Source organism: Lissotriton helveticus, chromosome 5_1 (genome assembly GCF_964261635.1).
Source record: "Lissotriton helveticus chromosome 5_1, aLisHel1.1, whole genome shotgun sequence".
NCBI lineage: Eukaryota > Metazoa > Chordata > Amphibia > Caudata > Salamandridae > Lissotriton > Lissotriton helveticus.
Genome location: NC_136065.1, coordinates 412719167 through 412863345, shown reverse-complemented (window position 1 = coordinate 412863345; position 144179 = coordinate 412719167).

Sequence of the window (144179 nt, the reverse complement as noted above, 5' to 3'; positions counted from 1 at the left end):
CACCACCACCCACATGGCCAGTCCACATCAACAGCACACCCCCAAAAAACAGAAAAACAGCCAGAAATCACCACAATCCAATGCCATCCATGATGTTTACATTAAAGAGAGTGAGACCACACCACAGGCACACTCAGTCCATGCACCACCACCCCTGGGCAAAAGGCCACACCAGCAGCCCCCAAAAAACGAAAAAAAACAATAAAATAAGCACAATCCCAGCCCATCCATGGCCTCAATTATGTTTAAATTCAAGAAGACACCCCACAGAAAGACTAGGCCCATGCAACACTCACCACCCCTGGGCAAAGGGCCCCACCAGCAGGCCCAAAAAAACGACAAAAATCAGCACAATCCCAGCCCATCCATGGCCTCAATGGTGTTTAAATTCAACAAAACAGTTGTATCATGCACCCCTAACCAACCCTGGTCCTACTGGATACTGTGGCTACCCACAATATAATTTATTTAATGTTCTGAAAAAGTTCCAAAATTTTACTTGCAGCAACTGTAATGCCCCAAACAAACTTACTTGTGAAAGTTGATTTCTAATCCAAAAGTGATCCAAAGACAGTCAAAAAGGCCTCAAATCCAAATATCCAGCAGCACCCACAAAAAGTAATCCTTCCAGCTCCAGATCCAAATGAAAGTGACCAGGAGATGGACAAAGCACTGGGAGGAGCCTGCTGGACAGGAACAGGAAGTTGGAGACTGTGGGGCACTTCCTTCCTCCCCCCCCCAAAAAAAATGGACTCCTTGCAAAAAAAAAGGCCATGCAAATGTCAATCTGAGGAGTGATTCTGATAAAAATCATAATTTTCTGAAGGTTTATCCTGTTTGCTGGTGATTTTCTTGTGCAGAATTGCAAAAGCTCTATTTCGCGAGTGCGAGATTGTTCCTTTCCGCCGCAACTACGTGTTCGCAATTGCGAACTCTCGCGAGGTGTGCTGTGCAAGGTGGCAAGCCGCGATTACGTATTCGCGGGCGCCAAACTCCCGCGGGATCACGCAGCAAGATCCAAAATGGCGCGTCACTCGCAAAGAAAAACAACTCGGCAAACGCTAAATGACGGAAAGTGAACGCCGTGCACCACGCCGCGCGCCGCAACCAAGCAAAAAATCCGCCGCGAGCGGATTCACGGATTTTCGACAAATTCGCGAGAGTTCGCAGATTGCGAATTTGCCCAAAATCCGAAAAATCCGCGATCGGAGCGGATTTTACGCCCATGCTTATAATAACCATAAAATTTACTATTCCAATTCCAAAACCAACTAAACTCAGGGAAAGTGGTAGATAATAAACCATAAAACCAAATTACTATTCCTAACTCCAAAACCAACTAAAGTCAGATAAAGTGCTCGAGAATAAACCTTAAAAATTACTAATCCTACTCCAAAACCAACTAAACTCAGGAAAGTGCTGGATAATAAACTTACAAAAAATACTATCCCAAATCAAAAACACATAAACAAAGGGAAAATGCTACATAATGTAAAAAACCTAATTATATAAAAATGTTAAATATTTCTAAAGTATGAAGAAAACAAAGATATATAAAAATTTACACATTTTTTGTCAAAAGAATAAAAGAAATTGAAATACAAAAAATTATAAATTACAAAATGTAAACAGAATAAAAAATTGATAAGATTTTGATATACCCCATCTTACAAAAATAAACAATATATAAATATTAAATTCTAAATTTCCGTTAAACTTTTTAACATTTTTAAATTCTGAATTTTCAAATTAAAAGAGAAGAATTTACTAATATTTATAACATAAAAAAAACAATAAAAAATAAATAGATTAATATAAAAATATTGTTCCTACAATATATATATTTTTTTTAAATTCATGTAAAAAAATATCGAATATATACCTTATACAATTTACATTAAAATATTTGCACCTACAAAAACATCAATATTTAAAAATAAATTACATTTCAAATTTTAAATTTACAAAAATTATTTCGATCTTTCAATAATTATTTTTAATTAAAATGTATTTTAGACCAACATTCTCAAATTACTCTCCACTCTGATCCCCTATAAAACCAACATCCCTCGCCTAAACGTTTACATTAAATTTAAAAAATAATAACAAATTTGAACAAATATTTTTAAATTACTCCCCAACCTTATCCCCCATAAACCAAACACCCAACACCTAAAAATAAATGAAAATACAATAAAAACAAACATTAAAACATTGATTTAAAAATATAAAATAACTACCACCAAAATAATTCACAAAAAATAAACATTGAACAAATAAATACAATCGATATTATTTACAATATTTTTGCCATTGATATTTCCAAAATTGATATTTTGAACAGTAAAATACATACCTCGATATTTTACACTTTCGATATTCTTGACTCGATATTCATCACTCAACATTCATGCAACTCGATATTTCCAAATCGATATTCTGTCTTTACACTCAAGCCCAGTATGGGCTGTAACATCTTGAGGGGAGCCATTAGCAGAGTTTGTCTATGGCAGATAACAGTTTTGTTCGAGGTATGGCTCCGATGGCAAAACTCTGCAATGATGCGGGAAACCGAGCCCTGGAAAGACAAGGTGGCAATCAATGATATCACCATAACTAATATAACAAGAGAGAGGAGGGGAAGAAGAAGTTGGGTGAGGGATGGGGGAGCATGGGAGGGGGGAGAGCTGACAAGGAAAAAGAAGTGAGAGGAGTCCAAGCTCACTCTACCCAGGGGTGTAGACAGAACAGAATAATTAAGAGGGGAAGAACAGGATGCCTTGGTGAGAAGCCATTGCTGTGAGGTGTGAAGACCAGTGGTGGGGCGGCTGCGCACCATGTCACTACCCATGTGATAAGGAGGAGGGGGGAAATAGTACCCAGATGCTGGTAGTGGCAAGGGGTCCCAATTGGAGACTTTGCTCATGGCCAGCTGGGAGCGGGGGTTGGGGAATTGAGCTAATAAGGTAGGGGCGCTCCACGGGTGCAATATTAGCCTGCACCATCAGCTTTCTCTGTGAAAACACCTCATAAACTTTCAAATATGTCAATTTGTCAATAGGCTTGTACATGAATGGCTAATGAAGAGCCACTCTACCAAGTTCTATAACCCATTCCATCAGGGTAGTGCACATTGTTTGGCACCACTGGTGGAGAACACATATCTTGGCCACCACTAGTGTGGTAAACACCCACTGATGGAAGTTGGTGTCCATGTCACGAGAATCAGCAATATCATGGAGAAGGATAGGGTATGGTGAGGGGAGGATGAGCTGGGGAAGGGACTGCCAGAGGTATGCTCACACCTCAGTCCAATAGGACTGTATCATCTGACAAGACATGGAGCAAGTCGCAGTCAGCTAATTGGCACTTCCAACAGTGACTATGGGGCAGGAGACTCACTGGACATCATTTCTTCATGGGCCAGTACCATTCAAGTAGCACTTTGAAGTATAAGAATTGAAGGTGGGAGTCTTTTAGTACTCGATAATGAAAGCTAAGTAACTCCCCCCAGTCTGTTGGGGCATATTCTCTGCCTAGGATACTTTGCCTTTTGGTTCTGGTCAGAGCATGGTAGGTTTTAAGTGAGCCTCTCCTCTAAGCACTCCATAAAAATGAATGACTAATCCCATGTACACACCACATAAATGAAGATAGCATTGAATTGGGGAGGGCAAGAGGCTTGTTGGAAAAGGCAGAGGACGAATGGAGGCAATGGGTAAGATGGCAAAGTTTCCAGATGCCTGTCTGGGTAAGATTGAACTCCCTCTTAAGTGAACGCATGGAGGGTGCCCGCAGCAAGGAGGTGGTCAAACCTGTGCCACACCATGAGTATACCACATCGCTTAGTAGAAGGGGACACTGGCAATGCAGAAAAGTGGCATTGTGCGACACCGGAGCCGCTTCGTGGAGAAGGGGATCAATCCCAATGAGGTTATGGGCCATGGCTCCCAATATTGGGTTATTCTTCCAGGGTGGAAAGGATGGTGAAAGGTAGCATGGGAAAGCAATGCAGGATGAACCCTTTAGGTGGCACTCCATGACTAACCCACAATACTGTTTCCCAGGGACACCCAAATAGGGAGCTACCTGGGACAATTAAAAAGGGCAAATATTATTAAGAGATATGCAGGAGACAATAATGCCAAGCCCTGAGTCAGACCAAAGCCCCACAGCTCAGAGCCTAGGGCACCTGCTGCTCCAAATATAGGAACAGGTGTCCCCCTCAATTTGCAGAATGAGCTCTTGGGTTATCCTCATCGGCAACATGGCAAAAATGTGATTATAACTAGGTGCCACTGTCATCTTCATGGTTTGTGTCCAACCCCATTGGGAGAAATTCAGATGCCACCATTTAAGAAAATTCTGTGGAGTCAGTTTTCAAAGTGGCAGGATATTGTGTACCCTTGGGAGGGCCCACTGGGAGAGTCCAACCCTAATCTGTGAGGAATGTCAGGTGTAGCTATAGGAAGGTGTCAATCTGCTCTAAGGAAAGGGTAGTCTCAGACCAGTATAGTTCCAGCTTAAAGGTAGTGAACCTCACCGAAATGTCTCAAGGGTGCATCAGGAGCATATTGCGTTCATCCTGGATAGCTGGAACAGTGAGCTGCACTTCTGATAGCCGCAGTTGACTCACCAGTAAGCTTCCAGTCTTCTCACCCTCATTGTATTTTGTTAATGGCAGCTTCATCAGCGTCTTTTCAGCCGAAGTAGTGAAGAAAACATTTAAGCAGAGTTTGGCGAGTTAAAGGGTTCTACAGTAGTTGTCCTTGGGGAGTTCATGAAACAAAGATGAAGGGTAGCCACTTTGTCCTATGCATCTCTTAATGCATCCTACGCTCTGAGTTTGTCCTCTGCAGAATACCTCATCATAACACCTCTTATTGTGGCCTTTCCGGCAGTCCAGGGTGTGTGATCAGAGATCAAGGAGCCCTCATTGTCATCAAATGTGAATGTGGCCCTGAAGAGAAACTTAGTGGGTCATTAGGATGGCTGGCGGACTTAGTCCGCCCGCCATCCCATCGGTGACTGGGACCGCCCGCCATAAGGGCGGGGGGTCCCATGGGGGGTATTAGGATGCGCCCGTCACTGTGGCGGGCGCATCCTGTATTTTTAGCATTGTGGCGGGCGATGCTCTCAGCACCGCCTGCCACAATGCTAAAAATGCATGTGACGCATTTACATAAACAAAGCGGCAGACACCGCGCGGTGCCTGACGCTTTGTTTATGTAAATGCAGGGTGGGGTGCACCCCCACCTCTCTTTCACTCTGGGGGCCCGCAGGGGGTCCCCAAAGTGAAGACCGCATGGGCATCTCAAACAGCCCATGCTAATATGGCTGGCAGTGTCTATTAGACACCGCCACCATTTTGGACCTTTTCCGACCGGGACGGAAAAGCGGCGGACGGTCTATCCGTCCGCCGTGGTCCCCCCACCATACTAATATGGCGGTGGGGTCATTTAGCCGAGGATGGCGGGCGGATTGCCCCCGCCAGGCTGGCGGTGGCTACCGCCAGCCTGGTGGAGGCAAACTGCCCACCATCCTAATGGGCCCCAAAGTCTCTTATTTGCAACTGCACCGGTGGGGGTAATAGGACACAGGTACAAATCTAGCCGGTCCATGCTATGGTCAGAGACCACTGCTTCAGGGCTAGTGCAATCAGTAACAAAATGTAGGCAAAGACTTTGGAGGAAGTAATTGATGCAGGATTGTGTACCCTGTGGACAAGAGGAAAATGTATTCCCTAGTCTAAGGATGCTGGAGATGCCACATATCTACAAAGCCATGGTCTGACATAAGATGGTACAGGACTTCACTTTCTACTCCTGTGTGGACATATTGTTGTCTTGTACAATTAAAAAGTTGTCGAGGGGTAAAGTCCAGTCACCGCCTAGTACCACAGGGTAGGCCTGGGCGGTAAACTAACTTTGCTCCGTTCACGGAGTTTGCGGAGTTTTCTGCACTCTGCACTCTGCTGAGCTCACAAGGTGCAGAATACTCCGCCTGCGATGTGCAGCTGAGTTTTTCCCCAGTCGCGATCACAAATGGTATGTTTGTGAGCATGAGCTGCCGCTTGGGTACAATTTCTAATCGAGCAGTAGGAATACAGCACAAACTGCAGTTTGCACTGCACTCCACCACTCGCGGAACTTCGCGGACTTTTTTTGGAACTTCACAGAGTTCCGCATAGCAAAACTCTGCGAACTATGCTCAGGCTTACCACAGGGGAGTAGCCAATGGCTATGAATTTACAAGAGAGATCAGCTAGAAGCAGGTCTTAGTAGCATTGGGTGCATAGATGAGGCCAAGCACCAGCGTCTGGTCGGGTAAATGCGGTTTAGCAAAACTCATCAGCCCTCATCATCAGTCCATTACTGGAACACCTTATAAGGGCGATTCCGTCAAATCAGCATAGCCTATCCACAATTCTTGGAATAGGCATGGGGGAAGGGCTAGAGGACACCTGTTGTTTGGGCATGATTACTACTAATGACTGCACCCACCCAATACGTTTGAGCTCAGGGATTCAGTGGGGGTCAGGTGAGTTTCTGAAGGAGGCAATGTTCACTCGCTTGGTGTCGAGATATATTGTTTATTTAAGTGGGAAAGGGCCTTTGGCATTCAGTGAGGGATGAAGCAACATGCTCGCTGGAGGGATAGAGATGTTGGTTCTCCACTATGAGCATGAGAAGGGCAGAGGCCCCCAAGGTCTGTAGCGATGAGAAAGAGAAGGGTGTGACTGGGAGTGGTGTAAGGAGGTGGATGGTATGTGCAAACTGAGGAGAGATGGGGGAAAGGAATTTTCTTTTGTTTCAGGAGCCTAAACCTGCATCCAGTGGCGCTTCTTTTCCCAGGCTCATGGTAAGTGTATTGAGAGCAGGAGGGGTGGGGCCCCATGCCAAAAACCATGGAACACAGCTTGTAGCAGGGGGACTAGGCAGCAGGTAGTAGAAAACCCCCATATGGACAAAAAAAAAAGGCATGGTACTCTGGGGAAAACCTCAGTAGGGGAGCGCCTGGATGAGTCTGGGGAGGCTAGTATTGTTATACTCCTTTTTCTCCCCTGAGGCGGAAGCCGGGGGCCCTTGAGCACTCTTGCTCCTCTTGAATTGCAAAGAGAACAGGATTTACTGAATGCAACAGCTTTACTTTTAGAAACTGTAAATATTTTAATAGGTCGATTTTAAAGATCCTGTTTGGCCCTACCTTTGGTGCAAGAACTACGTTGCCCAGAGCGGCCTCACACCCCCTCCTCAGCTCGAAAGCCTCGCTAGTTTGGGCGCTCGGCGCTGAATTCATTTTGGGCGACATCTTGGGTAGGGGTAGGATCGCGGTCTAGTTGATCGGCGACCCCGCCCTCCCAGGATACAAAAGGAGTCCCTCCTCACTTGCTCGAGGTATTGTTATACTCCTTTTTCTCCCCTGAGGCGGAAGCCGGGGGCCCTTGAGCACTCTTGCTCCTCTTGAATTGCAAAGAGAACAGGATTTACTGAATGCAACAGCTTTACTTTTAGAAACTGTAAATATTTTAATAGGTCGATTTTAAAGATCCTGTTTGGCCCTACCTTTGGTGCAAGAACTACGTTGCCCAGAGCGGCCTCACACCCCCTCCTCAGCTCGAAAGCCTCGCTAGTTTGGGCGCTCGGCGCTGAATTCATTTTGGGCGACATCTTGGGTAGGGGTAGGATCGCGGTCTAGTTGATCGGCGACCCCGCCCTCCCAGGATACAAAAGGAGTCCCTCCTCACTTGCTCGAGGTATTGTTATACTCCTTTTTCTCCCCTGAGGCAGAAGCCGGGGGCCCTTGAGCACTCTTGCTCCTCTTGAATTGCAAAGAGAACAGGATTTACTGAATGCAACAGCTTTACTTTTAGAAACTGTAAATATTTTAATAGGTCGATTTTAAAGATCCTGTTTGGCCCTACCTTTGGTGCAAGAACTACGTTGCCCAGAGCGGCCTCACACCCCCTCCTCAGCTCGAAAGCCTCGCTAGTTTGGGCGCTCGGCGCTGAATTCATTTTGGGCGACATCTTGGGTAGGGGTAGGATCGCGGTCTAGTTGATCGGCGACCCCGCCCTCCCAGGATACAAAAGGAGTCCCTCCTCACTTGCTCGAGGTATTGTTATACTCCTTTTTCTCCCCTGAGGCGGAAGCCGGGGGCCCTTGAGCACTCTTGCTCCTCTTGAATTGCAAAGAGAACAGGATTTACTGAATGCAACAGCTTTACTTTTAGAAACTGTAAATATTTTAATAGGTCGATTTTAAAGATCCTGTTTGGCCCTACCTTTGGTGCAAGAACTACGTTGCCCAGAGCGGCCTCACACCCCCTCCTCAGCTCGAAAGCCTCGCTAGTTTGGGCGCTCGGCGCTGAATTCATTTTGGGCGACATCTTGGGTAGGGGTAGGATCGTGGTCTAGTTGATCGGCGACCCCGCCCTCCCAGGATACAAAAGGAGTCCCTCCTCACTTGCTCGAGGTATTGTTATACTCCTTTTTCTCCCCTGAGGCGGAAGCCGGGGGCCCTTGAGCACTCTTGCTCCTCTTGAATTGCAAAGAGAACAGGATTTACTGAATGCAACAGCTTTACTTTTAGAAACTGTAAATATTTTAATAGGTCGATTTTAAAGATCCTGTTTGGCCCTACCTTTGGTGCAAGAACTACGTTGCCCAGAGCGGCCTCACACCCCCTCCTCAGCTCGAAAGCCTCGCTAGTTTGGGCGCTCGGCGCTGAATTCATTTTGGGCGACATCTTGGGTAGGGGTAGGATCGCGGTCTAGTTGATCGGCGACCCCGCCCTCCTCACGCCCCCTACACTGGATATAAACATCAGAGTCCCCCGTCCGCGCAAAATCGACCTATTAAAATATTTACAGTTTCTAAAAGTAAAGCTGTTGCATTCAGTAAATCCTGTTCTCTTTGCAAGAAATGTATCTGACAAAAAGAAAAAACGGATAATTGTGGACTACATTTATTTTTTTTAATTGAGAAAGGTTTCTATAACCTAAACCGGACTGCAACAAGGGGACACTAAGTAACGTTTAGCTTAGTGCTATACTTGGAGTTTTGACTGTACTCCTCAGGCCAGAGGGGGATATCCATTGTGCACCCAAGACTTTTACTGAACCAAAGGATTGAATTTAATTTTTAGACAGCGTGCCTCACTATTTTGTCTTTTTTGTTAAGCATCCTTGTGTGCCATGCCTACAACCCAATTCCCTGGGATAGGTAAGCCACCCCTCTAGTGGGTGTACTATGCCAGTGGTATGTGTACAGGTGCATGAGCCCTGTATCTCTACAGTGTCTAAATCAGTTGTTAGACATTGTAAGCGCAGTAATGTCATAAAGAGTACATGGTATTGGAGTTTATCATTACGAACTCCACAGCACCATAATGCCTTTGCTGAAAATTGGGAAGTTTGGTATCAAACTTTTCAGCACATTACATCCACACTGATGCCAGTGTGGGATTTAATGGAAAATGCACTCAGAGGGCATCTTAGAGATGCCCCCTGAAAAAATGACCTACCTCCAGTGTTCTAGCTGAGTGGCTGCTAACCAGCTGCCACCACCAGTCATATTTCTGGATCCCTGGATCGAGAGCCTGCCACTCTAGGGGTCCTGAAACAAAGCACATCATGGGAAGAGGTGCCAAGCTGACCACCCCAGAATGGGCAGGGTTCACGAAGGGGAAGCTTCAAAGGCCAGCCATCTTTGTGAGCTACCCCAGCCATTTGCTGCTCCCAGCAACTGCCCCCATCGGTTTTGATCCCCCCCGGGTAGGAGAATTGGCGGGAAAACCAAGCTAGGAAGAGAGGTGTGCCCACCTTTGTCAACCCCACCCCTCAGGTGGGGAGGTGAGGTGAGGCACAACTCTTAGTCCTTGCCAACTTGAAGATGGGGGACCCATCCAATCAGAGTGAGGCTTATGCCCCCCTCCCACCAGAGGGTGGCATAATATGGGGTGTACCCACCCCAAGGAAGGGACCTATTGGTCCCGACCAGTACCTACCTGTAACACCCCTACATTTAGTATTTAGGGGCAATCCTGAACCTTGCTTCCTCAGATAAGAACCGAAAAGAAGCAAGAAGAAGAAGGACCAAACAGCTGTGCGGAGAGAAGAAGAGGAGGACAACAATGGAATCGGCCCCAGTCGTACTGGCCTGTCCTGACCTCGGACTCCTCCAATAGCACCTCGGTGTGTCCTGCAGCCAGCATGCCTCGAAAAGCCAGATAACCTGCCCTGCCTTTGCACCCAAACAGACTCTGTCTCCTGTGAGCACGGGACTCGCTCAAACCAACTGACTCTCACTCCGGCCAATTCTGCTCCGGGTGCCCCGAGCCCAAGCCTGAGTTACCAAATACCCTCAGGAGGTACTCCCAGCGATCCTAGCCTGAATCCCAGTGACCTTTGAGCCTCAACAAGCTCCCAAACTAAACCTGCAGCCAACAACTAGATGGTCCCCTCAACCACGATGAAAGGCAACACCCTGACCAAATCCATCTCCAAAGCGGTCCAGAAAGAGTAATGGCTACTGTCCAAACGACTCCATCACCAAACGCTTTTGGTCACAAGATGACGAGTCGCAAAGACACCATTTGCTTCAACAGCAGGTGGCCCACTGCAACGGAACCTGGACAGAATCTGCAGCATCAGCCAAGCCCTCCTCCTACACCCGGCTGCCCCTATGCCACTGATGGTGTGGTGCTTGTGTTGGCCATTGGGCCAATAGATCTGTTGTTTCCCAATATTCTGGCCTGCTTGCCACAGTCCCCAAGCCCACGACCGTACTTAGCCCATTGGCTAAGGTGTGGTCCCTGCACTCTGCACCCGGCTACCTTTGTGCAGCTGGCGGTGAGACTCGAGTGCTTATTTAACCAAATCTTACCCATGGACCCAGAAGCCCAGTTCTGCCTTCTCAGGACTAAATATGACTTGTGAGTAGTACTGTAAACCTGTATTAAGTTTGCAAAACACATTGACTAATTTTCCTTCCCTAAGGAAATGCACCTTCCTTGCATCTACAGCGCCGAGATGCCCAAGGGCCTTTGTAGCGCTTTACAAATGTTTAAATAAATAAATAAATAAATACCTGGCTGCATAGGAAAAGTAACTGCAAATACAAGGTAATTCTACTGTAAACTCATTCACTGAATCCAAACTGTATTTAAATTGCATATGCTTGCAAAGTATTATTATACTTACCTGTACCAGGCTTGGCTTGGTTCTAGAAAATAAATATACCTAAATAATATTTTCATACAAAGCCAATTTATCAGAGGTCAGTCCATGAGTGTGTGAAATAATTTCTTGCCTGAGTTTGTACAATAAATGCTTAGCACTACAGTCTGATAAGGCCTTACTGCTCGCCCACACTACCACAAAAGAGAGTAAGGTATTTTCTACTTTTACCCCTGCCTACCTTTTGGGATTCACTGGACTCTGGGCACACTATACCCTACTTTGGTATATTATATACAGAGACAGCTACCTACAGTGGACCTTCTGGTCTCCTGGGCACCGTCCTTGTATCCGAAGATGGCCCTAGTGTGAGCAACACTCGTTGGTGGGCCGGCAGCAGACAATCACAAGTTTGAGGGGCCTCCAAAGCAGTACTTTGGAGCATGTGGGAGAAAGTGACTATAGGCAGCAGGGAGCCAACTTCAATGTGGAGCGTGCAGGCATTACTGGATGGGTGCCATGCACATCAGGGTGGGGCCTGCGGACTGACCACCTATCACATTGGTAGCAGGTGCCACCAGCCAGGTCTCCACAAAGGGCACAGTGAGTGCATATCAGTTCCACCAAGGCTGATGACGCCTCTCAGTCACTAGTCATAGAGAAGGACTTACAGGTGCTGCTGCAGAGGGAAAGCAGGAGCCAGAAGCAGTCAATGGGACAAGTGGGCCAAGTTATGTTATGTTAAGGCCATATTTTTTGAGCGCACGGCTGCCCAAGGGGGCGTCCCGGCGCTTTTGCAAAGAGGCCTAAGATCTACAAACACATAGAGGAGCAGCACAGTTGTCAAAAGAGTTACACAGAAAAGAGGAGAGTCTTCAACTCTTTCCTAAACGCCAGGAGGTTCGTAGCTTTGCGTAGAGGGAGAGGGAGCTCATTCCAACATCGGGCTGCCACAAATTGAAAGGCTCGTTCTCCCATCCGAACACGCTTAGCCGGAGGCACCTCCAATTTAGCCAGATCGGCAGATCGTAGCACCCTCCGTGGCACATAGAAAGCAATCCGCTTCCTAATATAATTAGGACCGATGGAATGAAGGGCTTTAAAGGCCAGCGTAAGAATTTTAAATCTAATTCTTTTCGAAATCGGCAGCCAGTGCAGCCTATTCAAAAGCAGATGTGCGCTGGCTCTTCTTGGCAAGCCGAAAATAGCTCTGGCCGCACTAAGGCCATGGGTCCAGGCTCTGGATATACTGGATGCTGCCACAAGAGAGTGCAGGCGGCCTCCAATGAGGTGGAGTGAGGCCACAGCCATGTCTGCAGGAGATGGAGGCCAGGAGGTATGTGATGAAGCAGATAAACTGCTGAATTCTTTTAGTTGACAGAACTGATTTCAACACTTTTGAGAGGAAAATGACAAACGTGCACAGGTTGTGCTAAATATATGTTGAAGAATCATGAGAAATAGATCAATAAAATACTTAGTTATGGCATCATAATAGCATGCAGAGAGTGTATATTAGGAGAAATTATTCATTTGAATAACAGGTTCGTGATTTACTAAATTTCATTGCTATATTTTTAACAAGTAGTAGAAATATGAAAGTGATTACTCATGTTATAGAATTATGTGATAGTTACATGTGCTAATTTCAATGAAACTAAAATGTAACCCTGGGCGGAGAACTACGCTCCGTTCGCGGAGTTTGCGAATTTTCGGCAACTTCGCACTTCGTGGCGAGTGCGAAGTTGTCGACTACTTCGCAATCAAAAGCGTAGCGTAGTAGTTTTTCTTCCTCGCGCGCTCAATAGCACTCTCGCGTGCGCGGTAATGACTTACCGTGGTTCTGGGTTCGCTTTCTCGCTTTTCTCTCCCGGTCGCGTTCGCTACGATGTTTGGAATCCGGCCGCACAATCCCATGCGACTTTGAGAACCCGAATACGTAATTCAGACGCGCGAACATGTCATTGGGACGTGCGAGCCTCCTTGCAGTGCCATGTTGGTAAGATCGCGTTTCCGAACACGCAGAAACTGCAATCTGGCACAGAATATCTCCCGAGCATGTTAAAATCTTCTCAAAAATGTTCATTTAACACCTCAGATTGTGATTTGGCTGTATTTTTTTGGGCTAGGAGTCCTCTTTTTGTTTCTACTCTTTTTTTCAAGAGAAAGGAAGTGCCCCTGAGTCTCCAACTTCCTGTTCCTGTCCACCAGGCTCCTCCCAGCGCTTTGTCCATGTGGTGTTGTTCACTTTCATTTGGATTTAGAGCTGGAAGGATCACTCTTTGTGTATCTCTGCTGCATCATAGCATTTAATTGGATTTATTGAGGAATTTTGGATTTGAACTTTTCTTTTACAAGTAAGTTTGAGAATTGAGAATTGGTGTACTGTAAATGTTTGTTTGTTTTTTTTTTTTAACTACAGTTTTCTGTGCTTCTCAATCTTTCTTAAAAATTATTATTGAGGGAGGCCTGTACTTTCATGAGGGGCCAAGTTGTACGTGTTTGAAATTTCATCCAGTGCGCCTAGAGGTACCCAAGGGTCCTGCTGTGTCTGTGGCATTGGATTTAATTGCATACTCTGTTGTAGTGGAATTTATTTTTTTTCTAAAATTAGGTAACCCTAGTAGTTCATGTAGTTAGTGTAGGCCTGCTTGAGTTCATTTACTTTCTGTGGGTGGCTTGGCCAGGTGGTGGTGGCCATTTTGTGTTTGGAGCCACTGTGTTTTTTTTGCCATAGGCCTCCAAGCTTGTGGCCTACTCTGCCAGTAGGCCCAAGGGTACTACTAGAGTACTCATCATGTGGGTGCATGAAAGTTGTTCAACTGATTTTGGGTGTTTAAGTTGGAAGTGTTACATCATAGGTCATGGATGGCTTTGGATTGATTAGCAAAATGTTTTTTGGTGTTGAATTGCAGGTTTTGGGTGTGTGTTGGATAATATGCACACTAGGTAACCCTAGAATTCAGCTCGCGTAGTTTTGGTAACTTTGCACAGTGCTACAACGCGACCATACAGTTTTTGTCTTCTTCGTGCGCTCAATGTGCGTGCTCGGGCACGCGATAAAGACGTTTTGTACAGTTTGCGCTGCCGAACACGCCGAATTTGCATTATCGCGAGCTAACTCTCCCGAGTTGCCTAAAACGTTCCCGAAAATGTAGATGCTGTTCATTTTGCTAAAAGAAACTCTCCAGGTTGTCATTTGCTTGTAGTTTTTGGAGAATGGACCACTTACTGTTTCTGTCCTCTATGTACTTTGTTATTATTTGAGGGTGGCCTGACCATGTGGGTGGCTTGGCGGCCATTTTGTGAAGCAGCCAACCATTGTCCTTTTGCCATAGGAATGTATTGTCTGTCTTCTCTTTCTTTTCATGTTTTTGTGGGTGGCCAGGCCATGTGGGGGCGGCAATTTTGTGTTTGGAGCCACTGTGTTTTTTTTGCCATAGGCCTCCAAGCTTGTGGCCTACTCTGCCAGTAGGCCCAAGGGTACTACTAGAGTCCTCATCATGTGGGTGCATGAAAGTTGTTCAACTGATTTTGGGTGTTTAAGTTGTAATTGTTACATCATAGGTCATGGATGGCTTTGGATTGTTTAGCAACATGTTTTTTTGGTGTTGAATTGCAGGTTTTGGGTGTGTGTTGGATAATATGCACACTAGGTAACCCTAGAATTCAGCTCGCGTAGCTTTGGTAACTTTGCACAGTGCTACAACGCGACCATGCAGTTTTTGACTTCTTTGCGCGCTCAATGTGCGTGCTCGGGCACGCGATAAAGACGTTTTGTACAGTTCGCGCTGCCGAACACGCCGAATTTGCATTCTCGCGAGCTATATCTCCCGAGTTGCCTAAAACATTCCCGAAAATGTAGATGCTGTTCATTTTGCTAAACGAAACTCTCCAGGTTGTCATTTGCTTGTAGTTTTTGGAGCATGGACCACTTACTGTTTCTGTCCTCTATGTACTTTGTTATTATTTGAGGGTGGCTTGACCATGTGGGTGGCTTGGTGGCCATCTTGCCAAGCAGCCAACCATTGTCCTTTTGCCATAGGAATGTATTGTCTGTCTTCTTTTTCTTTTCATGTTTTTGTGGGTGGCCAGGCCATGTGGGGGCGGCCATTTTGTGTTTGGAGCCACTGTGTTTTTATTGCCATAGGCCTCCAAGCTTGTGGCCTACTCTGCCAGTATGCCCAAGGGTACTACTAGAGTCCTCATCATGTGGGTGCATGAAAGTTGTTCAACTGATTTTGGGTGTTTAAGTTGGAATTGTTACATCATAGGTCATGGATGGCTTTGGACTGATTAGCAAAATGTTTTTTTGGTGTTGAATTGCAGGTTTTGGGTGTGTGTTGGATAATATGCACACTAGGTAATCCTAGAATTCAGCTCGCGTAGTTTTGGTAACTTTGCACAGTGCTACAATGCGACCATACAGTTTTTGTCTTCTTCGCGCGCTCAATGTGCGTGCTCGGGCTCGCGATAAAGACGTTTTGTACAGTTCGCGCTGCCGAACACGCCGAATTTGCATTCTCGCGAGCTATATCTCCCGAGTTCCCTAAAACGTTCCCGAAAATGTAGATGCTGTTCATTTTGCTAAAAGAAACTCTCCAGGTTGTCATTTGCTTGTAGTTTTTGGAGCATGGACCACTTACTGTTTCTGTCCTCTATGTACTTTGTTATTATTTGAGGGTGGTCTGACCATGTGGGCGGCTTGGCGGCCATTTTGTCAAGCAGCCAACCATTGTCCTTTTGCCAAAGGAATTTATTGTCTGTCTTCTCTTCCTTTTCATGTTTTTGTGGGTGGCCAGGCCATGTGGGGGTGGCCATTTTGTGTGACCTTCCATCGTGGTTTAGTTTTTTTGCCGCAGGTCTACAAACTTGTGTGATTTTTTTCTGGCAGTAGGCCTAGAGTCCCAGAGATAGTCAGCAGGATGATTGATGTAGCGTTGTCCATTTTGTCTGTTGAATTTAACATCATTTAGGGCATGGGTGGCAATGCATTGAATTTTCAAATGTTGTGTTTGGGGTGTTATTTGTTTGGGTGAAAAAAACTCTAAAGGCCTTTGTTGTTTGTGTTGTTGTGTAACTTTCAAACCTTGTAGCCATGGGGATTTTCTTTTTTGCATTAAGCTGTGATGCAGGCATCCTCCTTTTTCTGGCCATATAAGGAGGGATATAGGCCTGCTTGCCTTTATTGTTTTCTGGCCTTTGCCCTTTACCCATGTACCTATGATGCCCATGTGGAGCTGGGGTGGTAGTAGTAGTGTGCTGTATTGTTTTTGACAAATTGGCCTGTGTCTTGCCATTGTTCCTGTTGGCTTACTACTGTTCACATCCCCATTGCTATCTGCTGCAGGTCACTGATGCTGCATCCATCCGAAATGATGCACAAATTAAGGATAAACAAGTTCCACATCCACTACATTAGCTTTTTAGTTCTTTGCTATTCTCACTCTTACTGGTTGTACTAATACTTCTAGTAGTAATTAAAATTAAAGCTAAAAAAAATCCACATTTGACTGATGTTGTTAACTAACTTCTGCCTTATTTGCTTGTAGGTGCTGAAGAGGGGGTGTTGTAATTCATCGCCTGTTCTACTGCCAGACGGACGTCCTTCTGTACTACGTCACGTGTTGGGTGACTAACCTGACCAGACATCATTCTCAGCAACTTGTGCAAATGAGTGCTGCTGCTGACATCTGAAGAAGATGGGCCCAAAGAAAGCAGGTACCAGGTCCTCCAAGACCAAGAAATTAGCTGAGAAGAAGGAAGAACAGAAGAAGGAAGTGACACTTAAGTCTGGTGTTGACCCGAAAACCTTTTTTGGACAAAAAAAAGTACGCCTGCAGCAGCAGTGACCGGGGTCCAAGCTGGGGCCAGCACCTCCGCATCAGTGGGCCCAAGCCAGCAACCCAGGCCCAAGCAGATGAGTGGGGAAGAGGTAGCCAGCCTAATGGTGGAAAGCAGTGATACTGAGCCTGAGCTGAACTTATCGCTATCTCAAAGTAGTACACATTCCACGCAAGAGGGAACACAGCAAAAAAGTGGTGAACAACAACCAGCGCCCGCAATAGTACATGTTCAACCTGAGCCACCACCCGCAATAGTAGTTGTTCAACAACAACCACCTCCCGCAATAGTAGGTGCTCAACGAAAAGAACAACCACAACCACCGCCTGCAATAGTAGGTGTTCCACAACCACCGCCCGCAACAGTAGATGTTCAACGAAACCAACAACCACAACCACCGCCTGCGATAGTTGTTGTTCAAGAACCACCACCGGCAATAGTAGTTGTTGTTCCTCCCGAAGTCGGGGCAGTTCAGGAAATTGAGCCTGATGCAGAGCAAGAAGACGAGGCAGCACCTCATGCAGGAGATCTATTGTTTTTCAAATCCCCACCAAGGAAAAGGAGGGTTAGTCCATTGAGTTCTTCGCCAAGCATCCCTTCTGATGATCTTGATATCAATTGGGAGCCACAACAATCTCAGCATGAGAGGGAGAGACATCCCAAGAAGACGAGGCTAGGGAAAAGGAAGGTTCCAGGAAGCCTACCACTTATGGAGTGTGATGTTGAGCAGCCGGATAATGATGGTGATGATGAGTCAGACCCAGTCATCACAAGCATTACTCCCGGCCCTGAGGACATGGAGACCAACATTTTAACCCTATCAAGAATGGCTGCGACTAGGGATGTAGCACGCATACCACCAACACAGGCCACACCAAAACTACCTCCAGCTTTCATTTTTACATTTGCACACAGCCGGCAGCGTCCTACATCCAGCACAAGTTCCACCTCAGCAGAAGTAGGTAGTGGTACTACTGCGCAGCCACATAGTGAAATTCACCACACAACAACCTCCAGTTCATCCGGCATTGGAAGTGGCACCTCTAGCAGGAGACAAAAGTTAAGCTCCCCAGTGTGGGACTTCTTTACAGTTAGTGCAAATGAGGAGAACATTGCTATATGCTCCATTTGTCATTCCTCTGTTAGTCGTGGTAAGCTTGGTACAAACTATGGTACCGGAGGCCAAATGACCCATATGAAAAAACACCACGCAATCAAGTGGGAGGACCACCTACGTCTCATAAAAGCAGGAACCATTGTTGGTGGAGAAGCAGTAGAAGGTCCACAGGTCGAACCGGAAGAAGAGGGAGACATTCTATCTGGTAGTGGTACACTAAGTACCCTTGTCCGACTCCCCAGCACTGCAGTGGTAGATCCCACATCCTCCGCATCAGCAACATCTCTGTAGCACCAGAGTAAGAGTAACCCGGAGACACTAAGGAGTACGGGCGCAAAGTCTGCGACGCGAATGACAGCATCGGGCACAACAGAAAGAAATACCAAGCAGCGTACCATTGTTAGCATGTTTAGGCAGGAGGGAAAGTATGAACGCAACCACCCAATAGCACGTTTGTACAATGCTAAGCTTGCTAAAATGTTAGCTCTGGACCTTCTCCCTTTTTCTTTTGTTGAAGGGGTGGGTTTCCTGGAACTTGTGTCAACCCTCTGCCCAAAATGGAATTTTCCCAGCCGCTACTATTTTGCTAGAGTTGCTGTTCCAGCACTACACCACGACGTGCTGGAGTTGCTTGGAAAAGCCTTGCAGCAGAGTGCTGTGCATAGTATCCACCTGACAACAGACATGTGGACCAGTAGCCAAGCCACTGATTATATGTGCATCACTGGATCTCTTTTACAGGTGTTAGAGACAAGATATCTACAGGCACTGACACTACTGAGATTTTTAATGATACTCGCAAGCATGCTACTGTAGCCATGTTTGCTATGGAGACATCGCATACTGCTGCAAACATTTTGGATGAGTTCAACAGCCAGGTCTTTGAATGGCTGCGACCAAGAGGCCTCAATATGGGTTTTGTTGCCACCGACAATGGCAGTAATGTAGTTAAGGCCATGGAAGATGGTGGCTATTTTAGGGTCCCATGTTTGGCACACTGCATTAACATTGTGGTTCAAGACTTTCTGAAAAGTGAAAGCAAAGTCAGCAGCTTACTGACCATTTGCAGAAGAATCTGCACGCATTTCAATCATTCTTTTAAAGCCCGGAAGCAGCTACGGGTCATTCAACGTGAGCATAGAATGCCAGTGAAAGCACTCATCCAGGAGGTACCAACACGTTGGAACTCTACTAATTACATGCTTGATCGGCTGTTTGAGCAGTACATACCACTTAATGCTTATATCATGACAAGAAGATCAGGGGATCCAACTGGTGTTATTAAAGCCATGACAGTTGAGATGTCATTAAATGCCTGACAGAGATGCTACTTCCTTTTGAGGTATTCACACGTGCAGTCAGCAGGGAGGACTGTACTATGAGCCAAGCTATCCCATTGTTGTACATGCTGGAGCAAGAGCTGAAGGAGGTGTCTGAAACATACGAAGGTGTTGAAGGAAAACTTGAAGCATGTAATTTGGCGAAGTCCTTAGCCGGCCGCTTATCTCAGAATACAAGGATTCAAAATAAGATTGTGTCGCATCAACATTACATTACTGCCACAGTTTTGGATCCACGGTACAAATTATTTGTGAACAGTAATGCAGTAATTCCTTTTTCAGAAGGGGATGTTGCCAAGTACAAAACTGTAATAGCCGAGGAAGCCACTGAATTAGAAAACAAACAGCTCTCAATTAGAGGCCTGCCAGTGCCAGCTCAGGACAGTGCAAGTACTACTGAGCATCCTACAGGGTCAAGTTCTTCTTCACAGCATGCGAGCAGTGTGTTTGCTTCCCAGCAGTCACCAACGCAAACAGTAACAACAACCGCACCAACAGGATCTGATTCATCAGACACAAGCAAAAAAAAATAGCTGCTTGGTTTCTACAGAAATGGATGGGTAAGACCGTTGCTGTCGCAAAGCAAAAAGAGGACGAGCAAACCCGAGCACCAATGAACATTGAGCGGTTGGTCCAGGCCTATCTGGATGACACAACAGAGGTGTTCATGGAGCAAATCCCATTGGTGTATTGGTATAGGACAAGAAGCCAATGGCCACTGCTCAGCAGGCTGGCGATAAAGTATCTAGCTTGCCCTGTTGCAAGTGTCTCTTCTGGGCGTGTTTTCAGTGCTGGTGGTGCCATTGTGACTGTGAAAAGGACCAGTTTCTCGCACAAAAGCGTGGAGAGGTTAACCATGATAAAAATGAATCCGCACTTGATACCACCAGACTACAAAGTACGTGAATCAGAGCTGGAAGAGGAGAGCGAGTCGCAAGAAATAATTAGTGGGTTACAGGACCTTCTTCTGTCGGAAGAACCACCAGGGTTTGAGGACGAGCTCCTCTTCCCAGACCACTAGGCTTTGCTTGCAGTGCCAAACTTAATCATCATCAATCACAGGTAAGAAGAGAAGTTTGCTAGGAGGTATAATGGAGGAGAGACTGGTAGTACAAATAGGACAAATATGACTCAGTGAGCGGTACCGCATCTATCTGTTGGCATGATGTTGTTAAATGTGGTCAATTAATAATTTTTTCAATCAAACACTGGCCGCTGCCCTGCATGTAGAGTAAACCTTGTGACGTACAAGAGTAACCCCACCACAAAACAACATCATATGTGTACGTTGAAAATAAATAACATTTATTGATGTACATAAAAAAATATCCTCCTGGTCCTCTTCTATCCCACCCCTATCCCCACCCTAACCCCAACCAATGTCCAAGTCCAAAGAATGTCCCACAAAAATAGTTAACCCCAACACCCAATTCCCACCCACCAACAAAAGTATTAAAAAAGGGGCAAATTAACAGGGTCCATCACAATCGGCGGGCTTTAAGGTGTTTGTCCACCAATATCTTCACACGCAACTCTAATTGATCCTCCAACTTTGACACCCGGAGGAGAATCATTTGCCGAAATGCACGGCACCTACATTTGCATCCATGTGGGGGGCGGCAGATGTTGTTACATGCCGGCGGCGAGCGGATGCCTGACCACGGCGCCGTACTCCTGCAGGTGGGGCCTGGCTGGGGCCTGGGGCATTGGTAGAAGCAGCAGCTGCTGCCTCTTCCTCCTCCTCGGCCTCAGCCACCAGCCGGCGGTACTCCTCAACAATGGCCTGCAGTTTCCTTTGCCGGGCCCTGGCTGCCAACTCCTTCCTTGATGGTTTGTGGGAAGGAGTATGAGTATCTATAAAAAAGGAACAGAATTGTAACTGAAACTCTTCCAAATTAATTCAACACATAGTGGCATAGTAGCACTACCAAGCGCAGTACATACAAATGGTGGCAACTTTTAGTATCTATCTAATCTATCCTCCTGCTTCCCCTGCCTGTAACTTTTGTTGAAGTTTTTTCTGGCATTATACTGGCCCTAGTACTATGGGTGGACTTGAGTACACAGAAGAACACCAGTCTTTTTTGTATCTCCTTTTATATTTTCAAAGTAAGACTCTGCTTCCAGTGACAGTCTCCACCTATGATGAATACAATACATTTAGGGGGAAAACAACCAATAAAAATAAATGTCTATCATTCTTTATTATCGCCTTAGCTGGTTTCACTTTCACCAACAACTACCCATGCGTCCACTCCTTCCTTGCCTTGGGTTTCATTGTCACAAACTCCACTCATGATTCTTGCTATCCACTATATCCATGCACCCATATTGTTTTGCCCAACCAGGCATGCATCTTCTCTTTCACCTTCCAGTTCTACCCATCCTTCAACAACCCATGCATCGTATTCATATCAGCCACGTGCATTAACCTTCCAAAGTATCCTTCTATGGTCTTTCGTCCTTCCTCCTTCCTCCCTAGTTCACTTCTTTCCCTTTTTGTTCAACACATCCCTCAAGGTCATCTGATCTGATTTTTAGTCTTCTCCATAACTTTCACAGCTGAGTTGGAGTCTGATAGAAGAGGCCTTGTTTACTCAACTCACGCTGGTAATGCTGCAAAGGGTGTCTTCTTCAACCATTGTATATTGTCCAGTACAATTTCAAATTCATACTTTCTTAATAAGTCTCATAGCACAGTGAGGGAAATGTTCCCCTTCCACCTAGTAATGCAAATAAGTAATGAATATAACTTACCACCGCCCACCGCTGAAGTTTCCTCCCCCACTGTTGCTACTGCAGGTGCCGCAGCCACTGTCCCCTCCTGGGTGGCATTAGTATCGCCGCTGGCCCCGTCGGCAGTGGCACTGGTCGTTGGTAGTGACTGTGCACCTATAAAAGCAAGTACACCTTTTGAGATGCCTGCACAACTTCCCCTATTTTACTAGTTGTACTTCACCAGGAAGGAAGATTGAAAATACAGTTACGTACAACATAAAGCATTGCAAGTGTGACTAGTCCAAATTGCGTACTACTGTACCGCAGTCATTAGACAGAGTTTAGTTTTACTTTATTAGATGGTCCCTAGGGTCATCTAATCTCTACTCCTACTCTAGTCTTTGGAACGTTAGCCTGAGCCATGTAACCATTTTAGAGTGATCCGGGTCTACTGTTTTGCCCATGTTGTTACCTTGCAGCTTGTTGCAGTAAGAAAGACACCTTTGAGGCCACATGAGTGTTGCAATGCATACAACTAAAGAGGTTGATTTACTTACTTACAGTATTGTTAATCCCTTTTGCTTATCCATAATGTTACACTTTTTTGGCATGACTGCTATAAACTGGCATAGTTATTCACTGTCTAACGTGCAACATTTTTCTCCTAGGCAGATGAGAAGATTCCCTTCTACGAACCAGAGATTAGCAGAGCTTTCGAAAGATGCATGTGTAACCAGTATACGTTCAATGGTGAGGCGTTTCCCACAATTCCCACAGTTCTCTATCATGCACTAGTTGTACAAAAATGTATAGTATTTAATCTTCTTTATTGTGCATGGTGGAGCTGGATGTTTTTCATGGAACAACTTACAAGTTTACAACAATACAAAGCTTGTTGTTAAAAAAATAAAGTTTTTGAACTTGCACATAGACTCTGTGGTATATTTTGAGTGTCTGGGGTGTTGTGGAATTAAATGAGTGAGTGAGCGAAAGGGTGTTCTTCTGTTCTGGGTTGTGTAAGAAAATCATTGGGTATATCTAACTATCTTCTTGTGGGGGTCGGGACGGAGTGGGACAAATGACTATGACTGAGACACTTAGGTAGGTAGCCTGTCGTTCAATTGTGGGTTCTTCTGACTGAGTTCTGTGACTAGGGTGTAAGTAAGGTCCAACCTCCCTATCACCAACATCATATTTTCTTGTGCATAGTTCTGTATGTGCCTGTGCAGAGAATAACCGCAACAGTAGTAGTAGTATAATAACCTAACAAAAATTAGTAGGCAAACATCTGGTTGCACATTTTTGGGGTAGGAATTGACAAAGACTAGAGATTACAGATGACAACGCAAAAGACAGGAGTGGACCCAGTGGCTACAGCTATTCTATCACAGCTTTATTCCAAAGACAAGAATGCCTTAACTAAAGAGTGGCCAACAGGGCAAGCTTAGCTAAAGACAGTCTAATAGTAGTAGCACAAAGAGTCATCAGGCAGAGGCAGTTTGAAGGAATTTAAACTAGTCAGGGATGGCATTAGATACCCAAAATTTGGTAAACAAATTGAAGACCAAAGAAGGTTTAGCTAACATTTAAGCTCTGTATCCCTGAATTTTCACGGCGGAGAAGCTGTGGGGCTGTGAATGTGCACGTTTTAGACTAGATATAAACCCGCATTTTGCCTTTTCGGGGCTTTATATCTATCGCCCTCCTGGTCATGCGTCCAAGTTTTGTGAAGCCTTACAAGAATTAGTGGGCTCACTGGTGTTACAATCCGCCAACTTCTCTATTCTAGGTGACCTAAACCTACACTTTGACCAAATACAGGACCACGCTATCTGTAATCTGATAGCTGACCTAGCAGGTTTCCAAATGGATTTACTGGTACGGGATGCCACTCATGTCGCAGGACATATACTGGATCCTGTTTTTTCCAACATTCCAGCTGTTCAGTTTGATCAACCACTTCCTATGGCCTGGACTGATCATTATCTGATCAAAGTTAGTTGGAAGATAATACAACCCTCAAATTTTAATAGGACAGCTTTGACGTTTAAAAGGCCTTGCCATAAACTCAACTTAAATGATTTTCACACCTACTTGAGAGAGACCTTTGTCGAAGATTTGGCTGACCCTGAGATCGCATATACTGCTTTCTGTGACTGGATTGGTGGGGGGCTTGACGCTCTGATTCCAGCTAAATGGGTCAGGGGCGGAACACGATCACCAACCCTTGGTTCTCTGACTCTCTTAGAATACTCAGGAAGGAGTGTAAAAGAGCTGAGCGTTTGTGGATAAGGGATTATGACAAAGATCATAAATCTGTGTACCTGGCTAAAATAAAACACTACCATAAAACGATATGCTCCACACGTGCCAATTTTTACGCCGAAAAAATCAGGGATAGCTCGAATCCCACGAAATACATTTTCAAGATTGTTCAGGAGTTAAAAAACACCAAAACCTCAGTCTCACATGTACATTCAGTGCAGCAATGCGAGGACCTTGCTAACTTCTTTCTGAACAAAGTGCAAAAAATCTATGCCACCTTTCCTCAGATTTTTCCTGCTCTAGGTCCCGTCATGGTCAGAGAGGGCACATCCACTTTGACCATGATACCTGAGCTCTCGTGTGACGAACTTGTGAGACTGTGTGGAAAGGTCAAATCGGGGTCTCCATCTGATCCTATGAGGCCGGCACAGTTTTTGGATTCTATGGACCTTGTTCTGAAACCCCTAATGCAGATACTTAACTTGTCTTTTACCACAGCGATAGTACCTTCGGCCTGGAAACAGGCTTTGGTCTCTCCTATTATTAAAAAGTCCACACTTGATCCCTCTCTGCCTGAGAATTTTAGGCTGATCTCTCTGCTCCCATGGGTTGCTAAAATAGCTGAGGCTCATGTGAACGAGATGCTGGCTCGACATATGACCCTTAACAACATTCTGGACCCATCTCAAAACGGCTTCAGATCGGGTCACAGTACTGAGTCGGCCTTGCTGGCCTCCACGGAGTACTTAAGATCTACTCTCGACGCCGGTCAGAGTGCAGCGCTTATATTATTAGATCTTAGCCCTGCCTTTGATACGGTGTCTCATGACATATTGTTGTACCGTCTGGAGGCAATTGGGATCATGGATCAGGCCCTGGAATGGGTCCGTGCATTCTTGACGGATAGATCCTTCCGGGTCTCGGCACCACCTTTTCGGTCTCAAGCCCATCCCATCTGCCAAGGGGTTCCGCAGGGCTCTGCGTTGAGCCCGACGTTGTTCAACCTGTATGTTCAGCCACTTGCGGCTGTGGCTAGAGAGTGGGGCCTATCGTTAGTTTTGTATGCTGACGATACTCAGCTGATTGTCACCTTGGCTGAAGGTCCCTCTGCCGCTGCCTCTAGGTTTAGAGACGGGATGACCGCAGTTGCCCATTGGATGGCTGAAAATTGTCTTCAATTGAATGCCACTAAAACCGAGGTTATGCTGGTAGGTAAAAACACCTCCCTCTGGAACGAACACTGGTGGCCAGCTTCTTTGGGCATTATGCCTGCAGCCAAGCCAGTGGTCAAGAACTTGGGAGTATGGCTGGACGCAGACCTCAACTTTCAGTGCCACACGAAGAAGGTGGCAGCGACATGTGTGGGCTTGTTGAGGGGCCTTCGCCCTATTCTGAAGTTCTTTAGTGCGCCTGTTCGGCAGCTTATTATCCAGGCTACAATTCTATTGCGCTTGGATTAGGCTAGCGCGCTTCTTTTGGGGGCAAACAAAGCTGAGATCCTGCGTTTACTGCGAGTTCAGAACTCGGCAGCCCGAGCTCTTGTCGGACTGCCTCGCAGATGTTCTGCTAGAGCCACTATTAGAGCCTTACACTGGCTACCGATTCAAGGTAGAATCCAGTTTAAGACACTCTGTTTAGCATTTAAAGTCTTGAAGGGTACCAGCCCTGAGCTACTCCACCCACTGTTAACTGCGTACACTCCTCAGCGTAACTTGCGCTCCTTGGGTCAACATCTGGTAAACATACCCAAGTTCAGACTCTGCCGTGTTGGAGGTCGTTCCTTCCGTTTGTTGGCAGCCAAACTGTGGAACTCCTTGCCTGTATCTATTCGCAGCATTGATGAGCTTTTCCCTTTTCGAAAGGCCATTAAGACCTATCTTTTCTCTTTAATTTAGGTCTTTCTTGCTCAGTTTCCTTTTCCGGTACAATGATACGGTTAGCGCCGGGACGCCCTTTAGCTGGGGCAGCTGTGCGCTCAAACAAAACCATAACATAACATAACATAACGAGGAGGCTTAATAGGCTTGAAACAATAAGGTGTGTTAAAGAGTTAGGGAAATATAATTCATAATAATATAAGCACTGGAGGACTTACTGGTGCCAGCAGCAGGATCCTCGGTAGAGGAGCGCTCCTCTGGTGATTGCCCCGCCGACTCAGACCCCGTCTTCGTGCCCCTGGGTGGTGCTGATCATGTAAGAAATAATAAAGAGAGAGAAACATTGAGTGCTGTGAAACAAATACATCATTCAAAAATCCTCTCAAACATTTTAGGAAACAACAATTGCAATAAAATGTTATTCGAAGTCTAAATGACTACTGGCTTGCAGGATTCACAGACCGTCTACTTATAGAACACTAATCAAATGTTCCATAAACATTGTGATTGCAGAATATACTAACGAAGCCAGTACCTCCTGACCTACACCACCTATTCCAGAATCCAGCCAGGCCAATTGTTCAGTAAGTCGACATTTCCATTTTATTTTTGCCCGCAAACATGCATAGATGAGATGGAGGAGTAGGACACATGCATAAATTTGTGCATACACAAAATTGTTTGTTGCTTGCGTCATATGAAGTGCTACTGACTGACGTGACAATGCTATTGCTGCTAAGCCTACCACTCAGTAAACAAACTGCAAACCGGTTCTATGGAGGGGTGGGATAAATAAGAACTAACTAAGCATTCAGTGACAGAGGAGGCGCTGCGTCATGCAGACCGTTAAGAAAATATGAACTAATACTATCCATCCACCACTATTTCACTAAAGGACAATGAAAGGACTAGACTCTAGCAATAGCATTAACTAACTTCAGTTCTCTAAAGTTAACTGTAACATCAATAATCACCAGCCCAAGCTAGCGGACAGTTACAAACCAGTAAGAGAAGTGGCGAGCGAGCAGCACCTGTGTCATACGGTAAAAGAAGATTTTGAGACGGAATTGATCTGCAATGTAACTAAGCGCACAAGTAATCGTCTTACTTATTCGTCCAAGAATTATACACAATACTTATACTACTATATATACATATATTAATATTACTAGCTACTCACCAAGCCCCACGACCTCGACACCTAGCAGGTCCAAAAGGTCCTGCTCCCTGTCCAGAATGTCTGCACACCGGTGTGCCAGCTGCTGGTGGGTGCGCCGGATATCCGTGCGGCGGAAGACTGCCCGGCGCACCTTCGCCCATCGGCGGTGACGCTCCTCTGGGAGGTAACCAGAGCCTGGCCGGCCGCCTGCTGCCAAGGTCAAGGGGAGGTGGCGCTGGATAAAAAAAACAAGGGCGGCCACCTCCGCCTCCCCCAAAAGATTCCGGGCCTTCACCCCTGAAGGTCGCATTCTGCCGCAAGGCAGCCGGCTCTTGGGCGCAGGCGCCTTGCCCTTCGAGCCGGTTCTGCTGCTCCCCTTTGCCATGGTTCTGGGGTGTAGGTGGAAAAGAAAGAACAAAAGGAAAAAAAGTTAGGGGGAAGAAGTAGGAGTAAAATAAAAAAGAAGAAAAGTTTAAAATAAGGTGAAAAAGTAGAAATAAAATGCAAAATATAAACTTAGGGACAGAGAGAGATAGATGATAAGTAAAAAAGTAAGAAAAACTGTGAAAATAGGTAAAGATTGCACAGATATAAGGTGGATAGAAAACTAGGCCCAGAACCATAGCATAGAGTGTGAAAAACAAGATGGCCGCGCCCATCGCGACCACGTGGGTATGTTCGCGCAATTTCATGTGAACACGCACTTTGTCAGCGTGAACAAGTAGTTGTGTTCCCGAACAAGACGTGCACCACGCAAACACGTTATACGCGACCCGGAAGAGGAAATAGGGGACTCGAGCGGGCGGGACAATTGAAAAAACAAGATGGTCGCACCCATAGCCCACCACATGGGTAAGGTCGCACGCTACAATCCCCCGAACACGCAGACAGCGCCCCGAACACGCATAACGCCCTCCCGAGCAAGAAAAACGGCTCACGACGGGACCAGCAAGCTACTACGCATGCTCGCGAAGCTCGCGTAGTGCGAGGACGTCTTCGCGTAGCTTCGCGTAGCGCAACTACGCGTACTACGCCCAAGGTTACTAAAATGCTATATGAGTGCAATTAGTTTGAAAGAAAGATATAAGACCTTATAAAAGCTAGAATGTAATCTCATATTTCATATTTTATATTTCATGAACCAAATTCAATTTAAGCTTGCATTTTCCTTATTTGTCTGTATTCAATTCTCATGGAAAGTCTTTGTAAACTTACAATGTGGAATGAAACTATGTTTCCTAGAGAGAGTTCCCATGCGCATACTAGGACTACTTGCACCCTTTTTTAGGTCGAGCCTAGAGTCAGTGCCCAAGCGCTGCTCTATGGAAGATATGGGGTAGTTCAGTAGTGAGGGAAGCTCCGCCCACTCCCCCACCCTTAGTTTTCATTGACTTATGTGTTTGTCCTTTGTAAATGCTGTCTTCTGATTGATTAGGAGGCTTGTTAATCCCTCTTTAGTAGGACCATGTCATCATTTGGAATCTCCCATGGCTACTGGCCCCTTTACTTGTTTGTTACACATGATCTGTGCTTTTTTCTTTATTGAGCTTCTCCTACTTAGGCACGATGACGACGTGCTTAGCTTACATTCTAGTAAGCTGGCCATGCCCGCTTTCACTTTCCAAGCGCAGCTGGGACAATGGTGGCCATTTGCAATGCCATTTTTCTAAATACTTTTATCCAAATAGATCTGATGAACTGAAGACTGCAAGGCCTCCGATTGCTTGTTCTTCAGATGGTTGCCCGCTTTCAGAAACCACACCGGCGCCCGCTTTCACTTAAACACGGGCACCCGGCATTTATTATCCCAATGTCCCACCCACCCTGTCGCTACAGACAGCGCATGGGTGCCCCCTTTCAAAAACCACAAGGGTGCCTGCCATTCATTATCAAAAATACATCACTCACCCAATCGCTAATTAATGTCGCCCTTGTTATATGGGATTTTCTTTGGGACACACGTTTCCATCTGCACGCCGCTAGTTTGTTAAACTCTTTTAAGCCTACCTTGTGTGTCACCTTTCCTATCACCCACTACGACGTCAGCTGGCAAGGGGGAGCTCACCTCCTGCATGCTGCTAATCTCCATACTGAGCTGTGCAGCAGTGAGATGCTGGGTGCACCTCAAGGACTTCTACCGCTTTGGGCTGGAGAGAGGCAACGCCGTGACCCGCAAGCAGGATGATTGCGGCTCGGGTTTGCTTGCCATCTCGGTGCCCTTCCCCTTCTTGGAGAAAGGCACGCTGGACTGTATGTAAGTTCTGGTTTCTGTGATTATGTAACTGTATTTTTCATTCCTGCACTTTCCTCTCTCCTGCGTGCTTTGTTGGATTTTGTGTTTATGTAACCTTCATTTTTAGTTTGTAATGTTGTATTGTGTTTCCACTGTTCTCTTATAATGTAACTAGCTCTATTGTACAGTGCTCTGACACCTTCGGGAAATGTCCATGCACTAAATGACTAAATAATGATATTTGTTTACGACTCTCATCCTAATATACCAACGGGAGAGACAAGAGTTTACGGGGGCTGTAGGATAGAATCTCCGTTTGCAGAGGTTCTATTAGAGGCAGAGTTTCTCTTTCCTCAAAAACATAGTCACGTTTCTTTGAACTACGCAGCCAATTCTGCTCAGTGCGCACGCCTGCACGGTTGAATTAGTAAGCAGTAAGGGGCAGATTTATGATGACTGGCACATCCCTGCAAATCAGCAGGGATGCGCCAGGTAAGATGCGTCACGCAGGTTTACCATTGTGCCACCACAGATGCGCCGCATTTACTATGTGGCGCATCGTGGTTCAAGGATAAACAGATGTGTGAAGCATCTCCTGTCGGAAGGGTGGCACATTGCTGGAGTCGTGTCGCAAGCGTGATGCAACTCCAGCAACGCTCGTGGCCTGCCCATACATAACGTGGTGTGTCACGCCTTACGCCTGCTTCAAGCAAGGTTTTGACGCAGCGGCGTCGGAAATGTGACCGAGTGGAATCTTGTAGATTTCACTCAGGCACTTTATCAAGGCTTTACTGCACCGGACCGCCGCCACCCCGGCCCCCCCTGCCCCCCCCAAGTGCCAGAATGCCCACATGAAACCTGACACAGGTTTCATGTGCGCAGGGCTTTACAAAGTGATACATCTCCCTGGATACGTCACGTTGTAGATAGGGTGAAACGTGGCACATGGTTTATGCCACCGGTGCGTCACAGAAGTGACGCAACAGCGGCGCAAAAGTGGCTCAAGGGGCTCGTAAATCTGGCCCTAAGTACTTACCCACCACTGGGTGGTGTGACTTCAGCTCCACCCACGACCTCGTAGCAGCGGCCAGGGCCAACTGAATTTTTGATGAGATCCAGTTTAAAACGGGACTTACGACCCCACCTTGTAAGATCCATGGTGAAGTTGAAGCACTGGATAGTTTGCATTTATACGGTGTTCAGGGAAGGTGGTTCAGGCTCTGAGCTTATTGTATCCTTATCTCTCCCAAGAAACAAAAAACAGATGTTAGCTGTGATGGTGTTTTTATTGATGTGATTGTATCGAGAGAACTGCGACTCCACATCTTACCTTCCCACAGAACAAAACTTTCAATTTATTGAAGTCCTCTGCACTGACCTGACGTGATGTGGAAGTGGTGCACAAGATATTTTTTGACCATATCAAAACTTACATTATCTCTGTGGAATCGCATTATATTTGTCAACTTGGATCAATGTTAATGGCCCTCTAAAACATTGGGGTTGCTTGTGTTCTGATTTAAAGTAAGGGAGGGTGCCCTATCTCAGTAAGTCATTAAGGGATACGCCTTGTGGACCTGGGATCAGATTAATTAGCATATGTCTTGACCCTATCTATAATGGCAGAAGCGAGCAAAAACCAATGCAAGCAATTCCTGCCCACTGTGGTAACAAATGGCTAATATTAATCCAAGCATGCCATCAGTCACTTTTTGCTTTAGCTAATTGATTTTGTTACTGACATAGCTAATATTCTCTTTTGCACTGCTCGTTTTTTTCATACAGAAGTGTCAAATTGGTTAAAAAGGCTGCATTGCGCCTCAATGGTGTGAGGCAGGCCAGCGAATTGAGAAAAAGCCTCTTGGGGTACCAGCTGTGTTCCAGCTTTACTAAGGATCAGGCAGAGGACTGACACTAAATAATGACTCGACTGTTTCTCCACCTATGGGAGATTGCACAAGACCATTCCTATTCTCTAGATTTACTTTGGCGCCTCTCTCACTGTTGGTGCTCTGAATTAAAGGCATTTAAAATCCTAGAGGCATATTATCAAGGACGGGCGATACATTATCGCCGCTTTTATCGTCAGGAAACTGCTGATAAAGCGGCGATAATGGGCTTGATAATATGCTCTATGGAATTCGTATCGAAGCCCATGTTAGATGTCTTCACATCTAACATGGGCTTTGATAGGAATTCCATAGAGCATATTATCAAGCCCATTATCGCCGCTGAAACTGACGATAAAAGCGGCGATAATGTATTGGCCGTCCTTGATAATATGCCCCTTTATTCTTTGCTGCTCATTGCCCATCTGGGCGTGGTGCACACATCATTTCTACACAGTGAGAATACTTTGTCAAATATTCCATTGTCTGTGCCTTTCACACTGGATACAGGCATTGCTGGTCCTAGTAATAAATTAGATATCTTATGCAGATGGGGCCTCATTTATGAAAAGTGACGCATCACTGCGCGAAAACAGCGATGAGTCACTTTTCACTGCGCACTCCTTGCGACAATCCTGATGCGTCATATTTAATGTATGACGCATCATGTCGCAAGGAGTTACAGATACGTCAGTATTTCTGACGTATCTGTAAGCGCAAAAGTGACGCATTGCTGGAGTGTGTCACAAAAGTGGCGCAACTCCAGCAATGCGTCCTTTCACATGGGGCAAGCCCCATGTGAAAGGGCCTGCGTCAGTCTTACGCCTGCTGTGAGGCAGGCGCAAGATTTTGACGCAACGGCGTCCTAAAAGTGACGCAGTGAAATCTCATATATTTCACTGCGTCACTTCTACGACCCTTCCTTGCATCAATACGCCCCCCTTGCATACATTATACCTCGCGTAGGTATAATGTAGCGCAAGGGTTTACAAAGTGACGCATCTACCTAGATGCGTCACTTTGTAGATATGGTGCAACAAGGCACATTTCTTACGCTGCTGGTGCGTCACAAAAAGTGACGCACCGGCGGAGTAAAAGGCACGCACGGCCTCATAAATGAGGCCATAGGTATCTATGTGGGGCTCTCTAGAAATGGAATTGTCAGGATACAAAGAATCCAAATTGCTGTCTATCGAAGGGTCTTCATTCTAAACAGACGAGACCAATCTGTTCCTCTCTCCTCCCCCACCTCACGCTCTCAAAAAATCTTAACTGGTTACCAGTGGTCGGAAGAAGATCCGTCAACTCCCTTTTCATTACACACTGGGAAGCCAACAGGAAGAAGGGACCAACCTTCTTACAATACAAACTACAATCAAAGGAGAAACCTCAGATTTAGAATGGTACCATGCCTTTTTAGGTCTCGCTAGACGAAAGCAAAAGCGAAGCTTTTGCTGTCTATGCGAGACAACCTATGTAGTTACTTTTGGGGGAATGTGGACAGCAGAGTTCCACGCGTTTTTCCTGGCCGAGATTTAACCTCGGGAGCGCGCACGTTGCCGTGCCTCATATTCCCATTCACAAACAAAGCCACTCTCACGCATGCGCACATACACACACTGCATACACACACGCACCCCCCCTTAAACAGACACACGCTGCATACACACACGCACCCCCCCTTAAACAGACACACGCATGCACGCACAGACACACTCAAACAGACACACGCGCGTACACCCCCACCCTCAACCCCACTCACCGGGCTCCTCTCCCCTTACGCATGGGAAGGCACTGTGGAGCTCTGTGCCAGAAGGAGCGCTGTCTGAAATCACCGCCGCCTCCCACAGCGGCATTGCAGGGAAATTAAAAGTTGCCTCCCCGTAAACACCGCCGCAGCCCGGGAACCTCGGGAGCCTCAGAAATCCCGAGCGCAGCTCCTCTGACGTCAGACGAGGAGCCGCGCTGGGATTGGTGCCGGTGGGGCCGTTGCCTAGAAACGGAAGACTCGTCGACGCCGGGCGGGAGGGGCTGCTTCGCTCCTCACCCGGGCAGCCTAACAGCGTGCTGCGCAGTTTTCATTATGGACGCCAGCTTAAGTAATGGCGGCTGCTTCTTTGCATTTGCATTTATTTTAAATACACTCCCTGCACGTAATCTGCTTGGACACTTCCTCCTTTGTTACCTCTCCCTCCTGCATCTACACCCTTCATATGCCTTTGTTTAGTTTTTTTAACCGTAGCGCCGGGCTATAAATTTAAAATGCGCTCCGCCCCTTCCTCCGCTGCATGAACACCTGCAAGGCGGGCGATGCCTTAATTAAAAAAATCTGGTTTCATATTGACATACTTAAATGGCGGCCACGCATCTCATTGCAGTTGGCTCACCAAACTAATTGTATTGAATTTATTTACATGCTAAAAAATTGGCAGCCGCACGTTTTGTTGCTCGTGGTTCACCCAACGATTTTTTTGTATTTTTGTATTTACATGTTCAATAATGGCAGCCATGCATCTCATTGTGCGCAGTTCACCCAACTCGTTTTTTATGTTTTTTTAATATACATGCTAAATAATGGCGGCCACACGTTTCATTTGTGTGGTGATGATGTAAGCCGTCCCAATGTCTAGTGGTTGTAGGCGGTTCTAGATAGGCGAGAGGAACAGCTATAAGAAGTTGCGTGGAGGGTGGGGAGCAACATTGTGCCAGGCTGACCCTAGTTCAAACAACAGATGTTAAGCCCATCTGCGAGCCCCTGTGGTGGCCAGGCGCTCACGACCGACAACCAGCCTGCCCACATTTCTGGGGCCCAAGCCGCGCAGGTGACTGCAGTTCGCGGTCGTATGACTTATTGTTTCATTAGCTTATGCTTACTGACGCTAGATGTTGTCTGCTGCTACGTTAATATCACTTGGTATTTATCATATATGCAAACATTACTCTGGGGCCGATCAACTGGCTTGTGTTAAATCACATTTAATCAGTCAGCATAATTTCTGAGGCCAGTTGAGTGTTCAATGGTTGCGAATTCCTTAGAACAAACAGTTCGAGCGACTGCTCGCATGCAGTTATTAATTTTAGTTATATTCATTAAAAAGGTATGCTACTCATGCTGCCTTAACCAAACACAGGCTATTGAATAATCACACCAGAAAAGGAACTGAGGTCACCCTGTATATGTGCTATTTTGCATTCACACTTCTGAACACCTGATCAGGATTAGCCTGCAATTTTGGATTAAGGGATGATCCCCCAAATTTAGCAGGTCATCCACCGTCCCTCCAAACGATCAATGAAGCAGCTAATGATGCCTCCACTTTCTTGCTATGAAACAAAAAAGACCCCCATACTTCTCTCTTTATTTATGGCGCTCCCTCTTCAGAGCACGTGAATGACCCTGCTTTCACTGTCGCAATTATGGTGAGGTTTTTTGGTGCTGGCACCGTGGAGTTGCTTACGAGAACCATCATTTCCAATGCAATAGGTGTCATATTTCTGAGAGTTTGAGCTTTTGGCATTGTACATGACAATGCCTTTTATTTATCTGTTTTAAAAACCAACACAAATAAAAAAGGCATTGTCATGTACAATGCCAAAAGCTCAAACTCTCACAAATGCGAGACCTATTGCATTGCAAATGCTTGTTTTATTTTTAAAACCCACCTACGTTGGAGTGCATGAACAGTACAGACATGCAGGCAATGGATTATCCTCTAGAAGAGAACACCACCAGTAGCCCCCATAAATCCAGAAAAGCACAGAGATATCCATTCGGGGGTCGATTCTAGCGCTATATAAACAAATAAATAAAGGCCAGGGGCCATATTTACAATCCCCTTGCACTACTTTTGCGTCACTTTTCCCATTTTAAAAATGACGCAAAAGTGGCGCAAGGGGCTTGTAAATATGCCCCCAGATTTTTCACAAACTGCAAAACTAACTCAATCACAGACCTCAGTCATAACAGGTGCTTGCTGCTTGTGATCCTGTCAGAGTTAGAAAAGCGAAATAGAAATGCTATAATACTTAACATCTGTGTTTTGCCTTGTGCCCTTGCCAGGGAGCCAAATCTAGGGCCTGAAATTCGATGCACTGTACGGAGGACCTCTCTTAAGTTTGTTCGCTTGTGTGTTGGAAGGGCTTTGGAACATTTGTATTGACAGCCCCACAGGAGGTGTGGTAACATTGTATTAATTTAGATTCATGCATCTACCTTTTGGGTGCTTGGGGCCAGCTGTGGGGAGTAGTTTGCCTTGCGCCAGCTGCATCAAATTGATGATGGGACCCTACCACATTTATTATTGAGGGTCATGCTTATGTGAGCCACTTTTTTTTCAGCAGTGAGTGTAGTTACTTAGGATTGGTCATAAGATGTTTGTTGTACATTATTATACGAATATTGGTTGCAGCTTGTGTTTTTATTAGTTTTATGGTGTGTACTTCAGATGACTCCAGCACTAACCCATTTTCAGCTCCTGTTACTGAGGTAAAATCGCACTAATGAATGGTTGTTTATTAGTACATGTATATTTTTGGGAGCAAAACATTAAAATATTTCCTCTATATGAAGGACGATGTTCTACCAAAATCCCAGTAACCTGGCTCTGTCTTTAATTGTTCTGAGGTATAATAAAGAAGGACTCGTGAATTGGACAATAGTGCCACCTGTTGTTTACAACTCTGTGTGACTGCAAAACAGGCAGCAGAAACTATGTAAAACTAGTTAATTTTTCAACTGTTTCTAATCATGCCTTTATCCTCACCATGAAGATTCCTCCGCAAATGTCTTTGAGGCAGGTTCTCACCAGTAAAATAGTGCCATCTCCTAATGCTGCGCATGTATACCTATGTATCCCCTTTCCCACGAGAATCAGTTACTCGCACTTTTTATTGGCACTAATATCGTATTCTGCTTGCCCTTGTCAACTCCTCACAACTGCCACCGCCTTCCCCTCGTACTGACAGACATTGCTTGCTCCTCATACCTCCAACAATTGCTGTGTCTTCGCGTTGCCCACCAGCGTTAGATCCGTCCATTGCCCACTGATGTCAACTCCTCAGTCTACCCACCAGTGTCCTCCCCATTGCAGGCTTTCCTTACGGCCCTCGCTTCCCTCGTGCCTGCTTTGTAGGATAATGCAGGAGTTCATTTTCCCTTGGCTGTCAATGCGTGACCTATAGTGTGCCTGGAGTGATTTGTTTTTCTTTTTTAGAATACCTACCCTTATTCCTGTTCTTTTCTGTCTTTCTGTAACATTGTTCTCAAATCCTTACTCATGCTCCCTTTTCCGCAGTACCCTCATTGTTCTGTACCATTATCCTCTTCAGATCGTCCCAATCCGTTTCCTACTACATTCCATTTCACTATATTCTTCATTCGTTCTCTTCGATCGTCCTTCTCGGTCTATCTCTGTTCCTTTCTATACTTTTATGTTTTTTTATACCCTCCTTATCGTCCTACTGTCTCTCCTACTCTTCCATCACTTTCTTATTTCTCTCTTGGCTGTGGCTTGTCTTTAGATCAGAGCTGTTTTCTGCTTCAGTTTACAACACTCTGCTTTAGGTACCAGTGATTACCAGTCTGAGCACCAGAGAAGGATAAGGTGTATACGCATCAGGGGGCACAGCTGCAACACCACCATCCCTACACCACGTGCATGTGCAAATAAGCCTCTAGTGGAACTCAGCCAGTAAAAATACACCATTCAATCATTGCTCTCAATTGGTCCACATGTACAGATTCATTTAATTTGGATTCTTTGTGCTTGTTTTATCTGTCTGTGCCATGTGAGGCAAAGATTGAATGTAATCAAATCAGTCAGTCTCAGTCTAGCCTGAACAATTTGGTCTGAACGGATCAATGCAATGCCCGTCTACTTGGGACAGCAAACAACTGCAAACTACACACAACAAATCATGAGACTGAAGGAGAGTGACCGGGCAACTGTTCCTATGCATCCCTGGATTAGTCTTGCATGCAAATATTCATCTTTTTTATGTCGAGCCTAGCGGCAGCGCGCATGCACTGCTCTCTCTGGGAGACTGCTGTAGTAGAGTATGGGAGAGAAGCCGCGCCCACTCTCCTCCCATATTTGTCATTGCTTGTGTCATTGTTTTTCGTAAATGCTGCCTGTGGATTCGGTAATAGGCTTGTTAGTCCCTCCTTAGTACGGCCTTGTCTTCATCTGTACCCTCCCATGGTGACTGGTCCTTTTACTTCAGTTGTTACAGAAGGCCAGTTATTTAGTCTGTAAGCACTCTTTACTTTATTGAGTTTCTCCTACTGCAGGCCAGACATGCACTGCTTCAGCTGAACCTGCTTGTGGGTTTTTTAAGCTGTAGGGCCACCCCTGTAACAAGCAGACCTGCTTTCAATTACTTTAACCTGGCATTCTCTTGTGTCTGTTTCAACTCCCAAAGTAAAATGGATTTAGAAATGATTAGCAAATTAAGTTGTGTGACCACCAATACCACCGCCATTACCACCACCAATACCGCCACCACCACCAATACCACCACCACCAATACTACCACCACCAATACCACCACCAACAACATCACCACCACCACCAATACTACCACCACCAATACCACCACCAACAACATCACCACCATCAATATCACCACCACCAATACCACCAATATCACCACCACCAATACCACCACCACCACTACCACCAATACCACCAATACCACCACTACGACAACCAATACTACCACCACCACCAATACCACCACCACCACCAATACCACCACATCCAATACCACCACAACCAATACCAATACTACCACCACCAATACCAACACCACCAATATCACCAGCACCAATACCAGTGCCACCACCACCAATACAAGTACCACCAATATCAATACCAGCACCAATATCAATACCTCCACCAATACCAATACCACCACACCAATACCGCTACCACCAATACCACCATCAATACCACCACCTTCAATACAACCAAATCCACCACGAATACCATCAATACCAGCCCCACCAATACCACCACCACCAATACCACCACCATTACTACCACCTATACCACCACCACCAATATCACCACCACCATCAATACCAATACCACCACCCGAGCGCCTCTCGCTCACTAACAATAGCAGGGACACTATACGAGGCCGAGCTGCAGCCGAGACCAACCCTATCCCTCCCTCCCTCCATGCCTGCCATAAAGCACAGCTTACCCTGCACCAGGAGGTGAATCCAGGGCCTTACTACAGCTGGAGTGGTTTTTATTAGGCCAAAGAGAGCAATGACATTACGCAATGCCGCACTGCACACTCAAATCACGGAAAGGGCAGGAAGTAGCCCCCCCCCCCTCCGGCTCTTCTTCCTGAGTCGCAACAGTGTAATTAAAGAGTGAAAGGTGTTGTAGTGCTTTGTTAGGGTTTATAGCTCAGATCATATGTAACTCTCACTTCACACTTTGTGTCTGTGTAATTTACAACACTTTAAAATCTTCTTCACTGCACTATTTATCACTACTTTGAAGACATCGCAGGCCGGTCTTTTCCTCTGATAGTTACAATCTAACAAGCAGTCGAGAAGGCCATTTATTAAAATGAAATAGGTATCGCATTTGCGAAAGTTTAAGCTATCTGTATTGTAAATGACAATGCCTTTTATTTATGTTTTAAAACCCAAAACATTTACAATGTCAATAGCTCAAACTCATGTGAATGCGAGACGTATTGCATTGCAAATGCTTGTGTTACTTTAGGAACATCTTCTGTGAGAAGCTCTATTCTTGAAATCACTCATGTGCCTCACCAAAAGGACCATTGTTAAAAATCATATACACTGGATAGCTCAATGGCTTATGTGATGATCAAAACCGTTTTACTATAATATTTGTCTTCTTTAAGCAGCATGTCAATCACTCTATACGAAATGCATCTCTATGTTTGTATTAACTAAGCAAGTTTGGCTGTCAAAATACAAAATGAAGCTCTTTTTTATGAGCATTATTATTACAGCAAGATTTTTGACTGTCCCACTCACTTTACGAGGAGGCACCTTGGAGGGTGGGTGCCTTGGTAATTGCCCACTTTCCCCATGCTTTAAATGTCTCTGCCTGCCACACCACATGACTAAGATTAGCTGCGTCTAACCTTCCTGTCACAAAGTTTATTCCTCATTATCTCTTTCTTTATCTGTTCTTCTTTGCTCTCTTGTTACATCTAATGCTTTTGAGATAGCCTCGAAGCAGAATAAAACACTATGGGCCACATGCATCATTGAAAATACCGGTCACAAAGGGACAGATTCGCAGAATCTGCCCCTTTGCGACCAGCATTTTTGCATTTGGGATGCATCATCCCATTTGCAAAAATCGCAATTTAAGTAATCACTAAATTTGCAATTACTAAAATTGCGATTGCATTTAGGGAATTTCAAATTTTGATTCCCTAAATGCAATGAATGATGCAATCGCAAATAGCGTTTTCGCTATTAGGGATCGCAAATTACCATCAATTTAAACTTGATGGTAATTTACAAAAACTTAGAAAAATGCACTAAATAGCATTTTTCAAGGTTTCATGTTGCACACACAAATGCCCTAGGGGCATGTGTGTGCAACATTTGCAGACATGCATATTTCAGGGGTGCAACAGGGTGTCCTTTTGGCACCGTTGCACCCTTGAAATTGCATGTGCAATTTGCGAGTACCTATTGGGTACACGCAAATTGCGCATGCAATTCCCATTCATACCTATGGGGCTCTAGGCCCATAGAAATAAATGGGAAGCCATTCAATAATTATGACTCGCAATTTGCAAGTTGCAATTAAGGAATGTGTAGGAATTACAAATTTTTAGCGATTCCTACATGCATGGGCAATTGCGATTCCATAATTGCAATTCCTTAATAATCGCGATTAAGGAATCACAATTGCCTATCTTGTTGCATGTACCCCTAAAAAAACAAAGAACACATAAAAACAAATGTCTCTTGGTCTGTGTATGTTATAATAACAATGCGGTATGATCTTTGAACATTGTTGCCTGTAGGTGTTTGTGCTTAAGTAGCGGTATGCTGGTTTTTTTCATTGGGTGCCTGCAGTACCATTTGACTGAGCGTGCCTGAAAGTCTGTAAATGGGATTATGTGTCTGCCTATTTGCTTATATGGGTCGCGTATATCTGTATGTTCATGGATGTCATAGACTACCACTGATTATCGTCATTTAAATTCAATTGCATAAATACAGTTGTAAGGCCTATGAAAAGCTTATGCAATGCCTGTGTACTCCATGTACGCCACTATATTTTGCTTAACTTTAAAGATACAAATAAATATGAAGGGAAAACGAATTAAAGTGTTTACAATAAACATGTTCAGAAGTTACAAATAATAAATAAATCAATAAATCAATAAATACACCACAAAAAAACACGAAAAGGGATGTTTTAAGTATTCAAAGGTGGATCTATTTTATTCAAAAATAATTTTGTTCAAGATTTGGTCAAGATATCATGTAATCACTCACATCTTTACATCGGTTTGGGTCGTAGTCCTAAAGAATATTCCTTTCATATTCATATTTTTCTAATACATTTCTAAAATATTCTAGCAGAAGAAGACAAATGGTAGGCTATATATTATGCCAGTATGATATTTTCAGCTTTATTAATTTATTCCGCACACACATCTCAAACAATGAAAAGGCCATGAGTAGAAATGAAGAGTGCGTGTAACCTTTAAGACAAACAGAGATATATAATGAGGTGAAAGGACTTGAAACATGACCAGATTTTCTTTGCCTTTTAATAACGGAGGAGTTATTTAAGTGTGCACCTTGATCTGTCCTGATATTTTACCATATATCTCCTTTCCCTTGCAACACGTCTGCGCAGTTTATAGAAAACAAATTACTTTGAGAGACTAGACTTTTATTCACTGAGTTATGAATCTGAATGATGTTGTTTCTAAAAGGGGATAAAATGAATTTCTCTGTAAAATCTGAAGAACTAATATTTACAAGGCCAGGGTGGATTTTTGATTACGACAGAGTAATCAGATCAATTTCAGTGATTTTCACATTACTCCTTGATGTGGAATTACAGATAATACCGCAATCACACCCGGTCACAAAATTTTGGGGGAGGGGTGAATCCTACCGCAAGATCACATTGAGCAAGAGTGCATTTTGCACTAAGGAACTAATGTTAAATGTTGGGAGTAATTTTGGGGGGGGAGCTACCTCAAGTGCAGTCTCAGCGAGCTCCTGTTCTCACTCGCTATTCATGTTCTGTTGCATTTAGTGCTGTTTCTTAGCACAAAATGCAAATGGGCGTAAGGAGGCATTTTTGCGCTAAGAAACTAGTGCTAAATGCAAAATTACCCTTTTCACGTCATTCTGCATAATTTTGATCAATCTTCGAGTAATTTCACATGATTACACTGCATGGAATTATGCAAGTTACGCCCATCCCTCATGTTTACCACTTCCTTGTTTGTTATTTTGGCATTAGAGGAAATAACACTGCGGTTTCTTTTATAACTTACTGTTTTCTTGTAGTACTTAGTGAATATTTCTTACTCTCCTTGGAGAAAAGGCGTCATTAATTAGGTTTTTAGCACAGATTGGAGCATCCAGACCACAGCTCCTATTTAGCTAGTGGCCAAATTGATGGTTCTTTTCAATACCGTCTGTTTCAAGCTGGCAATTCAATGCTCTGCTAATCCTAACCCATTAACAGTGACACAGACGTGTTGTGCACGCATCTACTGCAACTATTTCTTTCCATAGAAATAATGATTGAAATCGCCATTTTCTGAAGTTGTCGATTAAACGCACGCAAGATAACTCTGTGTTAATGTGCCAACTACATAAACCTGTTTGATAAACTGGAATCCAGTCAAGGTGTACTCCACCCCTCATGCTTACAAATATGATATATGAATAGCAGTGTGTGCATTAATAAGAGATATAAAGAATGCTACAAAACAACGAATATTACCATGTTTATTCATTATGTATTATCACCCAAGCCAAGACGATGGCTCTCATTAAATAGTAAGCATAACCGCATTTTTAGATTGAGCCTGAGCCAGCACGCAAGTGCTGCTCTGGCGATCTGTTGTAGGTAGAGTACTCAGTAAAAGCCCCATCCATATTTATCATTGGCTTGTGTCTTTGTCCTTTGTAAATGCTGGTGTTTAATTTCTTAATATGCTTGTTGGTCCCTCCTTAGTACATGGCTACTGGCCCCTTTACTTGGTTGTTACACGGTACGTGTACTTATTCTTCATTGAGCCAGGACAATGGCGACCACTTGTTTACAATGCCACACGTCTCGCATTTAAATGCAAGACCTATTGCATTGCTAATATTTTTTTTCATGCGGCACGCTCTTGATCTGGGGCTGCCATCGGGCGACTGTGTCTGCTGTTGGCTGGGAGGCTCATTATTGCGAACATTGCTTTAATGTGCCCCACAGCGGTACCTACTAAAAGTTGTTTCTTTAAATAATAGATAGAATAACGCTGTACAGTGCACACACGTGTTTTACATGGGCCTTGGTTTATTTGTGAATCATTGTGTTTTTTTAACTGCCCTTAAATATGCTTTATAAATTTGATTGTAATGTTTTCTATAAGACTGCATTGTAAATGGGAGAGTTCATGGAACTCACTTGGCGCATTATACTGTCTTCACAACAAAGTACAACATGTTGGGTAAAGTGTTGGTTCAAGCTATTTGACATCCCACAAAAGCCGGGAAGAAAGGAATATCAGTAGATTGCCATGGGCTAAAAATATTTCAGAGGCCAATAACGCGCCCCCCCCCAAAGCGCTTCAAGATCCCATCAGGAGAAGTACGCGCTGTATAGATGTAATTGCAATGTAATAGCGTTAAGCCAGCTAACAGGAGGACACGATGAGGGATAATGTCCCTGCCTTCTTCCAGAATATATCAAGCCCCAGACATTTTCATACGTCATGCATAATTGTGTGGCCATTACTGCGTCATGCCCAAACCATCTATGTTTAATGACAACGTAGTTCGGGCTTGTTACATTTCAAGTTTCCTGGAAGGCTCTGGGCATTGGCTCAATGCCTCTGAAGAGCCCTTCTGTCCCTGGAGGCCGCTCCTTACCTGCAGTCCATTGATGTGGGCGCTCGGCATTTCCTTAAGAATGGGCCACAAACCCAGGAGAGATGAGAGCTTTAGTTGGGCTAGAGAGGGAGTCTGTCTGATCACTGTTACCTCAGCCTGCTCGGATGTTTCTGAATTATACGTGCAAGAGCATCTATACGTTGCTTAATAGCTGAGCAGGGCTCTCTCGGGTTGGGATGGGGCAAGTCTAAGGTAATGTGAGATAACGTGATTTGCCTAGAAGCACGCTATGAGGTCAAAAGGGAAAGCTGCAAAAATAGTTAAGCTGCCTTAGCTTCCCCACCGACAAGTTAACCACTAAAATGGATCTCAACTGAATGTAGTACGGTGGGCTAGAGAACAGAGCTGAGTGTGTAAATATTTTAAACCCACCTCTTCATCTTCCGAGACAACAGATGATCTGGATTTCTCTTCTAGAAAAGATTGAAGCAGGAGTATATGGGAAGCTGGAAATTAGGCTCTTTTTAAAACAAATAAAAGATGCGCACCTTTAATTCTGTTCACATATCTATCATTTAAGGCAACTGTAAGGGCCGTTAGATTAAAGGAAAGAAGATCTTGTTGAATTTCACACAGTGTGCCAAATGAGAAGTTACTTGACATCGGAACTGACAAACTGTAGCTGAGATGTTCATTGGGGGAATAGGAGGCAAGATATCTGATATGTGTGAGTAGGCTTGTTTATAAACAATGTTTCAAAAACAACATGGACGGACCAACTAAGGACGACTCTACTATAAATATTGGAGTGCCAGGGACCACTTAGGTTTGAAAGAAGAACCCACACCCACCAAACTAGTAGGCGGCATGCTTCATCATTGGGTTCCCAACTGAGTAGCCGAATGCTACCCGGCTGTGATACGACACCTGAGTTACAGCGGAGTGTTTTTTTTTGGGTGTGTTGTGCTCAAAAAGTGGCCAAAGTTTTAATCTCCAGCGGCCCAAGATATGGTTAAAAAGAAGAGGGATAAAAAGAAGACTAGTAATTGGTCTTCATTATCCTACTGGTCGACATGTTTCAGCCTCGTAAAAATATTGAGGAGGCTTTCTTCAGGCCCTAACAGTGTGAAATTGCGGTAATTAGCGAGGGGGTGGCAAAAATAAGCTATGTGTATTTTTTGCAGCACACAAGCTAAGGTGTGATGTGCCTTCAGTGGGAGAAGTAAAGTAAAGTAAAGAGGACCTACAACGAGTACAAGAGAGAGGTGGATGCAAATTACTCTTATTTTGGCTCAGCCTGCTTTTCGCTTATAGGTGCAGTTGCCATAAGCACTCTCTGAGTCGTTCAATCACATGTGCCAACACTCATACTAAAGACATGCAACACACATCAGGTGTGTGGTAGATCATGCATTATGGTTTTGTGCGGGCTTGAATGTCTAGTCGGGTTGGCGATTTCGTGGCATGTTCTTTCACATGTCAAAGCGTTGCTAAAAGAAGGTGGTTACGCCATTGTAAATTGAGAAACATGGCAGCTAGTGTGAACTATTGATGCATTGAAACAATTGTTATAGTGTGTGCACATATACCATTGTTACGTGCAAATGAAACTATTTTGATGTCACATAAAGCATAATTACACAGGCTAGATGGTTCTTGTAGCTTTTACAGATCCCGGGAGGGGCGAGCACCTATAGTCACACACTGTAGAGAAAATAATGGAAATGCGTTATGTATTTCCCGAGGAGCACTCAGCGTCGAGTCAGAGTTTTTAGGCTCTGAGAACTGGTGCGATTGCTTGTATCTCGCCAGGTCTTTTACCGCACCCTGAAAATAATGTGAGTTCGGCGGGAGCAGGTTGGGGCAGGGATTGTGTACGCACGTCATTGAGTGAGCGTATTACTTGGAGCGCTAGTGTACAGGCTGGTAAACACTAGAGCGTGACCCGAATGGGTTGCGCTCGATAATCAGTTCTTCTGGAAGTACTCCATGAGTGGACGTGGTACATCAATGGGCTAATTGTCACCTGATATCTCATCGGAAGGAAATAAAACAAATAAATCAAAATAAAATAAATCAGCGTGCTTGTGCCATTTTTGTGAATTAAAGTTGAAAGCGCTTCATGGAGCGCTTTTACTACAAAAAAATTGTTTTTCAACTTGACAAACAAATGTTGTTTTTTTTATTTTTAATAAAAGCGCCCCATACCGCGCTTTCACTTTAATGGTGGGTGTACTTGTAAATGTGGGTGTACTTGTAAAACGCACTGCGACTCCATGGAGTATCCTGGCGCTGAAGACCGCTGGGGAACCCGTCCTGGTTTTCCCTGTGAGATGGTCCCTTTCTGGGTATCTCCAAGGTGAAACCAGGCATCCCCGGCGTCTGTGGGGGGCCGTTGTAGAGATGAGGCTAACATAATGCCCAGAGTTGCCGAGTGTGTTCCCTGGTTAGAGTAGGCACCGAGGCGAGAATTATCGAGTCCGTTTTGACCCTGGTCCACGACCCTGCCGCGTCGGGAATTGAACCCTGGTCCCGGACCATTCTCTGCTTACGGGTCTGCCGCCTCTAATCAATCAATCAATCAATCAATCAATCAATCAATCATATCACTTGTATAGCGCGCTACTCACCCGGAAGGGTCTCAAGGCGCTTGGGGGAAGCGGGCCGCTACTGCTCGAACAGCCAGGTCTTGAGTTGTCTCCTGAAGGCGAGGTGGTCCTGGGTCAGCCGAAGGTGGATGGGGAGGGAGTTCCATGTCTTGGCCGCCAGGTAGGAAAAGGATCTGCCTCCGGCGGTGGCTCTTCGGATGCGTGGTACGGCGGCGAGGGCGAGGCTAGCGGATCGTAGCTGGCGGGTGGGCGTTGAGGTACTTGGGGCCCAGGTTGTGGAGAGACTTGTGTGCGTGGGTGAGGAGCCTCAACGTGATCCTCTTGTTGACGGGCAGCCAGTGCAGGTTCCTCAGGTGGCCGGAGATGTGGCTGCGTCGAGGGATGTCTAGGATGAGTCGGGCTGAGGCGTTCTGGATGCGTTGTAGTCTTTTCTGTAGCTTGTAGAGGGTGTTTCCGTAGTCCAGCCGGCTGGTGACGAGGGCCTGGGTGACCTGGTTTCGATCGGGATCCATCGGAAGATCTTGCGGAGTATGCGGAGGGTGTGAAAGCATGAAGAGGAGACGGCGTTGACTTGTCTGGTCATGGAGAGGGAGGAGTCCAGGATGAAGCCCAGGTTGCGTGCATGGTCTGTCGGCTTGGGGGCGGTGCCCAGGGCAGGGGGCCACCAGGAGTCGTCCCAGCCAGAGGGTGATGGTCCAGGGATGAGGACTTCCGTCTTGTCTGAGTTCAGTTTCAAGCGGCTGTTCTTCATCCACTCGGCGACGTCTTTCATCCCTTCGTGGAGGCTGGTTCTGGCGGTGTCGGGGTCTCTGGTGAGGGAGAGGATCAGCTGGGTGTCGTCGGCGTAGGAGATGATGTTGAGGTTGTGTCGGCGTGCGATGGCTGCGAGGGGTCTCATGTAGACGTTGAAGAGGGTGGGGCTGAGTGATGATCCTTGCGGGACGCCGCAGATGACTTCGGTGGCCTCGGAACGAAACGGGGGGAGGCGGACTCTCTGTGTTCTTCCAGCTAGGAACAAGATGATCCACTCCAGTGCCTTCTCTTGGATGCCGGTGTTGCTGAGGCGCTGGACTAGGGTGCGGTGGCAGACAGTGTCGAACGCGGCGGAGAGGTCCAGGAGGATGAGTGCCGCTGTTTCCCCGTTGTCGAGAAGGGCTCGGATGTCGTCGGTGGCTGCGATGAGGGCGGTCTCGGTGCTGTGGTTGGCTCTGAAACCGGACTACGAGGGGTCGAGGGATCCACTCGTCTCGAGGAAGGCGGCCAGCTGTCTATTGGCGATCTTCTCGATGACTTTGGCAGGAAAAGGGAGGAGCGAGATGGGGCGGAAGTTCTTGAGGTCGGTGGGGTCCGCTGTTGGTTTCTTCAGTAGGGCGCTGAGCTCGGCATGCTTCCAGGTCTCCGGGAAGGTGGCGGTGTCGAAGGAGGTGTTGATGACGTCTCGGAGTTGGGGTGCGATGGTGGAGTCGGCCTTGTTGAAGATGTGGTGGGGGCAGGGGGCAGTCGGAGATCTGGAGTGGATGGTGTTCACCGTGCGGGCTGTGTCTTCGGTGGTCACTGCGGTCCAGGTGTGGAGGGTGGCAGTGGGGTGCGTTGGTTCGACGGTTGGGTGCGAGGATGGTGTGCCGAAGCTGTTGTGGATGTCGGCAATCTTGCGGTGGAAGAACAAGGCGAGGGAGTCGCAGAGATCTTGTGAGGGGGTGATGTCGTTGTTGCCGGTTCTGGGGCTGGAGAACTCCTTGACGATGCTGAAGAGTTCCTTGCTGTCGTGGGCGTTGTTGTCCTCTAACCAGTGAGCCACACCACTCCACTCCACATGGTGGCCAGGCACATTTCTTTACATGAGGCGTGTCTAAAGAAAGGGGCGAGGTTGCCATTAAAATGAAAGTGCGGCATAGGGCGCTTTTACCAACAAGCATTTGGAGTGCAATAGGGCTTGAATTGTAAATGAAAATGGCTTTTATTGATGTTTTAACAACAAAAAATTAAAGGCATTGTCATTTACAATGCCAATAGCTTAAAATCATGTAAATGCGAGACCTATTGCATTAAACATGCTTCTATTAGCAACCCACTGATGCAATTGCCTGTTTGTGTAAACAATCTGCAACACTTCCCTTCAAGATCAGGGAAACATTTAAGAAATCAAGCATCGTATATTAGTACACCGGCACCATATGGTTGCAATACTCAGTGAGCTTTGAAGAACTGCTAGGGTAGCGATATGCAAATACCAGCAATTCTTTACTAATTATTATGAAAAGGATAGTAGCCAAAGGTGATAGCCTGCAGCATTCCCATTCAACCACACTATGAGCAAAGCATTAACCACACTGGCTGCAGTACTAATAAGTGAGACATTGTAAATATAAAACAGTAGCAGGGTCGAAGGCATTACTCAGGAGGCCACCGCATATTGTGACTCCAACAGCTTCTGTCAGCACCCCTGAAAGCTAATGCTACACACCGAGCATCACTCACAACTCTAGTTCAATTCACTGCATCATGAATTGCTGGATTAACCAAAATGGTGCAGTGAGCAGGCTGCAGAGTGGCAAAGAATGAGTGTGCCTACCCCGGTGAATTCTGCCACTGGATGACGTACAGGCAGCAACAGCTTCGTGTTCAAATTCCAACATATAAACACACCCTACCCGCAGTTGGCTTCCCGGCACGCTAAGCCACCCCACTAGCACTGGAACTTGGACATATAAAACAGTGAACGCGTCTTCAAACTCCTGAGCTGTCTCACTAACACCAAAGCCTTAAACTACAGTTGAAGCTTTTCGTTGCATGTATGTTAAACTATATTGAGAGCTGTTCCAAAGCTCCCCTCATAGGACATACAGAGGATCATATAGGGTTTGGCAGTGCTGGAATCCTCCCTAAAACTGGCATGACATCTATCTCTTCACACTTACTGTTCCTCGGACTCATTCATAGGTGATAACACTGGAGAAGCCTTGCAGTATTGCTCCGCACTTGCAAACCCATGACCCTTTGGCCCATCCACCACAGGACCGCTTGGACAGTGCATCAGAAGGCCAGTATGTCCACTATGAAGTATAGGCAGTATGACCACTATGAAGTGACAAAACATTGTGCTGCCATAATGTCTTATCCATATTATCTACTGCCATAATATAATGAAAGTAAGTTTAAATAGGAAAGTGTAGACCTATTATACTTGTTTTAACATCTACATACCTTGAAGACGTATATATTATCAATGTCTACCAGGTTCTGGGAAAAAAACTCTCTGGGCCTGATTCACAAATTAATCTGAGAAAAAATCCTAACTTTACAACTTTCGGTATTCACAAAAAGCATTTAGGAGTTGTAAGGTTAGGATTCCTATCTTTACTACTCCTAAACTGAGACAAAACCCTAACTTTACGACTTTTGGGATTCACAAAGGGAATTTAGGAGTAGTAAAGTTAGGAATCCTAACTTTACTATAGCCTCATAGCCTGCCATAGCGGGCTATACTGGCTATTAAAGGCCCTCTCCTACGTCAAAGGCCCGAGCTGAAGGCGAGGGACTTTAATAAGGGAACAGGACTTTAATAGCCGGTATAGCCCTGCTATGAAGGGCTATAAGGCTATAACAACATTCTGCCACTAGAAGGCAGAATGTTCTAACAAATAAAACAAAGGCCTGTCGAAACTCTAGGGGATTTAACTCCCCTCGAGCTCCGAGAGGCCTTTGTAAAACATTGGAATGTTGCTCTGCGGGCCTTTACCGGCCTGTAGAAGAAGGGAGCACTCCATTGTCGTCAATGGAGCTCCCAACATTCCAATGTTCTAATACTCTTTAAATGCCTTTTGTGAATACCGATAGTCATAAAGTTATGATTTTGTCTCAGATTACTTTTGTGAATCGGGCCCTCTGTGCATCAGGGTAACTGGTGTTTCGTTTTAAGGAAAGGCAATCCGCTTTTGGCTGTTAGTGCAAAACAAACAAATACATGTTTACACGTATCAAGGGAGACTCACCATAGTTACAACCTCGATAAAAGTATTCTTGCCGTGCCAGAAGGAAGGCTTTCACTAAAACATCCCTGTCGTCACAACAGGAAATTCGGATTACCATGGGCAGTTCCCTATTGTGTGGAGCTACGCTAGCGCTCCTGCAACACTTGCCGGCTGGAAAGAAGGTCAATTGGGTCTAAATAACGGAGTCACCTTACTGCCTTGACAGATTCAAAGAGGTTTACGAATGATGTTTCTTTTTAAAACATTGCCCTCTGATATGTCCTAAAAGCACCACAAACTCCTCCCCTCCCTTACAATGTTCCACTTTTCCACACCAACTACCACCCCAGCCCTCCCCACGGCCTCTCTCATGACTGCATAATGTATGTATGTCTGTCTGCTTTCCCAAGCCTTAAACGTCAGCCGCTCGGCCGAGTTATACTTATTTGCATTTCCCTCTGCAGCATGACCAACAGTCTCCCTCCATTCCAGAGCTAGGAGCCCAGAAGATCACAAACCTGCAACATGGAGATCTGGATCCTTGTACCAACACTTCACGGTGCACAAAAATTGCAGGATTCAATGTCAATGGTGCTCTTTCCTCATAGTCATTTAGATCCATGTGACTGTGAATAGAATTCCCAGGATTCAGTGTCACTTGTGCTCTTTCCTCTCCTCCCATCTTCCTTCTGTAGCACAGGCACAGACTCCGGACAGTATCACACTGTCCAGTGTCTTTGGTTCCCTCCAACCTAGCTCCACGAAACACACAACAAAACTTAAAAGCTGCTGCTAGCTGTTTACCACAATTGGAGGGTAGCCCACCACTGGTTGGTGGAAGCAGTGGTAGACCTCACCTGTCCCCAGGTAGGGAATGTGGTCAAGTTACCATATATTCGACTCCTTTCCCTCATCAACCCCACCCTGCAGAGTCAGGTGGAAACAGCAGCAAACCTGTACCAAACATAGGGGCATATTACCAACGATTAGCGATATTTATCGCTAACGAGGCTTAGCAACGAATTTTTTAACGCTAAGCATCGCTGCAAATTATCGCAGAGATAACTTGCTATTAGCAAGGTTTATCTCAGAAGTGATAAAAATCCTCGCGCTAACTGCCAATTGAGAGATTATTGCTGGAAAACCAACGATAATCTCTCGAAGAGTGGCGTTAGCTTGATAATAGGGGCTCCCAAACTTAGCCATGATATCCACCTTCCATAGGATATCATGGCTAAGTCAGGAAAATACCAGGTGTAAAAAAAGCAGCGCCAACCACGGTTAGCGCTGCTTTTTTTATCACTAACAGGGTTAGCGAAATCCTTGATAATAGGAGAAATGTCGCTTAACAACATTTCTCCTATTATTTTTCTCTGGAATGCCCCCTTTGCATCTCTTTAGAGATGCAAGGGGAAGCGTAGAGAAAAAGGCTGCTGACATGCGAATTTGCGTGTTAGCACCCTGTTGCTGATAGGTAGATAATTTTATCTCCACTTTCTTGGCTTTTAAAGCCAAAAAAGCGGAGATAAATCCCTTGATAATATGCCCCTCAGACATTACCACAAAGACATGAGCTTAGGACCATCACACCACCACATCAGAAGTTCAAATACTTGCCATAGCTGAGAAGAAAAGTGATTAGGTAGAAAGCCAGCAAACTCCAGCACTAATTATGCACTGATGTTAATATGCCTTTTCCCTTCTGGTGCTAAAATAGGTATGTTCACCCTGATTTGCTTTTAGGACTGATAAAGGGCTTTGCAAGAAAATCTGTTTCTGTAGCATATTTGGGAAAAGGATACAGGAGGAACTTAGGGGCAGATTTACAATAAAGTAACGCAGCGCGGTGCAGCGAGTCATTTTGTGAGCCATGCTGCGTTAGTTTGGAAGCACAGGGATGTGAAATATTTACAACAATATGTCGCATCTCTGCGCTTCCCCCTGCGCTGGCGCACAAAATGCTGCAATGCGCCGACACAGGCACCCTTGAACCATGGTGCAAGGATGCTTGCATCACAGAGATGATTGCTTTTGTGCAGGTAGGGTTCCCTTCCTGCACATAACAATCAGAAATGCCTCTTTCCAACTTCTATGTGTCCTACATTAGCACACATCGAAATTGTAAAACGTAATTTATTTAAAGGATTCTTTATGTGCAGAAAGGGACACCTTCCTGTACATAAACAATCATTAGAGGTTATTTCCTCGTTCTACATGTGCTGCAGATTGCAGCACGCATAGAAAGAGGAAAACAACAAGGACAAATGAATACATTTCCTTTCATTGTGCCTACCGTGGGGAGGCATAGCATTCAGATGCATTTCCAGATTTACGATTTCCTGTAAATCTGGTAATGTGTCTGGTTCCATGGGCGTTGCGTGGGAACACTCACAGCAACACCCATGGAACGCCCCTTTCACACAAAGTGCTGCGTGTAAGGGGGCCGTATTTACAAGGACAGGAAAAGCCACGCAGGGTGGCTTTTCATGTCCTTGTAAATATGGGGCAGAAAAATGCGCTGGCAGCGCAAGGGGCTTGTAAATATGCCCCATAGTGCCCTTGTCACAGTCCCCACCGTGGTATTATGTGAGTGTGTCACAGAGAAATTACACGTATCTCAGTGCAAACTTTTATGAGGATAAAGCAACCAATACAAATGATAAAGAAGTCCAAAGAGTTCTTCCCCTTTAGTCAATACAAATATGCATTGTAAGGACCTGTGTGCTCTTGAGCATGTACGGGATTCTCACAACATAAGACCCCCCGGACCCTGCCCCCAGTTCAGCGATACCGACCCCCCCCGGACCCGGACCCCAGTTCAGCGACTCCATCGCCAACTTGATCAGCACGCACGCACTGACCCCCGCCGACTACATCCTCCTCGGAGACCTGAACTTTCACCTTGAGAACAACAACGACAACAACTCCACAACCCTGATGGATAACCTCGCCAACCTCGGACTGAAGCAACTCGTCACAACGCCCACCCACTCCGCCGGCCACACGCTCGACCTCGTCTTCTCCTCAAGCCTGCATGTCTCCATCAGCCCCACCACCGAACTCCTCTGGACCGACCACCTCTGCATTCACTTGCCTTCCAGAAACCCACCACACACCAACGCACCCAACAGATCCACTGCCACCGCTGGAGCAAAATCACCGAACACCAACTACATGCAAACCTCGCTCTCAGCCCACCCACCGACCCTCCAACATCGACGATGCTGCCCACAGCCTTAGTCACTGGATCAAGGACTGCGCCAACACCCTCGCCCCACTGAAGAAACCTCCACACTGAGCCTACGACAGACCCAAGACCTGCTGACCTTCAGGCGGATACTCAAGACGTGGCTGTACGATCAGTAGCGCCACCCCCTAGCTCCTTGAGAACCTCGCGGGTATGTAGTGCGCTTTACAAATGATTGATTGATTGATTGACAAAAGAGCATTCCCTTTTCCCAGGGTTCATTGGTGTTCCTAATTTGGGGCGCTTCTGTAAGGCAAGGACTGTTCCCTTAGGAGTGGGTCGGTAGGATGTTGTGATTGACTGGGGAGCAACGTAAATAGGGATTAAAGGACAGCAAATGTTTCAAGGAAATTAAAGTAAACCAGCTGTGGCACAAAATGCTGCACAGGAGGATTATTGAGTAAAGTAGGTTTCTGAACAAATGTTCTCCATCTGATACCTCCCTTCTGGCAGAAAGGTAGCAGAAGAATCATACCTGTCTTTTGTTCCAATGAGAAACAAAAGGCTTCTCATTCTGGGTCGTCTACCTCAATAGGAACAGTGGGGTTGCTCACTATTGACTTTACCAGTTCTTACCATCATGTCACAATTAGCTTGTATTTCCCCCTTTCTGGTTGGTTTGTGGAGAGAATTAGTTATTTAGTTTCTGGCCCTGATAAGATCAGTGGACCACTGGAAATCATAACTAAAGCAAGCCACTCCCATTCCAGAGCACGGAGTGGCATAATGTAGGCCCCTGCAGCCCCTGCGTATCAGGTGGAGCTCCTATTTTGTACAAGGCGTATGAATATCTGAGAAAAGTGTGAGTGCCTGGGACCCTCACCCATCATTTTATGTTCCACCACTGTGCACACGCAGCACGTTCCTTTGGCTGAGAAGTCTGTGAGCTCATCATTTCACGCGCTTAATCCATGGATGGAACTTGGAGAAGTACCAAAGAGCATGTTTGTCCTCCGTACCCTGGGCAGAGCACCACTCACATCTTTTCCCTGAGCTGTGTATTTGAGGAATAAACTATTCTGGAAGTCAAAGAATCAACTACTCAATATATGGCAGCAACCCAGCACCACAAGCCTCCCTCAAGTGGTGAGGGGTTTGTAACAAGTAGCACAGTCCAATGATGCAGATGTCATAGTCTCATAAAAGCAAAGCAGTACTGAGAGAAGCAACTCTTACATTAGCACCCCATAAATAAATCTGTGGGAGAAAAGACTCAGGGCCTTATTTAGATCTGGGCAGATGAAATACTTTGTCACAAATGTGATGGATATCTTGTCTGCCGTATTTCGATCTCAATAGAACAGCAGAGAAATTACTTCAAAACATTTAGCCTAATAAGGTGGATAGTCCAAGATACTTAGACCGCAGGCTGAATGTTCATGGAGCTGTTGGGCTAAGGTTTCTGCCAGCAGAAAAAGCAGGGGATGTGCAAGCAGAAGCATAATAATATTCCTAACTCAAAATAGAGATGGCAAACCATCAGGTTCAGAGACAAGGTACTCCACCACTCTTGAGTTGGAATACTATGTCTGCCTGTCTCTGTCTGGCAGTTTATAAATAACCCCCAATATAATTTATCGGACTTTGACCTAGTCAGATGCTAAGGTAGTAAAGCCCCAATCCATTTCTGTTATCCTTGTAAACTAATCAAGGTACCTAGATAATAAATAATACTTAGGGATACTTACGGCTGTTTTAATGTTTCTCTTCTCTGTTACTGGAAGGTTTCCTCTCTCTCTAAAATTGAAGAAAAAAAACTCAGCTCAAAATGGTGGCTGGAACCAAGTTGAGCTCATTTAAGTTCAAGTGTTGGAAATGAATACCTGATGATATAGCATGACACAATTGTGTGTATGAGAATGCAAGTTCTTGTAAGGCGCCGCTCTGCACTACATTTACTGCTTTTACCATGTTTAAAGTAACTCCGCAGTTTTTAATGTAATTTGAAATTTTAACATTCCTATTTGCACTTAGCCCTTCCTACATGCACTGAGCTCTTCATTCTCCGGTCTGTCACAGTGCTCCCGATTGAGCGGAGAGATTTTTCTTTTTCTTGAGATTGCGCTGTGACGGTTGCCATCTCTGTGGTGGTGGTTGATGGTCCAGCTCTATTCAGCACTTCCCGGAGAAGCATATATATTGTATGGGAAACCAGACATGCAGCGGGCGAGCCGCCGGCGCACCAAAGGCACGACAAAGGCAAGCCAGTCTGTGCTAAGACCGAACTAAGTGCCGGGGATGCTTCCCAAATCTCCACTTATCCTAGGGAACACCAGTGTTACTCTTGTAGGGACCTGCGTAAGCTAAATATCTTTCCGACAAACAAGCACAAAGATTGTATATGCCTAGATTTTAGCAAACTACCCGCAAAGACAGAAGAAAAATGTCCTATCTGTGGCTTCATATTACAGCCAGACCTAGCACCCCATGTATCTTTCCCCTCCAACTCACCACCAAAGCTAAAAGCATTTAGTATAACTCGCTGTACTCTAATTTACTCCAAGTCCCTGTCTAAGCTAAGGCTAGATATCACTGAGCTGACTGAGGCTCAGCAATTAGATTTACTTTTTATTACCAAAACTTGGGGTTACAAGACGGCAGACCCGGATTTCTGCCTGGCTGCTCCTCAAGGTTTTAAGGTATTTAGGCTCGACAGAATGGAGAATAAAGGGGGTGCAACTGCGATGATTTACTGTGACACCTTAAAAGCATCCTACAAGGCTATACCTAGCCCAGACTGTGAAGCTTTCTCTTTTAATTTAAAAATAGTCAATTGCTTTGCTATTAAAGGGGTCTTACTCTATCGGCCACCAGGAAGTAAAACAGGATTTTTAAATACGATTAAATCTCTGCTTGATTCGTGCGCGATATAAAACTCGATACACCTCTTAGGTGATTTTGCCTTTCATCTCGAAGATAGCTCGGGCCCAAACACTGTCACCCTAATTGAACTCATGACTATGGCAGGCTTAAAACAAATAGTTACAGGCCCTACACATCAAGCCGGGCATACCCTTGATGGCATGGTTACTAACCCTGGGCAGAGTGCTTCGCTCCGCCCACGGAGTGCACGTAGTGTTGCCTACTTCGCGATTCGCAAAGTAGACGTAGTAGGCAACCCTACGCACACCCGTGGACGGAGCGAAATTGCCCGCCACCCGCCTCCTTCCCGCCCTCTTCTACATCCCTAATTTAGTTTTAAAATAGTGTAAAAATAAAATACAAGCACTTACCTGAAAAGCAGCATCCCGGGGCTCCATCTTCTATTTCACGCCGACTTCTTCCAACCAAATGCGCATGCGCGGGCGCCCGCGCATGCGCATTCCTTGCAAGAAATGCGCGGGGGCCCGCAACTACTGAAAAAATCCATCCTCGATCCCAGTGAACCTAATAATTACAGACCTATTTCCTGTCTTCCTCAACCTGCAAAATTAGTGGAGAAAGTTATGAATGAACAGCTAACTCACAATCTGCAGAATAACAACTGTCTAGATGAAAAACAGTTTGGATTTAGGGAAGAACACAGTACGGAAACAGCCCTAATTAAAGCCACATACGAAATGAAAATAACTCTGGATACAGGGGGAGCTGATGCTCTGATTTTGCTCGATTTATCTGCAGTTTTCAACACTGTTGATCACAATCTCTTGCTAACTAGTCTGGATTCATTCCATTGGCCTCTCTGACAAAGCACTTACACTGGTGTCGTCCTTCCTGTCAGGCAGAATACAAGCAGTAGCTCTGGGCAGCTACAAGTCTCCTCCCTTTGCCCTACCTGTGCGGAGTCCCACAGGGTTCAATCTTTAATATTTATATATCTGATCTGGCAAAACTTATAAGATCCTACGGACTGGCTCTGATATCTTTGCAGATGATACACAAAGTGTCCTGTCAGTATCAAAAAATACTTTACCACCAATGCAAAACTTTAAGGACTCCATGCTGGGGGTCAGCCTCTGGATGAGCTTCATTGCCTGAGACTGAATTCAGTCAAAACGGAAGTAGTCATTTTTGGCAATTTTTAGCCACACAGGTCACAGAGTTGGTGGCCTGGTGAACTTGGGATAGCACCTATTCCAGTTAACAAGGCTAAGAACCTTGGCCTGATTAATGATAATAAACTGAACTTAGAGGCACAGGTTAATGCAGTCTCCTCAATGAGCTCTTTTCTGCTTAAAACAATAAAAAAAATACTACCTTTTATTCCCACGGATAGTAGAAAAACTGTCATTTCTTCTTTGATTCTTGCAAAACTAGACTACTGTAATGTGCTTTATCTAGACATGCCTGAGAAGCAACTCAACAAGTTGCAAATGATGCAAAATGTGGCTGCCAGGCTTCTGTTGGGAATCCCTAGGCACCTTTCAGTTAGAAAACATTCCCTAAGCTGCATTGGCTCCCAGTTAAGAATCGTATGACCTTTAAGGCCCACTGCATTACCTACAGAGCACTTCATGATTCCGGCCCCAAGTTCCTGAATACTACTTTATTGGTGTTTCCCAAAAAGGCATCTGTGCTCTGAAGGAGCAAAACTGCTAGCAATTCCGCGGTTCTTCAAATCTAGCTGGGTGGCAGAAGCGTTAGGGCAGCAGCCCCCAAGCTCTGGAATGCACTCCCTTTCTCCATTAGAACACTTCCTAACTTATTTGCCTTTAGAAAGGCCTTGAAAATTTAGCTGTTTAATAAATAGAGACCTGTGCCTTACATGAACCTTCCTACTCCAACCCTCAGTGCCAAGACACCTTCGAGTATTTGTGCGCTTAATATATATAATAAAACATAACATAACATGAGGGCCTTGCAATTCCAGTGACTTATCTGTCTCAAATCAGTAGTCACAGATATACAAAGCCCTGTTCTTCCTTACTGTGTGTTTAGTAAATGTTAGAAATGGGGGTCTCGAGTTGGCAGGTTGTTACCCTTTCCAAGTAGGGACCCTTCATCTTAGTCAGGATAAGGGGGATACACTTCTAAAATAACCCCTGTTCATCCCCTTGGTAGATTGTCACGAGCAGTCAAGCTTATCTCAGAGATGGTGTGTAAAGCATTTGCACATAACCAGCAGTAATACAGGGAAAACACTACAAACGGACACTACACTAGTGTTAAACAAATTGCCATTATTTTATCTGCGCAAAACAAGACCAAAAATTATTAAAGTCCACCATATAGTTCTTAGAAATATCAATAAGCAAAAATAGACTAAAAAAATTAGGGGTGGGCGTTGTTGGCAGAGTACTACTACATGGAATTCCACGAAGTTGAACAAAAACTCAGTGAATTCCGCAACTTTACAAAAACTCTGTGAATTCCGCTACTTCACTCCGTCTGATTCCCAATTAATAAAACAGAGACCTCATATACTTTTGGTAAAATAACAAGTATCTCTGTCTTTACATACTAAAATGCATATAGTCATTTCACAAAAGTGAAAATGAAAAGTTAGCAAGCAGTGAGACAGGTGATGATTTTGGGATCCTCCCTAACCTAGGGAGAGAACCAAGCAGATGCCTTGAAAATAAAGAGCACATCTTGCTGAACGATTCTGTGGTGGTCCTATCCTCTTAGGACCACACCACCTGACCATTTCCGTTTGCCAATCCTGCAGAGATGGAGCCCTAGCAGCCTTCCACCGTGTGGTAATGGTCCTTTTAGCTAGTAGGAGTGCAAGATTAGCAAACCTATAAATAGCATTACCCTTCTACCCACGGGACCCTAGTCCCATTATACAATATTCCAATGTGTCGCTATTATGTACTGGGGCATTATCCGTCATTATCTTGCATACTGCCGTCCAGTAGTTTCCAGTCTCGGACAATCCCATACCATGTGTACCACCCCCGCATTGGGGGAGTAACTACGCGGGCATTTATCACTTACACCTGGAAACATAGCGCACAGTCTATGCGGGGTCAGATACGCTCTGTGGAGTAACATCAATTGGATAAATTTAGATTTAGGGTTACCGGACACCTTCTTAGGGTAGCCCAGTATGGTGTCCCATTCCTTGTCTGTAAATTCGCAGCCTACGTCCCCTTCCCATTTGTCGCGTAGTGATTGCAGTGAGATCGGTCTTTCAGTACATATCCTGTAGGTCAACCATTTAGTCAGGCGTGCCCCATGTCTCATTAGGTATTGCATGGTAAGTAGCGTGTTTGTGGTAGGCACGTTACCCTCTGGTGACCATGTAGTACATATATATCTGGATATATGTGCATGTAGTATGAACATTGTATTGGGGGCACTGTGCTTGTGTGCAAATGTTTCATGCGTCATTAATATAGCCTCAGAAAAGAACTCTCCCATCGTGGTAATGCCCGCATCAGTCCACACCTGCAAAGCACGGCTAGTGACCAGCCCTGTTCGTGTCGGGACACCCAGCAGCGAAATGGTGGGGGCATACGGTGGATATTTAGTTGCGTGTTAACTACATCACCGTCACTATTTCGAATTTCCAATATAGGTGAGGGCAAGGGAGCATTCCTAACCAGTCGTGCCAGTAGTTTACCTGACCTGTCCGCCTGTGTGTGCTATTTCTGTGTGTGTAGCCGATGATCTACAACGCGCAGCTCCTCAAGGAGCTCCACGTATTGTATGTTAGCCTCCATTAGCTGCATCAATTGCTCATTTATCCCCAATGCTTCCCCTTGTAATTTAGCCAAATTACCCTCGAGTTCAGTGAGCCCCTCTATCAGAGCAAGCCGAACTCCCGTCTTTGTGCTAATGGGGACTCCCCTTATAATTGATTTAAAGGCGTCCCATTCCAGCTGGCGAGTGATAGCAGACCCCCCATTCTCCGAGAAATAATGGGCAATCGCCTCCGAGAGGGTACGACAGAAGATCGGATCTTCCAGCATCGTGGGTTGCAGTTTCCAGTGTCCGTATTGGAGTAGGGACCTTACCCCATTGATTCCACCAGGTTATGATCCGACAAGGTCTTGCCCATGTGGAGCACGGCAGTAATGGAACCCAACAGGGTCCCGGAATACAGCAACCTATCCATCCGCGTATGTAGTCTGTGTGGTGGTGAATAAAAGGAATATTCTCTATGCTCTGGATGTTTTGCTCACCAGGCGTCATGTAGTTCCCAACCTTCTGCCCACCCTCTGAGTGCCTTAGCTTGTCTTTTGCTTTCTGTTGCATGTAAGGGGGGTTGAGACCTATCTAACTCAATGTCCAATACTGCGTTAAAGTCGCCCCCTAACACCCAGGGATAGTCAGCCCAAGCCATCAGGGCTCCACCTAGTGCAGCTAGATACCTATCTTGATCAGTGTTTGGAGCATATATGTATCCCATGACCACATGAACCCCATCCAATCAACCATGGAGTAGCACATACCTGCTGTTGAGGTCTATTTTTTGCTCTAGTTGCTTCAAAAGGATATTATTTCGCACCCATATCGCCGCCCCCTGGCAAAAGCTGAGTATGTCGTGGCAAACAGTTGTCCTCTCCATTTTTTCTGTAACTTGGATGCCTCATCAGCATTAAGGTGAGTTTCCTGCAAGAAAGCTATAGCAACCTTCCTTCTATTTAGTTGCACCAGGAAACAGTGCCTCTTATGGATCGAGCCCATGCCTCCCACATTTCGGGTGTAGTAGGTGTATTTATTATATGATGCCATTGGGATGTAGGTAGCGTGGTTGCCATGTGACATGTGTAGATCGAAGCCCTGCAGACATGAGCTGCATACGAGCCGAGCATGCGTTATCATTTAAACTCCCCAATACTAGGTTCCCCCATAAACAGCAGGAGACCACACTTGAAACAAAAGTCCAACATGGACTCCAAACAATAAATGCCATATCTCAATTGCCTGGGGGGTGGAGGCATTAACAGCTTCAGTCCATGCAAACATCACATTGCCCATTAGAAAAATGAACTTTTTATGTTGATACATTTCCCTTTACAGCTTAGTTACACTAGACCTACTAAAGCAGTCACCAACAGTAAAGTATATTGCATAGCAGCTTATACGTTACCGCTCCAGATCATCCCGAAACGTAACACTAGAAGTCTCTGGCAGTTTGCGCAGTGATGGACGGGAACAGTATTAGACTAGTCTCAGAGTTGGAGCGCACCATGGCTGCATCCGATGAGTGCACTGAAACCGCTGCAGTTTGAGCTTCATGAGCGGCCAGTGCCACCGCTGTTAGGAGTGCATCTTTCTGGCTGTTTATGATTTGTTTGGGGGTTGGGCCAGAGTCTGTAGTTTCCACACCACTGCCATTTCCCAGCCTGTGAATCCCAGCAGTCCGCAGCAGAGAGGTTCAATGTAGTTGTCCCGACAGAAGTGAGGTCAGTGAGGTCTCCGGTGTGAAAGTTATTTCGAGCCAGTCCGCCGCTTCCTCCGAGCTGTCAAAGAAGATGGATTTTTGACTGTAAACAACTTTTAGTCGAGCTGGAAATAGCAGTGCATAATTCAAGTTGCGCGCTTGCAGGTTCCTCTTTACTTCTTGAAAAGTGGCTTTAGCTTTCTGAACCTGCGGGGTAAAATCCGGGTAGAGGGAAATTATTCTATTTTCAGAACGTATTGGAGCATTCTCTCTGGCGGCCCGCAGGATCGTGTCACGGTGTTTGTAGTGCAGTATGCGTGCTATTAGTGGGGGAGGTGGTGCGCCCGGCTGAGGTGGTCTAGGCAGCACCTGGTGTGCTCGTTCCACACTGTAGAGGGCCGTTAGGCCCTCCCTCACCACATGATCTCTCAACCAGTCCTCTACAACCTGGGTGGGGTTGGACCCCTCGCTGCGCTCCTGTATTCTGAGGATTCTGACATTGTTGTCTCGGGACCTCCCCTCCACGTCATCCACTCATCTGCAAGCCCTTCAATTGGTGCTGGAATTGTTCTAGCTGGGAGGTATGCATAGTCTGCTGGGGTATGAGATCGTCCAGTGCTAGTTTATTTGATTTGACTTTGTCTGCAAGCTTTTTGTGGTCCGCCTGCAGTAAACCCAGATTGGTTGATATTGTCCCCATTTGCGCCTCAAATGCTGCTCGTGAGTCATGTATCCCCTTCAAAATTAAATCCAGCTTAGCAGTGTGGGGGTCCATTCCCGTGGGAGGTATCACATCACTATCCGAAGCATTGGAGGGGTCACTGCCAAATGCAAACTGCGTATCTTTGTTGGCAGCAGCGTCTGCTTGTTTGTTTTTACTGCGTCCCATTGTGCCACGGCGTACGCATGTACATCTCTGCTCCAGGATGTTCACTTTGTGTGGCCACCAGGGCACTTCACCTCACAGCTTTAGTCCCACAGATTGGCTCAGTTCAAAGGCTCAACCAAACTATGCCTGCAGTTGCGTGCCACGGGCCACAACTCCCAGCAATGCACCGGGCTCGTTCTCTTGGTGCGCGCTGTCAGCAACACCGTTCCCCTTGCAAATGGTGGTCACTGGCCGGTCACATCGGTGGCAATGCAAGTGCTCCCCCAGCCTGCTCTTGAGCATGCTCTACAGCCAGGACAGTAAGCAGGTAGAGACCACCACCGCTGCCAGTGTGTTTGTCCACGGAGTATGGGGGAGAGGTTGTCAATGTGCAGCGGCGGCCATGGCATCAATGCAGGTCCCCGGTCCCCGTGGCAGCTTTTTAACTCTTGCACATAGGCTGGAGCAGCGAGCCCAGTTCACCCCGATGGGTTCCCATGCAGTCAGTCTCGCTCTGCACACAGTGGGAATTGCCGCAGCGTCTGTCGCAGGAGCATGGGTGTCCCCGTATGAACTCCCCCATCAAGCCTCCTCTCACAGCCGTGTGATGCGATTGTCTAGGATGTGCCCCTGATAGGGAGGGTCACTCACAGCATCCACGCCTCTCAGTGCTAGTTACCTCATCAAGCGCCCAGGCGCTCACCGCAATACGTCATGTGTCCGCCATTACATGTACAGGTTGAGCTCGCAGCCACCAGCTTGAAGGTAATATAATCATAAAGCTTCCCTCTTGCCTGCAGACCCAACAGTGCCAGCAGTGTGCACATTCACCGATGTTGGTGCTTCTAGCTGTACTCAATCTTCGGGCAAGTACCCCTTAAGCCCCAGTTTTCCTAGATCTGGCCCAAAGGAAAATTGCACGCAAAATAGAGTGCAAGCTTTTAATGTTTTGACACTGGGTATGGTCTACTGAAGCACTCTCTCGATACCGTGTGTGCATTATGGATCTTTACTCTGGTTACGTTCCCTTAGGGCACTTTTGACTAACCTGGGGTGGGAAGCATACTGGAGAGATCTAGACAAGATGTCCCAGATTTCCATAGACAGAATTAAATAAATCTACTGAGAATTCATTCAGGTGTGACCAAATTAATGGGATTGCTTACTCTAGTGTCCATAGATTTTAAAACCTACCCCCAATATTAACACACCATTGATGAGATTGTTCCAGCTATTGCGCAGAAACTGTTCCTTCAATTTTGCTAAAAGGACACTCCCTACTACTTTGAGGTGCAGTAGATACCGAACCCAAGCCGCACTATATGATCTGTGTCCAGCATGTGAAGGAGAACCTGAATCCCTGGTTCATTTTTCCTTCTTCTGCCCTTACTACAAAAATTTGAGGTCCAAGTGGATTGTCCCCCTATGTAGGTGTTTTGGTTCCAGACACCATCTTGAAGTATTTCAAATTCTTAGCACTGACACAGGGAGAGTTGTGGAATTTGGCAAAATTCCTGATGGCCACATGTATTAGACATTCAAAGTGTATTGTGTGATACTTCTCATTTAATACTGTGTGAAGGTTTTTTACTATTCTATTTATTGAGATTTTTGTTTTTAGGCTTTAGGCCCCTCCCTTTAAATCTTTATGTATGTATGGGCCGGGTCACCAGCTTTTTTTATTGTTTACTTAAAAATGAATAGCATGCATGTTGCTCTAGGAACCATATATAATTAGATAGGGTAATGTCCCATATAGCAATGTCATATTATACAGCTAATGTGCCATTTGCCCACATCTTTCTAGGGCAGCAATTCTGCCCTTTACCCTTATTTTGCAAAACAATTTTTAAATGATGGTTATTACATTTGTAATAATCCTGAGATGCACCCTATAAGATCCATGTGATTGAAAATAACATTTATGAATAAAGTTTATGATGATGATAGGAACAAGACCCACTGTTGTGAAACATTAATTTGGACCATATGGTATGCAGGAGGTTCTCAATACTACTAATCATAAAACGCCACATTTTAGGACCATGTACAAAGTGTTGGAAAATGAAGCTGATAGTTTATACATATATATATGGAGAAGCGTGGCTCAGTGGTTAGGTGGAGAAGCGTGGCTCAGTGGTTAGAGGTGGCAGACCCAGAAGCTGAGATCGGCCGTGGACCAGGGTTCGATTCCCTGCCTTGGCGGGTCTTGGGCTCAAAAAATTCCACGGACTTGACAATTCTCGCTCCAGTGTCTACTTGACTCACGGGGTCACACTCTGCGACTCTGGGCAATAGCTTGCTTAATCTCCACTACAGCCCTTCGCCTGGCTTTCACCTTGTGGATACCCTGCTGGGGTATCTCACAGGGAAATACCAAAACGGGTTCCCTAAGCAAGCACTTAGATACCGGGTCGATGATTTGCGCTATATAAATACATATACTGATTGTGTGCGATTGTGTAATACTTGATCTGGATTTCAAGTATGATGCAGACTATGACTACTATCACTACAATATTTCAGAGGAGGCAGTTGTGTTGGATATAGATGATATGGTTCCTAACAATGTTCTGGACATCATCTTCATTTCTATTGATACATCACAGTTGTGGATATTTAAATGTTGGATTTATCGTTTGCCCCCAAATTTTCAGCAGTTGAGCACTATATTTTTTGAATGTTTCAAACTTTAATGACCTATATTTGAAGCAAGGGCAGAAGTGGGATAGCTATATTTAAATGTTTCTGAAGCTGTTTGGAGGCATGGATTATAATGCTGTTACTGTCAACGAGATTGGAGCAGTGATAGGATTTTTTGTGTGCTGGTGCTGCTTACTGATTTATTATTTTAAAGATTATCAGCTATGTAAAGGATAGTTTTTGTGAATATTTTGTAATCTCAATTTGTGAATCATTGTGTGTTTTGCTGTTGGATCCATGTACTATGATATGTTAATGCACTTGTTTTGGTTGAGACTATCATCAAAAGGAAGAGGCTGCCGTGGAGACCTGTGTGGGCTCAAGCCCCAACTGAGGACCGGGAACATAACATTTCTCACCCCAAACAATGTGAGGGAATTAAGTAAGCTTACAGCATTAGAGGAGCGTCAAAGACCCTCCCAGCCGCTGCATCCTCAGGACCCCATGTGAGGAACTCAAGGATACCCGACTTCTGTCCTGGAAGGGTCGAATGTGAGGGACTCATCGGAGACAGTCACTGCAGCATCAGCAGTTGGAGAGTCCGGTTTAGCATGTCCCGCTGGTGCAGGTAGGACTGATTTATGGGTCAGGGGAAACTTACCTGCCATATAGATCTTCAGCACTGGAACACTTTTGAATTAATAGGAGTAAGAGCCAAACTCCTGAGACTCTGACTGCTAGTGGGGCTTAATCTGAATGTCACCAATAGTTAATTGGGAATAACCACTATGACTAGTGAGAGGGGAATGAGACTCAGGAACACACCTGCTAAAACACCAGAGCCCTGACCTCAGGGGACTGTGTGTGTATTGTTTGGGAATGCCGTATTTATTTTGCATTGGAATATCAATACACCTTTTTTTCAGAAAAGCAATTATTTGACTGAACAATCATTTATTTCTGCTACTGAACATATTTTGAGTAGTGAGCCTTTGTTCACCCCCTTATGTCTACCATCCCCCTGAGAAGCCTTGGACTGCTGGAACTGCACTACTATTGAGAGTCAAGCACTGAAGGGGTACTTGGCTCAATTGCTCAGGATCCATAGAAGGTCGGGTCCCAGGACATTAGGTGTAAAAGCCATCAACCTGCACAGTTGGGACCAGTAGTTCCTACTTAACCGGCATCAGGGATCTTGACTTCATTACCGTACGGGCACTCAGGGCAGGGGTGAACATTCATCACCATGCAAGGGAGGAAGTTTCGGACCTAACAGATACCCCTCTCAGATCAAAACACCCTGAACCAACTTCTAACCTGGAGAGGTTGGGTGGCCAGTGTAGTATGTAATTTATATAGGTATGTTTCATTTATGTCTTAGCATTGCATAGATGTTGGACATTAGCAGAATGCAGAATGTGTTAAAGGATTGTGTATCACTTCTAGAACGTAAGCATTAGCAGTAACTCGAAGGGCTGCTGTGCAGGGAAGCGGTTGTGGGTCCTGTATTGGAATAAACATCTCAGGACTCGATTCTGGTCTTGATCAGAAGGCCATCCCAGAGCCGTCCAGAGTTGGACCTTCCAACCGACTCGTCCTGGGATCTGATTCTACCAAACAATGGAGTACGATGCTCAAATCCCTACACTTACAGAACAACTCAGTCACTCTGAATCCGTCCACAGTTTCCCAATGATAAGCCTCCGTAAACACTGAATGGAGTCATCCGGAAGCACTTCCAACGCTGATTCCATACGCGCAAGTACGATGCGTAGTTCCTATGCGCTGAATGGGTCACTACAGCCAACACGTCAGAGCATCCGGAAGAGGAATATTTCAGCTCTGATTCGTTCCACAACACAATTCCTGTGAACAAGATAGTGCAGCCATGAATCCCATCATGCATGTCATCCCTATACTCTACCTATTTGAGTACTACTACAACCTAAGTATGGGCGGAAAATTCGTTCCGCTCGCGAAATTTGCGGATTTTCTGCAATTTCGCGATCCGCGAATCTCACGAAATTGCAGAAAACTCAGCGAAATCGCAAGTGGCACGGATTTTGCAAAATTAAAGTACATGAAGCACTTACAGGGTTACAGCAGGTGCCCAAGTTGAAACTAACTTATTTGAAACCATTTACAAAATGGTTACAAAGAAATTAACTTCAACTTGGGCACCTGCTGGAACCATGTAAGTGCTTCTGAGCGGCGCCTCCAGAGTTCGTTGCCTACTTGCAACTATTCTCTGACCCTGCTCTGACCCTCGACTCATGGTCAGGGAATAGTTACAAGTATGGCCCAATGCTCCTCTGAAAAAAATTAAACCACAACAGGAAGCACTTACAGGTAAGGAAGCAGGTGCTGGACTTGAAGCTCAAATTCAGTAACACATTAACCAGCACCAATTTAATTTGTCTGGGTTGAGGCGGGGCAGGTGTGCTTTCTCCCCATAATCTACAGTGGTGAACCAAAGGGTGCTGTGATGAACCAGAGAGTGACAGTGGTGAACCAGAGGATGGCAGTGGTGAACCAGAGGGTAGCAGTGGTGAACCAGAGGGTTCTGTAATGAACCGGAGGGTGGCAGTGGTGAACCAGAGGTTGGCAGTGGTGAACCAGAGGGTGGCAGTGGTGAACCAGAGGGTGGCAGTGATGAACCAGAGGGTGGCAGTGGTGAGCCAGAGGGTGGCAGTGATGAACCAGAGGGTGGCAGTGGTGAACCAGAGGGTGGCAGTGATGAACCAGAGGGTGGCAGTGGTGAACCAGTGGGTGACAGTGGTGAATCAGAGCGTGGCAGTGATGAACCAGAGGGTGGCAGTGGTGAACCAGAGGGTGCTGTGATGATCCAGAGGGTGGCAGTGATGAACCAGAGGGTGGCAGTGGTGAACCAGAGGGTGGCAGTGATGAACCAGAGGGTGGCAGTGGTGAACCAGAGGGTGGCAGTGATGAACCACAGGGTGGCAGTGGTGAACCAGTGGGTGACAGTTTTGAATCAGAGCGTGGCAGTGATGAACCAGAGGGTGGCAGTGGTGCACCAGAGGGTGCTAAGATGATCCAGAGGGTGGCAGTGATGAACCAGAGGGTGCTGTGATGAACCAGAGGGTGGCAGTGATGAACCAGAGGGTGACAGTGGTGAACCAGGGGGTGGCAGTGGTGAACCAGAGGGTGGCAGTGATGAACCAGAGGGTGGCAGTGATGAACCAGAGGGTGGCAGTGGTGAACCAGAGGGTGGCAGTGGTGAACCAGAGGGTGCTGTGATGAATCAGAAGGTGGCAGTGATGAACCAGAGGGTGGCAGTGGTGAACCAGTGGGTGACAGTGGTGAATCAGAGCGTGGCAGTGATGAACCAGAGGGTGGCAGTGGTGAACCAGAGGGTGCTGTGATGATCCAGAGGGTGGCAGTGATGAACCAGAGGGTGCTGTGATGAACCAGAGGGTGGCAGTGATGAACCAGAGGGTGACAGTGGTGAACCAGGGGGTGGCAGTGGTGAACCAGAGGGTGGCAGTGATGAACCAGAGGGTGGCAGTGATGAACCAGAGGGTGGCAGTGGTGAACCAGAGGGTGGCAGTGGTGAACCAGAGGGTGCTGTAATGAATCAGAGGGTGGCAGTGATGAACCAGAGGGTGACAGTGATGTACCAGAGGGTGGCAGTGGTGAACCAGAGGGTGGCAGTGATGAACCAGAGGGTGGCACTGGTGAACCAGAGGGTGCTGTGATGAACCAGAGGGTGACAGTGATGATCCAGAGGGTGGCAGTGGCAAACCAGAGGGTGGCAGCGATGAACCAGAGGGTGGCAGTGATGATCCAGAGGGTGGCAGTGGTGAACCAGAGGGTGGCAGTGATGAACCAGAGGGTGGCAGTGATGAACCAGAGGGTGGCAGTGGTGAACCAGAGGGGGGCAGTGATGAACCAGAGGGTGACAGTGGTGAACCAGAGGGTGGCAGTGGTGAACCAGAGGGTGGCAGTGATGAACCAGAGGGTGGCAGTGGTGAACCAGAGGGTGGCAGTGATGAACCAGAGGGTGGCAGTGATGAACCAGAGGGTGGCACTGCTAAACTGCCCGGGAGCCCTGTGGGTGTGAGTCCCCACACTGCTGAGCTGCCCAGGGGTTGTGAGCCCACGCGCTACTGAACTGCCCCGGGGCCCAGTGGGTGTGAGCCCCCGTGCTGCTGAACTGCCCCGGAGCCCTCTCAGTGTGAAAATCATTCGTGCTCAATTGGCTGGGAGCCCTCTGGGTGTGAGCACACACTGTGCTAAGTGCCCCCGTACATATATACCCGTACCGCACAGCACCATTATGCTCTTGCACCATGAAGTCTGGTGCCTGGATGCTCCTGATCCGTGTAGGTGGTACCACCGTCTGGTGCAGTCAAAATGTAAAGTCATAACTTGCTACACAGCACCAATAAACACGTGTCCCCCCTGGCACCGGTAGGCGCATGTACCAGGCGTGGAGCACCCGCATGCCACTGCACCCTACGTTAGGGTGCAGTGACATGCGGGTGCTCCAAGCCTGGTACATGTCTTTACGGGGCAGTTTAGTAAGAGATGGGACATTGTCCAGCAGCAGCAGCTGCATGAGCCTGAACCCACTGAGCAGGATCAGAAAGGCTTTGTACCAATACGCGCAGCATCGCTATCTTGGACATGTGAAGGATTCTGGTGTCCTGTGCCAAACGTATTTTTGCATCCATGAGTTTCCCGAGCGCCATCCCTGTGTAGCTCCTGCGACCAGGAGGCTGCTTTCTCCTCATCTGCAGCTCTGCTCTGTCTCTGACCCTTTATAAACAAGATGCATGTGAACTCGCATAGAAGCCCGGCCCGTTTGGCCCTGTCCACCACACACTAGCGGTATGAAACGTTTCCCGCCCATGCCCACTATAATGGCCAGCTCACTCAAGGGACCTCGGCGCCTTTTGGCGCGCTGGCAAAGTTACAGGCACACGTGGTCACATATTTGTGCAAGTGGCACAAAAATCTGAGAGTTTGCGGGAAAATTCGCGAACTCGTGTTTTTTTTTGCCATTTCGTACGAATTCGCAGACCACAAATTCACAAATTTCGCCCATACTTACTACAACCGCAACCAACACTGTTGTCGCAGAAGGTATGTCCAACACCTACCCATATAGAAGAACATAACTACCCAGCGAAAGACAACAGAAGTAAAGCAGGGGAGAACCTACAGCCAAAGGGGGCGGTAGGGAGAATACTTACAGCAATGTAAAGCCAAAATGGGTTTTGGTGGGCAAATACCCCCAGCAAGGTGTATTTACTGCAAATAAACAGTCAATGGCATTTTACTGTTTTGTGTGCTGCACAACACAGCACACATAAAAACAGCAAAGACGGGGAGAAATTAAAAATGTCTCCTTTTTGCGCCAGGGTAAGACCAGGGTTTCCATGCTCTTAGTTTTGGCACTGCCCCATATTTACACCACCCTTGTAAATAGGGAGCAGCATCAAAATCAATGGGTGTTGCGGTGGAATTCCCTCTGCAACACCCATTACCCTTCTCTTTCACGCTAAGTATAGCGTAAAAGGGTGACTTATTTACAAGGCAACGTTAAGCCACGTTAAGTGGCTTAACGCTGCCTTATAAATAAGGCAAAGCCCCTATCGCCACTACAACGTCATGAAAAGTGACGTTGTGCTGGCGATAGGGGCTTGTAAATATGCCCACCAGTCTCTAGGCTATTGATGACGTTATTCAAAAACTACTTGAAGGTGAGAGGAACTAAACGGCACCAGTTCTTCAGGCATTTTGAATGCATTCTCTTTTCTGCTCCTTTCCATGAAGTATTCTGCCAAACGATAGCAGACCTTAAGTTCTAGTGCCAGTAAAATATTTCTTTGGAACTCTACCATCCTTTTCCTGGCCCCAATTGTATGGGTAGATGGATCACTCTACAGCAGTTCAGAATCCCTGAATACTCTGACATCAGGTGTAAATAGATGTGAACATTCATCTTTGGAGGATCCTTCGAGTGATTTATGGAGGTGTGAAAGTGTCAGCTGGGATGTACCATGTTACTCCGCATACTTTTACTCCGCATACCGTTACAACGCGACTTTTACAACGCATACCATTACAACGCATAGCGCTTTGGGGTGCTGGATAGTGGTAAGTATAATTTACTATTCTAACTCCAGTCCCCGTGGACCCTAGGGAAGGTGTTGGATAGTAAATTATACTTATTCCCTATCCTAGAGCGCCCCCCAGCGCAATGCGTTGTAATGGTATGCGGAGTAAAAGTCGCGTTGTAATGGTAGTGCGGAGTAAAAGATGCGTTGTAACGGGTGTATACCGTCAGCTGAGGTACAGTAGATAGTGTAATGTCTTGACAATGACTAGGGGAGACTATGGGGGGGGGCGCAGTGCTTGATGGACACAGAAGGGAGTGGGAAGATTGAGTATGGTGGATATGAAATGCAGGGCATAGAGGGAGAGGAGTTAACCTCTAACAGTAGAAGTGGGTATTCTTTTAGTGAACCAAAAACAATTTAATTGTTACTTTAAGGACCATTTCTTAAGCGCAGACCCATTCCTCGAGTAAAGCCAATTCATTATCATGACCCTGTGCTCAAATGCCTGGTAATGCTAATCATAACGAAAAATATGTGTTTATTTTGTGAGCCGTTCTGGCATTCAGAAATCTTAGAAGAAGAATGCCCGGTGAATACCAAATAAACAATTTAAATTGCAAATATTAAAGACATTTTACGTTGAATTCTTTCCATGACTCTTATGCCATAAAATGTATTAAATACTTCAGATCTATTTTTCTAAAATGTCAATATTCTATTTACATTCTGATGATCGTGTTCCAATAGTCACGAATCTACAACATTGTAACAGTGCAAACTGTTTTATATAAAGGTCTGTTTTTTTTAAATTAGATGAGATCACCTGTATACATCTTCTGCAGTTCTTTTAGTGCTGCAACACCCTCCATTTCAGTGCTAGGTTTAGGAAATGATTTACTGTAAATCTATGTTTTATACTGTTTCATTTTTTGAGGTTATGTTTATAACAGTGCACCCTTTACTACAACTGCTAACATATTCCATGTAAATTGGAAAGTGCAAACACTGCGCAATATTCTTGGAAATGATTGCAATGAAAAATGAGTCGGCATCGCTTTCCTTCATATCCATGCTTAACATTTTTTGTACCGAAGTCAGTGTCTGATGCACCCCATTTAGAAAGAAAAATTACCACATCACACTTTCCACTTGCAGTGCAGGAATAGTGCTTTGATTTAGGAGTCAATTAAAAAGAGGCATTGTAAACACAATTGTTTTCCAAACAACCGTTTCCATAGTTTGAGAGCAAGTAGAAATGTATGATGTTCCTGTACTTTCAGATGTTGACAACATCAAGAAGTCATTTAATATACTTCTATCAGATATGGTTGCATTTTAAAAGATTTATGTTTCATTTCCCTGCAACACAAAATCTTGGCATGCTTGATGAAATGACAATATGTCAGAAAAAAAAACAAGCATTCAATGTGAAGCTGGTGACTGTGGCCCTAGCGTTGACCTCTGCATTAAAAGGATTGCGTGGCATATTATCAAGGGGGTTTATCTCCGCTTTTTTGGCTTTAAAAGCCAAGAAAGCGGAGATAAAATTATCTCCCTATTACCTCGCTGTCGCTAACACCAGTTAGCGACAGCTAGTAGGAGATAGCGACCATCTTGGGCCCCACTTTGCATGTCAGTGATATTTATCACTAATGACATGCAAAGTGGGCGTGCCAAGATGTTAGCGACTGGAAACAGTTGCTAACATCGCTATCTCCTATTACCAACTTTTGGAGATATTTGCGCTAAGCGCGAATATCTCCAAAAGCTAACACCTGCCCTGAGCAGTTCTTAGCCATGTTATCCAATGGGAGGTGGATAACATGGCTAAGAGCATTAGCTCGGTAATGCATGAATATCGCGGACTTTTCAGCGATATTCATGCATTGCGGCCGTTGTTTATCGCATTTGCGATAAACCTTGGTAATACCAAAGTTTATCTGCGGTAAAAATCGCCGCAGCTCAGCGGTAAAATGTTGTCTCTAACCAAGCAATAGCGATAATTATCGCTATTGATTGGTAATATGCCCCTCTAGTCTTCACTTCCCTCCTTGCTTTTTGGGTCTCACTCGACACTGTAGCAGCCTGCCTAATCTATTATAGAGAGTGACTTTTGGGTCAGACGTCTTCATCCACTGGCTTGTTCGGGTCCATCCTCATCAGACATTGATTTGAGACTATCAAATACATCATGGGTAAGCCTACAAGAGCGCATCTCTCACATCATAAAATTGGCTACTTTTGTGTGCCATTCCACATATTAGAAAGTGTTTCCATTTCAATGTGTGGGTCATATTTTTTCACCCTATGGTGGCGACTTTTGGGTAAAAGAAGCCACTTTGGAAGGAAAGTTTTGTTCTCTAAAATCTACAGCTTGTGCCTTATAGGGAAACGCCTACTTGATGCGTCTGAAAAAGAAGCGTATATAAAAAGAATTTCAAGGAAAAATGCTTCAAATTAAAAAAAACTTTACTTTTCCTAAACCCACACTTATTCCAAAAGTCAGATTAGCCAATTTCTTTTTAATTTGTGCTTTTTTTGTTTTTCTGACGGTTGTGTATTGCATGGTGGTCCTTCATTTATGATGCTGTTTGTGTCTGTGCTATTGTGGTCTTTCTTCAATATTGCTGCATCTATGTGCCACTGGACAAATTTCTATGTCAACGTTTGCTTGCTGTTGTAATTAGTGTAATCTCTTCTCTTCCTTGCTCATTGTTGCCATGGTGCTTGCGAATATCCGGGTTCCAAAAATCTGAAGAGCGATTGTCGGGACAGTTATTCTGAAGGGGGAGAGCGAGTTTCACGTCTGTGGTTGAAGGCTAATAAAAGTACATTGTGAGACGGTTTCAGAGAGCCTATGACTACAATTTGGCGTTGTGCACCTGCTCAGTGGCATTTCAGTCACATTGAGGTCGAATCCAGTGTGTCAGAACCTGAAATTCACTTCCTCTTGAAGTAACATTTCAACGGACGCTGTTTGGGCAACTGAGGAGTCTGAGGAAGAGTCGGGAAAAATAGAGGGGATCACATCGGCAATCAGAAGAGCCGCTGTGTGGAAGTGGTTTCAGTGACATTTTGTGCAGCATTCTTTCAATCAGCCGCAGAAGTACAGTGGTATTGCAGAGGCCATTGAGTACTTTTTATGACCTAACAAAAGTCTGTGAACTGAAACGCAGTGAGAAGTGAAGTAAATGTGTATTCAGCCTGCCGGACCGGTGTTGTGTAATATGTGGTATCCCCACGATATCCTGTATCCCCTGCTCTTCGGCACTTTTCGGAAATGAAACTCAGGCCGGGCAGGTTCAGACAGAAGCAGTTGATCACTGCTCGGGCTGAGTGCAGGGATACACGATTCAACAGGAAGCCAAACTCGGCTCTGGCAATAAATAATCAGAAACTTTTACACGAAGAGAGACAGACAGAAATAAATAGAATGAACCGTAATGGAAATGGCAATTAAGTTAATAAACGTGAAAGCAAATAAACTATTGCTGAAGCACATCGAATTGTAACGAAATAACATGAGAGAGGAAGAGAATAAAAACTGGCAGAGGTTCAAATAAGGGGGAAAATAATATCAAAACGAGCGAAAGATTAAAGGGTAAAGGTAAAAAAAAGGCAATAAAAAAGCAAAGTATTAAAATACGGAAAAGAAAACGGCTTAGCCTAACGGCTAAGGCGCTCGACCTCGGACCTGGGGATCTGGGTTCGAGTCTCGGTTAAAGACGCCAAAACTCCTGTGATTGTGGGCAAATCCCTTAATCTCCCCGTGCCTAAAAATGATAGTGTGTGTCCTCATGTAAAAAAAAAAACGTAACTTGTGCTGTGTAAAGCGCTCTGTAAAAAGTGTTTTGATTTTCATATAATGAATATGTCAGAAGGTGTTAATGACAAACATAACGTGCACAATAAGTTAAATAACAGCGCATGTTTAGTTTGACTCATACAACATAGTTGGCATTTTACCAGCTGCTCAATCTTTTTCTGTCCATGCTAATTAAACAAGCATTGGCAACACAATCGGTCTCATGCTTTTGTGAAAGTTAGAGCTAATGGCATTGTAAATGGCAATGTTTTTTACTTATTTTTTAGGATGAGCCTGAGCAGCAGCGCATGCGCTACTCTGTGGCATGATGTATTGGAGCATGGAATAGAAGCCGCGCCCACTCTCCTCTCGTATTTGCCATTAGGTTTTGTCATTGTCCTTCGTATTGGCTTGTGTCATTGTCCTTCATAAATGGTGGCTTCTGATTCGTTATTAGGCTTGTAAGTCCCTCCTTAGCACCGCCTTGTCTTCATTTGTAAACTCCCATGAGGACTGGCCCTTTTACTTCAGTTGTTACACGCTACGTCTTTTTTAGTCTTGAAGCTCTATTTTCTTTAATGAGTTTCCCCTACGTCAGGCACAACACGCTTTCCTGCTACATTCAGTGCGCCATGCATGTTTTCACTTTCCGAGTAGCCAGGGATAATGGGGACCGCTTCTTTGAATAGGTCTCGCATTTACAAGAGTTTGAACTATTGGCATTGTAAATGACGATGCCTTTTATTTATGTGTTAATTAGCAAAACAGATAGATAAAAGTTATTTTCATTTACAATGCCATCAGCTTAAACTCTGGCAAATGCGACACCTACTGCATTGCAAATGCTTGTCATACATGGTTCCTGGTGCACACTGGTGGCACACATTCTGATGTTCGTTTCTCACCTTGCTGGTTTTCTAACCCAGATACTGGCGTACGCTCGTGTCTCAGGCTACACAGCACATATTCTGGGACTAGTTCCCCTACTGTCTTTGTTTGTACACGGATCCTGGTGCATGCTGGGGGCTCACAGCATCATTTCTGGTGCCAGCTACCTACGTGGCAGGTTTTTGTACAGGAATTCTGGTTCACGCTCATGTCACTCACTGCACAGCACATTCTAATGCTGGTTTTCCACATAGCACGGCAGGTTTTCCTACACAAATCCTTGTGCGCGCTTGTGTTGCATGCTGCACAGCACACTCTAATGCTACTTTTCCACATGTCTGGTTTTTATGCACAGATTCTGGTGCACACTCGTGTCTCATGTAGCACTGCACATATTTTTTTTGTAACATTTTTATTTTGTTTTTCCAGAAAGACAAAGAGAGAGAAGAAAAAAATCAATACAATTTGCGACACCCCTGCAATGCAGACTACATATGGTTAGAATAACTCAGGAGGCAAGTACCTTGCAGGTCAGAATAGTCTCGAAAGAAGGTGTAGTAGAATCCAAAGTCAATAGTAGAAGCCGTGTTATGAAGGCCAGCCAAATCGAAGCAAGCAGTCTCGTGCACAAATTGCTGAACCCATTAAATGTGCCAGGGGTGTCGCACAACAGATCCTAACAACAATACCCACCCACCACCCCCTCCCATCCCACCCCCCCCTTGGTGGTGACAGCCGTTCATTCATACATACATACTTTTTGCACAGTTAGAGTTGAAAGAGGTGGAGCGCGCACACCGAGGAAGGGCAAACTGCCGATGGCAAACCTCGGGAAAGAAATCGGACCAGAGGGCCCCATCGGAAGATGAAGTTCTTAAAGTTGCCCAGAAAGATGTCCGCCACTCGTTCCACACTCAGTAGTCTCCACAGTCTAGCGTGCCATAGGGAAATCGCTGGAGCAGCCGGTTTCTTCCACGCCGCTGCAAGGGTGAGTTTGTTTGCTCCGAGACAGAGCCAAAGAATCTGCTTGTCAGCTCTCGTCTGATGTTCAAAAGCAGGGTCCCGAAGCCCAAGCAGGACGTGTTCAAGTGAGTCAGAGATCGGATAGCCAAGTATGTCTTTGAGGTGGGACAATATCTCTTCCCAGTAAGGGCAAATGATCGGGCAGTCCCACCAGATGTGGCGGAAATCCCCCAATAAACCACAGCCCCTCCAGCAGCGGTCTGAGGATGACGGAAAAATGCGATGCAACTTGGACGGGTACAAGTACCAGTCCATGAGAGTTTTGATATGGGCTTCCTGTAGCGCCACAGAGCGATTATGCGCTGTGATGTCACGCCAGAGACCCGACCAGTCTGCATCAGCGATGTCTCTTCCGAGCAGTTCCTCCCAGAGTCCCATGTAACGTGGACGAGGTGACACCGCCGTAGTGAGGAGCAACTTATAGAGGAAGGAGATAGCCCCCTTCATGGTGGTAGTGCGCAGGAGGAAGGCCTCAAAAGTGGACGGCGGCCTTGTGGCCGCATCACCAACCCCGGTAGAAGTAGCCCAGTGGAGGAGCTGGAGATGGTGATACCGTTCAGATGGAGGAACCCCATAATCTCTCATGCAGTTGGCAAAGGTAAGCGGGGCGGTACCGTGGAACAGATGAGTAAGTGCTCTACAGCCCCCCTCTCGCCACAGTCGAAAGGGACCCTCCTGCAACGCCGGGGGGAAGGCCGGATTGAAATGAATAGGGGTAAAGGGCGACGGGAATGTTGTCCAGCGGTCATCGCCAGAGACTGTGTCCCACACTTTCAACACCGTGCTAGTGGGGGTACTGATATAGGCGTTCCTGGGCCTATCCACTTTGGGCTTCCAAGCCAGGTCCCATATGGACCGACCCGCAACACTTCTGTCCATATGCAGCCAGTGTTTTTCCGAGAGCTGCTGGGACCATTCCACAAGGACTCGTAGCTGTGCGACCTTATAATACAAGTGCATGTCAGGAAGGCCCAACCCCCCCTCCGTCCGTAATCGGCGCAATGTAAAGAAGGAAAAACGGGCTCGCCCGTCCTGCCAGATGAAGCGGAGCATCAAAGTCTTAAGGCATCTAAAAAATTCTAGATCTAGCGGAATGGGAAGGGCCTGGAAGAGGTAAAGAAATTTGGGGAGGAGAACCATCTTGAGAGCATGGATTCTGCCTAGCCACGAGATGTACTTGGGCTTCCAGCGGGCCAAGTCCGCTCGTATGGATGCCAGCAGTGGGGGGTAGTTTGCAGAGAATAGGCCCCCTATGGTAGGCGTCAGTCGGACCCCCAAATACAAGAGAGAGCTGGTCGCCCAGGACAGAGGGGTCAAGAGACGTACTCGCTCCATTTCCGCGGGCGGAAGCGTAAGGTTAAGGATATACGATTTTCCAAAATTAACCTTGAACCCGGCCACCTCCTTAAACTCGGACAAGGCCGTCTGGACATGCGGTAGCGAGCGAGCCGGCTCTCCAACAGACAACAGAACGTCATCTGCGAAGAGTGAGATCTTGTGTTGTTCCCCAGTGAAGGGAAGACCCCGGATCCCTTCATGCTCCCTCACCGCCAGCGCCAGTGGTTCAATGCTCAGCGCAAGGAGCAGAGGGGAAAGAGGACAGCCCTGCCTGGTACCTCGGGAGTGGGAGAAAAAGGGGGATAAGTGGCCGTTAATCGTCACTCTGGAGCGGGGAGCACTATAGTTCGCCCGGATGATCGTGATAAATTTATCCGAGAACCCGAACGCAGCCAGGGTGCGGAACAAAAACCCCCAGTCCACGCAGTCAAAAGCCTTTTCCGCATCTAATCCCACCAGTACTGCCGGGATGCGGAATCTGTTGGCTTTTTCGATCAAATGGATCACCCGACGCAAGTTATCGTGAGTCTGTCTTCCCGCGATAAAGCCAGACTGGTCCGGGTGGACGAGGACTGGCATTAGATCTTGGAGGCGCCGCGCAATGATAGCTGAGTATAGTTTAGCATCTATATTTAGAAGAGCAATCGGTCGGTAGGAGGAGCAGCTAGAGGGGTCTTTCCCAGGTTTAGGAATGACAGAGATCACCGTCTCGGCCATAGAGCCAGAGATGTTTCCTGTCTCGGCCATCGCGGGAAAGGGGTCGACCAGGTAGTCACAGATCTCGGTTGAGAAGGTCTGGTAAAAAAGAGCGGTGTACCCATCAGGCCCCGGCGCCTTGTGAGGTTTCAGGGCTTTGATGGCCTCCATCACCTCCTCTCTGGAGATGGGGGCTGCCAAGAGTTCGTTCCGGTCTGCAGAGACTTGAGGCAGCGGCAAGTCCGCTAGATATCTCCTCTGCGCTTCATGATCGAGGTCATCGCTCCTATAGAGGGCAGCATAAAAACGGCCACCTTTTCCTCATCTCGATGGAGTGGGTCACCCGTCCCGTCCCGAATGCCCCCATTATATTCCCTTTCTCGTTTGTCTCGGAGCTGGCGGGCTAGATGTCTCCCCACCTTTTCCCCTTGCGAGTACGAGATGTGCCGCTGCCGCAGCAGAGTAAATTCCGCCCTATTGTTGTAATGGGCCTTCAGTTTGCCCCAAACCGCCGTAAGGGGGCGAAGGGTGAGTCGGGAGGGGTTCAATTTATGCGCTGATTCCAGGGAGGCAAGCTCCGCTTCCAGGCTCTCCCGTTCTTCCCTCCTCAATTTGTTGAGGTTAGCGTTAAGGGCGAGGCATGTACCTCTCAGAGAAGCCTTGCAGGCATCCCAGGTGTTGAAGATGGATGTGTCCGCTACTGGGTTAAGAGTCAGGAAGTCCCGGATGGCCGTCCGCAATGCCCGACACAAAGTATCCTCCCGGATTAAGGCAGCTGGAAAATACCATTTGCGCAGACCATCCCCTTTCGCCGACCAGCGCACCCCAACGACCAGTAGGCTGTGGTCTGAGACGGAGAGCGGGAAAATGCTGGAGTCGCGGACATCGCTCCGAAGGGCCTGGCTCAGAAAGATATGGTCTAGACGGGAGTAGGAGCGATGGACAGAAGAGAAGAAAGTGTAGTCTCGGGAGTGAGGGTGCAGCGCACGCCAGCTATCAATCAAACCCAATTCTCCCACCCTACGCTGCGTGGCAGTGGAGAACAAGCCGGCACCAGTTCTTAGAGTACCGGAGCTATCCAGATCCTTGTCCCAAACCAAGTTAAAATCTCCCAGGAAAATCAAATGACCCTCAACAAAGGCCTCAACTCTACGCAGCAAATCCTGGAGAAAACTATTTTGCCCTGAATTAGGAGCATACACCACCACAAACGTACAAAGCCTTTCGTGCAGTAACCCTATGACCATCAGCCAGCCGCCTTCCTTGTCACAATGCATCCCCAATGGTTGAAAGTGGAGGGATGCCCGGAACATAAGGGCCCCACCTCTATGTTTGGTGGAGGCAGAGGACCTATAAATAAGGGGAAAGTGCCTATGCCTAAGGCGGAGCTCATCTTTACGCGCCAAGTGGGTTTCCTGAAGGCCCGCCACATCTAGCTGATGATCATTCAGGTATTTCCAAACTTTCTGGCGCTTCTGTGGGGAGTTCAGGCCCTTCACATTCCAAGTAGCAATATTAAGTGGCATTAAAACAGAACAGGTTCACACGCGTTGCATTCATCCCGTCTACTCGCCCCCACACACCAACCAGGTTCCCAGCCGGAGCCCACCACCCCCTCCAAATCGCAGCGTCCCTCCCATCCACAAGTTTCGCTCTCTCCCCCTGCAGCACCCAAGTCCACTCCCCACTCTCCCTCCCGGGACACGCCAGGAGCCTCCTCAGAACGGGGCCAACAGAGCAAAGGAGCGGACCAGAACCTCTGGAGAACCCTAACCACCCGGGGCAAAAAGAATACTCCCAAGCAAAGTCTGCATGCACGGCAATCCAAGCATTCCTGTCACCACCACCCCCCTGAACAACCCAACCAACCGTCCCAACTCCCAACCCAGCTCTCCCCCCAACAGACCCTCCCGAATCCAACCCCCCCAACCCCAAGAAAAATCCCCACATGTGGATGAACAAACCATCAAGGTTCCACACAAGGCAAACGTATTCACTTCTCTTGTGGGGGGAAGGGCCCAATGGTCGAGTCCTCCTGAGGCCGGTCTGTGGTGTCTTCCCAAAAAGTACAAGTTACCCACAGTACCTGAAGGCGGAGGGCCCCTCCGGCGCCATCAGCTGAAGTCCGAGGCGCAAGCCGCCCCAGAGCTACCCTGCGTTGAAGGCACCGTTACCGATGTAACGGAGGCAACCGCCGCTCCCCGCTCCTGCAAGCTGGTCGTGTGGTCAGGTCGTCCCCGGTTCCTGTCCCGTCCCACTCTCTGCCAAGATGAAGATCGGTGCCTCCGCCTCGATGGGGTGTCTCCGTCAGTGGATTCCGGGGTCGCATCGTCAAGACCCAAGATGTCCCTGGCGGCCTGAAGAGATCACACCTGCATCAGTCTATTCTGCCATCGAAAGATGAGGCGGAAGGGATGGCCCCAGGAATAAGATATAGATTGTTCCCTAAGGTGAGAGGTGATAGACCGAAACTCCCGCCGCTTCTGGAGAGTGGATGCCGCCAAATCCTGAAACAACTGGGGCTGATGTTCGCGGAACTGTATAGAAGAGGTGTCCCGGGCCTTCCGGAGGATGCGCTCCTTCAGCTGAAAGTCATGGACGCACACTAGAATGTCGGGGGGCGGCCCCCCTCCTCGCCTGGGCAGGCCAACCCTGTGGACTCTGTCCTTTAAATGGCAGTAACGTCCGCATCATCAAGGATCTGTAGGAAGAGCGCTTCCACATATCCCCGCGAGTCCCCAGCCTCTCCGTCCCAAGGCACCGCCCGGATGCGGATGTTATTCCGGCAGGAGCGATTCTCCAAGTCCTCGGTGTGTGCCTGGAGATCCAGGTTTTGTTCCGCGAGTCGGAGAACATCCTGCTGCAGTTGGTGCAGGTCATTCACCATACCGAGGTCGTGGTCTTCCAGGGTGGCCACCCTCTCCCCAATGCTGTCAACATCTCGCCGCACCTCGCGGAGGTCCGAGGCTAGCTCCGAGCGGAGTTCCGAGACATCGTCCTTGATAGCAGCAAAGAGTTCCTTCATAAAGGCCTTGGTGGCAGGAGCCTCATCGTCGGACGGTCCGGAAGACGCGCTGGTCCCAGGGGACGCAGGCTGTTGAACCCCTCTCTGCGGCGCCTCCCTGCCGGGTTTCCCCTTGCGTTGCGACGCGGACATTATGGCCTCGGCGGGCTGCCCACCCACCCGAGTCGGCGGAGGTCCCGGAGCAGTGCAAGGCTCGTTACAGGTCGCCTTGTAAATAGCGCCAGAGGCAGTAGGACCGCCGGTCAAATCCAGATATCACATATGGCACCACCGCTCTCAGGCTGTGCCAGGGCCGAGTGCCGCTTCTTCCTGAGGCCCCGCAGGCGTCAAGGCCGGTCCCCCGTGGCCGGGGAGCGTCAAGCCCACGCGGTGTCGGTCCTGCACCACCTCGCCCGCAGGCCGGGAGCCAGCGCCGTCCTCAGCCCCACCTGCTCCGATATCGTGATAGGTTCCGTAAGGCCCTCCGGTCGCCAGGTCCCCCAGAGGCGGTGATAACTCAGGTCCGGACCCAGGAGAAACAGCCGGTCCCCGCCGTCGAGGAACTCCAGCCTAGGCTTCTCTCCACCACTCCTGCGTTAATCGGGCCTGCAGGCCGGGATTGCAAATGGCGGCGTCCTCCGCCGCGACCCGGCCGCACAGGCGAAGCGCAACCAGGCAGACCTCCCCGGGCGCTCTCCACGGGTGATAAGCGTCACCAACAAAGTTCCTTAGCGGGGCAGCCCCCCCTCTAGGTCAGTTCAGGAGCGGGAGGGGTGGGGGGAGATGGAGAGTCGCGGCCGCCGTCGCCGTCTCTCGCAGCCAGCACCCGTCTCCCAAACGCAGCAGAGGTCCCGGGCGATGCAGCCCCCCCACGGGGTCAAAGGCAGCGCTCCTGGTCGGGGGGATCCGCAAGCCGAAGGCTCCGAGGAGTCGTCTGTGCGCGGTCCTGTGCCTGTCACAGCTCACCCCCGAGTCGGTGCAGAAATCCCAGCCTCTCTCTCCACTCGAGGCCGGGGATCACAGGGCCTCAGGTCGCCGGCTGGCTGTTCGTCGCTCCTGAGGTCCCACCGGGTGAGCGCGCCTCACCGGACCACACTTCGTCGCTCTGGGGTGCCCAGCAGGCAGTAGGGGTGCCGAAAGGACGGCGCTCCAGGTGCTAAACAAGGCTAAGCGGAGGTCGGCGCCGGAGGGACTCTTAAAGACGTCTTACTCCGTCGCCATCTTGGCCACGCCCCGCACTGCACATATTTTGATGCTGGCTTTCATACACGGATCCTGGTGCATGCTTGTGTCTCACGCATCACAGCACATTCTAATGCAGGTTTCTCACATGGCTGGCTTTCGCGCACGGATCCTGGTGCAAGCTCGTATCTCACGTTGCACAGCACACACTAATGCTGGTTTTTCACAGGGCCAGTTTTAATGCAAGGGTCCTGGTGAACGCTCATGTCTCGTGCTGCACAGCAAACTCTAATAATAGTTTCCCACATGGCTGGGTTTTGCATACGGAGACTGGCGCATGCTCATGCCTCACACTGCATAGCACACTCTAATGCTGGTTTCCCACACAGCTGGTTTTCGTGCACAGATCCTGGTGCACGCTCATGCCTCACGCTGCACAGCACACTCTAATGCTAGTTTCCCACATGGCTGGTTTTCGCACATGGATCCTTGTGCACTCTCATGCCTCACGCTACAAAGCACACACTAATGAAAGTTTTCATACATGGACCCTGGTGCACGCTCGTGTCTCATGCGGCACAGCACCCTCTAATGTTGGTTTTCCATAATGCTGTTTTTAAGGCACAGGTCCTTGTGCACACCTTAATGCTGGTTTCCCACATGGCTTTTTTTTTCACGCACGGAACCTGGTGTGCGCTTATGCCTCATGCTGCACAGCACAATCTAATGCTGGTTTTCAAATGAGTTTCTCCTACCGCAGACAGAACAGGCTTTCCTGCAACATTCAGCGCGCCATGGGTGCTTTCACTTTCCAAGCAGCCCGGGACAATGGAGGCTGATTCTTTGCAAGGGAATAGGTCTCCTATTTACAAGAGTTTGAGCTATTAGCATTGTAAATTACAATATTTTTTATTTATGTGTTAATTACAAAACAGATAAAGAAAAGGCATTTTCATTTACAATGCCAATAGCTTAAACTCTCGCAAATGCGAGACCTATGGCATTGCAAATGCTTGTTTTTGTTTGCAGTGGAGTGATCACTTAGAAAAAGAGAGTTAGAGCTATTGGCATTGTAAATGTAAATATTTATGTGTTATAGAGTAAAGTCGGTGTATGTGGTTTGTAGTGGAATTATGTGGCTACCATCCAGGTAATGTGAGCATTTACGAAGCAGAGGTGCAGTTAGGATAGATGGGTTGGTGGAATGATGGCTATTTGTATGAATGCTTGGATGGATGGACAGCTGTATGAGTACATGCATGGATGTCTGGGTGATCAGTTGAATGAAAAGATGGTAGGTGATGCATGGGTAGGAAAGTTACAGATGGTTGGTATGGAAAGAAAAAGATGGATACATATAGAAAATATTTATAAAAAAGAAAGTTTTGTACATTATTGGACCTTTGGTCAAGACTGTATGATATATCAGGCTACATTGTGGCCAAGATCTCTATAAACATAAAATCCCATTTACAATTCAGAAGTTGGTGGTGGTTTGGTGCCGTGACGCCGAAACTATGCTTCATTGTCAGCTTCTTGGATGCCTGCTTAATCTGCAGTCTTCCAACACAGTATTGCATTTGGATGCTGGTTTAACCCATTCAAATCTTAAATGCTGTGTTCCATCAAACCTTACAAGAGACAGTTACTAATTATGACTGATGAAGGAAAAGTCTGATGACTGGTCCTATTGATAGAACTTGAATGTGGTGTTCTGCAAGTTGCAAGGACACGTTGACAATGCCCTGTTGATGAACACAATTATGCCACTCTGTGGCATTGAGACTGCTAAATATAGGCCTATATGTAAACTCTCAGGTGCATGTCATACACACAAAAGGCATGCTACATGTTTCCGGAGCCTTGCAACTTGTACCTGTGTGAGGCCAAAGAAGGGATGGCATGACTGGCACAGCAGGGGCAGCATTACAGTCTTTTTGTTCTGAGGACTGCAACATTTCCGAGTGAGACTTCACAGCAGCAGCTTCCCAGTATCTCTGTTGCTTACTCGATTGTAAGACCAAACAAAAGATATCATATTCCGGGCCCGCATTACAGATGACTGCGCCTGCACTAATTGTCACTGTGCGCCAGATTATGCTCCCAACGGCCTTACAGAGGATCAGTCTGTGGGGGGTGTGGCTGGACGCCGATGGAGCGGGGAGCCTCAACCGGAGCTCCTGCGGGTGATCCCCCATCACAGCCCTTCCTGCCCGATGTAGAGGGGCCCTTCACCTAACAAAGTCATCCCCGGACAGGTGAAGATCGGGGGAGCAGGCAGGAATCGAAAATCGGGGCGCAACAGCTCACCTTCACTGTGAAAAGAGCTGAAAGGAGGTGACGCGGGATAGCCCAGTTGGCGCTCGCTCTTTGAGCTACAACTCTGAGGGAGCAACGGGTGACCGTCTCCCGCACAATGGAGATTCGAGGGGCGATCTGAGCTGGTGGAGCGCTGGATGAGCAGGACTTCGCGGTCTCCAGAATGAAGAGGCGTGAGCTGGGCTTAGGTGGAGAGGGAGAAGCGGCCAGAGAAAATGACACCGAGGACCTGGGGGTGACCTCCGTTGCGAAGCCAGGTACCGAACGGATAACCAGCGCCAGTTTGGAGCGGGGGGCGCTGAGACTAATGCACGTGCTGGGGGCTCCGGACAGTGAAGAAGCGAGGAGGGGAGGCAGAGGTGCCCTGAGCCATTGAGGGTCCATGTGTGGAGTACTGCGGGGCAGCCGACTGAGAGCGGGGGCCCACCTACCAGGGTCTAGGTGCCCGGGATACTCAGTGGAGCCGGTGGAACTGGCTGCATATCTGGGAGCCGGCAGTGTCGCTAGTGGAGGGAGCACACCTCCTAAGCCTGGGACTGAGAGGCGGGTCGGACCGCCTCAGCTGAGATCACAACCCCCACCATTCAGGCGACTTGACAGATGGAGAGCAGGGGGCTGCTGCGCATGGAGCTGTGAGGAGAGGTGGCAGCGGGAGGTCTAGAGGATATTGGAGTGGCGAGGAGGGCCGGGACACTGTGAATTTGAACTTCTGGTGGAGGTGCTCTCTGACTGCAGCAGGTGACGAGCTAACACCCACACCGATGCGGGCTGAGTGAGGGGAGTAGGCCCAAGAGAGACAGGGACCGGGGTTGGGGGCTTTGCCCGTACCGACATACTGAGCAGCCACAAGACCTCCGGCCACATTGATCGAATGCCACTTGTGTGGAGAGTGGGGAACAGGTGCCGGGTTAGATTGTTCCCTTTTCAGGAACTCCTTGCGGCATCGCTTCTGCGCTGCCCCCGTGCATCGCATTTGGGCTCCACACCCCACGTGCTTGGACTCGACTGCCCTTGCTGCAGGAGAGGACTATATAAATCCGAAGTGGGTACCCGCTGGTGCCTTTACTGATCGGCCTGCTCCACACTGTTCCAGGTATGGGGAGAGTCAACAAAAGACGTACGTGAGGTGGAACAGGGAGAATCGGTGGGCGAAGACGATTGGGAGTCGTGCATCGCCAGTCCACTGGATAAGGATTGGGAGAAATTACTCGAACATGCAGCCAAAGGCTCCAGAAATGCCCGCTATGACCTGATTAGCTTTTATACATTCCACCATGCTTATCTCCGTTAAATCGGGCTCCATCACCGACCCTTGTCCTCCAGCTGTACTTTTACCAGACATTGAACAGGTTGCACCTGTTCTATCTAGCATCTGTAATGCTATGTTTATTTCAGGTATATACCCCGCAACCTGGAAGAAAATCATTATAAATCTGTTGCTAAAAAAAACAAACCTAGATCCATCTGACACTAAGAATTACAGGCCAATAGCCAGCCTGCCTTTCCCAGCCAAAATCTTTGAAAAGGTGATGAATACTCAACTCTCTAAGTACATTGAAGATCATCATCTGCTAGACGACACTCAATTCGGTTTCCGTAGGGACCACAGAACCGAGACTGCACTTATCAAAGCGTCTGAAGATATCAGAATCACTCTTGATGAGGGAGGTGCGGCCGTTCTCATGCTACTGGACCTCTCAGCAGCATTTGACACAGTCTATCACACCATCCTGATCGACCGTGTCACCAAAATGGACTTCCAACATAATGCAAGAGCCCGACTGACTTCTTTCCTCATCAACGGCACCCAGTCGGTAAACCTTGGCACTTTTTGTACTCTGCCCAATTGTCCCTCCCGTGTGGGGTGCCGCAAGGATCATCCCTAAGCCTGACATTTTTCAACATACATGTGTCTGACTTAGTCAGAGTCATCAAGGCACACATGATGGGCCTATCATCGTATGCTGATGATGCCCAACTGGTGCTGTCTATATACAATGATGGTGGTACGGTAAGGTAGCAGCCAACTTTCACCAGGGCATGCTGGCCATTAGCAGTTGGATGTCCAGCAATTGCCTTAAGTTGAACTCTGATAAAACAGAGGTTATGACTTTCGGCAAGTTGTTCCCCATCTGGTCCTCTGCCTGGTGGCCGTCCTCACAGGATCCCCTCCTCTTCCAGTCACCAAGGTCAGGAATCTGGGCGTCATATTTAATGACAGGTTGACATTTGCTCCTCATGCTAATTCGGTGGTCTCAGCCTCATTCCATAAACTGTGAATGATCAAAAAGATTCTACAATTTTCACCCTTTACCGAGGCTTAAACTTTGGTCAGTACACTTGTTATGTCCACCATCAATTACTGTAATGGGCTACTTCTGAATGCCCAAAACAAGGTCATTCACAAACTACAATCAGTCCAGAACACAGCGGCCAGAATGCTCTCAGGAACCCACAAATATAAGCCCATCTCCCAAGTCATTCAGAAGTATCATTAGCTCCCTGTGAAAAATCGCATAAAGTTCAAGGCCTTGTGCATTGCGTACAAGGCTATACGTAACATTGGACCTCAGTTTTTAATTGAGAAGCTAGCTACTTATATTCCTAATAGGGCCCTTCGCTCCTCTAATGCATTTCTGCTTAGGGTGCCACGTACCAAAACTGCCTCATGGGGTGACAAATGCTTCATCGTCGCCACTGCAAAACTCTGGAACTTCCTTCCATTAAATATCAGATCATGACAGTCTTTACTAGCATTCAGGAAAATGACAAAAACCTGGCTGTTTAATCAATAATCCCCTCCGCTCTGGTAGATGCTGCTGTCCTCAGCACCGAGACACTCACGGGTATTTGCGCGCTTTATAAGTCTCATAAATAAATAACTAAATAAATATCTAACCCCAGAACGTATTAACAGATATTTTGCAAGGGAGGACACTCGATGCCCGAGATGTACTACAGTGGGAGCGACCTACATCCACATGATGTGGAGCTGTACTTCTTTAACACATTTTTGGCAGGAAGTGACGCAGGATACGGCTAGGATCACGGAGAGGGTAATCCCATGCACACCTACACATGTACTGTTGAGTTTGTTTTCACACACAGCCAAAACTAGGACCACAGACGGGTTCCTAGACCTCGCCTTTGTCCTGGTGCAGGGAGAAATCACTTGTAACTGGAAAGACCCGAGAGGCCCCAGTGTGCAAGGGTGGAAACGGGAGCTAGTAACGTGGGCATGATGCGAGAGCAGGGTCCTCTTGAGAAATGCGAGGCAAGGGATAGGCAAGGAGGAGAGAGCCAGGGCTTGGAAGACGATGATGGGCGACATGCAGTGAGACGGACGGGAGTCTGACGCTTCTACCCCTGAGAGACCACCACAATAGGAGCATCCCTAGTGACCAAGGCAGGATGAGAGGGCACAGGGGGATCCCGGACATTGAGGGATATATAAATTACCATCACAGAGGAGGGTACATACAGAACAGGGGGCACCCGCGAAGGGCTTCCACAGACGGTCAGACACGAGAGAGGTAACCTTCAGAGCTCTAGGGATACAATGGGGAGACAGCAGTGCGGGGCATCTAGTTCACTGTTTTTGATTGGTTGGGTGTGGGGGGGACCACGGGGCCACCGCAACATTATTCCCACAGAAAATGAGAGTAGACAAGGACACATCCATTACAAACTGCAGTGGAATGCAGGATGGGTTGGGGGATATATTGCCAACAAATATGGCCATAATATTTTTGTATCAGGATATGTGGATAACCAGACTGATAATAAATGGCAATGAAGTGTGTTTAAACAAACAAAAAACAGGATCAGTGTATAATGCACCGTGATGTTGTTGAAGACTTTGAACTCTGTGTTTATAAGTGTTTGCGTCTGTGCGCATATTGTATTAGCGCACAGACGCAAATGCACAGACATACTCTGGCGCACAGCGACAATTAGCGCTGGCGCACTCATCTGTAGTACAGTCCCAGAATGTTTAATGTACTGCTATTGTTGATGGGCTAGGTGAAAGTCCTTATTCTCTCATCAAAAGCCTGACCCATACATTCACTGAAGCACTACGAAGAAGAAATAAGGCTGCACTGCGCTCTGAAAAAACAATAGTCTAGCCTCTTAAATCAGAAGTATAACTATACCCAAAGCACCCTCCGGAAACATTTTGTATGCCTTGCAAAGATGCAGATAACAGTTTCAGGTGTTCAGCATGTATTGTATTAAAAAACACTCCTGCCAAACTTGTGATACTGTACCTGCCCGGACAGCCCACCACCCCTGCCCTACCTGAACAAATGGAGCTCCAAGGCCATGCGCGTTGCCTGCTCCAGCTTCGCCAGGCCCATTTTCACCTGCTGCTGCTGCAGCAGCGTGGACCCCATGGGCTCATTGCTGCCTTCAGGGGCCTTAAGCAGCTCAGCAAGCACCGGAGACAGAAGGAAGGCAAAAACTGGCTTATTTTCACCAGAGCAGCACCCGAACATTGTCCCCCTAAGGGCGCCATATTAGTTAAGATACTATCAAAGCTGAAGATAATCAGGTTAGGATGCAGCATCTTTATTAAGGGATCGCAAACTGCGTAATCATGGTTGAGGGGTTGCAAATCTAATAATGCAGCAGCAACACAAAACAAGTACTAGCGAAAGAAGCGAGACAGCTCTTAGCAGAGGCACTTTCACACAGAGGGCAGACTTCATGCATTTAAGTTCAAAGCATCCAGGTGAGCCTCCACTATTTTATTCTCACCACTGACTGTTGAGAGAAATGGGGGGTTGTGGGCTGGGAATGAGAGAAATGCAGGGGTGGGCGTCTGTTCATACAAGCTGGGCTTTACATTTGTTGCACAGTGATAAAGCATGGCGTGCCGCGCTGCAAGAATAAGAAAGAATAGTTCTCCCCAACAACAGATGAAGAATGCAAGCAGAAAGAAACTGTATTTAGGAGGTATATTTCTACTGTTCTACTTTCATAGACCATGCACACTGCCTTGTGGGCTATACGGCCTACACAGGAGTGACTTTTTGATATTTAAACAAAATGATTTTACCTAACAAAAAACGTTTTGTTGAATGAATGCACAGTAGATTTTTACAGTGAAGCAGTCAGGAATACACAGGGTAGGCCTGAAGCCATATTTGCCCTGCCGCTGTAGTTGATGGCACCATAGGCACTGCAGTCCTCTAATGCCATTACATTTCTGGATCCTGTGTTCACTTTCTACATCATATAGTAGGGACAGCCAATGAGGAATAAGCCAAATTAACCATATCTAAGAGGGGACACAGGCCCTCTACTAGAAGGGGTAAATTCCACAGAGTTGTAAAGCCAGCAAAGCAGATATAGGAAAAATCTGGAGGGACGCCACACAAAATATGGTCATTTTCTACAATGATTATTAAAAGGAAGCGTAATTGTTACAAATGAATATAGGGCATTTTACACAAATACCTATTAATGTGTAAACACTGTTTCGGAATAGTAAACATAACCAAATGATATTTGTTTCAGGTGCAGCCCCAGTGTCAAGTCTCTCTTTATTATGAGAGATGTCAATTTTCTCTTTTTAATCTACATAGACATTCTGGGACTTTTAGGTTCTCTTTTAAGATTGACAGTATGGCTGAAAAATGGCAGCATACAAAGTGCTTTTGTAGTTTAAAAGAGAAGACTGACTGGCTTGGGAACACTAAAAGTGCTGTGTGGCAATAAATACTGTTATGGTCAACAACCCAAAGAGAATCCAGACGTTCAAATACCTGCAGTGCAAGCTTCAGTTTAACACATAAAAGTTACAGTCAGAGTTTATAGGTGTGTTGCTTCAGGTGCAAAGGGAAGGGCAGGCCAATTTCAAGGGGAAATATTGCAAATTAAAAAAAAAAACTGAAAGCTATAAAATATCCTTAGCCTTAATATGTTATTTGGTTTTAGGTGGTGGATACTCCCTATACTTAGTCTGGTTAGTGACTAGCAGCCAATCTTGGGTGCTACTGGTTACAGCACACTCTCCCTTTGCTCTATAGCATTTTGTATTTCATATTTAGAAAACATTTGAAATGGGTATGTAACTAGACAGTTCCATATTGGTTAAGTGAACACAATATTTTTTTCTAACAATGCGTACCAATCTTTGTGTTTTCCAATATCGTTTTGTATGGGGGTAGCAAACAAAATTGCTCATGCATTAGTATATCTTTGTCCCCACTTTTCAAAGGTTTCTTTTTAGACACTGACCAGTGACCTTTTATTTGTTAGATGCCTACAGTCTTGATATAATTTCACAGCTTTCACATCTGGTTCATTTGGAGTATACCAAATACAATGGCCTGTACAGCCTAAAATATTTGGTAGCCCCTATTTTTATGAAGATTGAACTTGCCAGGATACAATTTGACATAGCTTCATGTAGGCTCCACGAACACATTACTTTTTCTACCAGATAGAATCTTTGCTTGAGTTTTCCAATATCTTTTCCGGAAGTGATACCACATATTACAGCTCATGCATTTCTGTAAAATTTATTTCCCCTACTTTTCAACTCAAGTTGCCTTTTATTTGATAGCCGACTGAAGTACCTTTTCATAATTTGTCTTTTCATACCGTAAGCTTTCACATCAGGGTTCTTCTGGGGATATTAAATATAATGCTTTACAAGGGCTGTAATATTTGGTGTTCCCTCTGTTTCTCGGGTTAGAGCTTACCAGGGCTCAATTTGACATGGCATACTTTGGGCTAGAAGAACACAGTATATTGTTGCCAAATAGCACCCTTTACTGTGTTTTCCAACATCTTTTACTCTGTGGATATCACATATTACTGCTCCTGCATTGCTGTAATTTCTGATATTCCCTACTTTTCAACAGGTTAGCTTTTAGCCACTGACTAATTCAAGTTACCTTTTATATGATAGTAGATTACGCTAATTCTTTGCATTTTTCATTTGATTCCACAAGCTTTCACATCTGGTTCCTTTCGGGAATACCAAATATAATGCCTTGTTTGGGCTATAATATTTGGTATCCCTTATATTTCTTGGGGTAGAGCTTACCAGGATTGCATTTGACATGGCATTCTGTGGACAAAGTATTTTCCTGCCAAATAGCACCATTCCCTGTGTTTTCCATAATATTTTACTGTGGGGATACCGCATATTACATCTTCTGCAGTGCTGTAATATCTAGAATCCCCAACTTTTCAACCATTACCTGTTAGCCACATATTAACTTAAGTTGCTCTTTATTTGCTAGCAGACTGCTACATGTTTTCACATTTTTGATTTCATTGTGCAAGCTTTCACATCTGGTTCCTTTGGAGGATACCAAATATAATGTCTTATAGGGGCTATATAATATTTGGTATCCCCTATGTTTCTCGGGATAGACCTTACCAGAATTCAATTGGACATGACATTTTGTTGTCTGGGTTAACAAAGTTTTCTCCTGCCAAATGTCATCCATCCCTCCGTTTTCCATATAATTGTACTATGGGGATGCCACATATTACAGCTTCGGCATTGCTGTAATATCTCGTACCATATATAATAGACTCTACCGCCTATAACATTTGGTATTCCTTGTGTTTCTCGGGTAAGAACTTACAAAGATTCAATTTGATGTGGTCTAATGTTGAATGGCTTAGCACAGTATTCGTTTGCCAATAAGCACCCTTCCTTTTTCTTCAAAACATCATTTACTAAGGGGGTACCAAATATTTGGGCTCAAGCCATGCTGTAATGTCTCGCATCCCCTACGTTCCATGGGGTACCCTTTAGCCATTTACCACTTGAAGTTGCCTTTTATTAGATAGCAGATTACAGTATCTTTTCCCATTTTGTACATCATTCCGTAGGAATTGACATCCAGTACGCTTAGGGGATACCAAATATAATAGCCTATGCAGCCTATAATATATGGTATCCCCAGTGTTTCTCGTGTTAGAATTTACCAGGATTCCGTTTGACATTGCCTTATATTGGCCGGGAGAGCACAGCATTTCTATACCAAATAACATCCTTCCTTTTGCTTTCCAACATCATTTACTAAGGGGATACTAAATATTATGGGTCACACATTGCCATAATATCTTGTATCCCCTATGTGTCAAGGGTTACCCTTAAGCCATTGACCAATTGAATTTGCCTTCTATTTGATAGCAGACTACAGTATCTTTTCACATTTTGTACATCATTCCACAAGATTTTGCATCCGTGTCCTTAGGGGATACCACTTATAATAGCCTATACAGCCTAATGCTGTGGCGCTAGGGGCCCCTGTACCAAAGTCTTGGCAAGGGGCTGTTATAATTCCTGTGCACAAGAAAGGCGATAAAACATTGCCTGGGAACTATAGGCCTATTAGCCTAATAGACACGGTACAAAAGATGATAGGGAAAATGACCCTAGACAAAATAATGATCTGGGTAGAAGAAGAAAAAATCCTGTCTCCTTTTCAAGCAGGCTTTCGTGAGCTAACTAGCACCACAGATCAGATATTTCGCTTCACTTTACTTCATTGGAAGACGGTCCTTCTAGGGAAAGGTAGCCTCTATGCTGCTTTTATCGATTTACAAGCAGCATTTGACTTAGTTCCTCGGTCACAGCTGTGGGAAGTCTTAAGCCAGATGGGTATGCCGCTGGAAATTTTATCATTAGTGATGAGGTTGCATGAGTCAAACCACGCAAAAATCCAGTGGGGGGGGCACGGGCAGGTCACTACCGAATTCCCAGTTGAGCGCGGAGTCCGGCAGGGATGCGCCATGGCCCCCACGCTCTTCTCTCTGTATATCAACGGGGTTGTGGAGTGTATGCTGTTAGGATCTGTAGATGCCCCCACCCTGGCTGGAGTGAAGATCCCGATCCTATTATTTGCAGACGATACGCTTATAGTTTCCAAAACCCCTAGTGGCCTACAGAGTCCTCTGAAGATCTTTGAGGGTTTTTGTAATGACCGCGGGCTTGAAGTTAATGTAACAAAGACAAAGCTCATGGTCTTTAATCCCCATCCCAGCTTTAAAGGGGACTTTTTTATGGATGGCCAAAAGGTGGAATTGGTGTCGGACTTTGTCTACTTGGGCATGCGTATAGCAAAGGTGGTTAATTGATGGAAGCACATAGAAATGGCAGCTCTTAAATTCCGCCAAAATGCAGGTGCTATAACTGTTGAGCATAGGAAATCTTTGACAAAGCCAATACAGCCAGCACTCCAAGTGTACGAGGCAAAAGCCCTCAGCTCAGCTCTTTACGGAGCTGAAATCTGGGGCTATGACAACTTAGTCTCATTAACACTTGTTGAAAATAAATTCCTGCGAAATCTTGTCGGTCTCCCCAAAAGTACACCCATCAAGCCTTTGCGCTATGAATTACGTAGGAAAGCACTTTCGGACATGGCCAGATTACGACCTATATTATACTGGCGTCGTATCTGGGTCACCCCCGAACTTGCGCACTATGCCCAGGGTTTCGTGGATGTAATTAAAACCGACACATTTCATAAGATCAGCTGGTTGAAGGAATTGTCCAAAACACTGGTTATAATGGGCATGAAGGGGCTGTGGGAGAACCCCAAGACATCCCAGTTCCCATCCAAAGGGGTTCTAAAAGCCAAGTACTGGGAAATGGTAGCCTATCAGAAATGGAATGATGCTGACCCTTCCTCTATGGAAGGTCGTTACCTGGAAGTGAAAGTCTCTCCCAGTTTGGAGTCCTACTGGGATGACATTACAAAGCCTGGGGATCGGAAACTTTATTTCCAGCTCAGAGTGGGGTCACTCCCAATTAGATCATTAACAGGCAGATGGGCTGAAGCCAATTCCAATGTTTGTCCGACGTGTAAAAATGGTCCTGAGACAATTGCCCATCTACTTTTTGTCTGTAGGGCCTACTCAATGCCACGAAGAGTTTGGTTAAGAGCAATGTGCAAACTGCTAGGCACTAGGGACGGCAAGGTGGCCCAAAGATTAATTTGCACTAGCACTTTGCCGGTCATTTCAGTGGCAGCTGCCAAATTCTTGGGGTGGGCATGGGCAATTAGAAGGAAATTTGTATCCTGAGCTGTGACCAATTTTTTTTCTGTTCTTATGAGAGTCATTTTGCGATTTTATGTGTCTTGCTTGTTTTATTGCTGTTTTTTAATAGTCTATCAAAATGCTATGTACATCTATTTTTAGAAAAATTGCTCTTTTTTTAACTTTTAAATTGAGCCATATCTATTGTAGCTTGCAAATGTATTGTACATAGAACAAATCTGTTGTGCTTTTTTATGAGTTTTTATCTCGAATAAAGCAAATTTGACTGACTGGCCTATACAGCCTATAATATTAGGTATCCCAAGCGTTTCTTGGGTTAGAAGTTACCAGGATTCAATTTCACATCCCCTTATGTTGGGTGGAGGAGCACAGTATTTCTATACCAAATGGCACCCTTCCTTTTGCTTTCCAACATCGTTTACTATGAGGATACCAAATATTATGGCTTACTCATTGCTTTAATATCTCGTATCCCCTGTTTCATGTGTTACCTTTTGAGCCATTGAATATTTGAAATTACCTTTTGTTTGATAGCAGACTACAGTATGTTTTCATATTTTGTACATCATTCCACAAGGTTTTGCATCCGTACCCTTAGGGGATACCTACTATATTAGCCTATACAACCTATAATATTTGGTATCCCCAGCGTTTCTCTGGTTAGAACTTACCAGGATTCAATTTGACTTTGCCGTATGTTGGATGGGGAAGCACAGTATTCCTATACCAAATAGCACCCTTCCTTTTGCTTTCCAACATCATTTACTAAGGGGATACCAAATATTATGAGTCACACATTGCCATAATATCTTGTATCCCCTATGTGTCATGGGTTACCCTTAAGCCACTGACCAATTGAATTTGCCTTTTATTTGATAGCAGACTACAGTATCTTTTAACATTTTGTACATCATTCCACAAGATTTTGCATCCATACCCTTAGGGGATACCAACTATAATAGCCTATACGACCTATAATATTTGGTATCCCCAGCGTTTCTCGGGTTAGAAGTTACCAGGACTCAATTTGATCTCGCCTTATGTTGGATGGTGGAGCACACTGTTTTCATACCAAATAGCACCCTTCCTTTTGCTTTCCAAAATCATTTTCTATGGGGATACCAAATATTATGGCTCACCCATTGTGTAATATATTGTATCCCATATGTTTCATGGGTTACCCTTTAGCCATTGACCAATTGAATTAGCCTTTTATTTGATGGCAGACTACAGTATCTTTTCATATTTGTACATCATTCCACAAGATTTTGCATCCGTGCCTTTAGGTGATACCAAATTTAATAGCATATACAGTCTATAATATTTGGTATCCCCAGTGTTTCTCAGGTTGGAAGTTACCAGGATTCAATTTGACTTCGCCTTTTGTTGGATGGGGGATCACAGTGTACTGATACCAAGGAGCACCCTTCCTTTTGCTTTCCAACACCATTTACTATAGGGATACCAAATATTATGGTTCACGCATTGCTGTAAAATCCAGTATCCCATTTGTTTCATGGGTTACCCTTGAGCCATTGAATAGTTGAAAGTGCCTTTTGTTTGATAGCAGACTACAGTAGGTTTTCACATTTTTTACATCATTCCACAAGATTTTGCATCCATACCCATAGGGGAAACCAACTATAATAGCCTATAATATTTGGGATCCCCAGTGTTTCTCGGGTTAGAACTTACCAGGATTCAATTTGACTTTGCCGTATGTAGGATGGGGAAGCACAGTATTCCTATACCAAATAGCACCCATCCTTTTGCTTTCCAACATCATTTACTAAGGGGATACCAAATATTATGGGTCACACATTGCCATAATATCTTGTATCCCCTTTGTGTCATGGGTTACCCTTAAGCCATTGACCAATTGAATTTGCCGTTTATTTGATAGCAGACTACAGTATCTTTTCAAATTTTGTACATCATTCCACAAGATTTTGCAACCGTACCCTTAGGGGATACCAACTATAATAGCCTATACGACCTATAATATTTGGTATCCCCAGCGTTTCTCGGGTTAGAAGTTACCAGGATTCAATTTGATCTCACCTTATGTTGGATGGAGGAGCACAGTGTTTTCATACTAAATAGCACCCTTCCTTTTGCTTTCCAAAATCATTTTCTATGGGGATACCAAATATTATGGCTCACCCATTGTGTAATAGTGTAATATATTGTATCCCATATGTTTCATGGGTTACCCTTTAGCCATTGACCAATCGAAGTAGCCTTTTACAGTATCTTTTCATATTTGTACATCATTCCACAAGATTTTGCATCCGTACCTTTAGGTGATACCAAATTTAATAGCATATACCGCCTATAATATTTAGTATCCCCAGTGTTTCTCGGGTTGGAAGTTACCAGGATTCAATTTGACTTCGCCTTTTGTTGGATGGGGGATCACAGTGTACTGATACCAAGGAGCACCCTTCCTTTTGCTTTCCAACACCATTTACTATAGGGATACCAAATATTATGGTTCACGCATTGCTGTAATATCTAGTATCCCATTTGTTTCATGGGCTACCCTTGAGCCATTGAATAGTTGAAAGTGCCTTTTGTTTGATAGCAGACTACAGTAGGTTTTCACATTTTGTACATCATTCCACAAGATGTTGCATCCGTACCCTTAGGAGATACCAACTATAATAGCCTACACGGCCTATAATATTTGGTATCCCCAGTGTTTCTCAGGTTAGAACTTGCCAGGATTGCCAACATCATTTACTATGGAGATACCAAATATTATGGCTCACGCATTGCTGTAATATCTCTTATCCCCTATGTTTAATGGCTAACCCTTGAGCCATTGAACAGTTGAAATTGCCTTTTGTTTGATAGCAGACTATAGTATCTTTTCATATTTTGTGTTTAATTCCACAAGATTTTGCCTTCAGTACCCTCAGGGGATACCAACTATAATAGCCTATATGGCCTATAATATTAAGTATCCACAGTGTTTCTCAGGTTAGAAGTTTCCTGGTTTCCATTTCACTTTGGCTTATGTTGGATGGGGGAGCACAGTATTTCTACAGCAAATAGCACCCTTCCTTTTGCTTTCCAACATCATTTACTAAGGGGATCCCAAATATTATGGCTCACGCATTGCCATAATATCTTGTATCCCCTATGTTTCATGGGTTACCCTCTAGCCATTGACCAATTGAATTTACCTTTTATTTGATAGCAGACTACAGTATCTTTTTATATTTTGTACATCATTCCACAAGATTTTGCATCCGTCCCCTTAGGGGATACCAAATAAAGTATCCTATATGGCCTATAATATTTTGTATCCCCAGTGTTTCTCAGTTTAGAAGTTACCAGGATTCAATTTGACTTCGCATTATGTTGGATGGGGGAGCACAGTAGTCCTATACTAAAGACCACCCTTCATTTTGCCTTCCAATATCATTTACTAAGGGGATACCAAATATCACACATTGCTGTAATATGTGGTATCCGCTATGTTTCATGGGTTACCCAGTAGCCATTGAATAGTTGAAATTGCCTTTTGTTTGATAGCAGACTACAGTATCTTTTCACATTTTGTACATCATTCCACACAATTTTCTATCCGTACCCTTAGGAGATACCAACTATAATAGCCTATGTGGCCTAAAATATTTTATATCCCCAGTGTTTCTCTGGTTAGAAGTTACCAGGATTCAAGACTTTATGGACGGTAAACTTACCGCCGATGAGGTAGCTTTGGCTGTGCGCTCCTTGAATGCTGGAAAGGCGATGGGTCCCAACGGTCTCCCTATCGAATTATATAATCTCCGCCCGATATAGTTGCCCCCATTTGAGAGATATGTTTTTGGAGTCTAGAGAGTATGGTGTTCTCCCCCGAGATCAGAGACTGGCATCGATTGTGGTGATCCATAAGGAAAGGAAGCCAAAAACTAGCTGCGCTTCGTACAGACCGATCTCATTGTTGAATGCAGAGCCTAAGATATTGGCTAAGATACTGTCCAATAGAGTGGTAAAAATTATCGGTGAACTCGTCCATCCCGATCAATCGGGATTTATTCCATATCAAAATACGGCCTTGAATTTGAGGCGATTGCATGGGGTTCTTGCGAGAGCGCATACCCTGCAGGAGCCTGCTATCGTGGCGTCACTCGATGCGACAATGGCTTTTGATACGGTAGAGTGGTCGTATTTATGGGCTGTCTTGGCTAAGTTCGGTTTTGGTTCGGAGTTCATTAGCTGGGTGCGTCTATTGTATACTGAGCCACTCGCGCAGGTAGTCGTTAATGGTCGTGTCTCGGCACCATTTTGTCTTGGGCGGGGGATTAGGCAGGGGTGCCCACTCTCCCCACTTCTGTTTTTACTGGCTCTCGAGCCGTTGGCGGCTTGGCTCCGCTGGGAGCCCTCGATCAAGGGTATTCGTTGGTCTCCACAGTTTGAGGATCGGATATCTTGCTTTATCTTTCCTCTCCGAGGAAATCTCTAATTGTCCTCTGTGATGTTTTGGCGTCGTATGGCAGAAATTCGACATTGGTTATAAATTGGACGAAGTCATATTTGTATGTTTTACATGGCGACGCCCCAGTTTTGCCTTGGAACTGCCCCATTCAAGGTGTACGGGAAGGTTTCAAATATCTTGGTGTTTACATTTCCATGGATCCTACGATCCGGTTTGAGCGAAACCTTCCTACTCTATTAGCTCGGCTGAAAAGTGACGTGATTGGGTGGCAGAGACTTCCACTTTAGATGTCGGGACGAGCGGCCCTTTTTAAAATGATGTCTCTGCCACGTTTCCTCTATGCCCTCCAAAACACCTTAGACGTAGTACCTGCAGGCTATTTCCGTGAAGTGGAAGCTTTGCAGCGTAAATTACTCTGGGACGGCAGGCCACGTATTGCGTTGGCCAAACTAACGCTTCCGTGGTATGACGGAGGGATTGCCCTCCCCGACATCAGGATATATTATTGGGCATCACAACTGGGGGCTATAAATCATGGTATGTATGGATCTGCGACTGATCCCGGCTATGCCATGGATAGGTGGCTGCTTCCGGGTGTTACTACTTCGCTTGGTTGGAAAGACAGCTTGACTCTGGCTGTCCCACTCTTTAGTTCGGATAGATTTGGCAAACTATGGAACACGAAGGGTTTCGATAAATGGGAATTGATTGGAATAACCACTTTAGGTGATCTCTGGGTGAAGGGGAAGATTAAATCATTTGCTGACCTACAAAAGGAATATGAGATGAGTGGTACGGAGTATTTTCGTTATGCGCAGGTCAGACATGCACTGCGATCGGTCTTCCCCGAGGGGGAGAAGATACCGGAGGCATCCCCCTTGGAGGACCCTATACTAGATGGACATATGGGACATATGGGCCACCCCTGAGTGGTGGCCCCCGGAACTGGGACCTGTTCCCAGTCCTAAGCATACTGTTAAAAACTTGGGGGTGCTACTAGATCAGGCACTCACACTAAAAGACCACGTTAACCAAGTGGCTGGTACATGCTTTCGGGCCATTGGACTGTTAAGGAGGGTCTTCCCTTATTTGCCAGACTGTCACAGAAAAACACTCGTCCAGGCGCTAGTCATTAGCAGAGTGGACTACTGTAATGGTCTGCTCTTAGAAGCAAACGAAGAACAACTCAATAAGCTACAGGTAGTCCAAAACACTGCGGCAAGGATTGTCCTGAATGTTCCACCTAGGACTCCCTCCCGCCCCCTGCTGACTAAACTCCACTGGCTCCCAGTGCGAAAACGAGTACAATTTAAGACCCTATGCACCATTCACAAGTGTCTAATAGGCACCGGCCCCAAATACCTGACTAAAATCTTTCAACCTTATGTTCCTGGACGTTCTTTACGATCCAGCAACCTTCAGCTGCTACAGGTTTCTAGAATAAAAAAGGCCAGGAAAGGAGGCCGTGCTCTAGCCCACGCAGGACCAAAGCTCTGGAATTCACTTCCTCTCACACTGAGATCACATACCAACCATCTGGCCTTCCGAAAGATTCTCAAAACTCACCTATTCACAAGCAATTAATCTCCTTTGAGCAATAATCCTTCATTGTTTCATGGTCACTATGAGTTATATTCTACCACTTGCAAAAAGCGCGGAGATACCCCTTCAGGAGTCTAGTCAGGCGCTATATAAGAATATAAAATAAATAAATAAAATAAAATATGCCCGATAGCACCATTTCCCTGGTATATAAAAAACTGATTAATCATAGAGTTGATCTTTTGGTAGATTTGAGGGAGAGGTGGACCCGTGATGGCCTTGAAATTGATGACGAGGACTGGCAATCGGCGATCTCCTCTCCAAAGCAGGTCGCGATCCCACCAAGATTGCGACTTGTCTAGCTTAAGATACTCCATAGAATCTATATTACGGTCCACGTTTGATTAAGATGGGTCTATCAGAGGAGGGTTTGTGTAAGCGGGGATGTGGCCTATTGGCGACGTTCCTTCATATCATCTGGGAATGTCGACATATGGTGAATTATTGGGGCTCTGTTTTTAATGTTATGCATGAAGTTACAGGCGTGGCTATCTTGCTAGAGGCTAGGAGATGCCTGCTAAATACCGGAGAGCCCACGGATCTGAATACTGCACAGACCCAATGGGTCACGTTGGGGTCCATGATCGCTAAACGAAATGTAGCACAACTGTGGGGTTCTGATAGGCCGCCAACGATAGAGAGATGGAAAGAAAGTATGGATTGGTGTATGTTCCGTGAAAAAACTGTTTACCTGGCACTGGGTCGTCCTCGGAAGTGTAATGATATTTGGGGCCCCTGGAACGAATACAGGGGAAATATTTGTGTACCACCTGCAAATGTAGTCCTGGATGTTCCAACTTCCCCATAACCCGATTGAATGTGCATTTATGATATTGATGTATGGCTCCCGTCCCCCCGACCAAGAATTTTTGTATTTAATGTTGACGGTGATTGGCCCCCTTCTGTACTCTGCACCGATGTATTTATTGATGCCTTGTTTTAATAAAAAGAAATTTAAAAAAAAAGATTTTACTGAATAAAGATTTACTAATGCATAAATGTCAGACATGATAAAGTTTTGCTTTGAATAAAAATTAGATAAATGAAGAAGTAAAAAAAAAAAGAAGAAGAAGTTACCAGGATTCAATTTGACTTCGCCTTATGTTATATGCAGTAGCACAGTATTTCTAAACTAAATAGCACACTTCAATTTGCTTTCCAATATCATTTACTATGGGGATACCAAAAATTATGGCTCATGTATTGCTGTGATATCTCGTATCCCCTATGTTTCATTTGTTACCCTTTACCTATTGACCAGTTGAAATTGCCTTTTGTTTGATAGCAGGCTACGGTATCTTTTCATATTTTGTACATCATTCCACAAGATTTTGCCTCCGTACTCTTAGGGAAAATCAACTATAATAGCGTATACGGCCTATAATATTCGATATCACCAGTATTTCTCCGGTTGGAAGTTACCAGGATTCAATTTGACTTCACCTTATGTTGGATGCGGGAGCACAGTATTTCATTCCCAAATTGCACCATTCATTTTGCTTTCAAACGTCATTTACATTGGGGATACCAAATATTGTGTCTCACCCATTGCCGTAATATCTTGTATCCCCTATGTTTCATGGGTCACCCTTTAGCCATTGACCATAATTTGATAGCAAACTACAGTATATTCTCACATTGTGTACATCATTCCACAAGATTTTGCCTGTGGTACCCTTAGGGGATACCAAATATAATAGCCGATACAGTGTCAAGCTATCCACGTCGTCCCTTACCTTGCTTGAACAGAAGCCCTCTAGGATGACGCAGATGATTCCGCAGAGACGCAAGGGACCAACTTCCCTGATTACTAACTAACACTTACTGATTCTAAAGTTACAGCAAGAAATTAACTAGAAATTAGGGAGGAGGGCCGGTACTGGACGTTGCAGTGAAGACTCTTGATTCTTGCTGTCGACCTGCGAGGCAACAAGCACAGAAGACTTTACTATTCAGGTCCTATAGTTTCCTCCTATCCAATTCTAAATCTTTTAACTACTCTAGTTAAGGTACTTAAGACTCTAACTAGATTTCTAGACGTTCGCCTACCTGCGATCAGTAAGGAGTGGGCCTTCGTCCAGTATTTCTTTATGGAGGTGAAGACGATGTCGTCAAGTGTCCTCTGGGATAAGTGGTCAGCTTGTAGGCTTGAATGCTCTAGTTGAATTAGGCTGGAAATGAAAGAGAAGGATTACTTAACATTCTTTAAAAGGCTTTCGCAAATCCTTCCTAACACTTCTACCACTTACTTGCAATAAACGTCTTGCCTCCTAGACTCGGGGTTCTTAATAATCTTCCTCTAATTTCGGAAAGACAAGCAAATACACAATATCCTATACATTAACAACAACAAGCGATGACTGTATTCGCCATCAAAATATGACTCTAAATAACACACATGAAAACCTAAACAAGTTCTTCTGAAGAAAACTGAAGTACAAGAAACAGAATAGTCCAAAGTCTTTCCTTGCGTTTTCTTCTGTGAAGCAAAGTTCCAAAAATTGTTTTTGACCTTTCTTGCGAAGGGCGCCTTTAACCAAAAAAAATGAAAGTACTTAGCTTTCTGACTCTTTGTCTTCTAGGGTCTTCATCGCTGTTGCAGAGAATGATTAGCCATCCTGAAGAGCCATGAAGATGTCCTGCCGGAATGAAGAATACGCGACCTTCTCCAAAGGAAGTCTGAAGGCAAAGCGCCTTCCAGAAGGCTGGGTGCGGTTTAAATACTGGGCCGCACCCAGCTCCACCCAGTTACGCACACGGACGGTGCGCGAGACAGAAGCTTCCTGAAACCCCTCAGATGCGCACCAAAAAGGCGCGTGCAAAGGATGCGATGAGAACGCTCTCAGAGCGAAGGTCTGACTCCCGTGAGCGCTCAAAGCGAAGGCTTGATCTTCCGTCTGCGCTTGCTCCTAAACCTAAATTAAACCGTATGAGAACACAGAAACCTGCACAAATAGTGGACATAATCACAATAGGACACAGGGCATGAAATAAGGCATGAAATACTGTACCACCAAACACACCCAAACACACTGACTAGAAGCGTGCGGGAGCACGGGACAGGGGTGGGTTTCAAAAAGGGAAATAAAAACAGAAGCCTAAAGGGGATGTGTAGTCCTTAAGGATGAGCAGGTGTGGAATCATGACAGTACTCCCCCCTCAAGATCCCCCCAAGAACGGTGGAAATGGGTCTAGGTTTATCCGGGAATCTTAAATGAAAGTTCCGAATCAATCTGGGAGCATTTTTAAGGTGTTCTAGAGGCTCCCAAGACCTTTCCTCAGGGCCATAACCTTTCCAGTCGATGAGGTAATATAACCTTCCTCTAACTCTCTTGGAATCCAAGATTGTTCTTACTTCAAATTCTGAGTTGCCTTCAACAATAATGGGAGGAGGGGACTTGGGAATACGAGTTTGAGGATGAAAAGGCTTGATTAGAGAGACATGGAAGACTGGATGTATCAAGTACTTACTAGGGAGGGTCAATCTAACACAAACTGGATTTAGTATTTTTTCAATGGGAAAGGGGCCAATAAATTTTGGATTGAATTTTCTGTTCCCTCTTAATTTAAAATTTTTTGTACTCAACCATACTTTATCTCCTATTTCATAAAGAGGTTGTTCAGATCGATGTTTATCCTTGGCTTCTTTCTGAGATTCTTTCGCTTTGGCCAAGTTGAATTTGGCATCCTCCTGAACGGAGAATACCTGGGACACATAGTCATAAACTGTGGGTACGGAATCATTGAGGTTATTGTTGGAGTTTTCAGGAATGCTTTTTGGATGAAAACCGAAATTACAAAAGAATGGGGACATTTTAATAGAAGAATGCTCAGAGTTGTTGTAGGCGAACTCCAGAGAACTTAGCAGATCGGACCATTCTTCGGAAACATTAGGTAACATACAACAAAGATATTGTTCAATAGTCTGGTTAGTCCTCTCAGTTAAACCATCGGTTTGAGGATGATAACTAGAGGATAAACGAACCTCCATATGTAGCAAAGAACTCAGTTTCTGCCAAACCTTAGAAATAAACTGTGATCCCCTGTCCGAAATGACAACCGAAGGAATCCCGTGTAATCTTATCACATGGATCATGAGCAAATGAGCAAGCTCCAATGCAGTGGGAAGCTTTTTTAAAGGAACAAAATGGGCCATACGGGTAAACTGGTCTACAACAGTCAAAATTGTATTGAATCCCTTCTTGGTTTCAGGTAGTTCAACAATGAAGTCTAAAGATATAGTATGCCATGGTTGAGGAGGAATAGGTAATGGCATCAACAAACCACTAGGAGCCTGGTGAGAGGACTTGTGCTGAATACAGATGCTACAAGTTTCCACAAATTGTTTAATGTCTTTGGACATAGAAGGCCACCAAAACTTCCTCTTGATGAGTTCCATAGTTTTTATAAAGCTTGGGTGAGCAGACAGAACTGTATCATGATGAAAGTGAATAATGGCTCTTTGAATTTTCTCATTTGGAACAAAGATCAAGTCATGGACCATCAGCAAACCGTCCTTCTCAAAAAGAAAAGGATGATCTTTTCTCCAAAGCTCCAATGTCTTTTCTTTCAGAGCTTCTTTAATGTCGTCAATGATGTCACAAACAGTTAAGCTTCCCTGAAAACAAGAAGTAGGGATTACAGGGTGAACGACTACCGGTTGATCCGATGTCATTTCTCCTAGTCTGGATAAAGCATCTGCTTTTAAATTTTCCTTTCCTGGGCGATATGTAATCACAAAATTGTAGTCGTTAAAAAACATGGACCATCGCAGTTGTCTAGCAGATAAAGCCTTTACAGATCTTAGAGCTTGGAGATTCCTGTGATCAGTATAAATCGTTACAGGATGACGAGCTCCTAATAGGTAATGACGCCATTCTTCAAACACTGCTTTGATTGCCAACAACTCCTTGTCAGCAATTGCATAATTTTGTTCGGCTTCTGATAATTTTCTTGAGAAATAGGCTATAGGGTGCATTTGGCCAGTATCTGAATCTCGTTGTGAAAGAATGCCACCCAATGCAAATTGAGAGGCGTCTGCTTCCACAATAAAAGGTAGATTGGGGTCTGGATGACTTAAAATTGGAGCCATGGTAAATAACTTTTTTAGGTTCTGAAATGCTTCATCAGCGGCTGGGGACCATAAAAACTTGGCTCCTTTTCTCAACAGTTTGGTAATAGGTGTTATAACCTGAGAAAAGTTCTGAATGAATCTGCGGTAAAAATTTGCAAACCCTAAAAAACTTTGGATTTGTTTCACAGATGTGGGACTAGGCCAGGTTGTTACAGCTTCTACCTTCTTAGGGTCCATTTCTATTCCCTCTGGGCTAATAATATAGCCCAGAAAATCCACCTTGGAAACGTGAAATAGACTTTTTTCCAATTTTACGAAGAGTGAGTTTGAAAGTAGTCTTTGAAGAATGGCGCGAACCTGTCTTACATGTTCTTCCTCAGAATCAGAATATATGAGGATATCATCTATGTAGACTACGCAGCAGATGTCAATGAACTCATGTAGAACCTCATTTATAAAAAACTGGAAGGCGGCAGGAGCGTTACACAAACCAAATGGCATGACTTGGTATTCAAAGAGACCGAATTTAGTACGGAATGCTGTCTTCCACTCGTCTCCTTTTCTTACTCTTACCAAATGGTACGCTCCGCGTAAGTCCAATTTTGTATAAATTTTAGCCTTCTTAATTTGATCTAATAGTGTAGGGATCAAAGGCAAGGGGTACCTGTTCCTAATGGTCACGTTGTTCAAGGCTCTGTAGTCTATGCACATACGCAGCTCCCCTCCCTTTTTTGGAATGAAAAAAAGAGCTGATGAGACCGGAGACTTGGAGTGTCTTATAAAGCCATTAGCTAGATACTCATCAAGATAATCTCTGAGATGGGCGTTTTCTGCTTCCGTAAGAGCATATATTCGATTGCAGGGTAAGGTAGCTCCAGGCACTAAATCTATTCTACAGTCGAAATCTCTATGTGGTGGTAGGGTGTTGGCCTTTTTTTTGTCAAAAACATCAGACAGGTCATTATACACTGATGGCACTCCTTCCAGAATCAGTATGTTGGGTGATTCCATTCCAAATTCAAAACCTTGAACCACATCCTTAGATCTCTTAGTAAGGAAACAAAGTTCTGTGCAAGCAGGAGACTGAAAAGTGATTGTCTTGGTCACCCAATCTATGGACGGGTTATGTTTTACTAACCAAGGGATTCCCAAAATCATCTTGAATTGAGGGGCATCAATGATGTCTAATTGTATTCTTTCCCTATGGATAGGAGAGCAATCCATTTCTAATACCTCAGTCTGTCTATTAACAGGACCCGAAGTCAATTCTTTGCCATCAACAGCTCTAACGATTTCTGGATGGTCCTTCGACAAGGATCTGAAGCCTAACTGGAGGAAGAAATGAGAGTCTATAAAATTACCTGTAGCACCAGAATCTATGATGGCTTCCACCTGTCTGGAATAAGACTCTGGAAGTAGACCTCGGAGTTCTACAAGAATTGAAAAGTGTCTACATCCAATGGGAGGAATAGTTGAGGCCAAACTGGAGAACAAACTCGATAAACCGACCTCTCCTTTTACCGAGTTTTCTAGTTTTCCGACTTTTCTTGTGTGACAGCTAAGTCGGATGATCTAACTTTAAACCTAACAGCTCATTGTCTGCAGACTGAACAAATAGATGTTTAGAAAACATCTTCTTTAAAGCCCTCTCAAAATCCCTGAAGTTATACAAGATCCGATCATCAGCTTCAACTAAAGGGACAGACCAAAGGGCAGCGTCGCCACCCATGTAGGATAACATGAATGCAACTCTGGAAGAATCATCAGGAAAAGCTGTGGTTTTTGCTATAAAGTGTAAGTGACATTGTTGTAAAAACACAGAGAACTTATTGCAATCCCCATAAAATCTCTCTGGGGGAGCTAAAGGGGTGGGGACCGGAGTTACAACATGGATTTGTGTTGGAGAACCAGAACTGGAAGAGCCCTGAATAGTGGCAGATTTCTGCTGCACCGAGTCCTGGAGAGAGGATAAATCCCTACGTAAAGCAGCGTTATCCTGCCTAATTGCTTCTAGCACAGCAGCTAAATCCTGCATAGATACCTGATCCATTGCGTCTGGGCGGAATTATCAACGTAGGCTTTGCCTTCTGTCAAGCTATCCACGTCGTCCCTTACCTTGCTTGAACAGAAGCCCTCTAGGATGACGCAGATGATTCCGCAGAGACGCAAGGGACCAACTTCCCTGATTACTAACTAACACTTACTGATTCTAAAGTTACAGCAAGAAATTAACTAGAAATTAGGGAGGAGGGCCGGTACTGGACGTTGCAGTGAAGACTCTTGATTCTTGCTGTCGACCTGCGAGGCAACAAGCACAGAAGACTTTACTATTCAGGTCCTATAGTTTCCTCCTATCCAATTCTAAATCTTTTAACTACTCTAGTTAAGGTACTTAAGACTCTAACTAGATTTCTAGACGTTCGCCTACCTGCGATCAGTAAGGAGTGGGCCTTCGTCCAGTATTTCTTTATGGAGGTGAAGACGATGTCGTCAAGTGTCCTCTGGGATAAGTGGTCAGCTTGTAGGCTTGAATGCTCTAGTTGAATTAGGCTGGAAATGAAAGAGAAGGATTACTTAACATTCTTTAAAAGGCTTTCGCAAATCCTTCCTAACACTTCTACCACTTACTTGCAATAAACGTCTTGCCTCCTAGACTCGGGGTTCTTAATAATCTTCCTCTAATTTCGGAAAGACAAGCAAATACACAATATCCTATACATTAACAACAACAAGCGATGACTGTATTCGCCATCAAAATATGACTCTAAATAACACACATGAAAACCTAAACAAGTTCTTCTGAAGAAAACTGAAGTACAAGAAACAGAATAGTCCAAAGTCTTTCCTTGCGTTTTCTTCTGTGAAGCAAAGTTCCAAAAATTGTTTTTGACCTTTCTTGCGAAGGGCGCCTTTAACCAAAAAAAATGAAAGTACTTAGCTTTCTGACTCTTTGTCTTCTAGGGTCTTCATCGCTGTTGCAGAGAATGATTAGCCATCCTGAAGAGCCATGAAGATGTCCTGCCGGAATGAAGAATATGCGACCTTCTCCAAAGGAAGTCTGAAGGCAAAGCGCCTTCCAGAAGGCTGGGTGCGGTTTAAATACTGGGCCGCACCCAGCTCCACCCAGTTACGCACACGGACGGTGCGCGAGACAGAAGCTTCCTGAAACCCCTCAGATGCGCACCAAAAAGGCGCGTGCAAAGGATGCGATGAGAACGCTCTCAGAGCGAAGGTCTGACTTCCGTGAGCGCTCAAAGCGAAGGCTTGATCTTCCGTCTGCGCTTGCTCCTAAACCTAAATTAAACCGTATGAGAACACAGAAACCTGCACAAATAGTGGACATAATCACAATAGGACACAGGGCATGAAATAAGGCATGAAATACTGTACCACCAAACACACCCAAACACACTGACTAGAAGCGTGCGGGAGCACGGGACAGGGGTGGGTTTCAAAAAGGGAAATAAAAACAGAAGCCTAAAGGGGATGTGTAGTCCTTAAGGATGAGCAGGTGTGGAATCATGACATACAGCCTATAATATTTGATATCCTCAGCGTTTCTCGGGTTAGAAGTTACCAGGATTCAATTTTACATCGCCTTATGTTGGATGGGTGAGCACAGTATATCTATGCAAAATAGCACCCTTCCTTTTGTTTTCCAACATCGTTTACTATGGGGATACCAAATATTATGGCTCACGCATTGCTTTAATATCTCATATCCCTTACGTTTCTCGAGTTACCCTTTAATCATTCAACAGTTGAAGTTGCCATGTATTTGATAGCAGACTACAGTATCTTTTCACATTTTTTATATAATTCCCCAAGATTTCACATTAGCTTCCTTTAGGGGATACCATATATAACGGACTCTACCGCCTATAATATTTGGTATCCTCTGTGTTTCTTAGGTAAGAATTTACCAGGATTCAATTTGACATGGTCTAATGTTGGATGGGTGAGCACTGTATTCCTATACCAAAAAGCACCATTCCTTTTCCTTTCCTACATCATTTAGTATGGGGATACCAAATATTATGGCACATGCACTTCTGTAATATCATGTATCCCCTATGTTCTAAGAGTACCCTTTAGCCACTGACCAATTGAAGTTTCCTTTTTTTTTAAAAACAGACTACAATCCCTTCTCATATTTTTTACATACTGTTCCCTTAGGAGTACCAAACATAATGGCCTATAAAGCCTATAATATTTGGTATCCCCTATGTTTCTCAAGTTAGAACTTGCCCGGATTCCCTTTGACATGATCTGATTTTGGGTGGGTGAGCACAGTATTTTAATGCCAAATAGCACCCTTCCTTTTGCTTTCCAACATTGTTTACTATGGGGATACCAAATATTATGGCTCACGCATGCAGTAATATCTTGTATCTCCAATGTTTCTCGAGTTACCCTTCAGCCATTCACCCCTTGAAGTTGCCATGTATTTTATAGTAGACAACAATTTTTTTGTATAATTCCCCAAGACTTCACATCTCTTTCCTTTAAGGGATACCATATATAATGGACTCTACCGCCTATAATATTTGGTATCCCTTGTGTTTCTCAGGTTAGAACTTAGCAGGATTCACTTTGACATGGTCTAATGTTGGATGGGTGAGCACAGTATTCCTATGCCAAAAAAGCACCCTTCTTTTTCCTTTCCAACATCATTTACTATGGGGATACCAAAAATTATGGCTCATGCATTGCTGTATTATCTTGTATCCCCTACGTTCCATGGTTACCCTTTAGCCATTGACCACTTGAAGTTGTCATTTATTTGATTGCAGACTACAGTATTTTTTCATACTTTGTATATCATTCCACAAGATTTCACATGCGGTTCCCATATGGATACCAAACATAATGGCCTATACCGTCAGCAATATTTGGTATCCCCTATGTTTCTCAAGTTAGAACTGGCCAGGATTCAATTTGACATGGTCTTGTGTTGGATTGGTGAGCACAGTATTTTTGTGCCAAATAGCACCCTCCCTTTTGCTTTCCAACATTGTTTACTTTGGGGATACCAAATATTATGGCTTACGCATTGCTGTAATATATCGTATACCTTACATTTCTTGAGTTACCCATTAGCCATTTCCCAGTTGAAGTTGCCGTGTATTTGTTAGCAGACTACAGTATCTTGCCACATTTTTCATGTAATTCCCCAATACTTCAGATCTGTTTACTTTAGGGGATACCATATATAATGGACTCTACCGCCTATAATATTTGGTATCATCTATGTTTCTCTGGTTAGAGCTTATCAGGATTCAATTTGACATGTTCCTATTTTGGCTGGGTGAGCACAGTATTTTCCTGCCCACTGGCATCCTTTCTTGAGTTTTCTAACATCTCTTACTATGAGTATACCAAATATTACGGATTATGCAAGGCTATAATATCTTGTATCCCCTACTTTTAATGGGTTACCCTTTAGCTATTGACCAACTGAAATTGCCTTGTAATTAATAGCCAATTACTGTATCTTTCCGTATTTTTGATTTCCTTCCACAAACATTCACATAAGGTTCCTTTGGGGATTCCAAAAATAATGGCCCATACAGGCTATAATATTTAAGGTTCACTGACAGAATATCGATGTACAACATATAGGGCCCGATTCCTATGTCATTTGGAAGGCTTCCTAGTCTGATTTGGCTTTCCCAGATCTGATTCGTAGCCCTTGTTTATGACCGAATCGTACACAGGTCTGAACGGCAAAGTACAATGCGAAGATCACGTACGCATTGGCCAAATCGTTTCCGGGACCCAAACCTGTTCGTATGACACGTTGTTATCTGAATCATGCAGCGCTATGGAGCCGAATTTCGACTGAGAGAACACGATGGACGATTCAGACAGCTGCTTGTCCTCGGTCTCAGCAAGATGAAAAGGCTGTCGGAATCGTACTTCGGGAGCCGTAGCAGGCCCCCCTTCACCCCAGGTCCTCTAAATCTGTCACAGGGATGTGCACATGGGTCCCCCCTGATCCAGGCAAGCACAGTGGCCATGGTGCCCGCCACAGGGTGTAGGCTTTTCCCCACCCACCCCTTTTTGCTATGTGAGCCGATGTACACGTCTGTACATGTGCTACAGAATGCAGCACACATAGAAAGAGAAAAGCAAGGAGAAATAAAAGTATTTCTTCTTGTATTACCATTCTAATGCCTGCTCTTGGATGGCGTTGGTTTTTGCCGCTGCCTCAGATGTACACCTCCTTGAAAATCTGGGGCAGCTTTAAAAGCAATGGGTATTGCAGTTGATCGCCCACAGCAACTCCCATTGCACACCCCTTTCACACTAAGTGATGAGTGTAAAGGGGCCTTGTTAGACCTGGCACCATTGGCATGGGTTTCCCTTGTATTTGTGCCTTTGCTTCCTGTGTTTTTGCTGCGTGTTGGAATTTGTTTTTGCTGGTCTAGATGCTTTGGGCACTTTGCCACTGCTGTTCAGTGCCAAAGTCCAAGTGCTCCATTTGTATTGTTATGGATTAGTGATTCCCTGTTTGGCATATTTGATTTACTAATCAGTCCCTAGTACAGTGCACTGTGTATGCCCAGGGCCTGTCAATCAAATGCTTCTAGTGGACCTGCAGCACTGATTGTTCCACCCACAGAAGCAGCCTGTAAATGTAACTCAGGCCTGCCATTGCAGAGCCTGTTTGCAGTCTAGTACTACCATGTCGACTTGGCCAGTATGCTCACTTGCCAGGCCCTACCCTTCCCTTTTCTTACCTGTCAGTCACCCCTAAGTTAAGCCCAAGGTACCCCTGTGGGCAGGGTGCAGTGTATGTAAAAGGTAGGACATGCCCTGGTGTGTGTGGCATGTCCTGATAGTGAAGTACTGCCAATTTCGTTTTCACTATTGCAAGCCTACCTGTTCCCATAGGATAGAATTTGGGAGTTTGCTTATAACACATAATAAACATAACTACCTCTGCGAACAATGTAGGAAAATAAAGTTTAGTATGCCTGAACTCGGAATGTTAAAATGAATCTTTTAGTGAAGGTGGTTTTTACATTCTGTGTTTGAAAATACCACTTTTAGAAAGAAGGTATTTTCTTGCTTAGCCATCCAGTGTGCCTCTGCTAGGATGTGTATTGACTGGCTGGCCTTGGAGTGACAGAGGCTGGGGATGAGCTGTGGCTCCAGAGAATTTTATTGGCCAGGGCTGGGCTGAATATACCTGGGATGCATTTAGAGTAGGGGGAGGAGATTTTCTTTCAGCTGAATTGGCCTGGTCTGCCTGACACACAGCTGTCTCAATCTCCTACCAGGAAGCTGCACCAGGGAGGACAAAACTGGCTCTTACTGAGCACAGGGATTCTCTGCCACCAGAGAACAAAGGATTTTGCTTTATAAAAAGAGGGGCCGAGACCCCAGGCATTTAGACCACTCCTGGGAAATCAAGAAGAACCTTTGCCAAGGAGAAGAGCTGGAGAAACTGGAGGAGGAGTACTGCCCCTTTCCTGTGTACTGTCTGGGATTGGCCTGCAGTGGCTGCTTCTGCAAAGGAAAGGAGATGACTTTTCTGTGTGCTGTGTCCCCTGTTTGAGGAAGATCTTCAAGGGCTTGAAGTTGAGCTTGCCCCCTGTTCATGAGGTTTCAGGAATATCATAGATCTCACCAAGCTTCTAGGCACAGTCTCTGGAACCGCTGGTTTCCGTTACCTGGAGAAGAAAAGGGTAACCGACTCTGTCATTGAGTCCGTCGCAGGATTCCATGTCCTGAAGGCACCGTAGAAAGCACCGCCTCTTTTTGCAATGCAACGCTGGTATCATCGACCCCATCAATGAGCCACTGCTTGCATCATGCCCTGTGTGCATCGCACTCTGCACCGCTTCACTACACGATGCACTAATGTCATCGACTGTCGCTGCCTGACTCGAACATTGACAGGCTCCGTCGCCGCATCATGACCTCCCAGCACCGCATCGAGCACCGTCTCACGCTGAAACGCAAGCCTTGGTCTCACCGACTCTGTCAACTAGCCGCATGCCTTGGTCTCACCGACTCTGTCAACTAGCCGCTACCTGTACCGAGCCGTGAGGACACTGCACACTGCAACGCTTCCATCTCACCTCGCACCCGCAACAGTTACCCCAGATCGGCTTGTACCATTGTGTCAGCCGCAACAACAAAAGGTACTGTCTCTGAGTCTGTCGACGCTTTAGGTAACCCGTATCGACGCAGTTGGCCGGAATTGTTAGACTCTGTCATATTCAGTATCGCGGTAGCCCCGGACGGAGCTACCAAGTCAGTTTTTCCTGCAATTTAAAGGTTATTTTACAGAGTAACTATTTTTTAAAAGTATTGTATATTGGATTTTTGTCAGTTTTGGTCTTGTTGGTTTAGATAAAGTTGCTTATTTTTCCAAACTGGTGTGGTGTCCATTTGTAGTGTTTTCACTGTGTTACTGTATGCATGGACAAATGCTTTACACACTGCCTCTGAGATAAGCCTATCTGCTCCTGCCAAGCTACCAAAAGAGTAAGCAGGAGTTATTTTAGAAGTGTATCCCCCTTACCCTGACTAGGACAAAGGGTCCTTACTTGGCAAAGGTGCAAATCTCTGCCAACTAGAGACCCCCATTTCCAACAGACCTTATTTTCAAAGCAGCTGTAAGTCACAAAAAAGTGGCTTAACGCTGAGTTATAAATCTGGAGAGGGACATATCGCCAACAGAACGTCGCTAATAGGGACATTCTGGAGGTGATCCCGTTGTAACTAGGCCCCTGGGTTTCTCTTGCCACCGTGTGGGAGGCCCTATATCCCTGCAAAGTAATTGACAGTGCCAAGGTGTATAAAACACTAAACCACCTTGTGGCTTGAACTGCATGGTCTTGATTGTGTAATCACATGGTAAGTGTGATGCAGGGCTTGTATTTTGCTTTCAATCAATGGCATACAGAAAGCTGCAGGCTATGTTTTCAGACCACAGATCACTAACAGATTGCAAGTGTGTCAGCAATCTATATAACACAAATAGTGCATGTGTGATAGACTGAGCATAGCCTGCCGATCATTCAAACAGGCAGTTTGTTTTTTTCATGTCACTATGTGTGTCTGGTACTGTGGTGCTAAAGTAGTTCTGCACAACTTTGGACTATTATAGTAAAATTGGAGCAAGTCTAAATGATTCACTTCATGAACCCCTAAGATGTGAGCCGTCTCTGTTTCAGAGCTTGTGGCTAGAGTATCTCAACAAGGTCAGTATAGAAAAATATGTTTTGTAAAGTGCACAACGACTCCCAGAGGGATCTCTTGATACTGATGGCAATGTGTGCTGTTAAGTAACTCAGGGGTCCTCATTTTATCATTTTGGGTAAAAGGTAGGCATGGGTAAAATTTAGTTTGGAGTGGCATAATCGCTCACATTTTCCTGCATTTGTTATGCACAAAATGCCATGATTGCAGTATTGCACCATGCTGCATATTCACTTTTCATTTATTCCAAAATGTGATTGTGGGAGCACGGTAACAATGTGAAATATTAGAACATCGGTGGCTGTTCATGTGACATGAAATTATTAACTTTTTTAGTGTCAAGTGGGCCCTAAAAATGAATGTAAAGAAGCATTTCATGCTAAAATTAACACAAAATGCCGTATCAGCATTTTGCATCATTTCTGAAAAGCAAATGGTTGGGACAGAAAAGTCCTCTGCATGGTAATGCACTTGTACCCCTACTCTGAGTGCCCAACTGTGCTCTTGTCTGAATCCCAACTGCTGATTTTTGCTGTCATAGGCAAACACAGATCACACATGCATGCCATGACATAAGCCTGTCTCACGGATGGGGGTATTGTTAAACTTGGGGTTCCCACGGCGCTACCCTCATAGTGGTGGAAGGCTACCACCTTCACCAGGAGTTAAGCAGCCCAATGCAATGGTGGCAGTATACTGTGTACTGATCAGCAGTAGTGAACAGGTACCTTTTACCCTGTCACTGGAGTGAGGCCTACAGGTTCACTCACCTTTTTAAAAGTTCTGCAGCTGTGTGCTTAACTCACCCTTACCCTATATCAGGTAGATGTGGAAGTGCTATGCAGCACAAGAGTTGTCACTCGGCTCTGGGTGTATGTGTGCCTGGGAAGGGTACAATACAGGAATTGGGCAGCCCTGAGAAATGCATCCATGGTGAGTGTATGTGCTGGGTGTGTGTGTACCTGCGAGGAGAACAGTACATGAGGATGGAGTGCTGTGCAGTGCATGCATGGTGAATGCATGTAGGGGGTGCATGTGTACCCACAAGAAGTACAGTACATGAAGGAAATAGTGTTGTGCAGTGTGTACATGGTGAATGTGTGTGCCGGGTGTATGCGTCCCAGTGGAGGCACGATACATATAGGTAACAGTGCTGGACAGTGAGTACAGGTTTGTCTGTAATTGAGGACCTTAGGTTCCCTTTTGGAAAGACCCGGGCATGTATGGTAAAGACATGAGGTGGTAGAGGAATCTTCCCAGACAGATTTGTGTATTGCTGCATTTATGTGAGCTGGGTGGGACACACTTGGGAGAGGAGAGCTAGGCCCCACCTATACACTTCAAAGGATGCTCTTTGATTCAGTGACACAGTGACTTTGTACAGAGGTACATAATTTAGGGTTTGGTAGAGGAGTAAAGAGAGAGTGATGAGATAGAAGAGGTGATATGATGATTGAAAGAGAGACATAGGACAGAAAGTTTATTCTTTAACTTAATGACCACAAATTACCTGGGAGCATGAGGGTTAGATGGGGTAGTTAGGTATGTGGTTTAAGATTCTCTGAAGCGTGCATGCCCATCTGACAAACACAAATCTGTTCTTCTGGCTATCTTGATCACTTTACCAAGGACCCTTTGGATGCTGGAGGTCTTGTGCAATCAGCCAATTTACTCATGCCTTAAAATGACCCTGCAACAAGCACCAGAAATCCAAGAAAGATCAGACTGGTGCAATTTCTCACATAATGATATGGAAGAACATGAGTGCACTCAAGAGCAAGGGGCGAAATCTATGTACATCAGGGGAGCATAGTGTGGTGTGCAACAAAGCCTCAAATATGATATGCAGCAGGTTGTGGTCAACAGTAGGAAATCAGGGGTATTTGCTCTGGTTAGTGGGACCCGCCAGGACTGTCCGTTTTCGCCCTTACTCTTCACTGCCTCCCTAGAGCGGTTAGTGGCATGGATCCGTAGGGATCCAATGATTAGGGGACTCAGGTGGATGGAGGGATGGGAAGACCGCATCACATTATACGACATTCTTCTGTACCTAGCCTCCCTAGAAAAATTGCTTCATATAGTGCTCCATATCTTCACAAACTTTGGGTAAAACTCATGGTACACGATTAACTGGAGCAAGTCCCTGCTGTATGTTCTTCATGTGGACCCTCCCTCTCCACTCAGGGGTTGTCCTATTCAAATAACAAAAGTGGACTTCAAGTATCTGGGAGTCTTCATTACCTCAGACCCCAAACATCGATACGGACGCAATCTACTTCCCCCATTGCAGAGACTGATGCGAGATGTCGTGAACTGGAAGGCACTGCCACTTTCATTGCTGAGAAGAGCAGCACTTTTTAAAATGATGTTGTTACAGTGCTTCCTCTATGTCTTGCAGAACTCCCCAGATCTGGTCCCAGTGAAATATTTCAAGGAGATAGAGAGCCTGCAGAGAGAACTGCTGTGGGATGGTAGACCCCAATAGCTTAGCACAAACTTGTACTTGGGTGGTATGACGGGGGACTTGGGCTTCTGGACATCAAAAAGTACTATTGGGCCGCCCACCTGGCCGCCATCAATCATTGTACCTATCGCCTCAGGGACGACCCACAGAATGGATAAATGGCTACTCCCTGGCGGAAACCACTACATATCGATTTATTCTAGAGCCCGACGGTATCCCCTAACAGGACCAACAAAGCATTCAGTTCAGGTCTGGCATGAAGCGAACCGAAGCCTGGGGTGGGACCAGAAACTCACGCTAGCAACTCCCCTATGGGACTCAGAACAGCTGGGCACCCTGGGGACCTCAAGGGGGTTTGACAAATGGAACCTCATTGGGATTTCGAAATTTGGGAACCTAAGGGAAAAGTGTGAGGTGGTGTCATTCGCATCAGTCCAGCACGAACAAGAGCTAGCCGACAACAAGTATTTTAGATACCTACAGGTCTGGCATGCCCTCCAGTCAAATGTTCCAGAGGTGACCTCCCCTCCGGAATCCTCTCCATTGGAGGACAGTCTATAAGATGGCTACCTTCCAAAAAAAGCAATAGCCCTGACTTGCAAAAAGTTAATTATTAACACTGCTGATCCCCTCGGACCGAAACGAGAGCACTGCGAGGGGTATGGGCTGGAGATGGATGACGAGGAGTAGCAGGAGGTGGTGGCTTCCCCACAGGAAGTTGCGATCTGGTCTAGGTTATGTCTCATCCAACTCAAAATTTTACATAGAGTATACGTCTCTGGACCCAGACTAGCGCAAATGGGAAGGGTGACTGAGGGACAATGCAAAGACAGTGTGGCCAAGTGGGCACCTTTATGCACATAATATGTGAATGTGGGGGTGTTCAGAAATACTGGAAGAAGATACATAACTGTATGGGTGAGGTGTTAGAAACCGTAATTAGGCCCGAAGCAAAAAGATGCCTCTTAAATGTGTTGGAACCCATGGACCTCAAAAGTAAAGACAAATTATGGGTCACTCTGGGTCTAATGTTGGCCAACAGAAATATAGTGCAGTTGTGGGGGGCAGCAGTGTCGCCAAAACTTGAGGCTTGGAAAGCGGATATGGACTGGTGTATTGTCAAAACAGTGTATCTTGCATGTGACTGCCCCCATAAATGGTCCGTGTTACATTTGGGGGTCTCTAGTTGGCACAGATAGGTACTTTTGACAAATAGGGACCCTTGTCTCTAGTCAGGTTAAGGGGGTACACTCCTAAAATAACCCCTACCCACCCCCTTGGGAGCTTGGCACGAGCAGACAGGCTTATCTCAGAGGCAGTGTGTAAAGCATTTGTAACCACATACAGTAACCCAGTGACAACACTACAGATGGACACCACACAGTTGTATATTAAAAATAATTATTCTTTATATAGACTTAACACAAGACCACAAACGACAGAAATCCACAGTACTATACATAAAATGGTCATTTTGGCTTAGTTCAGTTCAGTTCTTAGGATGCAATACTTTAAGTCAATGTACCTTTCGATGCGGGTGCTTCCACTACAAACAGAGTGGCAGCGATGGAAATGCGGCAAAGTTCCGGTGCAAAGAAATAAAAGACATGAAGATCTTCCAGATGCGGCACGTTTCTCTGATGATGCGAGAAGTCTCAGTTCGATGGGCCAACTGCAGCCGTGACACCCTTGTTCAGCGATGCGACGGCAACAGCCTCGGCTGCGACACTCTTCTCCGACGTTGCAAGAGGCTTCCGCACAATGCGACAACTACAGCAGCGATATCCAAGATGTGACGGCAGCAGCTCCGACAGCGGCGCACTTCTCCATGGATGCGAGACGCTTTTCTTGATGCGGTGCAATACGATAGCTACAGCACCGACATTCATGAAGCGATGGCAACATCAGAAATGGCGACACGCTTCTTCCTCGTTGCGTGACACTTCTCTCGATGTGGTGCAATGCATCAGCTACAGTGGCAACACCCTCCTTTGGAGTTGCGACAGCAGCGGCTGCGATGGCAACAGGCTTCTTCTTCGTTGCGAGATGCTTCTCTCGATGCGGTGCAATGCGTCAGCTACAGAGGCGACACCCTCCTTCGGAGTTGCAACACCAGCGGCTGCGACACGCTTCTTCCTCTTGAGTCGCGCTTCCAGCTCTTTGCGACACGCAGTCCCTCAGAAGGCCCAAAAAGAGCAGCAGGCATTCCAAAGAACTCTGTGGAGCTGGGGTTTGAAGTCTCTTGTCCCTGAGACTTCAGCAGGAGGCAAGCTCTGTTCCAAGCCCTTGGAGATCCTTCACAAGTTGAAAGTAAAGCACACAAAGTTCTTTCTCCTTTCTTTGGCAGTCCGGCAACCACTGCAGGCCAATCCCCCAAGCAGCACTTCAGCTTAGGGATAGTCTCTCTTCAGTGTCTTCTGGTTCCACTCCTCAGCAAAGTTTTCTTCTTGTTGTCCAAAAGTGATCTAATTTCTTGGGATCAGGGTCCCAATATTTATACCCCAAAATCCTCTGTCCTCTGAAGGCAGAGGGGCCTTTGCCTAGTTCAAACCAGTTCTGGAGCACTCTGTTTACATGACTCCTTCTTTCCTTTCACAGTGCATGGCAGAAATATCAGACGCACCACAGGGGGTGGAGCCAGTACTGTGGGGGGCAGGCACAGTCCTATTCATGTCCCAGGTGCAACTCTTCCCTTCCATCTAGATGCAGATCTCTCTATTCACCACTGGGCTGACTCATCATGTTTCTTGGAATCCCCCTGCCCTGTCACTCAAACTCCAGACAAGGAATACACAACCTAGCAGAGGCAGGTTTGGATAGTAAGACAAGAAAATACCTACTTTCTAAAAGTGGTATTTTCAAACACAGAATGTTAAAACCAACTTCACTAAAAATGTATTTTATCATTCTGAATTCAGGCATACTAAACTCGAATTTCTACCATGTTCCCTGAGTCAGTTAGGATTATAAAATGTAATAATCTAACTGCCCGTTCTGGCCTATGGAGAACAGGTAACCTTGCAATAGTGAAAAACGAAAATGGCTGTAATTCACTACTAGGACACACACCAGGGCATGTCCTACCTTATACTTACAATGCGCCCTGCCCTTGGGCCTACCATAGGGGTGTCTGATATGAAGAAAAGGGAAGGTTTAGGGACTGGCAAGTGGGTGCACTTGCCCAGTCAGCATGACAGTACCAGACTGCACACAGGCTCTGCAATGACAGGCCTTGGACACACTATTACAGACTGCTTCTGTGGGTGGCAACACCAGTACTGCAAACCCACTAGCAGCATTTGGTCCACAAGCCCTGGGCACACTCAGTGCACTGTACTAGGGTCTGATAAGTAAACCAAACCAACCAATCATGGAATCACTAATCCATACAACAATTTACAATAGGGAGAGCATAAGCACTTTAGCACTGATCAGCAGTGGTAAAGTGCCCAGAGTCATAAATCCAACAAAAACAGGTCAGACAAAATACAGGAGGAAGAAAAAAAGTTCAGGGATGACCCTGCAAAAAGGGCTAAGTCCAACAGTCCGCCATATGGGGCAAATGGAATGCCTATTGGGGAAATATTTGTGTTGCACCTGCTTGCCCCCCCCCCCATGATGAACCAACATCACCGTAAATACTGTAACTTGCCTTGTCTCTTTGAAAGGTGCTCTGTAACAAACTGTTGTCAGCTCTTTGTTGTCGTACAACTCTCATATATGTTATACTCATTGACGAACTCCTTAATGGTTAAAAAAAGATAATTTTAAAAAAAATGATAATATGCAGCAAAAGACTAACCGGTATTCTGCAAGATGGAAGTGAAGGATAGCATGCTTCAGCCCAGGAAAGTGAAAGCAGATGTACACTGGGAGCAAGGAATGGTGTGCATACAGGAGGACAGGGTGATTGACAGTGAGGGGCACAGACTGGTATACATTGCAGACATAGCGTGATGTAGAGAAGTGAGCACAGGCTGATGTGCACATGCTTAATGTCCATTGGTAGATGTGCACATGGTGATATCAGAGCCTTCTGCAGAACAAAATAGTATATATGGGTGTTGGCTTGTGCACATGGAGCCTGTGTGTCTGCATGCTTGTGAGCATGAGTGTGTATATATTTGTTGATCAGCAGCAAGCATAAATACCTTTTCTCATTGACAGGAAAGACTGCAACCTCATCCATGACATTTATTAGATTTTAACAAAGAAGAGATGTCTGCTCTAGGTGTTTGTAAGATCGAAATGTATAGACAGACAAACAGACCTCTAACTTTAAACTAACACTCCCCTTTGTCAGTAGTGCATTCTGTCAAAACAATGGCTCCATCCTTTAGAAAGAATAACTATTGAAGGTTTTAAATACCACTTCCAGTTCCACAAGAAATTGCTACCAGAGGCATTCTACATAGCCACATGCTTACACATTGATCAGACTGTGGGCAGGTGTGCATAGGACCTGTATCTGTTAGTCCGTCTGCATGGATGGTATTTGTGACTATATATGCTGCATGTTGGTCTGTGTGATCGGATACCTTTATGCTTGTGGTTCTCTTCTATCTACACAGATGGCTTTATGTATGTGTGTATGGCTGTCCATATTTTTCTGCGTAAGTATCTATATCTGATGTCTCTAAAGAAAGTTGTACTGTGAGATAGGGAAGTAAATTTAAAAGATGTCAAGCGTGGCTCTTGCTCAAGCTGGTATAACAAATTGAGCTCAGGCTCAGACCCCAACCCATCAGCCTGACTGAGATCCTACTGCTGTCAAAGTTGTGTGCCTAACTGTTTTATGGCAGAGTTGGTTGAAGTATACTATTTATGTGAGATCAGCAGAGTGAGTGAGAGTTTCATAAAGCAAGTGTACATGTACACTGTTCTTCCACTGCAGTCTTGTAGTTCTGGCTCTTTAATGAGCCTGTCTACAGACTGAAACACAATGTGCACATGTCTTGCACCTTTAATAGATACATAGTGCACATAAGCAGCCCAACATGTTAACCCTTATAATGGCTTTACAACAGATGGTCAAGTGACAGTATTTCACTTGATCTGTTTTGTTTTAGATGTGCGGTTAAAAAAACACAGCTGTTACATTGAAAACTATTGCCATGGGACTGTCCCGACCACATATCAGATGGCCCCCTGTGTGGGCTCTGGGCAATTGCCCATTTTGACCGTGCTTTAAAACATGATGCCTCCTCTACCATCTTTGCTGGATGGATAAGGGAGGCCACCCACAAGCAGTGTGTTCATGCTGCATATCAACCTGTTGCCTGCATACAGTGCCCTCACTGATGGTAGCGAAGCTTCAGGAGAGGCATTTCTTATGATTCATAAATCATATTAACATCATTCAGTGCACCAGGGTGTGCATGACAGCCTGTGCCTAGCCCCCCTTTCCTCTGTCTGTCTCCTTACCTCACTCTTACTCTAGAGACAGCAACGGTTCTTTCAGTTGCAGTATTAGTAATGCAGGCAGAGTTGAGGCCGCAGATCATGTGCACTGTCACAAATATCAAGCGTAACCATATTATTATCAAATAACAGATACGGAAAGGTGTGGGTTTTCAGTTGGGGGTCCAGAGCACATCATGGTCTGGCTGGGCCCCGCTCGTAATCCCATCCGTGGCTACGACTATGAAACGTCATTTTGGATCCTGCACATCCAGGCAAAACTGACGCTACCTGCACTGAAGCCATGGACAATGCTCACCGAGCCCACAACACAATGACCTTGACCGTGCCTTTCAACAAAGCCCCGACTTTGCCTCAGCACCTCCGAAGAACTGCTTTTGCGTGTGTCTCAGATGCCACATCACCAACATCTGTGGTGCACCATCCCGGCTCCGATGCATTACTGGCCCTGTGTGGCTATCGACCGGCGCATCTCCCTCAGCCCAGTGGTTCAAGTGCAACACCACAAATTCGACTCACTGCACTCTTAACATTGACACATCACTGGCACTGCACTGTCTTTGCTAACCAAAGCCTCGAACCCGCAACTGGGGCATCACCTACTTTGCACAGTGCATCACTCCCGAGTGCCAACGCCTCAACGACCTTGCACTTCCTGCAGAACCGCCACATCACCTGCACCTGAAATGCATCCTCTCCATTGAGCATCGCATTGTCCCAAGCATCGACGTATCCAAGGTACTGTCAGAGGGTTTGCATGACTCCTGTCTCTGGGCCATTCTCCATCACGTTCGGACTGAACTTTTGGGTTTGCCCCAGTCAAGCACTACTAGATGGCCTCAGTTGGAGTTCTTGCCCCGGTTACTTACTGGTAATCTTCATTACTCTGCCTATAGTCTTCCTCCCCACATGGGTTACGCAGTGAGCTTTAGCTTCACAATAGAACCCTCCAAGCAATTTTACGCTCCAGTCCTCCCATCCCTCCCCAACATGGCCAACCATCTTCACCCTTGCCCCAGTATAAGAGGAGGCATGACCAACCCCACTTCCTGTACAACTACCAATGCAGCAAGCAACCACATGAAACCGATAGTCAAACAGGGAGGGAGGGATGGGAACTCATGTGGCGAGGAAGACTATACTCAGAGTAATAAAGATTACTGGTAAGTAACTGGGGCATTACCTCCTTGTAAGTCTTCCTCACTGCCTGAGTCACACAGTGAGCATATCCCAAAGCCAAGCAGCTTCATGGTCACCAACAATAAACCATATGCCAAAGGCTGAGGCAAATACCATGATTTAATCCAAACAGCAAAACACAGGAAAAAAACAAACAGACACCCAAAAGAAGGAGTGGCAGTCAAGTGAAGGCAGGGCTAGCGTGTAGAACAGCCTCAGCAAAACCCTCAGAAGCAGGACCACCCAACACCACACAATAGTGGTACATGAACATGTATGGAGAGGCCCACGTAGAGGCCCTACAGATATTCACAATAAATACCCCCTTAAAAGAGGCCCAGGAGACAGAAATACCCCAGGTAGGCCGACCCTGGATCTAGGCTGGCACCTCCGACCACTGAGAACCATAGGCCAGAAGGATTGTCTGCTTAATCCATCAACTCAGGGTAGAAAGAGAAGGCTTATGACCCGATCTAACTGGGCCAAATGTGACAGACTATCACACTTGCAAAAATCCAAAGTCCGCTCCAGATAAACCAACAGTGCCGGCCGGACTTCCAGAAGGGAGAGATCAGCTTCCACCCCAGACTCAGGCGCCGGGGAAAAAGTCAGCAGAATGACCACACTGGAATGGTTGGCAACTGAGGGGACCTTGGGCAAGAACTTAGGGTCGGGCAAAGGACAGCACAATACGGCAAGACACGCAAGAAAGGAGGAGACCACAAAAATGACCCCAACTCTCCAATCTGAGCAGCTGACACAATGGCCATCAGAATCACCGCCTTCCTGGTCAAGAATTTAATGTCCACAGAACCCAATGGCTTAAAAGAAGCTACCTGAAGGGCCTGTAACAGCAACGGGAGATCCCAGGCTGGGGCATGACAAATCACTCTAGGACATTGAAAAAAACAACTTTGTATCAACCGGGCTACCATTGGATCCTGCCAATCCAAATGAGGACTGCAGAACGCCCGCAAAGCTGTCAACTGAGCCCGAAATATAGAAAGAGCTAGGCCCAACGTAAAGCTATCCAACAGAAAATCCAGCACCCAGGACGGGTCCACTGAACCAGACTCTAGGCCTTTAGAAACACACCACCTAGAAAAGGAGCCCCAATGTCGGGAATAAGATTGAAGAGTCGCCAGATGTCTGGAACCCTGAAGAAAATCAACCCTTTCCTCATCTAGCCACGGAACAAGAGGCTCACCCTCTCAAGATCAAGGCCTGAAGATGGAGCCAACCCAACAACCCCCGCAGGAAGACACAAACCCTCAGCGTATAAGGAAGATTAGGAATCACCCAACACTCCTGAATGGCCAGCTCCCTCAGAAGATTATACAACGAGCGGTGAGCTCAGCCCAGCACAATCAGCAGAACAAATACCTTGCACAGAACCTGGGCAATCAAATGGATCAGCGGAAATGCGTAAAGCAGGATGTCTGGCCACTTGAATGACATCGCATCCACCCGCCATACCTCTGGACAGGGAATAATCGTGCAGAAGTGGGGCAGCTGAGCATTGCCCTTGGCCGCAAGCAAGTCCACTGTCAGACACCCAAACTGCGTTTGCAATACACGGAATACCTCCCCAGACAGTGAAATCGTAGACATTGGGGGAAAAACCCTGCTCAGGTGATCTGCCGCGCAATTTTCTCTCCCTGGGAGATACACTGCCAGCAGAGACAACACAGTACTTTCTGCCCAGGTGAGAATTTCCTGAACCCGTAGCCACAGGGACTGAACCCTGCAGCCCCCCTGATAATTGAGGTAACCCATCACCACCTGACTGTCCATCCAGACCAGAACATGATGCCCCTGAACGGCTGATGCAAACTCCAGAAAAGCCATCTGAACTGCCTTCAGCTCCTCCTTGAAGTTGGGTTAGCAACCAGCGTGCAGGCGATCCTAGAGACCCTGCACAGACCAGGAATCCAACGTCAACCCCCAGCCCAACTGGCTGGCATCTGTCATCACCACCCAGGAGGAAGACACCTAAAAAGGAAGACCCCTGGTCATATTGGATTCCACCATCCACCAACCCAGGGCGATCTGAATCTGAGGGGACACTACCACTGACTGATCGTAAGCAGCGGAACAAGGGGACCAATGGGACAGGAGATGGTTTACCAACGGGTACAGATGCAAATCAGCCCACAGCAGTACACTTATTGCTGCTGACATCAAACCCTGCAACCTCAACCACTCATGCACCGGGGCAGAATCCAAGGCCAGCAGACAACCCAGGTCCCTCCTCAAGGTTGCCCTCCTCACGGCCGGCAAAAACACCAGCCCCTTGACCATGTCCCGGTGACCCCTAATAAACACTAACTCCTGGGTGGGAACCAGATGCAACTCTTTGTGGATGATCAGAAAGCCGTGCCTTTCCAGAATCTCACAGACACTCTTGACTTGAAGAGTCCAATTGGAAAAAGAAGAGGCAGATATCAGCTAGTCATTAAGGTATGGGAATACCCAAATTTCCTCCCTATGGATGAGACCAACCAAGGGAGCCAGGACTTTAATGAAGACCATCAGGGCAGAAGACAAACCAAATGGCAGTGCCTGCAATTGGAAATGCTCTGGCCCCACACAAAACCTGAGGAACTGCTGGAATGAAGGGTGAATGGGCACTTGGAGGTAGGCATCAAGCAGATCCAAAGAAGATACCATGTTGTGTATCGATTTAGGTTCCGTATGAATTTCCCGATTCATGCCCTTATATAGGTACATTTCACATTGCCCTTATATAGGCATAGGAATCCAGTCAATATTTAGGCATAGTCCATGCTACCCAAATACAGGCATGGCTACTTACATCCGTTCATCTACGTCACAAAGATTTCTTGGAAAACCAGACTCTTAAGCTTTAGGGACTTCCCCTTGCCTGGATATTGATTTCTCCAAGAACTCATTTATTATGCATGAACATCTATTCCTTAGGGGTTCATTCATGACGTTCATATGCCTGACTTTTACGTCAATACCAGCATTTCTAAACACCTTCAAGGTATAAATATACCTTCCCTTGCTATGGCAAAGCACGGTGTGGTTCGGTGCAGTTCGACTACCTACTTGCACGACGAAGCTCGCAACAGCAAGTATCAAAGGAAGCCAACTCCCCAGCTGACTAGACTGACTAGACGCTGTCATCCTACTGCTGAGAATCCAGCTCCAGTGTTTCTGACTCCCCTTGCGGGGTGTTGGGAAATCGAGTCCCGGGAAAGAGATACCAAACTCTCTCATTCTAAGGTATGGAGCTGATTAGAACCTTGATGAAACCTTGGCAATTCTTGGCAAAACTAAACCTAGGCTAAACCAGCACCATCTTCTTCCCCCGTACTAGACCTAGGTTAGGTACACTGTTGTAGGCGCATTTTAGAAGCACCAGTTGAGTATTTTAGCCTGTGTTATTTATGTATGTATTTTTATATATGTCATAGCAACAGACAATGCTATTACAGTATTATTTTATATTACTGTTTATGCTGTACGCAATATACTTCACACATTGTCTAACGATTGTAGCAGTTCATATCTCTTGCATGAGAAATAAGACTGTTCAATAAACCCCTTTTATTGAAACGCCCGTCTCTCTATTTCTATGCAACTCTTTAGAAACGGAGCATGCACGATTGACTTAGTGAAATAGTTATCTGTTGTTTCCACGACTCTGAAGATATTGTTCCGGCTCTAAGGGAAACAAAGTTGTCATGTTTATGCGGTTGTCAGAGACTAATCTCTTCTTGTTCATTCGAGAAAGTTTCTAGTGACCTCTGAGTTAGCTGGCACACACAATTAAGTTGAATGTACTTGATAGAGACACACTGACCTAAGTCCTATGTCGAATCGCTAGTGTATATTATTCCAATGCGCAGAGCCTAGTAGGGATATAGGAACTACACTACAACCACATCCCCCTGAACCAGTAAGGGAAGGATCTCCTGCATAGACAGCATCTTAAACTTAACATTAAGTACAAACAAGTTCACCCTTTTCAAATCCAGTACAGGAGGGAAGTCCCCGGAAACCTTCCTTACCAGAAAAAGAATGAAGTAGACCCCTTGACCCCTTTTACAGGCCGGAGCAGGTCGAATAGCCCCTTTATCAAGAAGATCCCCAAAACCCCCCAAAAGTGCCTCCCGCTTTGGCGGAGGTGATGGTGAGAGAGTGCGGACAAAGAATCCTGGGGGTGGAAAGTTGAAGACAATCGATTAACCCTCCCTGACAATACGCAGGATCCAGTGGTTGTAGACAGACCTTTCCCAAGTCTCCACGAAAGTCAACAATCCCTCGGATAGTCTGGACTTTTCTATGAAAAAAGGGGCGGGTTTTGGGGCAGTGCCACAACCACCAGCCGTGATGCATGGCCCACACACCCCAGAATTAGCCCACTGTAGCAGGGCTTGCTCTGCCGAGCCTTCACTGAAAAGCCCAGTAGAATAAGGTAAAAAAAGGGGGGTACAACAAGAGCCCGCTTCGCAGGGCCTCTACCCTGGGCGTTAGGGCCAGCTAAGGCATAACCTCGCCCTAATTGCCTGAAAATCGTGCTCAGAGAGTCTCCAGGCCAGAACAAAAAACAGGAAGAGGGGTGGGTTGTGCTTCCTTTTGTACTGGGTCAAGGGTAAACGTGGCCGGCCATGTTGAGGAGCAATGGGTGGACTGGTGCGTAAAATTACTTTGAGGGTTCTGTTGCGGAGCTGAAGATCATTGTGTAACTCAGGTGGCGAGGAAGACTTACGAGGAGGTAACGGCTTCTAAGCACTGCATTTTGAGTTAATCTTGAAAACCCTTACCCTGACTGGGACTGTCGGTCCTGCTTGGACAGGGTGCATATCTCTGCCAACCGGAAACCCCATTTCTAACAGTGCGGAGGAAGCATATTGGCTTCAAGCTGTAATGAAGAACATATTTTAGAGTAAGAATGTGAACAGGTCATCGCCCTGCTTCTCTAGAAGCAGAGTAGAATGTCTGTTTAAAATACTGAGTTACAATACTGTAAGAAATATGGTTATTGTTTGAGTTGGATGAAATGCTACTCAAGCAACAACCAAAATCATTGCCAGCATGAACCACAAAAGTCACTGAATTAACCTGTGCTTAGCCATCTGGTAGCTTGGTGCAAAAGCTTTAAAACTATGGGGCCGATTCACAGAACTAACTTAAGACAAAATCCTAAACTTACTACTTTTGGTATTCACAGAAGTTAGGATTTTGACTTAAGTTTGTCTTAAGACAGACTTAAGACAGACTTAAGTTAGGATTTTGTCTTAAGTCTGTCTTAAGACAAACTTAAGACAAAATCCTAACTTCTGTGAATACCAAAAGTAGTAAGTTTAGGATTTTGTCTTAAGTTAGTTCTGTGAATCGGGCCCTTAGAGTCACTGTGTAAAGTTTTTATGCAGAAAACAGTAATAAAGTGAAAACACAACACAAGAAAAACCCCAACACAATTTTGAAAAATAAGATACATTTTAATAAATAAAATAACACCAAAACAAAATTAAATCCTATTGGGGCGTGGCTTGGTAGGCCAGCATGGTGGATGTGAGCTGAGTGCGCTCCGTCCACCCTCACATTGATCTTTACTATATCCTGCCTCTTCGGCTTTCAACTTGGTCCCTGGGCTGCCCCGCTAACATCTCCCGCTGAGGACTAGCCCAGAGCTGATTTTTGGAGCCGCCGGAGGTTCGCAGGCGGAGGTGTACTGATCGGTGGCGGCCTGCGTGCGATGCAGCAGTATCCTCAGCCGCGGCATCGCTCGCATTTCCTTGCCGCATTGCCCGGCCACAGTGGGGGTGCAGGGCTTGTGATGCGGGGCTCACCCTGCAACATTGGTGTTCCTTTGGTTCCCAGCCGGGGGAGCGGATTCTGTCGGTGGCCTGCTCCGGTCGCAGTGCTGAGTGGTGGAGACATTGGGAGTGCGGGATGCGGCCGGCTGACTGCCATCTTGGTGCCTCAGCTCCGACCTGGGCAGCTCCTGGTAGAGAGGGGCCCTCCTGGGACAGCCGGGGTTTCTACTAATCAGGCACCCAGCACAGGAGTACCGCCGCACTGCCTGGGAGGGCGGCCCGGCAGAGGCGGGTGCCTCCCGCTCCTTCATCTCCCCCCTCTCATTCCCCCCCATATGTGATCTCTTCGGGGGTAGCACCCCCAGGGGATTGGGGGGTGGCCTGCCTCCACCTAGATGACACCGGGAGTGGGACCCCGCCTCCATCGGAATGGCTACATAGTCACCTCCTGGAGCTTTTCCGGCCAGGGTCGGTGGCAGTGATTAGGCACTATGACCAGAGACAAGCCAGGCGGTGGCTCAACTATGGATAAATTCACGGGCCAGGGGGTCCGGCGGCGCTGCCCGGAGGGTCTCAAAATGCTACACCAGATATTGCAGCCCTCATGGCCGCCATTGTGCAATCCAGAGACGCATTGGAAGCCAAGATCGGGGCGTGGGCTCTGATGTAATGCTCCTATACCAGGACCTGAGGAATGCGGTAGACAGAGACAAGAATCTCGGGTATGGAAGATGTGCTCGCCACTCTGAACCAGAAAGTATCATCACTAGAGACTACCCAACAGGGCCTAACACTGAGAGTGGAAGGCGTAGAGGGGAGGGCGCACCTCAACAACCTGCGCTTTGTTTGTTTTCCGCAGGACTGCGAAAAGGGGAACTGGATCGTGGGCTGGCTCCCTTCTGGGGAACTCTTGACTTGCTTTTTGGTGGACCATGCACACAGGACTCTGATGCAGAAGCCCCCCACTCCGGGTGCCCGTGGCCTGTCATCCCCAAGCTCCTCAATTACCGCGACAGGGACACCATCCTGAAACAGGCCCGGGCTAAGGAGCTATTGCTGTTCAATAACTCATGCATCTTAATTTTTCCGGACTATACTTAGTTGGTGCAGCAGCGGCGGCAGTCGTTCCTAGCCGCCAAGGCCCGCATCCATGAACTCAAGCTCCCTTATGCTCTACTTTATCCGGCCAGGCTGTGTGTAGTATACCGGTCCCGCACCCACCTCTTTGACACACCGGAGGAGGTATTTCACTGGACAGATGAAACTGTGCGGGAGCGTCCTCACTCTCCCCTGGGAAGAGAATCCGACTCCTATTCAGGTAGGCCTGCCCGAAATCAGCACGGGCCGAGGGGAAGAAGGGGTAGACACTCCAAATCCAGGCGCCGCTCACAGTCTGCAGGTCCCACGGCCCGGGAGGGTCCGTTTATCGGCCACATGTCTCATCGGACTGATCCCAGGACGACCATGCTACTTTCCAAATTCGAGTATTGCTTATAGACCGAAGGGGCATGTAGGTTGGCCAGTCTCTCCGTGGGACTCCACAGAAGGAGACGAGGCCACTAGACAATGGGCTGTGACGTGGGGATCAGTTGGTGGATGAGGGGTGGGACCTCCTGTTGGGGTCAGGCTGCTCTGCCTGCCGCGACAGATACTTCATTGTTTTGGAGGTACAGGGTGGGGGGAGTTGTGCGGTGTGATTTTGGGGGGATTTTGTGGGGTTGCTGCACTGTCTACTTGTGTTCTGGACTCTGTTACATCTTGTTGAAGATTCTTGCTGCTGCCATTGTACTGTATTGGATCTGCACGGAGTAGGAATGTCTGTTAGTATACAGGAGACCCCTAGTCTTCTTCAGGTTCTTAGCCGGAATGTTAGAAGGGCACCAGACACAATCAAATGGGGGCTATTCTGAAGTCAGCCAAGGGAGCCTACGCAGATGTATTATTGTTGCAGGAGACCCAACTCATGGGGACCAAGGCAGTATGCTTTCAGCACTTCGGAATTACACAGGTCTTTCATTCCAGGTTTGTGAGGAGTTCGAGAGGGGTTGCTATTTTAATACACTGTAGGACTGCATACACACATGTTAAGACTTGAGGAGATCTGCAGGGCAGATACTTGTTTGTACAGGGCATTGTAGGGGGTGAGATTTTGTTACTGGGGAGCGTTTATGCCCCCACCTCTTTCCCGGGGGTTGGCGGAAAAGATTCTGACCCTGTGGACAGATATACCCGAGGGCCTTGCGGTGGTGGGAGGGGAATGGAATGGTGTGATGGATGTGGCCAGAGATAGATGAAGGTTGATGTTTATCTGAACCCCCCATCTTACTAAACAGTACTCCTTAGTGATGAGTCTTGATTGGGTTGTCCCCTGGCGCAGGATGCATGGTATTGCGCAGGGCTATATAAACCTTTCGGCAGTCCATGGTCCCTTTTCCCGCCTAGATTATCTGTTCATCCCATGGGTCTTTGACAGCAGAGTGGCTGTGGCGGACATTCTGCCACGGGGACTTTCTGACCACTCTCTAGTGGCACTTACTATACGAGCCGGGGGAGCCTGTGGGCCATTCTGATGGCGCCTATCAGTCTGGAAACTTCAGAAGGAGGACTACAAGGAATGAATGGAAGATGCCCTTGATCAATATATGGCCATTGACTTGGGCTCGGTCTTGGAGGCTGGGACTCTTTGGGAGGCCTTGAAGCCCACCATTCGGTGGGTAGATATCTCATTTTGTGCCGCGGCCCAAAGACACCATAAAGATGCCCTGGTTCGAGTGGAAGCTACTGTTCTTGAGTTGGAGGAGCACGGCAGGGAGGAGGGTGGGCGGCTGGCTCGACATCGGTTACTGCTAGCGCAGCAGAAATATTCTCATATTCGCTTATATGAGGCTCGACAGGCGTGGCCTACTACCCATAGTAGGATCTACCAATGGGGTGACAAATCAAGTAAAATGCTGCACCGAATGTGTCAGGGTTCGATTCGCCCCCAGGCCCTTCCGGGTGTCGTGGGGTCGGATGGGCGACCTGTGTCACGTCGGCTATTGCATGCAGTTTTGCAGAGTATTATGCTCTGTCATATGCCCCTACGAAATGCCTCCCAGCTGAAGTCATTGATCGTTTCTTGGATGATCTCCCACCGAAGTCACTCTCGGATGCGGGTAGGGAAAAATTGGAAGGCCCGCTTACTGAAGAACAACTGGGACGGCCTTGGGTGATCTTAATTCTGGCAAGGCCCCAGGCCCTAAAGGCTTTCCCTGCAAATGTAAAAAATATTTTTTTTTGCAGCTGGGACCCTACTACCGCAGGGTGGTGGAGGAGGCCAGGGACTGGGGGTGTCTGCTCAGCGACTGGAAATATGCGGAGATAGTAGTTTTTCATAAGCCTGGTAGTCCGCCGCAGCGCCACGCCTCGTATCACCCTATCTCCCTCCTGAATGTGGAGGCCAAGATATTAGCTAAATCTTTGGCAAACCGCCTCTGCCTACACATAGCCTTACTGGTACACCCGGACCAAGCTGGGTTTATGTCCAAAACGCCATAATATCAGGCAGGCTCATGTGGCAGTCTCGACGATCCAGGGACTGGGGGAACGGGCTGCGCTTCTGTTGGCGGATATGGACCGGGCGTTTGACTCCTTGAGTTCGGTCTATTTATGTGTGCTACTGCGCTGGCTGAATTTCGGACCGCGTTTTTTGTCCTACCTCACCCTCTTGTATGCTGACTTAACGGCCTCCGTGCAAGTGGCAGGCTTAGTTTCTTCTGCATTCTCTATTGGGCGGGGCACCAGGCAGGGGTGTCCATTGGCCCCATATCTTTTCACTTTAGCAATGGAACCCTTGGCTGCTTGGGTTCGGATGGACGTTCAGGTGTCCGCTTTTGAATGGACGCATGGACTGTCCGATCGCCTTTTATGCTGATGATGTTTTGTTCTTTCTTACCAACCTGGAACGAACGGGCCCTCGGCTGTTGCGTATTATACAGATCTTCGGGGAAACATCTGGTTTATATATGAACCCTCGGAAGTCCACCCTGTGGGTGCTGGGAGGTCGGGCAAGCTTGGTTCTTGGGCGTCGTCTGTACAGGTGGTACAAGGAGGCATGACATTTTTGGTGGTGTATTTGTCTGATTCTCCCACCACGGCCTGGGAACATAATCTTGCACCTGTATGGGAGCGGGTGCGTGAGGACATTAAGACCCGGTCCCACATACCCCTGTCCATCTACAGCCGGTCAGCCATCTTTAAGATGGTGTCACTCCCACGAGTACTGTATCATTTACAAAATCATCCCTAGCCGATTCCCCCACGGTGGTTCAGTTCTGGGACTGTTCCTTTGGGAGGGTGGGGCGGTGAGGGTGGCGGTCCGGACGTGTTTCCTATCTACATATAGCGGGGGACTGGCAACCTCCGATATTTGGTCCAATAAATGTTGCATTGCATCTACTTGTCTTAAACAAGTGGTGGTATGGAGACAGGGCAGACCCAGCATACACCGTGGAGCGGCGCTGCATGGGGGACCAGTCCCTACATGCAATTCTTCACTCTGCTCCATTGAAGCGTCTCCTTCTGCCTGTCACGTAGATTATTTTTCAGATCTGGAGGCAGGCATTGCGGAAGATGGGCTGGTGGAATAGATTGACTTGGGAGACCCCATTATGGCACAATAGCCGTCTCTCCGGGTTTCGCGATTGGGATAACATCGAGATATCTACTCTGGGGGATGTTATTGAAGGCATGGTGTTGAAATCCTTTCAAGACATCCAGACGGCTTTCAGTTCTTTAAATATTTACAAATTCGGCATGCTTTTGCTCCCAGCTTGGAGGGTCTCGACTTGCTGCTGGAGTTAAGCCCGGCTAAGGTTTTTATGGGGGACCTCCTAGACCATAAGATCTCCAAAATCTATCAGTCCCTGGTTACGCACAGTTCCCCCTCTTTGCAGTGTCTGTGGGAGGCCTGGGAGGGTGATGTGGGCCAGATGGAAGAAGAGGACTAGACAGAAGCTTTGGCTTCCCCTGTGTGGGACGGCTATTGCAGTGCGCCTGCGGCTTATTCAATTTAAATACCTCCACCGCGTTTATTTGAACAGAATTAGGCTCTGGAGGGCGAGCTTGGTGGCTTCCCTGGTGTGTCTTCACTGTGGGCATGAAGAGTGGTCCTTGATACATACTATATGTCACTGCACAGCGCAAGCAAGCTTCTGGAGGGGGGTACTGGCCTGCCTCTCTGAAGTTCTGTGGTGGAGCTTCCTCACTCACCGAAGCTTGTTCTCCTTCATGTGATGGAAGGGATCGGTGGCAACATCTAAAAGTGACATCTCGTGCTCCTGGGCTTTACCTTAGCGAAGAGAGACATAGCTAGAGGAAGGCAGTTGTTGCCCCCTTAGTCTCGATTTGGAAAAATGGTCTGGACTTTTGTGTGGGCCTTGAGCTCCCCATTTTTGAGGTTAGAGGGTGCCCTAGGAAGCACTATAAGATCTGGAGGCGCTGGGCACATTATCGAGGGATGGAGCTGGAGCCGCCACGGGGGGGCCAGAGTCGAGACCATTGGCCTCTCCCGTTCCTTGCACTCCCTTATATGTGGCTCGCGATTCCTCAGTAGAAAATGGTATTGTGATTGTTGAGCTCTTGTGTAAATTGATGGCAGCCTGGGTCAGTAATGTGTTGTTCCGGAATATCGAGACGGTGCGCTGGGGGGTGGGGAAGTTGGTTGTTTGCAGGAATTGATTTTATTTGTATTTCATGTTCTCCTGTCCTTAAATATGCAAAAAGGTCAAAGTCAATTTTTTGTATTTTACATGTGGCAGCTGTCTCTGGGAATCAGAGGTCTGCATTACCTGTACCTGCATTACCTGTGCTATTTTGACAAATAAAATCTGTTTAAAATAAAAAAAAACCCTATCAATACAATCAGATTCTTTTTAAGATTTCACTGAAATCTAGCACCTAAAAGGCCAACATGCCAACCACGCGTTTCTTGTTGCGTGAGACCAGGACAAAGTCAAAAGTTAAGGTTGACCACAATGGAGCACAAGTCAGATACTCAAGGTGGATTAGGCCTGGGTTTTGCTGAGCTTCGGACTGAGATTACATTTTGAAGAAAAAGTCCAGGAGAAGGTAGAGTTCACCAGGGAAAGGCAGCAGGCTGCATCCAAAGAGAGTTGTCAACACCAGGGAGCACTGGACAAAGACTCGATAAAGCCATTGACAATGCAGGAAAAAGCTCTGAGCAGAAGAAGCAAGATGTTTGTCGTTGTAGGAAAGTGCCCTTGTTTTGCATGGTTGCCCCCCCCCTTTTTTGCCAATTTTGATGTGCTTTGACCGAGTGTGCTCTGGGTTCCTGCCACCTGATTATTATTATTATTATACTCATTTGTAGGGCGCTGGGAATCATCCCCAGGGGTATCTCTCGGCGCCAGAGAAGAGAACACTAATGAGCAGAACAATCCTAAAGCATCAATTTCTTGAGCATTTTCTTAAATCGAGACAGATCGGAACAGGCCCTGATCTCCTCAGGGAGACTGTTCCAGACTGTTCCAGTGGCTGGGGGCTAGATGAGAAAAAGCTCAACCACCCATTTTAACCTTGTTTATTCTCCGCGTGAAAAGCAGATTGCTATTACTGGATCTTAACTGATGCACGGGTTGATACAGGGCCAGTTTCGTTTCAAATAGGCTGGGCCATTCCCCTGCAGAGACTTGAAGACCATACATAGCAGCTTGAAAATGGCTCATTTCCGAATAGGAAGCCAATGTAATTGGCGTAGGAGAGGTAAAGAAGGGGTGCACGCTGGTTTGTTGAGGACGAGGCTGGCTGCTGTGTTTTGCATCACCTGTAGTTTTGATAATAAGTCTTTCCTTATTCCAACCAGCAGAGAGTTGCAATAATCCAGTCGACTAACCAAGAGCGACTGAAAGAGGGTTTTTCTTGCCGAAAGTGGAATTCAAGGGAAGAGCTTTCTAAGCATCCGCATTGTTCCGAAACAGGTGCCTGACTACGTCTTCACCTGTTCCTCCATTGATAACTTATACAGATACCCAGGTACTACGTTCTTTCCCTAAAAAATAATGTCACCAAACCCAATTGACCACTCTCTGGCCACATGTGGGTCCCTTGTTAAAGGCACTCAAGGTACCAAGGGCACTGTGATCAGGGAAAGCCTCTGAGGGCTGCAGCACTTATTGTGCCATATTTAGAGGCCCTGTGCCTTTACACTCTGACACTGCCATTGCAGGCTGCATGTTTTGGTGCAGAGCAAAAGTGGAGAGTTGGCATGGCCCACATCCCTGTGAGTCATGCCTACAAACGACGGCCCAGGCAAGCCACCCCTCTAGCTGGGTGCACTGTGCCAGTGGTAAGGGTACATGTTCATGAGCCCTGTACCCCTACAGTGTCCAAGTCCATTCTTGGGCATTGTAAGTGCAGTAATGCCATTAAGTGTATATGGTATGGGAGGTCGTCATTACGAACTCCACAGTGCCATAAGGGTCTTACAGAAAATTGGGAAGTTGGGTATCGAACTTCTCAGCACATTAAACCCATACTGATGCCAGTGTAGGATTTAATATGAAATGCACTCAGAAGGCATCTCAGAGGTGGCCCCTAAAAACAACCTAACTCTAGTGTCCTGGCTGAGTGGCTGTTTGCCAGCTGCCACCACTAGACATGTTTCTGGACCCCTGGTTCAAGAGCCTACAACTCTCTGGGTCCTGAAACAAAGCCATCCTGGGGCAAGGTACCAAGCATTCTACCCCAAAGAACGGCTGGGTCCACGAAGGGGAATCTTCAAAGGCCTGCCGCCTTTGGTGGGCTACCCCAGCCATTTGCTGCTTTCAGCAAATGGCCCCCATCGGTTCTGACCCCCACTCTGTGCGGGAAAGTTGGTGGGAAAACCAAGACAGGAACAGAGGTGTGACCACCTTTGCCAATGCCACCCCTCGGGGGGGGAGGCGAGGTGAAGCACAACTTTAAGTCCCCGCCATCTTGCAGATGGGGGACCCCACCAACCAGAAAGAGGCCTGGGTCTCACTCTCACTGGAGGGTGGCACAATAGAGGTTGTACCCACCCCAAGGAATGGGCCCATTGGCCCCGACCTGTCCCTACCAGTAACACCCCAAAATGTAGTAGTTAGGGGCAACACCAAACTTTGCCTCCTCAGACCAGAGCCGAATAGGAGAAAAGAAGAAGAAGGACTGAAAAGCCATGCAAAGAGGAGGACAACTACTGACTTGGCCCCAGCCCTACCGGCCTTTCCCAACCTCAGACTCCTCCAAAAGAACTTTGGTGTGTCTTACAATTGGCAGTCCTCAAAAACCCAGAGAACTCACCCTGCCTTCAAATCCTAAAAGGACTTTTGTCAACTGTGAGCATCGGACTTGCTCAAGCCAAGCCAACATTGACTCTGGCCGACTCCGTGGGTCACCTCCACTCTGTACCTGACAACCCGAGCAGGAGTGAATCAAACTCTCAAGGAGGTCCTACCAGTGATCCAAGCCTGGATCATAGAGACGCCCGACAATCAAGCTCCTAAAACCCAACATGCAGTCGTCAACTGAGGATCTCCCCTCAACCGAAGGCAAACACACCAAACGACTCTGAGTCGAAGCAGTCCAGAGGAACCAGCCACAACTGTCCGACTGATTCCGTCATCGAACGAAGCAGGCCCAAAAGCAGCAACTCCTAAAGATCTCATTCGCCTACAGCCACTGACCGATTCAGAGGAATCCTTGACCGATGTCTGCAACCACAGCCGGGACTGCATACTACACCAAGCCGCCTCTGTGCCACTGGTGGTGTAGTTCTTGTGTGGGCCATTTTGCTTCTGTGTTGTCCCTAACCCCAGGAGTCCTCATTTATCCAACTTGGTGGCCTGCTTGCCGCAGTCCACCACTCCCACAGCCATGCTAGCCCATTGGCTAACATACGGACCGGGCACTCTGCACCTGGTCGCCTCAGTGCAGCTGGTGGGGCAACTTGCTGCCACACTGTGAACCTACTCTTACCCATGGACCTGTAAACCCCAGTTCTGCTTTCAGAGAACTAAATATTTGCTCATGAGTACATTTTAAAAACTGACACAATTTGCAGAAACATTGACCATGTTCTTCCTTCCAGCAAAAAATTGGTAACGGTTAATAGGAGCGCACAGCAAAGTATAGGTAAATAGTCAGTTTCAAGAGTCGTGAGTATGGTCGGTGCTCAGGAGGAGAGTAGAGATCGGTTACCACGACCTCTGAAGGAACCAATGGTCAATAGTTAGGTAATCCTCCGAGCACTCTGTGAGTTAATGTCTTTATCGAATGTTGTCTTCAATCACCAATAATCATCCAAACTTCAATCCAGAACAAATTAAAGTGTCTTTAGAAATTCGATTTATTGAAAAGCGCAGCCAACACGTGTTTCGTCAGTCTGTAAGACAATGACTTCTTCAGGGCTGCAACCCAAAACAATTGAAATCAATTCCAAGTACAGTAACATATCCAAATATCAACACTTGCTTCAACATGCGTCTATGAGAGAAGCAATTTTAAATAAAGTAAAGGGGATACACCCTCAAACCAAAATCTAGTCCACAAATTATCAGTGTAAGTATGAAAGAAGAAACATATTCGCCAAATTCGTGCTTCTGTGTTCATGGAGTCGTTGACCTTAACTATTTATACTAGTTACATCATAATAAATGGTTTGTGATCACCATGCGATACATGGCCTGCTGGATCACGCATTGCATGCTATCTATTAGATTAAAATAAATAACTCACCATTCACTAAATGAAATCTCTAATGTTGAGGTCAATGAAAGTAGCACTTATCCAATAGCTCATCAGCATCAATAACAGTCCAATTCCAATTCAAGTTTGTACATGTAACAACCTACAAGTGAATCCATTTTAATAAAGTAACTACATAAGTAAATCAGACGGTAAATAGTAGTCCCTCATATATCAATCACTAGGAGGTGATAAACACTCACCAAATCAATGTCTGGTTGTCGCGTTCAAAATTAACATCTGAATCATATAAATTTCATTGGATCCAGGTATAAAATAGTTATGTAATCCTTAGGCGAGTGTGGAGCGTATACACACCTACAAATAATATATTCAATAAATGAATCGCATGTCTAAATCAGTAATAGCCAACTGTCAAGTAACAAGTTGGTACTGGGCACCTTATATCCCATGTATACAAAATAATCTCACCTAATGTACTGTGTGAGGTGTTAAGAATCTCCACTGTAATCCTAATTCTCACTATCCAATTATTTGTTCCATACGAGTACGTATCTGAAAATCAAGACATACATTCATAAGTATGTCCGTAATAATACTTGCTCACATAGTAATCTCCCCGTTCCAAAACTCACCAAGCCTTATCTTCAGAGTCGCGTATTCCGTGGCGTTCAGCGTCCGCGCCATCTTGTAATGGCTTTATATAGATATCTGACCAACACGTAAAGTACCAATTCTAAGGGCGCCATTTTGTAATGGTGTTATTCGCCCTAATTCTAATCGATATCAACATAATACTAACTAGAGATACGTGGTCCCCTCTACGGAGGTTCTGTAAGTTATGTATATCATCGCTAGTATATTTAAAGTACTGTATAATACTCGTAAAAGAAAATTTTAAACTATAGCGGTCGGATTCGCTTTCTGCGCCATCTTGTAATGGCTAAATGTAGGTTATTTACAACGCGTAAAAACACCAATGTAAGGAGCGCCATTTTGTAATGGTTAAGTCCGCCTAAATAACAATCATATATCCGCATCATGGTGTCTCAATAGGTATAATCCTCTATTTAGAGGTGCTCCTACTAATATTTAACAAAAACAATAAATATAAGTACTATGTTGTACCTATAGAAATTATATTAGTAAAGTATAACGGTAGGATTGACTCGCAGCGCCATCATTAATAACTGTATTCAAAATCACGCCAAAATCATAACTTGGGATCTAAGTACCAAGAACAGTAATTCTGATCCACCAATAATATTATTTAGCAATTATCTGATATTAGTATATATCAATAGTGTAATGTCTAACTTATACTTTATGCAATGCGTTGACCAAGCAGTCCACGATACACATGGGTTGCACAACTCGATATGTATCATTTCGAACTCACAATTCACCTACACAAAATAGAGGGGTAGCTGGACGATATGTATCCATAACGCCAACATATTAAATCAAATTTAGCACAAACAATAGTAACATCAATTTAGCATGGAGACAACACAGTCTCAACAATTCTATGTAATACATTGTGCACATTGAATATTGTGTATGTCCTAGAGGCGACAAAACATATCATAACATGTCAATAAGACATGCTCAAGCTCTTCATTCATAATGTCAATGTACATAATACTTCAACTTTAATTGCCCAGATAAAATTCATATTCATGATCAACATTGAGACCGCTTTCCACGGCCTTCAGTTTAATCAACCATTGAACTTCACGTCTTCTCAACATCAGAAGTCTGTTCCCCCCACGAGGGTCTGCTCTAATATGGTCGATACCATGATACGTAAAACAATGCTGATCTTTGTTTGCATAATTTTGTACTAGGTGGGATGCAATCGGATAGCGTGTATCACCATTTTTTAAGGCTCTGAAGTGTTCTGCAATTCTGTCCCTGAGTCTCCTAATTGTGCTCCCCACATAAATCTTTCCACAGGAGCACGATATCACATAAACCACAAATGTAGTGTCGCAGTTCATAAACATTCCAATTGTATAAATTCCAGAGTTATTATATTCAAAAGTTAGTACCTTCTTTTTAGCCCATCTGCAAGAAACACAACGGCCACATTTATAAAAGCCCTTAAAACTATTGAGCCAATCAGTTTTATTCAATCTGCTTGGGTAGCTCGGACTTAATAAGTTCCTCAGTGTAGTCCCTCTCCTGAAGGTCAAGCTCAGCCTATCATGTAAATGTGGTCTTAAATCATTATCCATAACAAGAAGGTGCCAGTGTTTCTTCAAAATTGTAAATAATTTAGAACTGTCAACACCATAATTCGTAATTAGTCTCACTTTCTGATCACTAGTTTTACCATCCTTCTTCTGTCTCTTCAGGGTGGATTCCCTTTTCATTTTCTTAGCCCTAGATACAGCTGATCTGATTGTCTCCTCCTTGTAACCTCTGTGGCGAAATCTGTTGGACATGTCCATCAAATTACTCTCAAAATCATTGTCGTTCACACAATTGCGACGGGCCCTAATAAATTCACCATAGGGTATGGCTCTTTTCTGACAGCTAGGATGACTACTTTCTGCATGAAGTATTGCGTTGCAGCTGGTAGGTTTCCTAAACATCCTACTCTTAATTCTGTCACCCTCAACGAACAACTCAACATCCAAAAAAGTAATGCTCTGTTTGTCATAGGACGTTGTAAATTTCAAGTTATATACATTATCATTGAGGTATTCAAAGAAACCTTTCAATGAGTCAACTGTGCCTGTCCATATCAACAGGCAATCATCAATGAAACGTCCCCAATAGTGTATATATTGGGTCCATTCACTTCCCGCCGGGCCCCAGATTCGCTCCGCCTCGAACCAACCCATGAATAGGTTGGCGAAAGACGGAGCAAATCGTGAGCCCATCGCGGTCCCAAGGCGCTGTCTAAACCACTTTCCGTCAAATAAAAACACATTGTTCTCTAAAACTAATTTAGTCATTCGTAATAGCATTTGAGTATGATCATACATTTCAACCGGTCGTTGACTGAGAAAGTGGTCCAGAGCATGTATACCTAGACTGTGATCAATGATGGTATATAGGGATACCACGTCTAGTGTAACTAGTAACATGCCATCATCCCAAGTTATGTCTTCCAGTAGGTTTAAAACGTGTTTTGTATCTTCAATAAAAGACGGAAGGTTATATACATATTGTCTAAGGAAGCAGTCTATGAATTCTGATAGACGTTCCGTTGGACCACCTATGCCGGAGACAATAGGCCGCCCTGGCGGATTGTCCCGGCATTTGTGGACCTTAGGAAGAGTATATAGGCAAGGTGCCTTGGAATTACTCAAAGTCAGGTAAAGGAATTCATCATGATCCAAAAGTGCTAGATCATACCATATCTTAATTTCCCCATTAATCTTAACAATAAGTTCTGGTAAGGGATTGGTGGTAAGTTTCTCATAGTAAACAGTATCATTGAGCTGGGAGTAGACTTCATTGTTATAATGTAGAGTGTCTAAAACAACAACATTCCCACCTTTATCGGCACTACGTATTGTGATGGATTTGTTATTAATAAGTTCTTGTAATGCCTCTCTTTCA